Raw genomic sequence first — 144,179 nt, forward strand, 5'->3', positions numbered from 1 at the left:
AGGCCCCGCCTGGTGAGAAGTAATTTTCAGCCCCTCACCCCGCTTCTCAACTCGCTGGCTGCATGGGAGAAGAGGTAAGAAGTCAGCTCCCCCCGAGAACCCCCCGCTTCTCACATTAATGTAAGCTGTCAAGGTACGCGTTTCTCAACTTTAATCTTTATTGTGACATGTCACTGTCCGCAGCGCTCCCCCCGCTTCTCTTTTCGGCAGCAACCCCCCCCCTCGCTTCTCAAAATTAAAGTGACATGTAATTTAGCTTAGGGCCCCAGGGAGGTCAGGATCTGCACTGTGTAGAGCTGTAAAGGATACACTGACTACCAATAAAGGGGCACATTGACCACCAATGGAAAGAAAAACTCTGACCATCAATGTAAGGAGAACACTGGCAGCCAATGTATGGACCATGAACAAATGCACATGAACATTCTGACCACCAATGTACAGTAAAGGGATACACTGACCACCAATGTGAGCGGCACACTGACCGCCAATGTAAGGGGGAACGCTGATCACCAATGTTAGGGGGCACACTGCACACCAACTACCAATGTAAGAGGGCATATTGAATTCTGAACATCAGTGTATAAAGGCACACTGAGCTCTGACCACCAATGTAAGGGGGCACGTAGAGCTTTGGCCACCAATGTAATGGGGAAGCACTAAGACCTGATCACCAGTATAAGGAGGCATGTTGACCACCAATGTAAAGGAGCACACTGATCACCAACACAACAGGGACAATTACACCTGTCTATTGCACTGTGCAAGCTGTGCTGTGTAATAGTGTCATAGTCTTGACCTTTGCATTATAACCTCTACACTCTTGTACATCACATAGTCTTGACTGCTGCACTGTATATGTTACTGATCCAAAAAACAAAATCGATGACCAGCATTAGAAGTCCACCAATGAATACAGCATTCCTAGTATTTAAGTTACCATGTAGGTTAATGGTTTTATTGGGGTTAGTAGAGTGTGTTTACTTTGCAAACTAAATGATTTTGTTTCACTGTGTCGTGTGCATTGTTTTTGGAAATGTTTGTCATATACTGTAACCTGCTAATGTGAAGGTGGTTTATACAAACAAGGAAATATCCTGCATAAAGCTACAGTGTTCAACAATGATATTTCAGTACACATATTTCAAAACTGTGGAGCAATTTACAAAGCTTGCTGGATGCCAACTTCATGACAGGGGTGTGTTCCCAGGACAAAGGCTACAAAAAGCACATTGGGAAAAAATGGTCAATATGCCATATATATATACACACATTATAGCACAGGAAAGTTCATTTTCATTACACTCTAGCAAACTCGGCAGAGGACAGAGAATTCATTATTGATGGAGAGATATGTTGATCATGCTCTACTTAACGAGGGAGAAGAAAATGAGATGGTGAGACTATTCTGTGTAATCTCTTTATAAAAAGAAAATATTGGTTTCTAGGATAATGGTGTACAAGACAGTGAGAAAAAAAATTTGATGTTTGGCTTTTATTGACACCAACTCTGGGTGCTGTGCATAGAATTCAACATTTTGTAAGCTGTAGTTTTGCACTATACTGAATTTCCATCAGTAAAATATTTCTGTATGTCAATACAGGTCTGTTAACATACAGTAGAGGGAGTTTTCCACATTGTTTTTTTTTTCTTTTTAGAAGTTAGGGGATAAACTCACTTGCTCATATACTTAGGAAAAAATAGCAAACATCTCTCTTCATATTTTTATATTTATTTTTTAATTTTTTGGATGTCTCATATTAAGCTGTCTGAAAAAACATGCTGGGGGGTGTTTTTTTTTTATTATTATTATTGGAATATACTCTTAAGGCATTACGTTTTGTTTTGTCGATTATACTGTCATTAATTTTTATGTTATAACATAGAAGGGCTACTGGGTACCAAGTACTAAGGCTCTGCTGAACATTTTCAGCACTTTGTTTTTCGTATGTGAATCATAATGCTTTCATCTGTTATTCACATTTGTCACATGTATCTCTTTCTTGTACAAGTATAGAGAAAAATATTTGCCCTTGCAATGGATCCACTTCCTCACTGTAAAGGTTAACTGTTAAGTTTGAGAGGTTAATAGACTTAACTTATTCCTCAATCCCAGAACAGCCAGCGATCTCATCCACTGACACTTGGAATATGTGCCAGCCAATGACATCCTCCCATACAATGCAGGACTGCTGCCCTCCACCGTATGGAATGATGTCGTAGGTAAGAGGCTTCTTGGAAATCATCCCATACAGAGGAGTAAGGCCGCGTACACACAGTCGTTCCAAACCGATGAGAATGGTCCGACGGGCCATTTCCATCGGTTCACCGCTGAAGTGGCCTGATGGTCTGATGTGCGTACACACCATCGCTCCAAAAACCGATCGGGTCAGAACACACGACGTGCTGAATAAAACGAAGTTCAATGCTTCCAAGCATGCGTCGACTTGATTTTGAGCACGCGCGGGTTTAGAACCGATGCTTTCTGTACTAACCATCGGTTTGGACCGATCGGGCAGCGGGCCATCGGTTCGATTTTAAAGCATGTTTTAAAATGTTGGACCGAAGGACAACAGACCGATGGGCTATACACACGGTCGGTTTGGACCGATGAAACTGAACCTCGGTCCATTCTGATCGGTTTTGTCCGACCGTGTGTACGCGGCCTAAGTCTGAGTAATAAGTTAAGTATATCACCTTATTTATCATCCCCTAATCAAAACTAGCCTATGGACTAGGCAAGTCCCCACTACAAGGGTACATCTTTTTTTCCCCTGGAGTTCAGTTTTAAAGGAAGCATGTACTAAAGGAAATATGTAGGGGTCATTGCTGTAGTTCTTCTGAAAGTACTTGATGTCTGGCTGCCTCTAGCTTCAATGCTTAGAATCACTGACCTGAAGTCCAGGGTGGGTTTAGAGTAAAGTTGAGCCCCCAGAATCTTAAAAAGTACTAAAGCCAATGCACCTGCTTAACAGCTAAGCAGTCAGCATCTTCAGAAGGAAAGGTCAGTGACTACAGTGTAGATATTTCTCTACAGCTTTTCTTTAAAACATTGCAGAAATTGTGATTACCTTTTGCATTTCAACTGTCACTGCCCAGTAACCAACAGTGGAATACTAATAATTTGTATGTTGAATATAGCAGGAAAATCTTAAGACTGCTGTGTCCATATGAAGTGCAGATCAATATCTAGTATTGATGTGCCAGTGGATAATCTCTTATCACATTTTAACATTAACCCAGACATTTAATTTTTGAAGCTCTACAGATGATAATTCTTTTTTTTGTGGGGGGATAGGGAATAGATTTAGAAAACAAAACATTTTTGGTTACAAAATTGAAAGTTACTGATCTTCGTACCAAATGAGGTTAATATGGCCAGGTATTTAAAGTAACCCTATACTTATTGTAAACATTTAAAAATCAAGCTATACCGGTAAATAGAAGAACTGTGTAATTACTTACCTTTCCTTCTGCCCGTGCTGCAAACGATGCTCCGATTCTGAGAAATCTGCTTAAGGCCTAGGTGCAAATAAAACTTAAAAAAAATATCAGCACAAAGGAAATTACTTACTATTATCTGATGTATGTCTTGTGCTTCTGGTTCCTGAATTCCTTGAAATCTTCCTCCACTGATGCCCCCCTACCTCCCGCCTCCATAATCTTCTTGTTCGGTGGAGGTTAACAGAGCTGATGGAGTTGTGACAGGTACTCATCAAGAGTATCTGACTATGCCCACTCTTTCCACCTACCTCCTCCATCCATAGACGCTGTACTATAGCTTCTATGGATGAACCGTAATCTATGAATGGATGATGTCCAGATGATTGAAAGGTCCGCCCTCTCCATTCATAGATCATGTTTTAATCATTGAAGCAATAGTATGACTTCTGTGAATTAAGGAGGTGGATGGAAAGGGTGAGCATAGTCTGCACTCTAGATGGGTGCCCGTCACAGGTCTATCAGCTCTATTACCATCTGTCGCACCAGAAGATTATGACACTGAAAGATAATTTTTCAAGAGTTCAACTGCTGGTAGTGTTGGGTTCTCTGTATATTTTAGCAGAACATTTCTCAGCATATGAGTGATGTTCAGCAGGGTGGGCAGCAGGAAAGGTAAGGAACATCTGGTTGAAAAAGTATGTATGTTTGGATAGAGTAGGGAAGGAATAGAACCACTGTCAGGCTTTTTTCTGGTCCCTACTAGATAGATTCGTGCTCTCAAATTCTCGAGGTGACCATTACAAATGTAAATAAAAATTTGTTACAGCTGTCGTGAGAGCAAAAGGTATGGGTACATTTTCCAATAGGGACACTTGTTCTGGTGACAAGGGGGATTCTCCTTACTTCCTCCTGCAGCTCCAGGAGAGGAAGTAGAAGGAAATGGGACACATACAGAAACAAGAAACAGTTGATTGTGCTAGCTGCAGTGTTCTCACATGTTGTATTGCCCGAGTGCTCAGTGCACCTAAACCCACTTGGTGGATAGTGCAAGTGTGCTGCTCATTCATTTGCAACTAAACCCACTTGGTGGATAGTGCAAGTGTGCTGCTCATTCATTTGCAACTAAACCCAATTGTTGCATAGTGCAAGTGTGCTGCTTATTCATTTGCAACTAAACCCACTTGTTGCATAGTGCAAGTGTGCTGCTCATTCATTTGCAACTAAACCCACTTGGTGGATAGTGCAAGTGTGCTGCTCATTCATTTGCAACTAAACCCACTTGTTGCATAGTGCTAGTGTGCTGCTCATTTCTTTGTGATTGTGCTAGCTGCAGTGTTCTCACGTGTTGTATTGCCTGTGTGCTCAGTGCTACTAAACCCACTTGGTGTGTACTGCACGTGTCCTCTGCAGTTTGCACCTAAAGCTACGAGGTGTGTGTACTGACTTTGTCCTCTGCAGGCCATTATAATGTCTGGAAGGACAACAAAGAGAGGCAGAGAGTCACGAGGGCAAGCAGGCTCTGCATCTAGAGGCAACAGTTCTGGTGGTGGACACAGTGCATCCTCTTCAGCACGTGGCCGTTGCACACGCTCGTCCTTCTTTTCGGGAGCTGGCCGTGTTGAGCCTCAACATGCAGACAAATTGGTAGAGTGGATGACCAAGCCATCCTCATCCTCGTCCTCATCCTTTCTCACCCAGGCTCAGGGTACTTTGTCTGGCAAATTAGCTGCCAAGGCGTCCTCTTCCCTCTGCTCAATGGCATCACTTACTCCTTTCCTAGTCCCACCATGTCCTCCTGAGGAGTCCCCCGAACTGTTTCAACACGGTGTTGGGTACATGCTGCATGAAAATGCGCAGCGTTTTGAAGGCTCCGATGATGGAACACAGATAGAGGAAGGCAGTAATGTAAGCCCAGAGAGAGGGGGTGCCCGAGAGGGACAGCAATCTGGCAGGCATGTTCCCCCAGCGGCAGCATACTGCCAGGTTTTGGACAGTGATGAGGAGGGAGGGGATGATGAGGTCACTGACTGTACGTGGGTGCCTGATAGGAGAGAGGAGGAGGAGGCACAGGCACATCTCCAAAGAGGCAGGATGCCCTCCAGGGCACAGCTTAAGGGCAGCACACCAACTGCATTACATTGCAGAGCTACGCCTGTGCAGAGCGCTGCTGTGTCTCAGCGTTACTGCAAAAGTTCTTTGGTGTGGGCCTTTTTTGAGACATGTGCATCAGATCACACCGTTGCTATTTGCAACATATGTCTGAAGCGTATCTCACGTGGCCAAAACATCACCAGATTGGGCACCACATGCTTGACCAGACATATGTCGACCTGCCATGCAGTTCGTTGGCAAGCATACCTGAAAGACCCACACCAAAGAACAAAGCGGACCTCCCCTTGCCCCTCATCAGCTGGGATCTCCAACCCCACTATACCCTCAGTCCTCTCTGAAGCCTGCACTGATAGGACTGAAGGTGTAGAATTAGGTGTGTCACAACCTAGTAGTACATGCGGGCAATCTACTATCGGTACACTGATGTCAGATTGTACCAGCCAAATTTCCCTGCCCCAGCTGCTGCAGCGCTGAAAGAAGTACCCTCCCAGCCATCCACATGCCCAGCGGTTGAATGCTAGTTTAGCGAAATTGCTATCACTTCAACTGCTGCCTTTTCAGTTGGTAGATTCTGCCCCCTTCCGTGAGTTTGTGGAATGTGCGGTACCTCAGTGGCAAGTTCCCAAACGCCATTTTTTCTCATGGAAGGCGATTTCGGCTCTCTACCGCCATGTGGAAGGCAATGTCCATGCCTCGCTGGACAGGGCAGTCAGTGGTAAGGTGCATATCACCGCTGATTAATGGTCCAGCAGGCATGGACAGGGACGTTACCTCTCTTTCATGGCGCATTGGGTGACTCTGCTGGCAGCTAGGAAGGACGCAGGCCAAGGTACAGTAGTGTTGGAGGCTGTTCCGCCACTACGCCTCCAAAAAACTCCTACCGGTTGTGACACACCTCTCTCCTCCACCCCCTCCTCTTCTTCTTCCTCTGTGGCCTCTTCCTGTGCTGATGTGTCCTCGGAACCAGTAGGCGTACGAGGGGCTACGCAGGAATACAGGCAAAGAGATGCCATGCGGTGCTAGAGCTGGTGTGCTTGGGAGACAGGAGCCACACTGGGGCAGAGGTTCTGTGAGCTCTGCAGGGGCAGGCTCAGAGGTGGTTGACACCACGCCAGCTTAAGCCAGGAATCGTGGTTAGCGACAATGGCACCAACCTCCTCTCTGCCCTGCGACAGGGACAACTGACCCATGTGCCCTGTTTTGCTCATGTCCTGAATTTGGTGGTGCAGCGGTTCTTGGGCAGGTACCCGGGCTTACAGGATGTCCTGAAGCAGGCCAGGAAAGTCTGTGTGCATTTCCGAAGGTCATATAATGCCAGTGCTCGGCTGACAGACCTCCAAAGGGAAAACAACCTGCCCAAGAACCGCCTAATCTGTGACATGCCCACCAGATGGAACTCTACATTGGCCATGCTGCAGCAGCTGCACACGCAGCAGAGGGCCATCAATGAGTACCTGTGCCAATATGGCAGCAGAACTGGGTCAGGGGAGCTTGGTTTTTTTCTCCCCACGCCAGTGGGCCTTGATCAGGGATGCATGCACTGTCCTGTCATCATTTGAGGAGGCCACAAGGATGGTGAGCAGTGACAATGCATGCATCAGTGAGACTGTCCCTCTTATTCACATGTTGGAGCACACGCTACGTGGAATAATGGACAGGGCCCTTGAGGCAGAACAGAGGGAGGAAGAGGAGGACTTCCTAACCTCTCAAGGCCCCCTTTATCCAGACAGTGGTCTTGCTTGCCTGCCTAGCACACAGGAATAGGAGGAGGAGGAGGAGGAGGATTGTATCATCAGCATGGAGGTGGAGCCTAGCACTCAGCATCAGCTGCAGCAGTCTTCAAGGGATCATTTACAGTCCCAAGGAACCCATGGACTTTTACGTGGCTGGGATGAGGTGGCTGCGGATCCTGTCGTCCTCAGTGACCCAGAGGACTGTGCCCCAAATGCCTCAGCAAACCTACGCTGCATGGCCTCCCTGATCCTGCAAAGCCTGTGTAAGGATCCTCGTGTTCATGATATCAAGGAGAGGGATCATTACTGGCTGGCAACTCTCCTTGATCCACGTTACAAGAGTAAGGTTGCGGACCTTATCTTGCCATCGCAGAGGGAGCAGAAGATGAAACATCTTCGGGAGGCCTTGCAGAAAGGTCTGTGCAACGCGTTCCCAGAACCTGGGGGATTACCAAATCCTGGACAACATGTTGCTGAGGCTTTGGTGAGTCAAAGAAGGAGCGGTGGAGAAGGTGGCCGTCTGACCGATGCGTTCAGACAATTTTTTAGTCCGCAGCCCCAAGGTATAACCGGGTTCCAGCAGCCATCGCCAGCGTCTGGTTTACATGGTGCGGGAGTACCTAGGGGCAAGATCAGACTTGGACACCTTCCCCACCGAAAATCCTCTGGCTTACTGGGTCTTGAGGATGGATCACTGGCCAGAGCTTGCACAGTACGCAATTGAGCTACTGGCTTGTCCTGCATCCAGCGTTCTTTCAGAACGCACATTCAGTGCTGCTGGAGGCTTTGTGACCGATCACAGGGTGCGCCTCTCCACCGACTCCGTCGATCGACTGACCTTCATAAAAATGAATCAGGCTTGGATCAACACCAGCTACCAAGCACCTGATGCTGATGTAACTGAATAATTGTTTTGAAATGTCAGATTCCCTTGGAGACTGCCTATGCTGATTTTGAGTGACTATCCTGTTATGCTGAGTGAATATACTTTTCCTCCTCAATGATCTTGCTGATAGCTAGTAAGAACATTGTTGGTTCTGGGCACCGCCACCAGTGCCTAAGGCCCAATTTTTCTGCCCCTGTTTAACAGGGGCGTATAATAACAATTTTTGATGCAATTCTTTGCATGTGGCTCTTTGCTGTGCTCCAATTACAGTATCTGTGAGGGGTTGCAGTGTTGTGCGTAAGGCACAATTTTTCTGCCCCGTTTAACAGGGGCGTGTAATAACAATTTTTGATGCAATACTTTGCATGAGGCGCTTTGCTGCGCTCCAATTACAGTATCTGCGAGGGGTTGCAGTGTTTTTTGCACCGCCACCAGTGCCTAAGGCCCAATTTTTCTGCCCCTGTTCAACAAGGGCGTGTAATTACAATTCTTGATCTAATATTTCACAGCAGGGCGTTCCAGCGCCCACCAAGACTAACTGTGAGTGCTTACAGTGTTGTGGCAACACCAACACCTAGGTCCCAAATTTCTGCAGAGTATATACGGCAAGCCCTTACTTTCAAACATCCAAATTACAAACGACTCCTACTTGCAAACGGAAGGAGACAACAGGAAGTGAGAGGAAATCTACCCCTAGGTAGGGAAATTCTCTTCTGTAAGAGGTGTCTCCTGTCCACTGATGCTTTATCACAATTCTTGTTTCACAAAAAAAAACAGACAGCAAAACAAATGTTACAGGGTGATAACCCTTCTCTATGTTTTCAGAAAAGCTTAAAAAAAGATTTTATGGTTGAAGCTACACTTTAACCAGTTGAGACCCGCGCTATGGTCGAAAGACGTCCACAGCGCGGCTCTCAACTGCCGGGTGGACGTCCCTGGACGTCCTGCTGTTGTTGTTCCCCGTGCGCGCCGCTGGGGGAGCGCAGCGGGGAAACAACGTGCCCGGCGCATCGCTCGGGAGCCGATGCGGGTGCCTGGCGGCCGCGATGTCCGCCAGACACTCGCGATCGTCGGTAAACACAGCCGGTAACACAGCAGGACGTGGAGCTCTGTGTGTAAACACAGAGCTCCACGTGCTGTGAGGGAGAGAGGAGACCGATGCTGTGTCTCTTTACATAGAGACACAGCATCGGTCACCTCCCTCAGTCACCCCCCTCCCCCCACACAGTAAGAACACAATGAGGGAATACATTTAACCCCTTCCTCACCTCCTAGTGTTAACCCCTTCACTGCCAGTCACATTTATACAGTAATTAGTGCATTTTTATAGCACTGATCGCTGTGTAAATGTGAATGGTCCCAAAATTGTGTCAAAAGTGTCCGATACGTCCGTCGCAATATCGCAGCCCTGACAAAAAAATCGCAAATCGCCGTCATTACTAGTAAAAAAAAACAAAATTGGGATATTTATTATAGCAACAAGTAAAAAAAAATATATATTTTTTTAAATTGTCGCTCTTTTTTTGTTTATAGCGCAAAAAATAAAAACTGCAGAGGTGATCAAATACCACCAAAATAAAGCTCTATTTGTGGGGAAAAAAGGACGCCAATTTTGTTTGGGAGCCACGTCGCACGACCGCGCAATTGTCAGTTAAAGCGACGCAGTGCCGGAAGCTGAAATTTCGCCTGGGAACGAAGGGGGTTTATGTGCCCAGTAAGCAAGTGGTTAAAGAAGTACCAGTTGAAAATTACAAATAGATTCTACTTAACAAAAAACCTACAGTCCCTGTCTTGTTTGCACCGCCTGTATACTTCTGTTCAAAGTATATAGGGCCAAAGGGGCTTTTTAATGACCTGGGGGAGGGGGGGTGGGGAAACCCATGCTATTTTTCTCAGTGATTTTCATCCATATTGCAGGGACCAAACATTACATTAATAGCTGGATTCAGCTAGGGGCGCGCATCTTTGCGGCGGCGTAGCGTAGCATATTTACACTACGCCGCCGTAAGTTAGCTAGGCAAGTACTGTATTCACAAAGTACTTGCCTGCTAAGGTACGGCGGCGTAGCGTAAATGTGGCCGGCGTAAGCGCGCCTAATTGAAATTAGGCTGAGGGGGTGTGTTTTATGTTAATATGGGTTGACCTGACGTGATTGACGTTTTTTAGGAACGGCGCATGCGCCGTCCGTGTACATATCCCAGTGTGCATTGCAGCAAAGTAGGACGCAAGGACGTATTGGTTTCGACGTGGACGTAAATTACATCCAGCCCTATTCACGGACGACTTACGCAAACAACGTAAAATTTTCAAATTTCGACGCGGGAACGACGGCCATACTTAACATTACTAGTCCAGCTATTTGATGGAATAACTTTACGCCTGAAAATGCCTTACGTAAACGGCGTATCTTTACTGCGACTGGCGGACGTACATTCGTGAATAGGCGTATCTAGTGATTTACATATTCTAGGCCGAACGCAATGAAAGCGCCACCTAGCGGCCAGCCTAAATATTGCACCCTAAGATACGACGGCGCAAGCCGTGGTATCTTAGATAGGTTTAAGTGTATTTCTGTTTGAGAATACACTTAAACTTAGGACAGCGCAGATTCCGAGTTAGGTCGGCGTATCTACTGATACGCCGGCCTAACTCTTACTGAATCTAGCTATATAGCCGCAAGCAGTCTTAAATGACTTTTTTCTTATAGTAATCTTATTTTGTGCAGTTCTAAACACGTGCCACTACTATAGACACCCAGCAGGTACGATATTTAAAGGAATTTTTAATTTTTAATTTTTTCACTTTAAGCATCATTAAAATCGCTGCTCCAGAACAAACGACAGTTTTTAAAACCCATTTTCCCACAATAACTTGTATATTGGGCTTTAAAATGAGCACTTTTGAATTCGAACGCTCGAGTCCCATAGACGTCAATGGGGTTTGATACGTTCGCCCGAACGTCAGATCCGTTCGAAGGTTCTGGTGTGAACCGAACACTGGGGTGTTCGGCTCATCCCTAGTGATGGACATTATTGCCAAGCTGGCCCAAACAACCTATGTAAAGTGTATGCAAAGCTGAAGTTCAGTTTTAATAACTAGTAGTATACCATGATTCTATGTGTATAGGTGATCCAAAATATATTTGTTTATATGACATGGTAATTATATTGAGTTTGGCACATTTAAAAACAATTACTTTAAAACATTGATAGCAAGTGCACTAATTCCTTTTATTGTCACAATATACTGAAGTATTGTCTAAGGGATGAGTTTATGTAATTCTTAATATTTTGTGCTTTTTATGTAGACATGTATATACTATGTTGTCTGTGTGTATATACAACTATAATTAATGATAATCTGACAGGTTGAACGTGGATTAAAAAGGTGTAAATCAACAGAACTATAAGCCGTGTACAATGCTGGCAAGAAAATTGCTACCAAGTCTTTCTAAGGATGATTAATATAAGTGATGAGCTTGATGTTTATAGTTCAGAGAAGCTGCCTTCAGGGACAGGGTTGGGTGTGTTTCCTTTGTTTTCATTACCTGATGAACTGTGTGACATTGTATTCTCCAGAGTGGTTTCAGTTTTTAAAGGATAACTAAATCCCAGACAAAATGTAATATATTGTAGCTACCAAATCCTTGTGGTGGCTGCATCAGTTTCCTTCTTGTCTACTTGCCTTCAGAATACATGGAGCCTGACAGAAAGAAAAACGATGTGATCTTTCTGCCATAGACTGAATTTTTATTACAATTATAAAATCACACTCACAATTTTGAAGGAATTACACAGCATGTGTTACAAATAACCAGCAGGTCCAAGTAGTCAGACACTTTGCGGAATAATGTCTTGTGCGAGGCCCCTCCCAACACGCACAATTCTCTGTAACCAGCATCTTCTGGGGATGTGAGGTTCACATCCTCGGATGACGCTGGTTACAGAGAAAATTTCTCTGAGAAACTTCCTCCTACCTTTATTCCTGCAACTCACTTCTCCTATTCCAAATGTTATCTAATGGTAAGTAAACATAGAGCATAAAATTACAAATTCACAAGAGAGCAGCAACTACAGAGAGCCAGAAATCTCTCTCAACATATTTCTTGAATTGAACTTCTTCAGAAGAGAAACAAGGGTTGAGGGGGCCTAATATCAACCCAGACTTCTACTAATATTTTATTGCATGATGCTTACATACGGTAAGTCATATATTTATTTTAAACCAGACTATGTTAAAATCAGTAGATCCATGTGTGTGCATTCCATTCAAATCCAGCCACTGGGAAGGCGGTTGATGTTTAGGTATAATACTTGTTTAGTAAGGTATTTCCCTAATTGTATTAATTACTTCAATAATTCCCCACCTAAGACCATTGAGAAGTTCCATACATCAGTGGCTCTAAAAAAATTTGAAGTGATACCAAACTATCCCCATATATCAATACTTCACATATATTACTATACAGACTGTGTACATCCATAATATTACATTGGACTTACTTAAGAGATGTAGCCAAATCCCAACGGCAATTACCAATGTGCCATGTTAGATTATCACATGCTCCTTGTTGTTAATCTAAAAATATTTATAATACTTCAATTAATTAGACCCCTTACAGTCTGCAATACTAGACCTAACTACCTTATGTGGACTCCCTTACCCTTAATGTAACTCGCCACTAGAAAGTAGTGTTAAGTCCAGAGTGCCTGTAATCAAAACACAGGGGCACCAATGTCCCCCCGTTGGCCTACAGCAAGGCATGGTAGAATAGTGTGCTATTGGTCCCTAAACCAATTACAGATTAAAAATGTCTGTGATTAATGAGTTTATAGGCTTCCTTACCTTCAAGATGTTTGCTAATGCACACTTTAATCCCCCTCCTCACATGGAATCCCATATAATTTTGCAATAAGAAGGATGTGTAGAAGGTTAGCAAACATGTTGTATTGCTTATTCTGTTTTATATTTCCATAGGAAACATATGGCTACAAACAGCAGTCCTGCAGAAGAGCAGCCTGTGTTTTTGGATATGTATTTTCTTGTGGATTTCTCTGGCTTTTGTTTTATTGGAAGCCAGAATGGCATGTATGGGCCCACTGCATTCCGTGCAGCCTGCAGGAAGCTGACGTTATACTGCTGAAAACCACAGTAAGTTCCATATTACCGTACCATGATGTAGAACAGGGGTGTCAAACTGGCGGCCCTCCAGCTGTTCCGAAACTACAAGTCCCATCATGCCTCTGCCTGTGGGAGTCATGCTTGTAACTGTTAGGCCTAGTACACACGAGAGGATTGATCCGCGGATACGGTCCGCCGGACCGTATCCGCGGATAAATCCTCTCGAGGATTTTCGCGGATTTTGATCCGATGGAGTGTACTCACCATCGGATCGAAATCCGCGCCGAAATCCCATCGCGATGACGTGTCGCGCCGTCGCCGCGATGATGACACGGCGACGCGCGCGACGTTGTCATATAAGGAATTCCACGCATGCGTCGAATCATTACGACGCATGCGGGGGATCCATTCGGACGGATTGATCCGGTGAGTCTGTACAGACCAGCGGATCAATCCGTTGGGATGGATTCAAGCGGATAGATTTTAAAGCATGTCTTCAAATTTTTATCCGCTTGAAATCCATCCCAGGGGGATAAAAATCCGCGGAAACAGATCCACTGGATTGTACACACCAGGGAATCTATCCGCGGATCAATTCCAGCGGATGGATCCTCTCGTGTGTACGGGGCCTAAGCCTTGCAATGCCTCATGGGACTTGTAGTTTTGCAACAGCTGGAGGGCCGCCAGTTTGACACCCCTGATGTAGAACAATGGGATATATTCTAAGCTAAGAGTTATAAATTATAATATGTTTTTCAGTAAAATATTAGGCCATAGATTTCAATGCTGATATTAGAGAAGCTTTTGACACAAAAAAAGTGACATAAAAAACAGCAGCCTACTTACCCTAACCCATAACTCCTAACCTAAAACTTTTAGGCTGACCCTAATACATACATACATTCAAGTCCAAACATTTAACTTAGTCTCTAAAATTAAAACATGTAGGGCCAGATTCACGTAGCTTGGCGCATTTTTATGCCGGCGTAGCGCATCGAAGATGTGCTACGCCGACGTAACTTCGAGAGGCAAGCAGCATATTCTCAGAGCAAGAAGCCGACGTAAGCCGACGTAATTCAAAGTGGGAAGGAAGTGGGTGTGATCCTTTTAAATGAAGCGTGACCCCATGCAAATGAAGGGACGAACGAACGACGCATGCGCCGTCACGTGATCGCATGTCCCGCGTCCCTCTGCGCATGCTCACAACTACGCCCGGCGTATCCCCCGAGATAAGCCGGCCCACCGTTTACACCCAGGGCATAAATACACCCAGACATGCTCCCGTCGAGTGCAAAAGTACACCAGCAGCTTTGGTTGGTTTGGTGTTGTAACTTTTGCTTGCTTATTTCAGAGCCATGTCTGTACCAGTGCCTAGGCGTAGGGACAGGAGGATGAAAAATTTCACACAAGAGGAGAAGGCTATAATTATTGATGCCATGTCAAGGCACAACACGTACCTCCATGGTTCTGAGAGTGGCACGACCAGCAAGGTCCGTAAGGATGAGATATTGGCTGAGATTGCAACACAGGTCAATGCCCTTGGCCATGAGGAACGAACCCCAAACAAGATAGGCAAGAAAATAAACGACCTGCGGCGTCTCGTGAAAGAGAAGGTGGCCAAGATGAGGAGGCACAGCAGGAGCACCGGAGATGGACCAGCCCTGAATATCACGCTGACTCCTGATGAGCAGGTCATAGCCAGGTGCCTGGAGAGGGAGCAGGTGGAGGGCCTGGAGGGCTTCAATTCTGTTGATCAGCCCTTGAGGACAGGTAAGCGTGTTTTTTCTCTTATCTGGTGTGTAGCATGTGAGGGGGGGAAGGGAACATGTGACAAGTGTGTGGGTCCACCCACATGTGAATGTTTTGTGTCATCCACAGATGTCCAGGAGGGAGCGGGCCCATCTTCGGCTGCTGGGCGACCAACCCCATCCCATGAGGACAGTGTCCACACATCTCCTTTAGAGGAAGTAGAGGAGGAGCACGGGGACCTGGAGGAAGGAATATACCTTGGGGACGAGACCACTATCCCAGGACCCTCCTATACCTCCACCTCCATAGGGGATAGCCCCCCAAGGGCCTCCACCATCATGGGAAGCCCCCCAAGGGCCTCCACCATTATGGGAAGCCCCCCAAGGGCCTCCACCATTATGGGAAGCCACTCCTCCTCCTCCTCCATAAGGGAAGTACCCTCAAGGGCATCCCCATACAGACAGCCCCAAGCCTCTCCTGCACCCAGGAAGGCTACGAGGAAGACGAGGGGTGATCCAGAGGCCTTAGAAGCGAATTTGTCGAGGGACCAGGCCAGGCAGACCCGCCATGTTGGTTCTGTAGCATGTGACATGCGCCGGGTGGCAGCCAGCCTGGCCTCCTTGGGCCAGACCCAGGCTGCCTGCACACTGGCAGTCCAGCAGGCCCTTAACCAGCAGACTGCTTACACTACCGCCATCACAAAAAGTGTGCAGGAGGTCAGTGCAAACAGCACAGCGATAGTGACCTGCCTGGGGGACCTGGATACCACAACTTCAGGCCTTGTGGCAGAGGTCAGGAGCCTGGCAGTGGCCATACAGGCCAATACAGCTGCCATTGAGGCGGTGGGGAATCAGACTAATGCTGTCCTCACACGCATAGCCCTGGCTTTGGAGGGAAGCCAGCCAGCCAGGGAGAGACCGGGAATGATCCTCCTCCCAATGACCCACCCCCCCACCCGCGGCTCCCCCCAGGCAACAGAGGATTAGGAGCCTTGGCACTAGGCGTAGCCCACGTCAGGGCAAATGAGTGCCAGTTATATTTTTTTATTATGATACTCATGTTATGAGTCTTATTTTTTTATTATGATACTCATGTTATGAGTCTTATTTTTTTATTATGTAGAATGAATGTACAGCAACACAATTGGAGCCTTGTCGTGGCGTTGCTGCTCCCAAGTCCTGAATGGTGGACTTGGGCTAATCCAATATGAAGTGGATGTGATGTGTGTGTGTGCTAGGGACCCCAGTGGTGTGCATGCATTCTCCTTGTGCCATGATGAATGTGTGTGTTTAACGTGCAAAGATGCCTACTGTGAGGCATCTCCTGACTGCTGTTGACTCAGCAGACGGGGTAGCCTGGGTTAGGGGGGGATTGCGTGGGTCGGGGGTCAGGTCATCACATATGTCAATCTCCAGGCCCTTTCTCATGGCGTAGTTGTGCAGAATGCAACATGCACCGATGATCTGGCACACAAAGTTTGGGGAATACAACAGGGTCCCCCCGGACTTATCCAGGCATCGGAAACGGGACTTCAGGAGGCCAAATGTGCGTTCCACCACTGCACGGGTACATGCGTGTGCTTCATTGTATCTTCTCTCTCCTGTGGTTTGGGGATTCCGGAATGGAGTCATGAGATGGGGTCCAAGTGCATAGGCAAAGTCACCTGGAAGGCAGAAGACAGGAGGATGTTAGTCGTGAATGTGCCCCTCGTGATGTCTGCATCATGGGGTCGGACAGTCATGCCTGACTCCCATGTCACTCACCAACCAGCCAGCTGTTCCTGTACACGTTCTGTTCAAATTCTGTTGGGATGTTGCTTTGACGGTATATGTAGCTGTCATGGCTGGGTGTTTGGCACGGACGTGCCATATGAGGCATCGGGGCATCGGCTATCACCTGTACGTTGATGGAATGCCAGTGCTTCCGATTGCGGTATATGTGCTCTGTGTCACGGGGGGGGGCTGTAGTGCCACATGTGTGCAATCAATGGCCCCCACGGTGCGTGGGAATCTGGCAATTCTGTAGAAATCTGCCATTGCCTTCTGCCGTAGATGCTCCTGGGTTGGTCTGATGATGTGGTGGGACATGCATCTGAGGATTGCGGGGACAACCTGGTGCACACATCTGCTCATGCTGGATTGTGACAAACCAGCCACAACTCCACTTGTACGCTGAAAAGATCCACTTGCAAGGAAATGCAGTGTAGCCAGGACCTTGACCAGTGGCTGCACTGCATGTGAGCGGTGTGTCTTGCTGGTGATGTCACCCTGCAGGGTTCTGGCTAATTCCAGGATGGCATCAGTGTTGAATCTGAAGATGCGATACACCTCCGAATCCCCCATGCCAAAGATGTTCATGCGCGTGCGGTATATCCTCTCCCGTGCCCTCCTATGTGCCCGTAGACGCAGTAGTGCTATGACCACGGCTGCCCCAGGCATGTTGGCACACAGATGTGTTGTCCTGCAAGTGTGGTTGCTCAGCTCGTCCGTAATGCTGCTGCTGTAGCTGCTCTCCAGCTGACCTGTGCAAGTCTGTTGCAAAGTTACCCCTGCTTTTATGAGGGGTAACTTTAGGCCAGGCATACAGCTTACAGCCTGCGCCGGCAAAACGTACGTTTGAGAATCGGCATATCTCCCTCATTTGCATATTTGAATAGGAAATCAATGGGAGCGACAGATGCGCCCAGCCTAAATATGCGCCCAAGTTACGCCGGCGTAGGAAAGTTACGTCAGTCGGATGAAGCCTATTTTCTGGCGTATCTGCTTCTGTGGGTACGGCGCAAAGATATGCCGGCGCGCATTTAGACTTACGCCGCGCATCTCGAGATACATCGGCGTAAGTCTTTGTGAATCTGGCCCGTAATGTTTTTTTGAAGGTAGCCATACACAAAGAGGTCTATTTTCTAAAACATTTGTTGCGCAATTGTCAAATGCATTCCTGCAAGCTAAACAAAATGTCACCATAATTTTTCTAAGAGATTAAAGTGGATGTAAACCCTCACATATACTCAGTGAAGTGAACAGCCTCAGATGATACACAGAAATGGAACAAATCTTCCTATATAAGTTTTACATTCATATCTGCTGTTTGTCCCTTTCTTTATTCTTTTGAAAGAGCACATTGTGTTACAGATTTTCTCTTCCTGTTCAGCACTGGGAGTGAAGTCTGGGCATACAGTCAAGACAGCTGATAAGAGGAAAGGCACACTCCCCACCCCCTACACATAGGCAAAGACTCTCAGAGCTCTGCTCTAACAAGTCAAGAACTCTGCTAATCTATTTATAGCAAATTTCGTTTTTTCCGGAGCAGTGAATTTAATAATGCTAAAAGTGAAACAATAAAAGTGAAATATTCCTTTAAATTTCGTACCTGGGGGGGGGGTGTAAAGTTAGCATGTGAAATGGCGCATGTTTCCCGTACTTAGAACTGTCCCTGCACAAAGTGTCATTTCTGAAAGAAAAAAAGACATTTAAAACTGACTTGCGGCTATAATGAATTGTCGGCTCTGGCAATTCAGAGCGAATTCATTCATAAAAAAAAAAATTGCGTGGGGGTTCCCCCAAATTCAATTACCAGGCCCTTCAGGTCTGGAATGGATATTAAGGGGAACCCCACGTAATTTTTTTTTTAAATTGATGGCGGGGTTCCCCTTAATATCCTTCAGGTCTGGTGTGGATTTTAAGGGGAACTCCACCCCAAATAAAAAAAAATGGCGTGGAGTTCCCCCAAAAATCCACACCAGATCCCTTATCCGAGCACGTTAACCTGGTCGGCCGCAGAAAAGAGGGGGGGACAGAGTTCGGCCCCCCCTCTCCTGAACCATACCAGGCCACATGCCCTCAACATGGGGAGGATGTCCCCATGTTGATGGGGACAAGGGCCTCATCCCCACAACCCTTGCCCGGTGGTTGTGGGGGTCTGCGGGCGGGGGGCTTATCAGAATCTGAATGCCGAAAGATCTTCTCATCGCTGGACCGGAGAGGAGATCACCCGTCGCTGGATACAGACAACGTTGGAGCAGGAAGCCGGACCGAGATTGGATTACCACCGCTGGATTTTTTTAATTTATTTTTTATTAATAAAGGACTTTTTTCTACGGTGTCTGTGTGTGTTTTTTTTAACTATTTACACTTCCTTCGTGAAATGGTAGGAGTACAATGTACCCCATTACCAATTCACATAGGGGGGGCAGGATCTGGGGGTCCCCTTTGTTAAAGGGGTCTTCCAGATTCTGATAAGCCCCCCGCCCGCAGAACCCCACAACCACCAAGGGTTGTGGGGATGAGGCCCTTGTCCCCATCAACATGGGGAAATCCTCCCCATGTTGAGGGCATGTGGCCTGGTACGGTTCAGGAGAGGGGGGCCGCACTCTGTCCCCCCTCTTTTCTGCGGCCGGCCAGGTTAACGTGCTCGGATAAGGGGTCTGGTGTGGATTTTTGGGGGAACTCCAATTTTTTTTTTTAAATTTGGGGTGGAGTTCCCCTTAAAATCCACACCAGACCTGAAGGGTCTGGAATGGATATTTGGGGGGAACCCCACGTCATTTTTTTTTTAAATTGATGGCGGGGTTCCCCTTAATATCCATTCCAGACCTGAAGGGCCTGGTATTTGAATTTGGGGGGACCCCCACGCTATTTTTTTTTATGAATGAATTCGCTCTGAATTGCCAGAGCCGACAATTCATTATAGCCGCAAGTCAGTTTTAAATGTCTTTTTTTCTTTCAGAAATTACACTTTGTGCAGAGACAGTTCTAAGTACGGGAAACATGCGCTATTTCACATGCTATCTTTACACCCCCCCCCCTAGGTACGAAATTTAAAGGAATATTTCACTTTTATTGTTTCACTTTTAGCATTATTAAATTCACTGCTCTCGAAAAAACAGACGTTTTTAAAACTTTTTTTGCATTGATACATGTCCCCTGGGACAGGACCCAGGTCCCCAAACACTTTTTAGGACAAAAACTTGCATATTAGCCTTTAAAATTAGTACTTTAGATTTCTCCCATAGACTTTAACAGGGTGTTCCGTGGTTTTTCGAATTTGCCGCGAACACCTCAAATTGTTCGTTGTTCACCGAACAGGCGAACAGGCAATGTTCGAGTCGAACATGAGTTTGACTCGAACTCGAAGCTCATCCCTATTTGTAATGCCTAATAAATGTATTTGGAGAGCTCCAACTTGCCACTCTACAGACTACATCTGCTCCTGCTGCCACCTTAGACCAGGCTGCCCAGGAAGGAGAAACTCTGGTGGAGTGTGCACGGACCTCCTGGGGGGGGGGGACCTTCTAGCGAGTAAGCCATTTGGATTGCTTTCATGACCCATGTTGAAATGACCAATGGGGGGGGGGGGGATACAAAAAGAGCTTCGGACTTGCAAACTAGCTCTGTTCTTTCTAAATATGTTTTCAGGATTAACTTCAAATCCAATTTACATAATTCTGACTCTTTGTTACCTGGCTCTGAAAGTGGAAAGGCTGGAAGAACTGAATGCCAGTTAAAGTGGAACTCCAAGGGCACTTTAGGCAGGAAACTCGGAGAAGGCTGTAAAACCACCCATCTGAAAAAAAAAGGTGCAATATGGCTCCTTACAAACAGAACTGTCTAGCTGAGACCATCGCTGTAAGGAAAACACACAGCTCCTTTCTCTATCTGCAAAGTAGAGAGTGTCCTGACTTGCTTGCTCGCCCCCTCCCCCCTCAAGAGGCTTTCTACACACCAGGGAAAAAGCCTCGCATTACTGTGTAGTTACAGACAAAAGAACAGGAAGTGAGGATTTCTCAGAAGAAAAAGGGACATTTAAAAGCAAAATCGAAGGATGAGGTAAGTGAAAGAGGACTACACTAAGGTAAAGGAATCTATTTAGGGATTTTTTTTTTTAACCTTTACAACCCCTTTAAGGCCCCGTACACACGAGAGGATCGATCCGCTGAAATTGATCCGTGGATCGGTTTCAGCGGATAGATCCGCTGGTGTGTACGATCCAGCGGATATTTATCTGCGGATATATTTCGGGCCGACCGATTTCCAGCGGATAAAAATTTCTTAGCATGCTAAGAAATCTATCCGCTGGAATTGGCTCCAGCGGATCGATCCGGTGGTCTGTACAGACTCACCGGATCGATCCGTCCGAACCCATCCCTCGCATGCGTCGTAATGATTCGACGCATGCGTGGATATCCTTATATGACAGCGTCGCGCACGTCGCCGCGTCATCATCGTGGCGACGGCGCGACACGTCACCGCGGACGGAATTCCGCGGGGATTTAGATCTCCAGGTTAGTACAACCAGGAGATCAAAATCCGCCAGAGGATTTATCCGCGGATACGGTCCGGAGGACCGTTTCCGCGGATAAATCCTCTCGTGTGTACCCGGCATTAGAGTGTTGTAGCTAAGACCTGAATGCAATCCAGACTGAAGAAAACTAAGAATATTGGTCACTGAAGGCTTCCTTGTCGACAATAAGGTTGACATGACCGATTCAGAAAGGTTGAAATCTCTCAGCTTGTCTCTTTCAGCCTAGGCAGGCTGGATCAGGATGGAATTAACCATTCTGGAGAAGTAGATCTTATGCCTGAGGTAACCTGATTGGTGGGCAAGTTGGCATGTGACAAAGGAAAGGAAACTATGACCTCCTTGGCCAGAACAGAGCAATCATTATCGCCAGGACTTTCTCTTCCACGATCTTCATCAGTGATCTGAGTATTAAGGCCGTGGAAAATAATATATAAACTTGATGGAAGCTCCACCTCTGGGAGAGAGCATCGTGGGATAGAGCTTGTGGACAGAAAATATGGGAGAAGAACCAAGGAACTTGACAATTGCCCGACGTTGCCATGAGGTCCACCTCGGGTAGTCCCCATCGCAACAATATCTCTTTCAGATATTTTGGGTTCAGCATTCACTTTGTGTGATTGGAGAACATGCGACTTAGCTGGTTTGCAAGGGAATTCTGAGGACCTAGAATATACGCTGCTGTCGGATCTAGTGGGTGCAGCACTGCCAATTTGAAGATCTCTGATGCGACTTGGGGAAGGCTTAACTACTTAACAACCAAGGATGTCATATGACGTCCTCGACTTTGTGCGGTGATATCTGAATGATGCCTGCAGCTACAGGCATCATTCAGATATCACCGTCTTCAGCCGCCGATTCTCTGCATGATAAGAATGATCAATGCGGCAGTTCCGCCACTTGATCGTTCTTATAGGCAGCGGGAGGGGACATCCGGTGCTTCTCCCGTGCCATCGGGGGCCCGCAGAGCAAATCGGCCGGCGCTGGCTGGGAAGCATAGAGATGACTGGTGACCAGATGGTCACCAGTCATCTCTATGACCGTCAGAGGCCCGGAAGTAAACAAAGCCGCAATCGCGGCTGTCCGCATGAGATTGTGATTTTTTTTCACGATCTCACGCTTTTAAGCCTGGAGGAGAGATGTGGGGTCTTATTGACCCCACATCTTTCCATAAAGAGGACCTGTCACAGTGATTCCTATTACAATGGATGTTTACATTCCTTGTAATAGGAATAAAAGTGATAAAAAATATTTTTTTTTCTTTAAAAAGTGTAAAAATAAAAATATGAAGTAAAATAAAAATAAAATTAATATATATTTTTTAAATGCCCCTGTCCCCGCCTGGTAGCTCGCGCGCAGAAGCGAAAATGCATGCAAGTCCCACCCACATATGTAAACTTAGTTCAAACCCCACATGTGAGGTATCATCGCGTGCGTTAGAGCGAGTGCAATAATTCTAGCACTAGACCTCCTCTGTAACTCGAAACTAGTAACCTGTAAAAAAAATTAAAGTGTCGCCTATGGAGATTTTTATGTACCTACGTTTGGCGCCATTCCATGAGTGTGCGCAATTTTAAAGCGTGAAATGTTAGGTATCTACAGTATTTACTCGGCATAACATCAACTTTCACATTATACAAAACAAATTGGGCTAACTTTACTGTTTTGTTATTTTTTAATTCATGAAACCGTTTTTTTTCCTAAAAAATTGAAAAATGATTGCGCAAATACCGTGCGATAAAAAAAGTTGCAATGACCGCCATTTTATTCCATAGGGTGTCTGCTAAAAAGAAATATATAATGTTTGGGGGTTCTGATTAATTTTCTAGCAATTTTTTTTGATTATTACATGAAGGAGAGAAGTGCCAAAATAGGCCCGGTTGTCAAGTGGTTAAACTCCTTGTACCTCGCTGTCTCATCACATACAAGACTACCGTTATGTTGTCTATCAAAAGTCTGACTCTCTTGCCCTGGATGACCAGAAGGAATGTATTCAGAGCCTACTTGGCTGCTCTAAGCTCTAGCAGGTTGGAGGTGCATGGAACTTGAGGGTGCCAGAGCCCTTGAGCATTCAATCGTTGGCAATGGGCCCCCAACCCTGAAGACTCGCATCTGATGAAATTGTTACTCAGCCCACAGGGTTTATGGGCCTGCCTACAGAGAGGATGCAAGGCCTGCATCACCACTGGAGGTCGTTGCGAATGAACAAAGGCAAATGGAGGGAACCGCAATGTCATTGGCTGAGAAGGAATAACTGAAATCGTCTTGTGTGCCTTTGCGCCATAGGAACTGCCAGGACACAGGCCATTAGGCATCCTAAGAAACTCATTCCCTTGTGAACTGTGATCCAAGGTGATGTTATCATCTCCACGGCCTATCTTGCTGTCGGGAAGAAGTATTCTGAGTGTCGAAAAAATCTTGCCCAAATACACAAGGAATTGACATGGATCTAGCTGGCTTTTCCCCAGATTTATCATCCATGCAAACGATAGGGTATGCAAGACCTCTGTGCTGTAACAAAAGATCCCTGGATTGAGCAAGCACCAGAACATCGTCCAAATAATGAAATATGCGTATGCCTCTTTTCAGCAGATACGCAATCACTGTGGCTAGTACCTTTTAAAAATGTTCTTGGAGCCAAACCGAGGCCAGAGGGAGACATCTGAACTGGTAATGGCTGCCTGCAAAGAAAAATCTCAGAAAACACCGATGAACCTAGTTCACCGACACATGAAAAAATGCGTTCTCAAGGTGTCATGACAGTCTTGAGAGATTCCATCTGAAAAGGATGTGGCTATATGTAGGAGTTTAGGTTTTTTAGATCCAAGACCAGACTCCACTTTCCAGACACTTTCCGAACTGGAAAGAGAGGGGAGTACATCCCTTGGCATTTTTACAAATTAGGTACTGGCACAATGGCTCACAGCTCGAGAAAAATTCAAGCTTTCTGCTGAATCGGGAACTTTGGTTGGAGTAAAGAAGCTTCTTGGCAGTGAACTCTGAAATTGGAAGCGAAGGCCATAGTGGATCAATTGCAAGACCAAGGAATCTGTAATATTCTTTGCCCAGAGATCACTGAAGGCAACTAATCTTGCCCCTACTAGTGACTCCTGGGCATGCCGACCTTCAGAAGGACATGGGTGTAGATTTGGAAGCCTGTGAACTCTTGGCCATGGACTGATCTGCAAAGGACCCACAAGATCACCATGCAAAGCATGGAAAATACCCTGCTGGGCCTATAGAATCGGACATCCCTGGTCCCAAATCTCCTCTTGGGACACCGTTTCCGATCCTGGGGGAAGAAGGCCTGATTTCCCCCAAATCACGCAACAAATTGCTTCCCCCAGAGTCTTGCCAAAGAGTGGATTGCTTGAAAAGGAAATAGAGCACAGAGCCTGCTTTGCGGTCAAATCTGCGGACCAATACTTAAGCCACAGAGCCCGCCTAGCCGTGACCGAGTGTGCCATTATGCGTGAAGGGAATCTAACTAGGTCCACCGCTGCTTCTGAAATATATTCAGCAGATAACTTCAGGGCTTGAAGATTTGAAGATGACTCATCCTCAAAATGAGGCCCTAAGGCTATTTCTAAATTCGAGGACCAGACTTTAATTGCTTTGGCAATAGAGGTCAGGGCCACTGCTGGCTTGCAGGCTGCCCGAGCCATGGTAAAGAGCTAGTAAAGATCTGAGTCAGTGTAAGAGAACCATTCAATTCCACCCGATGCGCACTTGTGCTCATGCACGCGACCACGGGCATCCACAAATGCCTGGGCGCACCAATGCGCATTTGCGTGCGCAGGGGACTGCGTGCACGCGCAGGACCGAGGCCCTAATGCCAATTGGCGCCAGATGGCCTATTTAAGAAAGTGCCCTGACCCCAGACCTTTGCTGAGTGGTCTTCAGCTGCTCCCTGATATCCTGAATCCTGCTACTATCCTGTCTGATACCTGTTGCTGAACCTAGCTTGCCTTGACCCTGCTTCTGGACTCCGCTTCTGCCCTGACTACTGGTCCCTGATCCTGGCTACCCATTTGAGACTGCTTCTGCCTGCTGCCTTGTACCTTGCTGTCCGCCTGTTACCAGACCCGGCAATCCTTGTGACCCTGCTTCTGCCTGCTGCCTGCCTGTTACCAGACCTGGCTACCCTAGTGACTCTGCACCTGTTTCCTGTGTTGCTCCTCATCATCCTTCGAGTACCTGCGACTACGGTCTTGTGACTCGCTGCGACTTCCTGCTACAAGTCTACCTGGGACTTTACATCATCTGACGTTCCAGTGCCACTGTTCCAGTGGAGCATCTCTTCAACCCCGGCGGATCCTTGGTGCACGGCTGTCTTCCCTGATCTGATGGTCCTCCTGCTCATCCAGACTTGCGTCCTCTGCTACTGTTTTCCAGGTCCATATCTGCAGGCACTCGTGTTCCTCCTGTCCCTAGGTTCCCTCTGTTCCACTTCCAGCGGGACCTGGGCTGGAGAGGCCGACCTCGTCATTTCAGTCTCCCTTATGGTACGTGACAGTCAGCTTTTCTCTCCATGGAATTATGAAAGGATACTGTCTCCTCCAGCAGCAAGATAATATGTATTGCAAGTAACTGTAAAGATGCATCCACTTTTGGAGGAACGGGTACAACTTGTTAACCCTTTTCTGTACCGCCGGCTTCTTGTCTGGCTTGGTCCACTGCTCCTCCATCAATTCCTTTATTTCTGACATGAACAGAAACTTAGGAAGTTCTCTCTTAAGATTGAGTAATATTTATTTGACACCTGGCGCATCTTCTTCCTATTCAATGGCCTGTTTAATCGCCAATATGAAGGTAAGTACCAAGGAAAAGTCAAAAGAATAAGACTCTATATCCCCTTGGCCAAAATCAGATTCTACCTCTGAGCCTAAACTGATGGCTCAAGGTTCTGGGGAAACTTCAACACTCTTCTTCTGGTGAGCGGAAGCTCTTTTACCAGAGGGCCTATTAACAGAGCTATTACCTCCTCTTCCACCGCCTTTTTAATATAAGACTTGATATCCTCATTGATGGCCTGACCGCTCTGGGAGACATCTTTAAAGCACAATTCACATTTGGATGGTAAAAGCACTGCACCACAAGCCAGCATGTGCTAAAGACCGTATCCGTAGGGATGGGAGGATCTTGGATGGTGGGCCTCTGCCGGTACTGCTTTGATGATGGGCCTGCAGAGTCCGAGGATGGGTTGGGCTAAACATGGTGTCAACTAGACTTTCGTTTGAATGAACCCGAGGAGACGGGGAACAATTATCGCTTGATGAAGAAATTGCCCTCTTGCTGTTCCTCTCCCCCTGCAATAAAAAGAATTCATTAACCCACTGGTATTAAAAAAAAAAAGAGAAGACCCACTCGGCATCCCCTACCTTACAGTAGTCCAGTGCCCCCTGAGTAGGAACCAGCAAGCTCATCCTGTGCTGGAAGGAAAGTAGTATACATAAACAAAGAGCTCAATTTAGCAGGATAGGAGGAAGCATACAACCCCAACTTACATATCCAAGGAAGCCAAGAAGACAGAGGGTGACCATCTGAGTTCTAGTAGACCGCCAGGAAAACTAGACAGCTGAAAGAAAAACAGAGCTAATACAGGTCCAACAAGCCAAGTCCCCCGAACAGTCTACCCCCTATAGCTTACCAAAGCCCCTGGAAAGGTAGACTGGCGTCCGCAGTGTCCTGCAACAGCACCCAGGCTTTTAAAAAATGTCACCTCCCGCCGTCCATTCAAAATCGGAGTTTGAGTCATAACCCCGTCAGACTTCTTTTGCTATTTTATTATCTAATCGCACGCTAAATCCTAAAGCAAATCTTCTGTTTTTCAAGGATTAAAGTACCCCCCAACATTTTTAAAGAAAATCATTTTATACAGGTCCTCTTCTTCCTGTTGAGGTGGTGGCCAGTTCTCATCGCTGAAGAGAACAGCATTGCTTTATACTGTATTTTACTAAATCCAGGTTGACACAGTGACACTCCACCAGGGGGTGGGTCCCTGACAACGCAACCTCACAGAAAGTGGGTTGAATAAACAGAAAACCCAGAAAAGCAGCAATAATGCACCTTGGCATGGTGACTCTGTGGGGGACAGCACCAGAGAGAAAGTGAGCATTGCAGCAAAAGCTGTTTTTATGCTTCAAAATAAAAGTATACTAAAAGTATCATAAATGTATATGGTAGTACTACTACTTTGGTAAACTGTATTTTCTTTTCCAAAGAAATTAATATTGCACATACCTGTTTTTAAAATATGTTTAAATAGTATACAAGAAATTACCAAATGTTAGTACATATCTGCATGCTATGCTAGATTTGTTTCTGATTAATTCAATTATTTCTATTTTTCCAGGATGAATTTGAACATTATTTAAGGAAAAGCATAGATTGGATTCAGTTGCAAGGCTTAAACATATCAATAAACACAAACACTGCACAGCCAGTGATTGCGGATGGCAAGTCTATCATTACTAAAGCCATCTATAAAAAAGACCTAAAGGTATGTTACCAGATACAGATTTTTGAGTTAGTATATTCTTCTTTACAGCAAGTAAAACTACAGGCAAAACGTTTTTTCCCCTCCCGTTTTTGATAGAGTAAGGGAGGGTTGTAACCCCTATCAGACTTTTTTTTAGCATCTGTGTCCCATTGCAGATATTTTCCTTCACTTCCTGTCCCATAGCCAAACAGGAAGTGAGAGGAATTCTCTGCAAATTAAGGGAATCCCTTGGGGACCCCCAGGTCATCAGAACTAGTGTCCCCATTGGAAGGTTTCCCCTCTATTAACTAACTCAAAATTGGGAATGTTCTCTTACTTTCACTTTCAATGATAATGGTAAACAGGACAAATAGAGAGGGTACATCTCTTTAACCACCTCAATACCGGGCACTTTAACCCCCTTCCGACCCAAACCATTTTTCAGCTTTCAGCGCTGTCACAATTTGAATGACAATTGCGCAGTCATGCAACACTGATACCCAAATGCAATTTTTATAATTTCTTTCCCACAAATAGCTTTCTTTTGGTGGTATTTGGTGATCACCTCTGCGGTTTTTATTTCTTGCGCTATAAACAAAAGAAGAGGGACACGTTTGAAAAAACACAATCATTTTTACTTTTTGCTATAATAAAATCCATTTAAAAGAATAAAAAAAAAAAAAATTTCTTCCTCAGTTTAGGCCGAAATGTATTCTTCTACATATTTTTGTTAAAAAAAAAAAATCGTAATACGCGTATATTGATTGGTTTGCGCAAAAGTTATAGCGGCTACAAAATAGGAGATAGACTTACAGCATTTTTATTATTTATTTATTTTATTATTTTTACTAGTAATGGCGGTGATCTGCAATTTTTATCGTGACTGCGATATTGCGGCGGACACATCGGACACTTTTGACACATTTTTGGGACCAGTCACATTTATATAGCGATGAGTGCTATAAAAATGATGCATTGATCACTGTATAAATATGACTGCGAGAGAAGGGGTTAACACTAGGGGAGTGATTCTTACTGTGGGTGGAGGGGACTGACTGGGGGAGGTGACCGATCGGTGTCCCTATGTACAAGGGACACACCATCGGTCTCCTCTCCCTGACAGGATGTGAATCTCAGTGTTTACACACAGAGATCCACGGTCCTGCTCAGTTACTGGGCAGTCACAGTTGCCCGGCGGTCATCGTGGCCGCGGGCAAACGCAATACAACCCCTCTTTAAAAAATGCGACACAATATAATTTTCTTAGGACCTTAAGGGCCTCTTCACACCATTGTGGTGTGCTAGGGAATTTGTGTTTCTATGCTTTATGCCATTGGTTCATGTGCTGTCTATTAAGGCAGCCTATTCATTTGATTTGACTACCAAATGTATCAAACAAGCATGTACAATTTCTGGCAGCGTACCGCAATGCATGTTACTAGGCAGGGTGCTTTGGTGGTGCCAGTCAGAAACAATGGCACTGCATCACACTAAAATATGCAATGTTACCCAAACGTATTGGCCCTATAAAAAAATATGCAGATTCCATGAAGCAACCTGCAACTGTTCAAAATGAACTCACATGCTATATTTTATGCATTGTCATTTGGCACAAAAGCTTGAAACAACGCAAACAATTTTGATTTTTGTGTGAAAACCATTTATGGGCTTTGTTTGCCAGGACAAACATGTTTTGACGAAAAACAGGTGAGCTAATTGTATTTGCACTTCTTTTCTCTTTTTAAGGTTTTATTGTCCCCTATGAGGGTGCTTAGTAAGGGAAAGTAGTAACTATAAATCCTTCTATCAGTAATACAGACATAAAATGTACAGTGGAGAAGGGTTAGAACTTTTGAAAATGTTTTTATTGCTAGCTATGCTTTTCTGACCCCTTTGATAATTGAATCTCACCATGGATGTCAATGAGAAAGGATGTTGTGGATTTGGGATAAACTCAGGTTTGAGCCAAACTTGAGTTCAAGCTGAACCCAGAAGAAAGCTGTCACTCCAGCCTGTTGCCATCCGATCATGTGTGGCCATGGCATTTCCTATCCTGAAACTTTACAGACACAAAGAGTCGGGCATGATTGTGCCCTAACCCACAGGGTCATATTAGGTCATTTTTAAATCTGAAATAAATCTCCTTATATATTGCCTCCCCTGGTTTCTCTTTTCTCCCCTAGTTAAAGTGGAGCTCCAGGCTCCTGCAGAAAAAAAAAATAAAAGTCAGCAGCTACAAATACTGTGGCTGCTGATTTTTAATATTAGGAAACTTACCGTAGCAAACTCAGCCAGAAGTGGGATTGGGTACCTGTCAAAACCAGGTACCCGCTCCCTTCTTCTCCCTCCCCCCAAAAGGTGCCCAATGCGGCAGCGGAGGGAGTAGGCAGTCAAGCCAGCCTTCTACTTTTGGGTGGAGCTTTGATTTAACATGAACGCTTTAGGTTGAATATGTTTTTACTGAGGTTTAACAGAAGAACAGTAAAAGGCATTAGATTCAAGAATAACAGATGACAACTCCAGCATATCACGTATATAGTCGTACCTATAATCAAAATGAGGCATTTGAATAACATACACAAAATATGAAGAATAATATAATATATATATTGGCCCAAAGGCCAACTGCATGCCACATGTGGGAGGCTGAGGAAATAAGCTATAAAAAGCAATGGATCGACTATGGTACATGAACTTTTTGTTTTAATCATCCACCTTATTTTAGACTCAAAGAGGGAAGGGTAACCCCTAGAAGTCGCACATCTATGGTGTCCTACTGCAATGAATGGAGTGGCAACCTCAGCCTGGACTCTGACAGGCCACACCTCCAATGTGTTTAACTCCGCCCCCAGAGCTTAGTCTTGGGGATCATTAGTATTATTATTTTTATTTTAGACACAGTTGGGGTTGATTTATTAAAACTGGAGAGTGCAAAATCTGGTACAGCTAACACAGAAACTAATCAGCTTCCAGTTTTTTTTTGTTAAAGTTTAATTGAACAAGCTGAAGTTAGAAGCTGATTGGCTACCATGCACAGCTGCAAGAGATTTTGCACTCTGCAGTTTTAGCAAATCAACCCCATTATGTCATCACAGGGTCTCTATGCATCTGTATGCAGTGAAGGGAAACCATGAATGATGAGAGGGGCCAACAGGGTGCTGTACTTAGCTTTCTGCCCAATGCTTTCTGTACATAGCTTTTATGCCTTGATGGGTGAATGGCAGTCTGGAGGAGTAGGCATTTATAGGCTTTGCACGCAGACTGTCCTAGGTAACACCCTTTGTGATGTTGTACCTCCATAATTGGAAGACTGAAATGCAATGAATAAAAGGGGTGGGCCAGGGACAGTAAGGCTAGCTAAACATGTTCAATTTTCTTCTACAATTTTCCTTTATATTTACCTTAAACTTTGTAGTGCAAATGCCTGCCTAATTGTATAATATTGAAAGTTGTTTAGTGTTTACCTCATGATTTATGGTTTTTGGTAAATCTAAAGGAAAATGGTACAAGACAATTGAGCATGTATGGCCAACCTAAGGCTGTGAAGGACAAGTCTAGATTATGCCGTAAGTCCTCGAACCAGAAAATAAGTAACACTATTTGACTTGCTGCAGCTTCTAATGCACACTTAGAGAAGCTCACAGTGTGCAGTGAAGTAAGACTGAACACCTTCAGTACAGATGAGGAGCTTGTGCAAGATGTTTTTCTAAAATCCCTGGTTTTTAATGAAAAATAAAAATGTTCTTGAAAAATTTAATTACAATTTCTAAAGGAGTGATTTTTTTTGATTGTCATTCTTAGGTTAAAATGATAAGAGTACAAAAAGTCACTCATGTTTGGGATCAAGAAGCACAACACTTTCAGAGAGCGGGGTAAGTAAGGACTCATGTACAATGTCTATAGTCATTTTTTATGAGCATCATGCCAAATCATATGACTTATTTTTAAGGATTCTTGAGGACAGCCTGACCTGCTATGATATTCATTCAAAATTTGGATCTGGATTAACACGAGAAGAGCAGAACATCAGGTAAAACCGCACTGCAGGCAAAATGAAAGACACAAAAATTAAAGCCGATGTCAACTCTAATAATGAACTTATTTTATTTGCTTTCATTTGGACTGTTTAATATACTTTTGGAAGCATTTTGTTATATGTTTCATGTTTGCAAAAAAATAATTCATTGTGCTTGTCAGAAATGTCCTGTGTCCTCCCCACACTTCTTGTTTTATCTCAAAGAGCCCCCTTAGATCTTATCTTGGACTACAGAATGATTACACAGTATCTTGTTGTGCAGATCTGAGAGTAGGAGTGGTTAAATAATTTAGCCAAAGATACCGGGCAGGGCTGTAAAAAATAAATAAATGCATCATTGTGCATTTTTTTTTACACTACAGTCTGCAGTAGTCTGCATGTGCAATTCCAGGATCCTGCAAACTCTCAGTCGGTTTCTGGCCCGTACCTCCCATACAGGCAGACAGTTGCTGAAGTCCAGGAAAGAAGAATCATTAAAGGGTCACTAAAGGAATTTTTTTTTAGCTAAATAGCTTCCTTTACCTTACTGCAGTCCTGGTTTCATGTCTTCATTGTTCGTTTTTGCTCTGATGTTGCTGTAATTCTTCTCTGTTCTGGACACTTCCTGGTTGTCTGTTTCCTGAGGACCACAGTACTGGGAGATGCTAGTTTAATTTTCCAAACCATCACTGCTCTATGGCTCTGTACATGCACAAAATAAACTACAGGTACAATATATGATTGATTTTTATCTATTTTTAATCAATTGTAAACGGAATCAGTTAACTATTATGTCTCTATACCCTGTAAACAGTCATTTCAGCAAAAACTAATTTTTCCTTTACAACTCTTTTAAATTATGAGAGCGCTTAGTAGCTCCCTTGCATTGAGAACTACAAGCCATGCACCTCGTTGGAAGACGCCACTTGTAGTTCATTCTTTCACAGATCTCTGTGAATAAATGAGGCGTCTGTGTTTTCAAATTGTGACAGCAGATGCAGGGAGAGGGATCGGGGGCATGTGCATATGTGCATTATTGTAACATAGTATATGTTACTCCCTAAATATGGGTGTAACGTGAATTTATTATTTAAAAGCTGAGTAGGGTCTTTAAAAAAATAATGAATGAATAATAACTTGTTCTTTTTATTATTTATTTTGCTTTGACATACACAACAATGCAGTTCTGTAATCATGAATACATCACTTTATGTGTAGTTTAGATGCAAGAAATGTGAGTACATGAATTTTACCTGGTGTCAGACCTTTGCAGTCTACTGTACAGTTGAGCTTAGGTAGGGGGAGAGAGAAGCCCCACAAGGAGCCAATCAAGTGTGCTGCAGTGCAAGAAACAGGGCCGTCTTTACCGCAGGGCAAATGGGGCAGGTGCCCTGGGCCCTGTCACTGTTGGGGGCCCAAAGCAACCCCCTTTAAAAAAAAAAAAAAAAAAAAAATTTTTTTTTTTTTTTTTTTTTTTTAGGGGTCCGGAGGCCCCCAGGGGCCCGGAGGACCCCAGGGCCCCAGATGGCAACCCCCCCATTTTTTTATTTTTTTTTAAATAATAAAAAAAATTATATATTTTTATTAAAGGGACAATTTTTTAATATATTTTTATTTTATTTTTTATTAAAGGGCCAATTTTTTTTAGAGGTCTGGGGGTCCCCAGGGGCCCATAGTTCCCCAGGGCCCCGGATGACAACCCCCCTTTTTTTATAAAAAAAAAATCTTTTTATTTATATATTTATATATATATAAAAATGTTTATTATTATTATTATTATTATTATTATTATTATTATTATAGGACCCAGAGGTCCCCAGGGCCCCGGATGGCAACCCCCCTTTTTTTTTATAAAAAACATTTTTTTTTATATATTTTATTTCTTTTTTTTTCTTTTTATATATATATATATAATTTTTTTTTTATTAAAGGGCTCAGAGGTCCCCATGTGGCAAACACCCTTTATCTTTTTTATAAATGTTTATTTTATTTTTTTTGTTTATATATTTTTTTTATTTATTTTTTATTTAAGGGCCCAGAGGTCCCCAGGGCCCTGGATGGCAACCCCCCCTTTTTTTTATAAATGTTTCTTTATATATATTTTTAATTAAAGGGCCCAGAGGTCCCGGATGGCAACCCCCTTTTTTTTGTAATTTATTTTTATAAAAAAAAAAATATTAAAGGGCCCAGAGGTCCCCAGATGGCAACCCCCTTTTTAAAATATATTTTTTATATATTTTTTTAATTTCTTTTTTTCTTTTTATTAAAGGGCCCAGAGGTCCCCAGGGCCCCGGATGGCTACACCCCTTTTTTATATATATTTTTCTTTATTTCTTTCTTTTTTTGTAAAGGGCCCCCCGCTTCTAAATTTGCGGCAGCCCCCCCCCCTGCTTAATTTCAGGCGGCAGCACCCCCCATCCCGGTTCTCTGCTCCAGGGGGCCCATGCCTGAAGCTGTGTAAGTGGCCCCATAATTCCTGATGGTGGCCCTGCCTCCCGTTAAGCCCCTGTGCTGCCCACAAACCAGGCTGAAAATCATCAGCGGCACGCAGCCAGTGACAGTACTGCTTCCCTTCCCAGTGTTTTAAAATGTACAGCACCCCTGGCTTCCCTTTAGACGTGCACTTCTCCCTTCCTGCCACTGGGTGCTGCTTGCATATAAAAGTGAATTAGAATGTGATTTTATAACATCCCCAGTTTGCTCTTCCCGAGGCTGACTTCTTCATGTCCTGCTCCTCAAGGTATGTCACTGTTTGCTAATCTATATTGTAAATTGAAGTTTTCTGTAGAGTGTGCCCAAAGTCTTTATAATATTTGATGATTCACTGCAGGTCTGGTCAGTGTTTTAAAAAGTTCCTCTATTTTACACATGGCATGGCATGGGGGTCACAGCACCGTCTGTCCATTCTGCTTTAGCACCATGGGACCCCCATGCCATGTGTAAAATAGAGGAACTCTTTAAATCACAGACCAGACTTGCAGTCCAGGCTGAGTAAAGCCTCAGAGTACATGACATTACTGTCTGTATTTAACTGCTTGATGGGCTTATTTTGGGCCTGGCTGCAGGGCTCAAGTCCTGCGGGAACGCGTGGGAACGGAGTCCCTGCACTTTTTTCACAGCAGGAACGCAGTTCCCTTTGCAGGACTAGAGCAGCTGAGCCGCCTGAGCCAATCCTTCACTAAGCGGTGATGCCCAGCTCGAGTCACTGTCAGGGGCAGGCGAACCTTAGTAATCCGTTATATTACTGGCTGCTTCCTGTATATGGATTCATCAGGTAGTTATCGCGGGATTTAGAAAGAACTTGCTTAAAGTTCTTTCTAAATCCCACGATAACTCACGGCAGACCTCCGCAATGTCTCCTGGGAACAATGACAAAAGCTCCCAGGAGACATTGCGGCATCGAGGAAGTGACGGAATACCCGCACACTACCCGATGAATCCATATACAGGAAGCGGGCAGTAACAAAGGATTACTAAGGTACAGTGGATCGGAAAAAAAAAAAAATGCGGTTTAGTAATTATGCATATGTGCATATCATTTTTTTTTTGGTGGGGGGAGTAGATCTTGGGTGGGAGTTCCCACACTTTTTTCCCCAGGACTTGACCCCTGCCTGGCTGGTTCACATGTATGTGTTTTGGCGGCCCACATTTGCGCAGGCACAGCAGCCCATTCATTTGAATGGGCCGCCATGCCTGCGTTTCCTGCAAAGAAAATCGCATGCCTCATGTAATAGGCTGCGCACACGGCACGCCTATGCCCATCAAGCACTGAAATGCAGCACTGTCTGTCCATTCTGCTGTCTGCTGTGACTTATCTGCAGTTCCCGCACTGTCAAACTTGCTGCATTTTTAGACGTTTAGGTCACGCTTTTAAAAACACAGTGCGTTTGTGTGTGCAAGAACTGCAGGTAAGTAGCATGGTGCAAAAGCAGAATGGATTTCAAGGCAACTGTATTTTTAAAATGCTGAATGCACCTTTTTTCTGCAGGAAACAAAGGCATGGCAGCCCATTCAAATCAATGGGCTGCTGTACCTGCACAAATGAGGGCCGCCAAAACATACATGTGAACCAGCCAGGCCCAAAATAAGCTGGAGGGGGGCCCAAAAAAAATGTTTGCCCTGGGCCCAAACCATATTAAAGACGGCCCTGGCAAGAAATATGCAGATAGAGCAGATTGACAGAGTGATGAGCTCATCAGCATGTTGCTTCTCCATTCACTGCCCAGTCAAAAAAATGTGGGTGAAGCCATGTAAATCAAAGTGAAACTGCAGCAAAGAAAACTGGGTCTCCTGTCTGGGATTGTGCTGTGGGGCAGATATGTGTTCATTTTTTACCAGATTTTTTAAATCCTTCAGAAGGTAAAACAGTTCCTATATACAGTATGTATTGTACCTGTATATTTAGCTTTCAACATGGATTTCAGCTATAAACTTAGTTTTCTTTACATGTTAACTTTAGTACAGCAGTATGCTATGGTATCCCAATGCTCTCCACACCCTTTTGTGATATTCTATGGTGATGTTGAAAGCATGAAATAAACTGACCTTTTAATTATCATTACAGGGCAAAAAAAAAACACAAAAAAAGTGAACTCACAAATTACGTAATGTTGACTGAGTGGTCCTACTCAGTTTTTCTTTGCTAAACTACCCAAACATTCCCACTCTCGATAACATTGAGACCAATTGTTTAGCAATCAAAAATAAGGGTTTTGAAGGTAATTAGGCTCCTTGAGATAACACAGGAGGGGTGGAATTCACAAAGAGCGGTGCACACATAATGCTTGTATCACTCCTCTAAACACAAAAAATGGAGTAGATGCTGCACCAAATCAACTACAGTGAGTGTAACAGACATAGCACAGAGAACAGGAAAGCTGGAGCTGCATGCTGTAATATTTCTGCCTGTCCCTGCCTCACGTTCAGCTGAAAGAGGGAAGTAGGTGTGTTGTTAACCCTTTTGGTCTGCTCGTGCAATGTATTCACTGGCCAGACAGAGGGAGGGCACAGAAAGCTTTGCTAATTCCCTGGAAAGCGTACACAGAACAACTCTGAATATCTGACAAGATCAACAGTCGTTTTTTGCACTCATGGTACAGATATAACAAATCTCTTTCAGCAGTATATATTTTTATAATAATATTTTATTTAGACGATTTTCATACAGACAAGCATGGGAGAAACATTATTCAGGCAATGGCCAAACAGATTCAGCTCAAACAATGCATTGCTGCGGACGAAAATGCTTGGTATCAAAAGACATGTTACAGTATCCTGATCACCACTAATAGATGGCATTATTGGTCTCACCATCCAGTCCATACTTCAATATTTTTTTTAACTCAACCAGGCCCGGACTGGGAACAAAAATTGTTTCATACCAGCCCCATAGCATCATTATACCAGCCCAAAAGCATAACGTTATTATTTTCTTGTTCATAAAAAGGGAAAACCATACATTTTAAAGCACATTTGAAGAGCGTATTATATATAGATAAGGCAGATATGAAAGCACATAGGGTTAGGGATAGGCAAACTTCAGTTAAAAGTAGTAAAAGTGGAGCAATCATCAAGGAGGACACCTGGGACTATGGTAATGTGGGGGGGTGCTCCCATTCATGACTCCTCCCTAGACTGCAGACATGATATAAGACAAGAGATGGTCAGAGGTTCCAGACATGATACAAGAGATGGTTAGAGGCTGTGGGCATAGTACAGGAGATGTCAATATGTCAGAGGCTGCGGGCATGGTACAGGAGATGATTAGAGACTGAGGACATGACACTAAAGATGTTAAGAGAATGTAGACATGATACAGGAGATGGTCAGAGACTGCAGAAATGATACAAGAGATGGTCAGAGAATGTACAGACATGATACAGGAGATGCTCAGAGACTGGAGACATGATACAGGAGATGGTCAGAGACTGTGTGGACATGCAGCAGGAGATGGTCAGAGACTGTGCAGACATGATACAAGAGATGATCAGAGACTGCAGATATGATACATGAGATGGTCAGAGACTGTGCGGACATGATACAGGAGATGGTCAGAGACTGTGCGGACATGCAGCAGAAGATGGTCAGAGACTGTGCGAACATGATACAGGAGATGGTCAAAGACTGTGCGGACATGATACAGGAGATGGTCAGAGACTTTGCGGACATAATACAGGAGATGGTCAGAGACTGCGGACATGATACAAGAGATGGTGAGAGACTGCGGACATGATACAAGAGATCAATGTAGCCTTACCAGTCAAATGCAGCCTCACTGTGCCTGTCAATGCAGCCTCTGTGCCAGTCCATGCAGTCTCACTGTGCCCATCCATGCAGTCTCACTGTGCCCATCATTGCAGCCTCATGGTGCCCATAATTCCCACCTTACTGTGGCCATCATTCCCGTCTTAATGTGCACATCATTGCCACCTCACCGTTCCCATCATTGCAGCCTCACCATGCCCATCATTGCAGCCTTACTGCGCCCATCATTGCCGCCTCACCATGCCCATCATTGCAGCCTTACTGCGCCCATCATTGACGCCTTACCGTGCCCTCATTGCAGCCTCACTGTGCCCTCATTGCCTCCTCACCATGCCCATCATTGCAGCTTTACTGTGCCCATCATTGCAGCCTTACTGCGCCCATCATTGACGCCTTACCGTGCCCTAATTGCAGCCTCACTGTGCCCTCAATGCCACCTCACCATGCCCATCATTGCAGCCTTACTGTGCCCATCATTGCAGCCTCACCATGCCCATCATTGCCGCCTCACCATGCCCATCATTGCCGCCTTACTGTGCCCTTATTGCCACCTTCTGTGCCCTTATTGCCATCTTACTGTAGCCTTATTGTCACCTTCTGTGCCCTTAATGCCACCTTCTGTGCCCTTATTGCTGCCTTCTGTGCCCTTATTGCTGCCTTACTCTGTCCTTATTGCCGCCTTTCTGTGTCCTCATTGCAGCCTGTGCCTGTCAGTGCGTGGATAAACCATCTCTCGCTGTGTCACGGAGCCCAGTCTAAAATGTTCAGCCACGCTGTGACAAAGGTCCTGCCCTCCTCCAAGACCAGCTCGTGTGATAGACTCAGTGTTCCGTCTAACACATGAGCTGCTCTAGGAGGAGGGCGGGACCTTTGTCACAGTGCGGCCGAAAATTTCACACTCGGCTCTGTGACACAGCAGTCTCTCACTGTGTAACAAGCAAGTAGGCAGGAGCGCTGCAGAAACCATATAGATGAAAGCGGACAGCCTACCGGGAGATGTCCCGGTATCCCGGTAGGCCAGTCCGGACCTGAACTCAACAGTATATTTAACAGAACAAAAGGGAGTTACTATACAAATGTATTGCTAGGTTGTCCATACACTTTAAGCAATAGACCACTGTATGTCTTTGGATGTTGCTGACAACTGTAATATATAAAATATGAGTTGTAAAAATTAAAAGGAAGAAATAAAATTCAGTGGAAAAACAGGAGATGATAATATATTTAGTGCGTCTGTCTATTCACATGCAGAAAGAATGTGCACTCTGAATGAGGGTGCAGTGACTATACATATGTAGCAGGACAAGTTTTTTGCAGAATGTGGGAAAGTAATCCATTAATTAGCAAGTAAAAAAAAAGACTGGGTTATTTTGTAGATGAAGAAAAAGTTTCCTTAAATATTTTAGTGCATTTTGAGGCGTTTGGTCCTATGTGTGAGAAAATAATACCCACTGAAGAAAATGTCCACACATTTCACAGAAGAAAACTATTTCTCATAATGCTTAGAGCCACGTGCCATACTCTTGTTGACCACCTATATTAAACACATACATCTTGTAATATATAAAACCCTTTTTTTCTGCAGAAGAACAATTTGTGGACCAAATGCTATTGAAGTGGATGTTGAACCAATCTGGAAATTACTGTTCAAAGAGGTATTGTATACTGGAGCTAAAGTTAACTGAGAAAAATCCAATAACATGCTGAGGCTATATTATCTTTTAGCAGGAGGCTCACCAAGACGCTTTTGGAAAATATACTTCAAAAGTACATCTATAAAACTTTTTGTAGATATACATTAATAGCCAGATTCACAAAGAGTTACGCCAGCGTATCAGTAGATACACCGTCGTAACTCGGAATCTAAGCCGTCGTATGTTTAAGTGTATGCTCAAACTGAGATACACTTAAACCTAGCTAAGATACGACGGCCTGCGCCGTCGTATCTTAGCTGTCTAGTTCCGCCGGCCGCTAGGGGCGCGAACATTGATTTACGCCTAGAATGCGTAAATCAGCGAGATACGCCGATTCACGAACGTACGTGCGCCCGTCGCAGTAAAGATACGCCGTTTACGTAAGGCGATTCCCGACGTAAAGTTAGTCGAACAAATAGCTGGCCTAGTCAATGTTAAGTATGGCCGTCGTTCCCGCGTCGAAATTTGAAAAATTTACGTTGTTTGCGTAAGTCGTCCGTGAATGGGGCTGGACGTAATTTACGTTCACGTCGAAACCAATACTTCCTTGCGGCGTACTTTGGAGCAATGCACACTGGGATATGTCCACGGACGGCGCATGCGCCGTTCGTAAAAAACATCAATCCTGTCGGGTCACGAGTAATTTACATAAAACACGCCCCCCTCATCCTCATTTGAATTAGGCGCGCTTAGGCCGGCCCATTTACGCTACGCTGCCGCAACTTAGGAGGCAAGTGCTTTGTGAATACAGCACTTGCCTCTCTGACTTACGGCAGCGTATCGTAAATACGATACGCTACGCCGCCTCAAAGATGCACCCGGCTACCTGAATCCAGCTATATGATTATATATTTTTTTAATGAAACACTTTGCTCAAACTTTATGCTACATATTTAGTGGAAATAAACAAATTAACATCATAAACATACACACATTTAAATCCAAGTCTGTGATCATTTATTCAGCACCATTGACAAATAAAAGAATAATTCAGGTTCTCAGATTCCTATTTCCTCTTTTTATTTTAGATAGGTTAGAACTTTTTTTGAGATTCTAATTGTGGCTTGTCTACCCATTGGATAGATTTTTCTTAGCTTCTTGTCCCGGATACCTAACAGGAAGTGAATGATATCTCTTTAAAGTTAGGGGAAATCACACTTTTAGCATGTGGCAATGGAAAAAGCCTTTCCTTTGGAAGAGATAATTGGAAGTGATAATTGTAAAAAAATGGATTTCCATTCTCCTAATGCCCATTAGCAATGGTCTCTTGGACATAGTGTGGTTGATTTGCTAAAGACAAATAGACTGTGCACTTTGCAAGTGCAGTTGCAAGGAAATTTGCTCCAGAGCTTAGTAAATGAGGAGAAGCTCTGACTTCCATCATTCAATCATGTATAAGCAAAAATGCTCTTTTTTTATCTTCCTTGCCTGTGATTGGGTATTCTTTGCAAAGTGAAGCTGTACACAATCTACTAAGCTCTTGAGCAAATTCCCTTGCAGAGTGAAACTGCACTTGCAAAGTGCACAGTCTGTTTGCCTTTAGTAAATCAACCCATATTGAGGGTGAAACTTCTCAACAGAAGCAAAGACAACAACAAAAACCAGACAGAGGCTGTAAGCCTTCCCTATTCCATCTAAAATTAAAGAAGACTAAAGAAGAGGTTTGGCTGTCGTTAACTTACAATTAAACGTTCTGACAGTGCATATTTACTGTTGCATGTACAATTTCTATCGCTTTTATTTTGAAGGATGACAACATTTTACTTGCTATTTACTATATTTCTATTATTTTCATTTTTCTTTGCATTTGTCCTTTATTTTAGATTTTAAACCCCTTTTATGCCTTTGAAGCTTGCAGTCTGGCTGTGTGGTTGGCAGTGGGGTTCATCGAATATTCAGTTGCGGTTATTATAATGACTCTGATTTCCATCATTTTTACAGTTCATGACCTAAGAAAGGCAAGTTTTTAGCAATTTTACAGTGACATCTTATTGCTAAACCCAATACTGCTTTATAATTATATTTTACTTATATTTGTATTGCTGCTTTAGCTTGGGTTCACACTAGAATGCGGTACAGCACACCCGTGATCTGTGTGCGTTTCCTGCACCGCATTAAAATTGCACTGCTCTTGTGATCTGTAGCAAGTTTCAGTGCAATCTTAACAGCACCCCAAATGCAGGTCGCAAGCGCAGTGCTTTTGCCTTCACCAGATCACGTGGTACAAAACGACCATGCAATCCGGTTGCAGTACATTCCCAAAATTGCTACATGCAGAACTTTGCTGCTTTTGCGGTGTAATTCAAAATGAATAGGCTCAAATTGCACCACATCTCATGGGAAATGTGCAAGAATGCAGTGTGGTTTCTGTGCGATTCATATGCGATTCACCTGTGTGAACCTAGGCTTAATATCTGTATTTTCTTCTTCCCTACATGTTATCTTACCCAGTCTAGCATTTTTATTTAAGGTAATATTTATCTGTGATAAATAACACATTCAAAATAATAAATATATCATTGTTCTTCTACAGGAATCTGTGAAGCTTCACAATCTGGTGAAATCCAACAACAGTGTCCAGGTGACCATACGGCAGAAAAATGGAGGCATGTTACATTAGGAGAATACTAAAATATTGTAGTGGTAGACATTGAAAGTATTGGAGGAGCCTTTAACCACTTCCGGACCACGCACTGCACATATACTGCGGCAGGGCGGCCCGGCTGTGCGAAACAACGTACCTGTATGTCGTTTCGTGCATGAGATACTGTGGGTGCGTGCAATGGGAGCCTGTTGAGGCCTATCCCTGGACCAGGCACTGTTTCTGTTTTCCACTTTCCACAACATATACTAAAGGTGTGCACAGAGATTATTGGCATGTGCTGAGTAAAAGATGGGGACAGATTTTTTAAATGAGAGTAAAATTATTAAAGTGAATTATTATCACAAGAAAATTATAAAAAATATGAACAATCCAATAACATAACTACATTCCAGATAGAAGCATAACTTGCCACAAATTTGTCGCAGTGTTGAATTGTAATTCTGTTAACTTGCTGCACATTTTCACCGGCAATTTGTACACTTGCAGAGCACTTAGAGCACAAGTTCTAATTTACATTTTTCCTACTTGTAGCAAATTTGCGTGGCAAGTCTCTAGCCATGGCAAAGTTGCAATGGTGAGTCTACAGCAAGAACTCTGCATTGCAAGTTACAGTGGCCCCTGTGGTGGGATGTCTACTGCACAACATAACTGAACCTTAACTTGCAGTAGGCTTGCAGAATGGTTGCAAAGAAAGTTGATCTGGAGTCATGTAATGCCGACTTTCTGTAATTGTACAACAAACTTGTGAAGCCTATCAAATCTAGCAATAGTTTAGAAAGTCATTTTCAAACTTGCAGCATAATTCCTTGCTATCTGGAAAATGATAGCGGCTGATATGGTAATCAAAGCCATATGATCAAACTCAGCAGCACTGACATAGTGATCATATGGCTTTGTTTATCATCAACATCATGTGAGTACCATGTCAATACTGACAATGACATGGTTTTGTTTAATAACAAAGTCTTTAACCTCCCTGGCGGTATGATTCTTTCAGAAAAAAGGTGCTGAAAGCGGTACCATTATTTGCAAGGAAATTTGGCGTTTTATACTGTAGGTCTGTAATTTTTAGGAATAACTCACTTAAATCTGACCAAACAAGAGTCTTGTAGGCATCCCCGGTATGACATTTTTTTAAAAAACAAAATTATAAATTATAATATAATAAATAATTATAAATAATTATAACAAATAATAATATAATTATAATAAAAATTATTCAATAATGTAATCAACTCAAAATCACTGAAATTTGCTCAGTTGCAGAATTGTCTCTGTCATTACTTTTATTTTTTTATGACGGATTTCCCCACAAATCGCTATCGCACAATTCTGCAAGTGATTATAATTTATTATCGCTGTTTTCTAGCTGCTCTAAAACCATTTTTGACATAAAAATACACTTTTGGTTGCTATGGACAATCTACAGTTTGCAGGGAGAAAGAAAGGTTTTTATTATATAAAAGTACATGTAGGACACTGGGCAGACCACTAGGGACAAGGTGTGTTTGTATTTTGTACATACAGTACTGTAATCTATAAGATTACAGTATACTGTATGTAATTTGTTTGTTTACGTTTTTGAATTTGGTGCCGTTCTCTGCTCCCGTGCGTCGTAACGTCACAGGGAACGGAGATCGGCGGCACAGGGGGGCGCTGTGTGAATCGAGCAAGGTCCCGCTCGCTCACACAGCGCGGTGGCATCGCTGGATCCAGGGACAAGGTAAGTAAACACTGTCTGTGGATGCTGCGAGGCAAGCCCGAGTCTGACTCGGGGTTACCGATCGCAGCACAGAAATCTAACCCTGAGTCAGACTCGGGAACACCGCTAGGAGGGTTAAACCCCTAGGCCCCATTCACACCTGAGCATAGGCATTTTCAGGCAGAAAGTTACGCATTTTGCCACGATTTTGTACAGGTCAAAAGGTCACCACTGTAAAAAGCAAAAAAAGCCCAAATCTGCCTAAAAGTCCCAGAACTTGTTTGAGCTTGAGGTGTTTTAGAGCTTTTGGCTTCAGGCGTTTTGGAGTGGAGATGTGAACCATCTCGATAGAGAATAATTGATTTTTTCCCCTCCAGAGTTTTGTAGCTTCAGGCTTCAAGCTACATAACTCTCAGGTGTGAATGGGGTCTAACTGGCCTTTTAAGAGGTGTGTAATGCATGGGAGGTGGCACAGCTTCTGTACCATGTGACCACTTTGAGTGACTCTCACAGCGGTCATATGATTGGGAGCTCATCTTGCTGGCTCCTAATCAGAATCCTTGACTGAGGACTATCTAAGGCTCTTAGCATGAAACTTCATGCCCCTGTGGATGCATATGTGCAGATAGTGTTTGATATGGTAATCAAAGCCATATGATCAAACTCAGCAGCACTGTGATCATATGGCTTTGTTTATCATCAACATCATGTGAGTACCATGTCAATACTGACAATGACATGGTTTTGTTTAATAACAAAGTCTTTAAACCCCTAGGCCCCATTCACACCTGAGCATAGGCATTTTCAGGCAGAAAGTCACGCAATTTTTGCGGCGTTTTTTACCGCATTTTGCCACGATTTTGTACAGGTCAAAAGGTCACCAATGTAAAAAGCAAAAAAAGCCCAAATCTGCTTAAAAGTCCCAGAACTTGTTTGAGCTTGAGGTGTTTTAGAGCTTTTGGCTTAAGGCGTTTTGGAGTGGAGATGTGAACCATCTCCATAGAGAATAATTGATTTTTTCCCTTCCAGAGTTTTGTAGCTTCAGGCTTCAATCTACATAACTCTCAGGTGTGAATGGGGTCTAACTGGGCTTTTAAGAGGTGTGTAATGCATGGGAGGTGGCACAGCTTCTGTACCATGTGACCACTTTGAGTGACTCTCACAGCGGTCATATGATTGGGAGCTCATCTTGCTGGCTCCCAATCAGAAGCCTTGACTGAGGACTATCTAAGGCTCTTAGCATGCAACTTCATGCCCCTGTGGATGCATATGTGCGGAAGCTGGGTGTTAAAGCCCACTTTTGTTGATTTGCATATATGTGTAATGTGTTATACAGTCAGCAAGAGGGAAAACACCATGTCAGTGCTGATGTGGTGATCGCGTGGCTTTGTTAAACAAAAAGAAGAAAAGAAAAACAAAACAAAACATGTAGTGCAATGACTTGAATTACTTACATCTATTAAATACATTTTCTTGCAGAATATAAAGAGATTGAATCACACTGCTTGGTGCCCGGTGATGTAATTGTTCTTACAGGAAAGAGGCAGTTCTTACCATGTGATGCCATACTTCTCAATGGAGGATGTATTGTGAATGAGAGCATGCTTACAGGTATACAGACAAACAGTGCCATATACACTGGTATAGGTTCCATTTAGATCACAGGATCCCTTTAAAAGACAATAGTTTATAATTTAGTTTTCTTAGGGTGTAAAGATACACCTGATTCGCAACTGATATTTCATTTTCAGAATTTAAGATTATATTAATGACATATAAAAAAAAGCAATCAAAGACTACAAACACATTTATCATTCTAATACCTCTAAGTTCTGCATCTAAAGTATTGAAAAATTGCAAACTTAAATTTTGAGGTGACATTTTTTTTGTAGTTTACCAACAGATAGTAGTCATTTATGTTTACACTAAATGGGAGTGTAGCACTACCCCCGAAGGAGCTGCTGAGTATTTTTGGGTGGCACGTTACCTCTATCATTTCGCTGTCCAGGGCGAAGTGAGAGTCCGAAGAATTTCAATGTCCACACAATGCACTTCTTTTTCTGGGATTTATTTTCAGAACTTTAGTAAAAAAGAAGTAAAGGGGTGGAAGGATAGGTAGGTTCAGGTGCATAATCACAAATAGGAAACACTCCTGCTTCCAGCAAACAGTTCTCATTGCCACTCTAGCCAGAGTGGGTATTGCTCACCCGGATAGGTCCCTCTCACTGACCTAGCAGCCGGGATGGCGCACGGAACAAAGTACAGTCTCTGCCACAGACCTTTCTTTATGAGGAGACACTTTTGGTCCAGAATCCCCTACCACAGGATTCAGCACCCGGATCTCTCCAGCTTAGCTTTAGAAGAACTTTAGTTCCGACAGGCGACACCGTCAAGCCTCTCAGTGTATCCTTCGATTAAGTTTCCAGGCCTACTCCCAAGGTACCAGCCTCTTGCATGGCCCTCTCCAGGATAGGTCCTCCCCTGGGTTCCTTCATCAAGTGACCTCCTCCCGCAGGATGGACAGTACAGGATCACCTCTTCAAAAAGAGCAGGCCCCAGTCTGACTACTGGGCCTACCAGGCGAAGCCGCAACCCTGGGCCAACATGGTCCTGGAGTCAGGATTCAGGACATGCACCTCAGGCCAGACGGGCCACGAGGTGCGAGCAACGAACCCCTCTAATGGCGTCTGTCCCTCAAGTACCCCTCCCCAGCATGCACAGCGGGGTGACCACTCCCACTGATTTGCTGCTGAGGGGAACACCCAAAACACTCTGACCTTGCTGCTGCCACCCCTGGGGTGGGAATGACACCCCCTGGCTAACAATAGTGGAACTCCCAGCACAGCCATGGCTGGAACAGAGGCTAAATTGCCCTTAATCACTCCAGTCTGAGCCAAATAACAGCTCAGACCCCCACTAAATTTAGAGCAGTGCCTGTTCAACAGGAGCAGGGTGCTACAGGAGAATACCAACTAAATAAAGTTTTAAATAAGAGGATTATCACTTTTTTGAATGAACTCTTTTATTTTATGCATTACTTTTAGTGTGTGGCTGCTTTTTATTGTTTAATTAGTTGTATTACATCACCTTATCACATTAATTACAAACTGATTGTAAATGCTATTTAAGGCTAGGTTCACACAACCGCAGCTGCAATTTGATTTGATTCTCAATTATGCAATTATGTAGTGTGACTTTTGAATGCATTTTGGATTTGTTTTGCATGTTCTATAAGGCCACAATTGCACTGGAATTGTACCAAAGTGGCACAGGACCCTTTTCCAAAAATTGTGCCATTCTGTGCTGCACTGATATGAATGGTCACCATTGAAAGCATTGTGATTTCCATGTCATGCGACTCTGTTTGACTCAAGTTGCATCTGAAATCACACTGAACCAGGCCTTAGATCTACCAACAAATATGTAGTGCAGGGGCCTAGTCGTTTGGCCAGATTGTATTGTATATGGTTAGCCTAAAAGGAGCTTATTGGGACATATGCTTTAGAAATCTATTGCCGTATGTTGTTTTAATAAAGATAGTTCAGACTGAAGATGTTGTACAGTTCTGTTAGGTCTCATGCACACTTGAGCTAAAAAAAAATGCTTTTACAGGGGTTTGAGATATTTTTTTCCCTGCCTCTAAATGTCCCTCCATGTTAGCCTATATGTCCATGAACTCTATGGGCATTTACAGGAGTTTAGAGGCAGGGAAAAAACCCCCACCAAAATTGCGTTTAGGAGAGGAGCTATTAAGCTGATGCGCAGGTAAACTTGTTTAACCGTGCCTATGCCTAAGCACTAGGTGCATTTAGCGCTTGAGCATTTTTTTATTTCAGTGACCAGAATATATTAATATTCTGACCAATAAAAGAAATAAACGCCCAAGAGCTTGACAAGTCTGAGGCCTTGTAGACACTCGTCAGGAAAAACCTGTCGTTTTCCCTGACGAGATTCTTGGCAAGAAACTCTTGCCGCCAGAGTGTACTGACTGACCGTGGTTCTCTTGAACGGAAAGAACATCGCGTATGACGAGCATGCGCTTGTCACATTCGATGCCTTCGCCGCCATCTTGCTCCACCCTACCTATGCCGTGGAAGATACCGCGCATGCATCAAAGTCATTTCGAGCATGCGTGGGTTTCCACGGCGACAGGTAAGTATACACACTCTCGGGTTTCTCGTCGGGAAACAGGCCAACAAGAATCTCAATGAGAAAAAAGAGACCAGGTTCTCTTTTTTTCTCGTTGAGATTCTGGCCAGATTTCCAGACGAGAAACCTGAATGCCTCGTACACACGAACGGGAATCTCGGCAAGAATCAGTTTTCTTGCTGGTTTTTGTCGAGAAACCCAGTCGTGTGTACGAGGCCTAAATGCAACTAAATGCAACTTAGGTGTGTTTTTTAAGTTATTTGTCTCCTGCTAAGAGAAAAGCTTTATAAAGACCTTGGTGCATAAAGTCTCACTGTTCTAAAAATGAAGTTTAAATGAATGCGTTATCACAGTTTGATGATTTGCTAAGATCAGTTTTGTATTTAGCCACAGTTTGAACTCTTCTTGTTAAATAAATATTTCATAGATGGATTTCTATAGACAAATGTTTAGAATGCTTAGGATGGGCCTGCAGCATAGATGTTTTTCCTGCAGTTAGCTTGTATTCTAGCTGATAGTCAGACCATAAATTGGTTTTATAGGTGCTGAAATCGAACCCCATTGAAGTCAACAGAAGCTGAATGTTAAAGAACATTAATGGCTATTTTATAGGCTATGAGGCAAAGAATTTCAAAACAAATACAAAGGGAAGCTGGGCACTGCCCTGGGGAAAATGTACAAAGTAAAACATGTTTTAAATATTTCAATTTGATGGTGAGCAACACTTTTAATAATGCTTAAGAGTCAACATTAAAAATCCAATGCATGGGCATTGTTCAAATATGGTCATGTGGCCATATTTGGTCAGTGTTATCAGCGTTATTCTTGCACCTTTGTTTGCAAGACCTGGTATACCGGTTAACAAATGAATGAGGCTGGGTCATGTCAATTGTTGCTAAGAATATGGTGGATGCCAACACCTGTTGCTTCCTTAACAACCACTGACAGAGGAAACTGTCAAATATAGTAGTGGTAAAAAAAATGCTACTATGTATGACTTTAAGTAGCAGTCTGAACAGGCAAAGTTTGGTCTTAACCTGTGTTTGGACTGAATTGAGAGCTCATTCCTAACCTTAAACAATGCTGTTGTTAAAGCCTATTGCAATCTGCACAGTGAGCACCATCAAGGTTGATCCTACCTCATGTACTTTGAGACTTAAGTCCCGTACAAACACAACCAGAATGTCGGGAGACATTTGCCGGTACAAAAAGTACCGGCTGACATTCTGCTGTGTGTATGTTGATCTGTTCGGCAGAAGACTGCTGGCTCCTGTCGGACATGCATGCCAGAAAACCAGCAACCGACGACTCCCGATCAGTGCTTTTAACCATTGGCAGAGAGCACTGATCAGAGTTTTCTGGTGGGAGGGTCCAGTCCCCCGGCAGAACACAACAGCTCAGCGAGTGAGATCACTGGACTAACCTTGCATGGTTAGTACAGCGTCTCCGACCATACTGTACCCGGCATTACAGATGAGCATGTCAACAAGACTGAAAGGAGATTTCATTGCTGTCTTTTTTTATTCATTAATATTTAAGGAGTGCTGTTTTTTTTTAACAGGTGAAAGTATTCCTGTCTCTAAAACCCCTCTACCTAACAATAACCATACCATGACATGGAAGGCTCACAGTGGGGAGGATTTCAAAAGACATATACTTTTCTGTGGAACAGAAGTCATTCAGACAAAGCCAACGAGCCATGGGCAAGTTAAGGCAGTTGTCCTAAAAACTGGTTAGTAAAGAGTTTGAAAAATCTGAAATGATGAAATTTACAAGTATGACTGTTTTAGGCAAACAATTAAGTAGAACTAAACCCTCCTAATGTTTTATACTAAGAAAGATGCCATCTTACCCTTTGTTCGATCTATGGTTGCTATGGTTGTGCATATATGATCAGCTATGACACCAGCCATGTGATGGTAAGCACCTGTGACAGTTATTATTCACAGCATGCCTTGAATGTAAAAGGCCCCTTTCACACTGGGGCGGGCAGGTGCAGTGGCGGTATAGCGGCGTGATTTTTAGAGCCGCCATACCGTCGTATTTACCGCGATTTTCAGTCGCTAGCGGTGTGGTTTTAACCCCCGCTAGCAGCCAAAAAAGGGTATTACTGTGGGGTCCCATTGATTTCAATGGGAAGAATCGGTAAAGGAGCGGTATACACACCGCTCCTTCACATCTCCTGCAAGCAGCATCTTTGGAGCGATTTTTTCCACCTGCCCTTAGGCTTTCACATTGAGAATGCTGGGGCAGGATTATTTCAGGTGTTATTTATGTGCTATTTTTAGCACTAAAACGCCTGAAATACGCCTCAGTGTGAAAGGGGCCTAACTGGTTTGAGAAACAATTCAATCAGTGGGTTTAGTTCTGCTTTAATATTAATATTTGCCTGTATTAATCTATGGATCTGTACAACATGTTTTTTTTTTTTGTATACTTATGAAAGAATTTATTTTATATGTGCAGGATTTAACACAGCTAAGGGGGATTTGGTCAGATCCATCTTGTACCCGAAACCCATGAATTTTAAATTGTATAGGGATGCCTTCAGATTCTTAATGATTTTAGCTGGAGTCGCTGTCCTTGGAACAATCTACACTGTGGCTGTTTTTGTCTTATGGGGGGTAAGTTATGATAGAAATAGCACCTGCATAACAGTATGAAGATCAAAAAAAATATATTTATATTAGATAAAAATGCAGTTTTTATAACCTTAATAATAAAAAAAGGACATCCATGGTAATTTTATTGGAAATGTTGTATTTTTTTTATATCACTGTTAAAAATAATCAATAATGCCATAGAAATAATTGAACAACGAAACTTATTTGTGTAAATGTTAATACCTTTAAAGAATAGGCCTGTGTATTTTTTTAGAATGTGTAAAGTAAACATGCAGATTTAATTAGAGCATAATAAAGTTATTTGCATGCAGTGGTCAGTAATAAAGTAGCTGCGAACACCCCCCCCCCCCGCTAAAGTAAGAAATACTTGTGAAGGTTATTGATTCTAGGTGGCCTATCCCATAACAAAATACCTGAAAATGTATTTAATACAAAGTCTAATGACTGTGGATTGGAGAGTTGCAATTGCATTTCAGTAATGAGATACTACTGGATATGTGTTTAGTGTCTCCAGTGGTCTCCTATATAGCACATATACGTTTTTAAACACATATATCAGAATGATGATGAATCTTGTAGATATTTATTAATACAAGATCAACAGTATAACAGATGAGAAATATTAAACAATATAGTATTATTGAATATTACATCTATTTGTCTTTCAGGAGTCTCTAACTGAAGTAGTGGTAAAAGCTTTGATCATTATCACCACCGCTGTCCCTCCAGCACTGTCAGCTGCCCTGTCTACCGGAATTATGTACGCTCAGCGCAGACTCAAAACCAAAGGAATTTTCTGCATCAGTCCTCAAAGGATCAATGTATGTGGTCGGCTAAACATTATTTGTTTTGATAAGGTAAGGCTGTAGTGAGATTTCAGAATATTACATTTTTGTTTAAGTCTATACTGTGTTCATTTGAGTTCTTCATGGTTGTTTTCAAATGCAAATTCATTCTTCATTTACAAGCCATGTACAGAACTGTGTGAACGAATTACAATAATATAGAAGGAATTTCTATATATATTAAGTTTTGTGTATTTTTCACATTTATTTTGTTTTATCTTATTTTATTTTACAACAGACAGGTACCCTAACAGAAGATGGATTAGACCTTTGTGGAGTACTGCCTTCTCAAGGGAACTGGTAGGTTCCATACACTGGTGAACATTTCTAACAGAAGTATACTTGAGGTGATTATAGCTAGATTAGTGCAATTGTGACAGAGAAAATTGAGTACTGTGCGTGATACTTTTTTCACTAACATAATTTTTCATGGACGAGCTTTCGGGGTGTAAGAAAGCTCGTCCATGAAAAATTATATGTTAGTGCAAATAAAAAAAGTATCACGGCCAGTACTCAATTTTCTCTAACAGAAGTATAAGAATAATAAATTAGCTCTTATGTGAAGATAGATAAAGCTGACATATTAGTACATTGTGAGATATCTCTGCTGTGTTTCAATCATCTATGGCAGCATTAAGTCACAGCGTCCCCATATTTATAATTATAAGCTATAATTTTTCTTGTGTCCTGCCACAACTTGAGTTCCCCAGGTGTCAATCCCTAAGAGGTAAAAACATGTCTATGCTCAAATCATGTTAACACTTAGGATTCTCATTTAACTTGGCAAAACATCAGAAAGTATTGAATAGTATATATAAAATAACATGTATCATCCTTTATATGATGTAAGAACTTGGCCTGGGGGTAGTGGGGTATTTGCCTTCCTGGACCAGTACAAATAAGAAATGTTGGATGCCTGGGTTTACATATACAGTAGCTATCGGCTCCCTGTTCAGACCTGCTATCACAGCACATGGCAGAGGGAAATCTTCTTTTGTGGCTCTAACATGTAATGTGAATTAAAGTTTAGCTAAAAAAAATCCCACGGTCTCCTTACTTACCTGTAATGAAGGAGGCCTCACGTAGTGAAGGCAGCTAAATCCTGGAGAAATCTTCACTGCAGGAATGCCTAACTTCTTCCTGTCTCTTAGCTTCAGGAGCTACCATAGTTAACAGCTTTGGTCTACAGACAGAACATTAGTATGAATAGTTAACAGCTTCGGTCTACAGACAGAACATTAGTATGAATGGTCTGATGGAGACACCCCCAGCTTCCCCCTCCAGCATTGAGAAACGTTCTTTCAATGATTATGCTGCTTGTAACACATTTGTGAATGGGGGAGAAGGAGACTGATCAGAATCCCCCCTATTCACAGATCATGTTGCGTTATGTACTCTAAAAATAACCTTAGTGTATTTTTTACTGAAATACTAGTGCTTGATAAACCACTGCGGAAATATCACGTGCCATAAAAAAAATGGAACTACCACCATTTTATTCACCAGGATCCCTGCGTTCAGAAGTTATATAATATTTTGGAAGTTTTAAATAATCTTTAGGCCTAAAATTACAACATATGTGCAAAAAACGCAAAAATGGCTCTGGCAAAAGGGTTATGTGAACCTTGTCTTAAGCTCGGCCCTTGTTATTCAATTGACAATGTTTTTATTTTCTGAAACCTCTTTTATGAACAGCTATCACTCTCAGTCTAATAAAGGATAATGCCATGAAAGAAAAAAAAAAAAACTAAACAGGTCAAGTGAGATAAGTTGAAAAAATCAGAGATTTCCTAGTTAGCAAATGATTTTTGAAAGTGAACAGTTACAATGAATCTGTTTTTTAATGTGTTTCCTTTAGTTTCCAGAAATTTCATAACTTTGCATCAGATGCCACTTTGCCTTGGAGTCCCCTTCTCGGAGCACTAAGCTGCTGCCACTCATTAGTTTCAATTGATGGAAAACTTCAAGGAGACCCACTAGATATAAAAATGTTTGAAGGCACACAATGGGTAAGGATGTTTTTTCAATATCGTTTTATTTGGTTTTTAAATAAATTAAAGGAGACACATGTACAGACAGTAGTAGCAGAACAATTATAATAAACAAGCCTTAAGAGTGATGTCCAGCAAAAGATCAAGGTATCTCATTTCCTTCACAGCGAGGAGATAATTGCAATATATTGCAATAGATGGCATAGATATTACAACATATGTCTGTAGGCATAGGGGTTAATTTACTAAAACTGATGCATGGAAAATCTGGTGCAGCTGTGCATGGTAGCCAATCAGCTTCTAACTTCAGCTTGTTCAAGTAACCACTTGCCAATGTATATATAGGTTGTGGTTTTCAAGTGGTTTACCAGGGCTATGGCTAAAGCTATCACCCATAAGCCTATTATTATTTTTCTGCCGGCGTGAAAGCAGTCCAAGCGGCTCATTAGCCGTTTGATTTATTTTAGTAGCAGCAGGAGGGGACGTCATTCCCCCCCACTGCCTTTCACCAGTGTTTCTCAGGCTTATCGTTGTTAACGGCACACGCGAGAAACGATTCGACGGTGCGACCGGCTGGTCACAGAGGCGAACACAAAGTCATCTCTGATCGCCTCAATGGCTTTGGAAGACCATCATGCCACTTCCGGTCCAGAGTGGAAGCTTTTTTGGGGTCTTTTGCTTTAAAGGTAAAGGAGGGATTTGGAGTATTTTACATATGAGATATCGCTGCGAATGTTAGAGCGAGAGCAATCATTCTAGCGCTAGACCTCCTCTGTAACTCTAAACAGCTAACCTGTAAAAAAAAAATTAAAACATTGCCTGTAAAGATTTTTAAGTACCGTAGTTTTTCGGCATTCCAGAGCGTGCACAATTTTAACCACCTCAGCCTCGGAAGAATTTACCCCCTTCCTGACCGGGCCATTTTTTGCGATACGGCACTGTGTTGCTTTAACTGACAGTTACGCGGTCATGCTACGTTGTACCTAAACAAAATGTACGTCACTTTTTTCCGCACAAATAGAGCTTTCTTTTGGTGGTATTTGATCACATCTGCGGTTTTTATTTTTTGCGCTTAAAACAAAAGAAGAGCGACCATTTTGAAAAATAAATACAATATCTTTTACTTTTTGCTATAATAAATATCCCACATTTAAAAAAAATATATATATTTTTTTTTTCTCAGTTTAGGCCGATATGTATTCTTCTACATATTTTTGGTAAAAAATTGCAATAAGAATATATTGATTGGTTTGCGCAAAAGTTATAGCATCTACAAAATAGGGAATAGATTTATGGCATTTTTTTTATTATTTGTTTTACTAGTAAAGGTGCAGATCAGCGATTTTTATCTATAAAAATGCACTGATTACTGTATAAATGTCACACACAGCCCTGATGTAGGTAGAGTAAACTTTGTTTCTATTATGTAGATGCTGTCTTAAGCAGGTCATGGATGACTTAAAAACCATACGAAAATTCTAGTCGATCACCAGATTGTTAGATTTTCGCAACATTAGTGCGCCAGCTGCAACAATCGAAAGTGCCTGATCCAACATGCTGGATTTTATGGTCTATGACCGGCCTTAAATTAGTGCCTTTGTTGCTGCACAGTGTATATACAAGATGCTACTGTTAAAGTATTTATTTTAAAGTAGAACCAATCTCTCCTGTCAAAAGAAAAATGTGAATCTGCGCTACAGAATATTTAAATATAATAATTACGCTCTCAGGTATTGAAAGGTATATAGTATAATGAGTATGAGGGGCTGCCCCTGCAGAAAAATCCCCACAAAATGGAGAAAGGTATGAAATAATATAGAAAGCAGGTGGTGGCGCCAACCTAAAGTGTAGACTAAATGTCAAATAATAATTAATGTTGTATGGGTGATACAATAAAAAATGTTGTATGGGTGATACAATAAAAACAATAAAAACAAAAAACCCAAAAATGTTGCGTGGTGATCCAAATAACAACCAGAGTAATTCAAAATACAAATAAACTCAAAAAGTGTTCCAGTGCTAAAATCTCATTCCATCTCTGCTTCATGCAAAAATAAGTGAATCAATGAAAATAAATATATATATAGTGCAGTGTGCTTTCAACAAACAGTTAAAGAGTCTTTATGCAAAAGAGTTCCATGCAGTAAATAAATAAATAAATAATTGAAAGTGCTGTGTGCTTCTTCCACGTGAGAACAACGTAGATATAAATCTTCTGTGCAAAAATCGTGCTCACTCCCTATGGTCCCGCACTCACCAGATACTTGAACCCCTGCAGGGGTAACAGGCGTTCACAGTATAATATACTGACAAATCCCTGGATCTTCCCAGAATCTAAAAAACTCCACCGCTCAGAAGAGGAGACAAATAGATTGCCCAATAACGTGATACCGTTTAAAAATGATGAACAATTTTATTCACATTTAACAGGGTACTCACATTTGGTAGAAAGGTTAATACACATAAAACATAAAAACGTGAGCAGACGCTACTCTAAGCTACAGCACGTTTTTATGTTTTATGTGTATTAACCTTTCTACCAAATGTGAGTACCCTGTTAAATGTGAATAAAATTGTTCATCATTTTTAAACGGTATCACGTTATTGGGCAATCTATTTGTCTCCTCTTCTGAGCGGTGGAGTTTTTTAGATTCTGGGAAGATCCAGGGATTTGTCAGTATATTATACTGTGAACGCCTGTTACCCCTGCAGGGGTTCAAGTATCTGGTGAGTGCGGGACCATAGGGAGTGAGCACGATTTTTGCACAGAAGATTTATATCTACGTTGTTCTCACGTGGAAGAAGCACACAGCACTTTCAATTATTTATTTATTTATTTACTGCATGGAACTCTTTTGCATAAAGACTCTTTAACTGTTTGTTGAAAGCACACTGCACTATATATATATTTATTTTCATTGATTCACTTATTTTTGCATGAAGCAGAGATGGAATGAGATTTTAGCACTGGAACACTTTTTGAGTTTATTTGTATTTTGAATTACTCTGGTTGTTATTTGGATCACCACGCAACATTTTTGGGTTTTTTGTTTTTATTGTTTTTATTGTATCACCCATACAACATTTTTTATTGTATCACCCATACAACATTAATTATTATTTGACATTTAGTCTACACTTTAGGTTGGCGCCACCACCTGCTTTCTATATTATTTCAATCTCTCCTGTCAGCCAAGGAAGCTGCCATCTTGGCCTCTGTTTGATTTTCAACTGCCATGGTTCTGCACATGTGATCACGTATGACACCAGTGATTGGATGATGTGACAGTTATATTGCTGGCATATGCTGGGAATGTAACTGTGTTTTGAAACTGGTAAATCAATGGGTTTAGTTCCTCTTTAAGATTAAACAAATACAATTATTATACATGTGTAGGCAATATGTCCATAAAATGTTTGACAACTCTGTAGGCAGAGAAAAGAGCAGTGGTGATATTCCATACAAATGCTAAGATATACATATTATTTAAACTGATCCGACTACAGCAAATTTGATTCTAATTTGTTCACAGTTACTGATCACTGTTGACATCATTATTTGTGCTTCATTAAACACCTCTGACAGACATAACTATTATTTTTTTAACTTCTTAAAGAGTCCTAAATATATAACTTTACATTTTTTACAGGAATTTGAGCAGTCAAGTTCTGAAAATAATGAAACTGCATCATCTAGCTTGGTTTTAAAGCCTAGTCAAGCAAGCAGTTCAGTGAGTTTAAACCTTTTTATTGTTAGCTGGTACTAGTTATGAACATTTTACATTTGGTGGGCAGTCTACAATATTTGAATAGTTATCATTCATTGTTTGTTTTAATCATTTAGGGTCCAGCAGAAGGAATAGCCATCATCCACCAGTTTCCATTTTCCTCTAGTTTACAGCGTATGTCTGTCATTACACAAGATATTGGACAAGATAAACATGTAGTATATATGAAAGGAGCTCCTGAGATGGTGATTCAATTCTGCAGGGAAGACAGTGGTAAGATATATTGTCACATTTCATTTTAGGTAACATTATAGTTTCTGTTTACACAAAATGATTTTATACCACTAGGTGGCTCTCTAGTACCCGAAATACAAGTTTCTATTATACATCTATTTTCTTGGCTGACTGTTCACACAATGGTAAATTAAAACATTAAACCACTTCCTTGTAGGCACTTTGATTTATTTTTATTTGTATGTTATCGGGATATTTCCCAGTTTTTAAGGCGGGATAAGCCTGGATGCTACATATATGGTCGGCAGTTGTACCACTCTCAGGCCGTTGATTTTTTTTTTATGTAACTGCCTGTATTGTGTAAGTTTGATGTTGTCTCTTTGTTTATTGTGTTTTGTGGCATTGCTGTGCCTCATAGTTCTCTGCTGGGAATGGTCTATTTTTGTTTTTGTATTGTGCCATATTTTTTGTAATAAAAACGTATTGAACAAAAAAACTGAAAACCACTTCCAAGCCCCACAATGAAGACTACGGGGCAGATCCACAAAAGAATTATGCCGGCGTATCTACTGATACGCCGCACAATTTTAAAGTTCCTGCGTCGTATCTTTGTTTTGTATCTACAAAACAAGATACAACGGCATCTGGGATCGATCCGACAGGCGTACGTCTTAGTACGCCGTCGGATCTTAGGTGCATTTCTCCGCCGGCCGCTAGGTGGCGTTTCCTTTTAATTCCGCGTAGAGTATGCAAATTAGCTAGTTACAGCGATCCACGAACGTACGTCCGGCCGGCGCATTTTTTTACGTCGTTTGTGTTCGGCTTTTTCCGGCATATAGTTAAAGCTGCTATATGGTGGCGTACTCAATGTTAAGTATGGCCGTCGTTCCCGCGTCGAAATTTGAAATTTTTAACGTCGTTTGCGTAAGTCGTTCGCGAATAGGGATTTGCGTAGAATGACGTCACCGTCGTAAGCATTGGCTTGTTCCGGTTTTAATTTCGAGCATGCGCACTGGGATACCCCCACGGACGGCACATGCGCCGTTAAAAAAAAAAATTGTTAACGTCGGGTCACAACGTATTTACATAAAATACGCCCCCATAACATCGTTTTGAATTGCGCACCCTTACGCCGCCAAAGATACACTACGCCGCCGTAACTTACAGCGTGCATTCTTTTTGGATTTAAAAATAAATAAATAAGTTACGGCGGTGTAGTGTATCTTAGATACGCTACGCCCGGCGGGAAGATGCGCCACGCTACGTGGATCTGCCCCTACTAGATTAGTGCAGAATCTACACTCCTCAAAACATAAGAGGCCCAGAACTTTAGAATTCCCAAACATCTCACAAATCTCTTTAAAACTCAGCTAAGGCATTGCTGAAATAAATGATTACAACTTTTGACTCTCGATTGCCTACTTTCATAGTAACATCAAATTCAAACACATACAAACACTTGGTAGATGCACAAATGATGAATGCCAACAGCAAGAAACGTTTTAATGTGCAAACCGTGTGCAACTCTAACAGAATAGACGTGGAAAAACCTTTCTCTCATAACTCAAAACCAAAACACCTTGGTCGTTTATGATGCTGGCAAAAACCTTTACCTTTATTTCAAAGGCTTATAATTAATTTCTAAAAGTGACTCTGACAGCCTAAAACTAAATATCCAGTTTAAGGATTCATGCAAAAGAAAAAGCAGAATACTAGGGAGGATGGGTGAATATATTACCTCTTCTCTTTCAGGAACTTTAATCTTAATATCAATGAAAGCAATGAATGCCTCTGTCCACTAACTAAAACTAGGATCAATGTATTGTCTACTTCTTATCTAACTCCTTGATATTGGCGTTTGTATTATTGGACTTTTTCCACCCACCCCAAAATTCATTTAACCTGCATTTACTACCAGCTTGGGATACCAGCTATTATAAATTATAAGTTACTATGGGTATCTAAGGGAGACAACAAATAAGGTAAATGAGATGCCCCCATTACCCCTTGTCTACCTTGTCTTATAAGCTCTGTTTTCAATTTCAAATATGAGGAAGACTCATCAAAATCAACAGAAACATTTCTGTGTTTTTTTTTTTTACTAAATAAAAAAAGTTTTCTACAAAAAAAATTTACACATTTATTAAGAATAAAGTCACATTTAATAGAGTCACATTTTTGTATAGTCTTGAGTAGCTCTAACAAAATAAATAAATAACCAGAAATAAATCCAATCAGCTGGGAATTTACTTACTGTTTTTAGTGTAAGTACTACATTTAAAATACAAAAATGCTACCTAAAAAATATATGTTAATGTAATCAGTGAAAGAAAATTTAGAAAGAAAATGTCCTGAGTTGTTTCTAAGTCTTTAGCTTTTATCTAACCAAAAATATTCATGAATTACCTATGTTGTCCCCTAATCTTTAAACCTAATATATATATATATATATATATATATATATATATATATATATATATATATATATACATATATATATATACATACAGTATATATATATATATATATATATATATATATACACATACAGTATATATATATATATATATATATATATATATATATATATATATATATATATATATATATATATACTGTATGTATATATATATATATATATATATATATATATATATTGCAGCTTAAAATGTTACTAAAGACAAAACATCTTTTTGTTTCTGTTTGAGCCAAGGAGATTCCCCCTCTCTATTTGTCCTATATACTGTTATAATCTAAAGTCTAATTAAAAGTAAATTCCACATTTCGGGTTGATTCAGAACAAAAATATAGAGGGCAAATCTTCCAATGGGGTCATTATTTATAGTGACCCTGATGACACACCGGAATGCCCTCACTTTGGAGGGATTTCTTCTTACTTCCTGGCTATGGGAAGTGAACAGAAACAATACAGCTGGCAAAAAAATCTAAAATGTAAAAGAAAGTTTTGCCTTTAGTTACACCAGAAGGTCTTTTTCACACGAACACCTACAAATGCAGAATTCTTAGGCATTTGGGCATTTTTATTTTATTGATCTAAAAGCAACCCAACACAACTCAAGGAAAGCTAGAAGAATGTTAAGTGCACATGTGAATATGGGTATGTATTACCCTGTTCTCAGATTTGTATGCAGGAATTTTCTGCCATGTATCTGAAGTTAATACATCAGTACCATGTACTCTGAGGCCTCGTACACACGACAGAGTTTCTCGGCAGAATTCAGCGAGAAACTCGGTCAGAGCCGGATTCTGCCGAGAAACTCTGTCGTGTGTACACTTTCAGCCCGATGGAGCTGCCGAGGAACTCGTCGAGAAAATAGAGAACATGTTCTCTATTTTCTCGTTGTTCTATGGGAGAACTCGGCCCGCCGAGCTCCTCGGCGGCTTCAGGGCTGAACTCGCCGAGGAACTCGATGTGTTTGGCACGTCGAGTTCCTCGGTCGTGTGTCTACGAGGCCTTACAGTTCTTAGATGCCTAGATGTGTTGGATGTCTTGTTTTTCTTTTTTCAGAGTTGTATTACTTTTATTTTCTCCCTGTCTTTGGGTGACAGTGCTTATTCTCTATGTTGATGCTAAGGAGGAGCAGTGCTGTTACCCTAGAACAACAAATGTGTTAGGACTAAAGGAGACCCTACATCCCCATACCAAAAGGGAAGGTATTTTGTAGTCTATTTGTAGTCTAGTATTGGTGCAGCAAAGACGGAAGGTTATTAGCCAACAAGTTCTTTTTTTTTATTTGCAACTATCGAACAGATCTTACAAAATGTTTTCAATTGTATGTTTGATGAACCAAGGGTATCAAAAAAGAGAAGTTTGTTAGATTTTAAAATGAATGCAAAATAGGGTTCATTGGGACCCCAGAGACCCAAAGAAGCCAAAGGGGGGTAGTTGGGGGCTAGTGGACTATATCGGTACCAAGTAAATCAATTATACAGAAGAGTATAATACAGGTAAAGTATAATACAGTTTTTTTTACCTGTATTATACTCTTCTGTATAATTGATTTACTTGGTACCGATATAGTCCACTAGCCCCCAACTACCCCCCTTTGGCTTCTTTGGGTCTCTGGGGTCCCAATGAACCCTATTTTGCATTCAAATTATGTTAGGATGATGGTACTTTAATGTTATGTTATTATTTTTTTCTACTGAGAGGTCTCCATATAAATCAGATTTTAAAATTAAATTTATATTTTATTGTGTCATACAGTTCCAAAGGGCTTTTCTAGTGAACTTCAGTTTTACACCATGAAAGGATTTCGAGTTATTGGACTGGCTTATAAAGTGCTGAAAGAAGTAAAAAAATGGAGCAATAGCAGCTTCGTAAGGTGTGATATGCTATATAAAGTATAAGTATAAGTATAAATGTTTTTTGGTGGAAACAGCTAACTGGTTCAAAACAGTGCAAACCTTCAATAACACTTGGGTGATGTCAGCTTGTCATTTTGATGGAGATCATTATTACAAAACTGACACCATTCTGTTTAGTTAGCATTTTCAACGTATTTGCATTACAATTAATTGTATAGAGCTACAGATGATATACAATAGTAAATTGTCAATAATATACTTAAGTCTGATTCATTCCACTTGTTATTTGATTTATAACCAGCTTAAGCAAACACACCTACACTAGAAATAACATAATCTACTTATACATTATTTACATATCTACTAACCTGGCATAAATATCTATTTTGCCTGCAGAAAAATAATTACTGTTTAGTCTTAGAGAAGGATAACCAAACATCCCTTTATTTCAGGGAGGATGTTGAATCTGATCTGGAATTTCTTGGTTTGCTTATATTGGAAAACAAATTAAAACCTGAAACCAAACCTGTTCTACAAGAACTGAGTGCTGCCAACATCAGAACTGCCATGATCACTGGTAAACCTGAGGTTTTACATATATATTCACAGTTAACTATTTTGTAATATGACATACAGAATCTTTTATGTGATCGTTTTTTGCAATATATAGTCAAAATGTTTTAAGAAATCATTCATCACTGTAACGGTAATTTTGGTGACATTTATATTGTCTCTCACATCCTGTATGGCTAAAAGAGTGTTGTTTTCTTTCTTATTAACACATCAGGTGATTCTCAGGGTAGGAATATACTTCTGACCCCTAGGGGAAATGCCTTTTTACCCATTTGTTAGTGTGATCATTTAGTATCACACTTACAAAATCATACATTATAGACCCATAAGGCAAGTCAAGTCTGGGGGGAAAGGCTGGAAGAAACTGTAACAGGGGTTGATTTACTAAAACTGGAGAGTTCAAAATCTGCTACAACTGTGCATAGAAACCAATTGGCTTTCAGGTTTTTTGTTTGTCAAAACTTAATTGACCAAGCTGTAGTTAGAAGCTGATTGGTTACCATGTACAGCTGCATCAGATTTTGCACTTTCCAGTTTTAGTAAATGAACCCCATTTTGCCCTCTTTGTGTTAGTTGGCCTAGCATAGAAAAACTAGAAAGGACTGAAACCTGTAGCCTTCTAATTCTAGATATATGAAGACATAATAAGTAAAATTAAAAGTACACTCTACACCAGCCTTTCTAACCCTTTTTAACCTGGGGGAACACTTGACATAATGTTCTAGGCTCAGGCTTCCAACCGCTTCTAATAATTACTATACCTACAGCTCACAGTACTTGGTGACGGTCAGTCGGAATAATGATATTTACTTTTGTGTCCATTGGGAAGATTCGTCCCCAACCTTACAATAACCTAAAAAGATCATTGGTGTCAGTGGTTACTCATCTGAAAAGCAGTAGTTGTTCTTTGCTTAAGGAACCCCTAGCAACCTGAGGAGGAATCTGGCTGAGAAAGGCTGCACTACATTATACCAACAAAACTGCACCTGTAAGGACAGAGATTGTGCAATTTTGGGAAGACAGCCAAACTGTGCTGTCAGGTAGGCAGTCTGGAAACTTTCGTAAACATGTGCAGCAATCTTGTTATCCAAGGCCATGGTCTATGTTAGCCATGCTCATGGTCTATGTTGGCCATGCTCATGGTCTATGTTGGCCATGCAGAAATCTGGCTTCACAATATGGACAATTTTGCTGGGTCTGTGATTGCAACAGATTTCCCACAGGCTGACTTTCCTTGGGGTGGATATCCTAATGTATCCTAATGCTTTTATTTTCCTTTGTGATAATTAGCACTTAAACCACCTCACATCCCCCCAACCTTAGCTCTCCATAGATACAACATACATTTAGCAAAGCCATGCCTACATGTTTATGAAGCAATCCACAGAGTTAAAGTGTAAGAAAACCCCCCTATGATTTTCAGCCAAGGAAGCTGCCATCTTTGCCTCTGTTTAATCTACAACTGCCATGATGCTGCACATGTGATTAGTTATGACACCAACCATTGGATGGCTTGACAGTTTGGTTGAGAGCGCAACCAATGGGAGTGTTACATTTCCGGCACGTGCCAGGAATGAAACTGTTTTATGGATGGGTTTACTTCCGCTTTAAATTTAAGTGGTTTTAAATTATTTAAAACAAATAACGTGAATAAACATGCTATACCCACCTGCTCTGATCCTCCTTTATAGGGTCCTCCATCAGCGATCTTGGTCTCCTTTTCTTTGTCTACCCCATAGCAAGCGTTTGGTATGGGTGCTCTTGATTGGTCTTGATCCCGAACTGGGCTGTGTGCGTCCATTGACACATGCAGGGCAGCTCGGTCCTATCCCCTGCTTTCTGCTCACAATATTTGACTGAAAGTAGCAGGAGCCAATGGGTAGAGAGAAGAGAAGACTAGCAGTGGGCACAGTGCTGGATCGATACAGAACTCAAGTATGTATTTGAGGAGGGGGATGGGCACAGCAAGTGGCAAAATATTTGTTATCCTAATCCATGAAATGCAAAAAATTAGTAGTGAAGTCTGAAAAAAAGGTTCCCCCCTGCAAGTTAATGGCATACTGTAATGTGCTAGTAAGCACTGCATACTATTACATTATTACAGACTTACCTGTAAATGGATCCCTCCAGTGGCTGACTGTCATTGCTGACAGGGCTACCATCTTTATCTGGTCTACGTCGGCTCTTAAATTGCTGAGCTACGATAGTGTAGATTCGATGCACATGCACGGGAGTCACAACCACGTTACAGATTGATGGCACATTCAACGTGCCCTCAATTCAGAGCGCATTGTATATGCCCGGTGATGTCACCAGCTGCAGAAATTGTGAATATCTTCTAAACATTGCATGTTTAGGAGATATTAATTGTACTTATAGGTAAGCTTTATTATAAGCTTACATGTAGGTAAAAGTGACCTATCGCATTAAGTTAAAAACTGCTTTACTTTAGAACCACTTCAAGTGCAGTTAAAACACGTCTACATATTCAGCCACTCTCTGAAATTTGTCAATGTGTATCTTCTCCTTGGGGGCCAGTGAACTGTGCTCCCACACTGCACTAAGGTTTAGTCAGCCCACTATGACCATAATTGCCACTAATTTGCACTCAGCAGTGCAATTTTAATTTTTTCAGGGGTCTTTTTTCTGCCCAACAAGCCCACAAAGGCAAAAATGCCAGAACTGCCACATTGCCAGTCCAGGCTTGTTTTCAAATCTATGAGAATAGCTATGTCACAGTACAATGTGTTTTTTTTTCTGAACAGGTGATAATTTACAAACAGCTATAACAGTGGCAAAAACATCTGGCTTAGTACCAGAGAACAGTAGTATGATCCTTGTAGAAGCTGAAGAACCGTCTGAACTGAGCTCTGCAAAAATTTCCTGGCATCCGGTTGAAAGCCAAGAACAACCTATGAGTAATACCAAAGTATGTTTAGTCATTTATTTCCTGTTATGGGGAAACCGTAATGGCCTGGGGTCATGTTTATGTATTGACGCGTTTCGTTTTTTTTTTACCTTACATGTCAGCAGCAGCCCACTGTTTAAATAATTTAATGTGTTCGATTTGATTATTTATTGCACATACCATAGCGTGGGCACTTATCTTATTTTTTCATCTTTTTTATCTTATTTTTTCATGTTTATGTATTGTTTTTATGTATTGTTTTGTACATTAACTTTAACACATTTTTAAAAGACGTTTAAAACATTTTTAATATTTTATATACAATTGTTCGTTATACTTAGGCATTTAATACAGTGTGCCCTCCCCTCTTAAACCTGGCATGGTTTGCAGGGTTTCTAAATTGAAAGTCCAGCAGTAGCTACTTTCTTTGTGACTCGTACTACCTAACTGGCACTTCCATAGGGCTCCATTCAGCTTTGAGTGTAATTTGAGCTTTAGCAATTCATTTTGCTGTATTTATTCAGAGAAGCCATTAAGGTTAGTCTAGGAAACATGAAAGGAAGCCTAGAGCTTCACCTGTTGGCTGGAAGTAGTAAATGAGAACTAATCATATACCATATACCATTTGTATCTAACAATCAACAAAATGGAAAAAAAATCATAATTCTTTAAACAATTTACATAACTATATACATAAATACTATACATTTCCTCTAAGATGCCAATGTTAGGGTATATTAAATAAAAATACAGTATGACGCCACTAAGGCTTCTTTCACACTATGGATTGTATGTCCGTTTTATAATATCCGTATTACACCTATTAACGGACGTTTATTAACGGATTTAATAACGGATAAATATTTTACCATTCTTCCTTTATTGAAAACGGATAATGTTTATCCGTATATATCCGTATACATCCGTTATATCATTCCTTTCTAACGTCCGTTAATAAAAAACATTTCACCCTTTCTTGAAGTCCAGCTCCAGAAGTCGTATGGATATTCAGGGAAACCCCGCCGTCAATTTAAAACAAAAATTACGTGCGGTTCCCGGTAAATATCCTAACCAGACCCTTCAGGTCTGGTATGGATATTCAGGGGAACCCCGCCGTCAATTTAAAACAAAAATGACGTGCAGTTCCCCCTAAATATCCATAACCAGACCCATTATCCGAGCACGTTGACCTGGCCGGCCGCAGAAAAGAGGGGGGGACAGAGTGCGGCCCCCCCTCTCTCCTGAACCGCACCAGGCCACATGCCCTCAACATGGGGAGGATGTCCCCATGTTGATGGGGACAAGGGTCTCATCCCCACAACCCTTGCCCGGTGGTTGTGGGGGTCTGCGGGCGGGAGGTTTATCAGAATCTGGAAGACCCCTTTAACAAAGGGGACCCCCAGATCCTGACCCCCCCCTGTGTGAAATGGTAATGGGGTACACTGTACCTCTACCATTTCACGAAGGAAGTAAAAAGTATTGTAAAAAAAACACACTGACACAAAAGAATAAAGTCCTTTATTTAAAAAAAAAAAAAAACTCCAGCGCTGAAAAATCCACTCGTTCCCGGCTTCCTGCGTTGTCCTGATCCAGCGACGGGTGCGGGTGATCTCCCGCGATGAGAAGATCCAGCGTCGGGTGACCTTTCCTCTTCTTGGTCTTCCCCAGTGATGTAGCAGAGGTACGTCAGAGGGGGCAGGGTCACGTGACGGGTGGCTCTGCCTCCTCTATATAAGAAATGTCACAGCTTCAGCCGCTCATTCGCTGGGCTGTGCCCAGCGGTGAGAGGAGGTCCGGGATGCTGCTGCGCCGGATGGATGGATCTTCACATCGCCGGAGCGGAGATCACCGACGCTGGATCTTCTCATCGCGGGAGATCACCCGCACCCGTCGCAGGATCAGGACAACGCAGGAAGCCGGGAACGAGTGGATTTTTCAGCGCTGGAGTTTTTTGTTTTTTTTTAATAAAGGACTTTATTCTTTTGTGTCAGTGTGTTTTTTTTACAATACTTTTTACTTCCTTCGTGAAATGGTAGAGGTACAGTGTACCCCATTACCATTTCACACAGGTGGGGGGTCAGGATCTGGGGGTCCCCTTTGTTAAAGGGGTCTTCCAGATTCTGATAAACCTCCCGCCCGCAGACCCCCACAACCACCGGGCAAGGGTTGTGGGGATGAGATCCAGCGACGGGTGCGGGTGATCTCCCGCGATGAGAAGATCCAGCGTCGGGTGATCTCCGCTCCGGCGATGTGAAGATCCATCCGGCGCAGCAGCATCCCGGACCTCCTCTCACCGCTGGGCACAGCCCAGCGAATGAGCGGCTGAAGCTGTGACATTTCTTATATAGAGGAGGCAGAGCCACCCGTCACGTGACCCTGCCCCCTCTGACGTACCTCTGCTACATCACTGGGGAAGACCAAGAAGAGGAAAGACCTTTCCTCTTCTTGGTCTTCCCCAGTGATGTAGCAGAGGTACGTCAGAGGGGGCAGGGTCACGTGACGGGTGGCTCTGCCTCCTCTATATAAGAAATGTCACAGCTTCAGCCGCTCATTCGCTGGGCTGTGCCCAGCGGTGAGAGGAGGTCCGGGATGCTGCTGCGCCGGATGGATGGATCTTCACATCGCCGGAGCGGAGATCACCCGACGCTGGATCTTCTCATCGCGGGAGATCACCCGCACCCGTCGCAGGATCAGGACAACGCAGGAAGCCGGGAACGAGTGGATTTTTCAGCGCTGGAGTTTTTTTTTTTTTTTTAATAAAGGACTTTACTCTTTTGTGTCAGTGTGTTTTTTTTACAATACTTTTTACTTCCTTCGTGAAATGGTAGAGGTACAGTGTACCCCATTACCATTTCACACAGGGGGGGGGTCAGGATCTGGGGGTCCCCTTTGTTAAAGGGGTCTTCCAGATTCTGATAAACCTCCCGCCCGCAGACCCCCACAACCACCGGGCAAGGGTTGTGGGGATGAGACCCTTGTCCCCATCAACATGGGGACATCCTCCCCATGTTGAGGGCATGTGGCCTGGTGCGGTTCAGGAGAGAGGGGGGGCCGCACTCTGTCCCCCCCTCTTTTCTGCGGCCGGCCAGGTCAACGTGCTCGGATAATGGGTCTGGTTATGGATATTTAGGGGGAACCGCACGTCATTTTTGTTTTAAATTGACGGTGGGGTTCCCCTGAATATCCATACCAGACCTGAAGGGTCTGGTTATGGATATTTACCGGGAACCGCACGTCATTTTTGTTTTAAATTGACGGCGGGGTTCCCCTGAATATCCATGCTCAGTAAAATTAACGTCCATTAACATAACGGACATTTACGGAGACATTTACTAACGTCCATGTGCCATAGACTTCAATGTTAAAATATAACAGACGTTAATATATCCGTTACTTGCAACGGACAAAAAATTTACAAAAAATAGTGCAAGACCCGTCACATATTCCGTTATAACTAACGTCCGTATGTTATAACGGACTATTACGGATCTTTACGGAACATAAAAAAATCCCATAGACTTTAATGATATTTTATAAAGGACGTATAACTTCCGTTTTTTAACATTATCTGACGGATTTTAAAACGGATTATTAAAACGGATTTATTTTGTAGTGTGAAAAGGGCCTTAATGTTTAGGCACACAACTATTCTCTGCATTTATTATTACTTTGTAACCCTCTGTTGTTGCTCAGGTGTCATTAAATATCAATATTGAAGGAAGAACAATTTTAGAGGAAGCACAAGGCGACTATTATTTTGCCATGAGTGGGAGCACATATCAAGTTGTCTTGCAGCATTTTCAGAGTTTGCTACCAAAAGTAAGTTTTTTTCCATACAATAGTAAATCTTTCTATATATTTTGGATTCCTAAAGTTATTTCAGTACATTAACACATTTTTAAACATGGATTAATACACTCCCAGTATAACCTAAATATATAAGATCAATACAAGAAAGTGAACACTTAGAAGTATTTACTGATGCTTAACAATGCATGTCCTAGACTTTATTATACCTGTTACTGCTAATATGTTTTTGTGTAATAAAAATCAGGATAATACATGATAGCAAGCTGTCACTTAATTTTAACCATTCAAGTTAAAGGATAAGTTCACAGTTTGGAGTATGTTACACATTACATCCCTATTTCAGGTGTAACATGTAATATGTTGCAGACCTGCCCCCACAACTCTGATCTCCACCCTCCCTGTGGCACCCTACCTGCTCTGACATTTTTAAAATAGCATGGCCATGCAGGGCTCCACCCATACAGCTGCTTCAATCATTCACAGTGATTTGTCAATGAGAGAACTACAAGTGCCATTATCTACTGAGGCTGATGGCTTGTAGTTCTCAATTAACTGCAATGGAACTAATGAATGCACTCATAGTTCATACACAAGCCCTGCAGCTTGCAGTCAGCCCATATGGATGTACAGGCTGACAGTTGCAGGGCTTGTCTACAGGATCCTGACATTATACTCCTGATTCACTGCAATGCTTTTCAGACTCCTGAGGAAAAAATAATAAATGGCCATTTCTTTCCTGCAAAAATATGTGCATTTATAATTTCTTCCCAAAAGGTGAACTTAGCATTTAGGCATACATTATGCAGGTCAGAAAAAGTAAAAAAAAAAAAAAAAACAACAAAAAACCCAGCAACAATAAAATAAGGAATATTGCCAAATTTGTTAGTGGCTAAATGGTTAGCACTTCTGTCTGTGGCACTGGAGTGTCCAGTTCAGAGACACAGCATGAAGTTTATACGTTCTCCCTGTACTTGTGTAGGTTTCCCAGCCAGGACCCTATCTGCATAGGGTTTGCATGTTCTCTCTGTGTTTGTCTGGGTTTCCTCATGCACCCCAAAGGTATTCTAGTAGGGTAATTGGCTCCATTCCAAATCGGCCCTAATATGTACTGTATGTGTATATGTACTTATCTGAAACCTTAGATTGTACGATCCTTGAGGGTAATGACTGATATGTATCTTCACTATAAATACATACATTTGTTAGCACTAAATAAATAGATGTAATAAATATTTGTAATAAGAAGTAAGAGCCACAAATAAAAAAAATAAAAAATCACATTTATTATATTAGGTGGGGTCTTGGTATGCAACTTTATTTGAGTCTATAAGGACCCACAGGTGTGTAGGTGTGACCAGCCATGAAATGAATTTCTTTGCAGAGAAGGTTTAATAAGATGAGCCTTTGAGAAGGTGGTAGCATTAGATAAATGTAAACCTACTCTCCAAAGTAGAAGTTCGCTATTTTTGTTGTCTTGGTTAGAGTGAGAAGCGGATTGGTCTCATGGGAAGTTTTAGTTGCTGTCTGTGCAACAGCAATAAAACCCATGTCCCAGAGCTACCATATTTTGGACTATGATATGAGATGAAAGACCCAGCAGAGTATCAAGTCGTGCCTTACTAATTCTAAAAAAATAAAAATAAATGGCTGGTCTGGTCAATGGAGCCGGTTCACACATCTCCGGGGCGGCCGCGGAGCACACAACAGAAGGCTCCTGTGCATAATTGCTTATTTGCTTAAAGGGGTTGTAAAGGTAAAACATTTTTTCCCTAAATAGCTTCCTTTATCTTAGTGCAGCCCTCCTTCACTTACCTCATCCTTCCATTTTGCTTTTAAATGTCCTTATTTCTTCTGAGAAATCCTCACTTCCTGTTCTTCTGTCTGTAACTCCACACAGTAATGCAAGGCTTGCTCCCTGGTGAGGAGAAGGCATCTTGAGGGGGGAGGGGGTGAGCAGGAGTGTCAGGACGCCCACTAACACACAGCTCCTTTCTCTATCTGCAAAGTAGAGAGTGTCCTGACACTGCTGCTCGCCCCCTCCCCCCTCAAGAGGCCTTTTCCACACCAGGGAGAAAGCCTTGCATTACTGTGTGGAGTTACAGACAGAATAACAGTAAGTGAGTATTTCTCAGAAGAAATAAGGACATTTACAAGCAAAATCGAAGGATGAGGTAAGTGAAGAAGGACTGCACTAAGGTAAATTAGGGAATTCTTTTTTTACCTTTACAACCCCCCTTTAAGTGTTATTCTAGCCAAATCTTTTTCTTTAGCTTTTAATAGAGTAAGAAATCTTTAGAACATGTGTCAGTTTTTTATCTGTCTGTATTCTGTTGATTTTTACCTTCATGTCTAGAGTTTTGAAAATTTAACAGTTAGAGCCAGGATTACATGCCCTCCTAGTCTGTTATTACCAGGGCTAGTGCCCTAGTTGAATGATGGTCCCTAATCCCTTGTTTCAGTAAACATTTTAACATTTTGAATTCATCATCACTATTTGTTTTTAGTGGCAATAGTCACCGTAACAAACAAAGAAGGGGAATCAGACAGCAATAAGAGTCTGACAGATTTTAACCCTTCTTTAGTCTATCCAAATGATTAAAGAAGAAGCTTTACCCAGAGATATAATCAATAATTACCAATGCCAGCTCTCGATGCCAGAATAGACAAATACATACATGTATAACATTTGTGTTTTTTTTTGCAGCTTCTTGTGAATGGGGCTGTCTTTGCGAGAATGTCACCTGGACAAAAATCCAGTTTAATAGAAGAATTCCAAAAACTAGAGTACGTTTTATGATGTATTACATGTTTATTAAAGAGCTTACTAGAAAAAAAAATCAACAGCAATATAACAGATTTATAATATTACACAGCTGATGTTTTAAAACATTTACAAAGTTGTTGCATATGAAATTGACTATAATCCTTACGATATTCTTACAGCTAGTAGGAATGCTGTGTCACCAGTGTAAGCACAATTTCAAAAACCATAAAAAAATTGAATGTGCTTTTCACATTGCTTTTGAATGGCAATGCACGTTAACATACCTGGGTTAACATACTGCACAGGTTTAGTTTAAACATTATTGGGGGTTAGGGAAGACAAAATAAAGTTACAAAGCACAGGCTTCAGGAAATACACAACTGGTCACCCCGAGAGGTGCTTTCAGTATTATGGTTGCAGCTGCTTGCATAAAATCAGATTATGTAAACATGATTTCATTTCTGACTTTGGTTCAGTTGCTATGTTTGCTTGATAGAATCGGCTCACTAAATGTTTTTAATTGCTGCCTGTAATTGCTTTTTAAAAATAGACATTAACTTTTGCTTTTTAAATCTCAACAGCTACTATGTGTGCATGTGTGGTGATGGAGCCAATGACTGTGGCGTAAGTATTCATATTTTTTTTTCTTTCTCTGTGAATGGTTAATGGCTCATTTACACCACAATCCCTACATGTGTGTTTAACTGCATTTGTATTGTGATTGCGGCATTTTTGCAATGAGTGTGGGGTGCATTTCGGATGATTTTTTTTGCCCTTATTTACATGCATTTGTGGTGCATTCGTGTACATACAGGTACATTTATCTGTAAAAAATTTTTTAACATGCTATACTTTTTTAAGAATGCATATTAAAGCACAGCAAAAAACATAAATAATGCTTAATAAAATGCACTGCAAACACAATAAAAACATACCACAAATACATTGCAAACTCATTTAATCGTGCATGCAAAGCTGCATGATCTCCCCAGCTGTGTTCACATAAGTAGCAGCAGATATCTTAAGTCTGGGTTATTTAAGTGAACAATCAGTATCAGAAAAACAAATGGAGGAGCTTGATTTGATGCAATTATAGATGCTTGCCAATCAATTTGGTAAATTAGATTATGACCATATTTGTTTGTTTATGGTCTTCGTACAATAAGAATCGGCTTCCACTTGCTGGGCTCTAAATTGCAGTTCTTCAGTATTCCCTTGTATTGGTATTGTCCGCTATTGTTTAGGCTTTTTATTGTAAGCATATTTTCCACAATGGTCCTAAAACATCATTAATGATTACTTTTACATTACAGGCTCTAAAAGTGGCCCATGCTGGCATATCACTGTCTGAGCAAGAAGCTTCCGTTGCCTCTCCATTTACTTCCCGTACTCCAAACATAAAATGTATCCCAGAACTAATCAAGTAAGCCGAGAAACACTTTGTTTATATATATATATATATATATATATATATATATATATATATATATATATATATATATATATATATAAAACTTATTTAACTGTTGAATAAAAAGTAAACACTTTCTAAATCTTGTGTTAAATTCTCTATACGATTTTGTTACTGTGCCCTATTTTAATGCTTTATGATGACAGCCAGGATATTACTATCAACTGAGCTTTCTGACTCTCCTCTTTATAGCACATTGTATACATGCTGTATTTATTGCTATAACGGATCCATAGGATAGCCAGTGACACTCTCAACAACCCCTATTGGGATCTTCATTGAAAATGCTGGAAATTACCCCCCAGGGAGGGGAAACTGGAAGTTTAGCAAATTGCAGTTCCCTGCTTTTAGGTAGCTAAGGATAGTGGCAGGAAAGTAGGAAAGTAGCTCTAAATCCTAATTATTTTATCAGCATTTTATTAGTATTGCTATCTTATCTTAAGATATTGATGTTAATATAGGTGGTCTCATTCCCAAGCAAGCGTTGTCTACACCTCAGAGGGTCTCCATTGTCTCTTGGGCTTATAGTGTAAAATAACAACTCTTCCACTAAAGTCAACAGCCTTTATTCAAAATTAATTCATAGTGCAGACAGACAGACAGCTCCCTGGGCCACAAATGATTATTTTACATGGTAAACACAGTTGGTTAGAATGCTGATACTGCATTGACTCTAAGCTCTCACAAGCAAGCAGGGGTCAAGTCCTGGGGAAAAAAGTGTGGGAACTCCCACCCAAGATCCACCCCCCACCAAAAAAATAAATAATGATACGCTAATATACATAATTACTAAACCGCATGTTTTTTTTATCCGATCCACTGTACCTTAGTAATCCTTTATGTTACTGGCCACTTCCTGTATATGGATTCTTCGGGTAGTGTGCGGGTATTCTATCACTTCCTCGATGCCGCAATGTCTCCTGGGAGCTTTTGTCATTATTCCCAGGAGACATTGCGGAGGTCTGCCGCGAGTTATCGTGGGATTTAGAAAGCAGCAGACCTCCGCAATGTCTCCTGGGAACAATGACAAAAGCTCCCAGGAGACATTGCGGCATCGAGGAAGTGACGGAATACCCGCACACTACCCGATGAATCCATATACAGGAAGCGGCCAGTAACATAAAGGATTACTAAGGTTCGTCTGCCCCTGACAGTGACTCGAGCTGGGCATCACCGCTTAGTGAAGGATTGGCTTGGGCAGCTTGGCTGCTCTAGTCCTGCAAAGGGAACTGAGTTCCTGCTGTGAAAAAAGTGCAGGAACTCCATTCCCACGCGTTCTCGCAGGACTTGAGCCCTGCAAGCAAGGCCCTATTAATCTTCTTGTATTAAATTGTATTTTAGTTCAATCTCATTGTATTAAAGTTTTCATAAACAGGGGTGGGGGTACAGGTGCAAGGTTCAGTTCTTCAAAAATGGTAAGTTATACGCATCAAAAATGTAGATATGAAGTTAGGTTCCACTAGTGGCAGGTAAAAAAAAACTAATGTCTCAGTTCATCTAGAAGGTAACTGGGAAGTCAAGAACCCAACTAGACATGTGCATTCGTTTTCGTCCGAATGCATTTTCGTCCGAATTTCAGGGATTTTCGCGTTCGTTTTAACAAACGATAATCGAACGTGCAGAATCCAAAATCCGAAAGACTTAACCTAAAAAGTGCTTTATTTTCATTTCATTGCGACAACAGTTCGATATAGATAGAAGATTCGACATGACGGGGTAAAGCACTGTGCAAACTGTTGGCATTATATAAATCCTGTATAATAATAATACTAATGCTATGGAGAATTTAGGTATGATGAGGCAAAAGTCAATGAATAGATGGATTGCTACTGTATAAGCTTAGAATTTGTATCCATCCAAGAACTTCCATGTTATAGTTACATAGTAGGTGAGGTTGAAAAAAGACACAAGTCCATCAAGTCCAACCTTTGGACCTATGATATGTGAATAAACAACACACTACTACTACATTGTTTTTATTACTTGCATGATTTGATAGCTAATGTTCTCTACCAGTTCCTGTAAATTAACCATAGAGATAAGTTTGCATTTGGTAGATTTGACTACCAAAACTACTTCTTTGTGAAAACTAATTTCACAATTATTTCAGCCAAGTGTACACGGAGCAGATAGTCACGCAGTGCCAATTTTATGATTTTTCTTAGCAATCATTTAGAAATATGCTTTCCCACCAATATATTTTGCAGTATGTCACAACGTGGCCTGGATTGTACAATGGTTAGTTCATGTTTATGGGTATCCTTCTCCCCAACCTGTATGAACGGCTGTGTCATAGCCATTAATGATTTCTTGTGTCTTCCTTCACAGGGAAGGGAGAGCTGCTCTGGTCACATCTTTCTGTGTTTTTAAATACATGACCCTTTATGCCATGATCCAGTTTGTGTGCTTATTGCTACTATACTGGGTAAATTCTTTTTTATGTATTCTTTTTTAGCACAATTGTTTGCTATAGCTTAATGTATACATAGGGATAAATGAAATTATATTATATAATAAATATAGAACTTCTTTCTTTTTTTTAGCAAGTTAACATCTTGTCAAACTACCAACTTCTTGCCCAGGATATGGCTGTAACTATCGTAGTCTGCTTAACAAGTAAGAAAAATTATATGTATACATTTTGTACATGCGCTTATCCACAGAAGCTATATCCCTGTCTAATTTTCAGAAGCCGGCAAAAGTTTTCAAGAAACAAAAGCAGAATGTGTTTAACCTGGTAATATCAAAAGTTCCCAAGTAACTATTGGGTAGTCTAAATGTTAAAGTGGTTCTCCAATCTTTTTTTTTTATTACTGGAGTGAAGGTTTGATCCTCTATTTGGGCTTTATTGCTGCCTGTGTCCCCATTGTAAAGATTGATGTTGTCACCAGCACAAATTAGATTTTTCAATTAAATATATAAATAATTCATTTCAGATAAGGGTAGGATTACATGCAGCTCGCAGAAATGCTCTGGGGGTCACTGGTGCAGAAAATAAAGGTAAATCTCCCCAGTGGAAACACAACAATAAGAACCCCAAAAGATCTAACTCTTGCAAACATTATCCAACACAATCAAAATGTCTGGAGTTTATCTTTCAACTACCTGTTTATTGAATGCCTAGTAAAGGACAATTTAGCCCTGGACAATATGGCCCGGATTCTGAAAGGGCTTACGATGGCGCAACGCCATGTGCGCCGTCGTAAGTCCTAATCTGGGCCGTCGTATCTATGCGACTGATTCTTAGAATCAGTTACGCATAGATAACCATTAGATCCGACAGGCGTAAGGCTCTTACGCTGTCAGATCTTTTTTTCGCCGCTGGGTGTCGACTCCGTTGTTTTCCCGATCGAGTATGCAAATTAGCAAAATACGCGAATTCCCGAACGTACAAGCGGTCGACGCAGTGAAGATACGACGTTTACGTTAGATTTGCGACGCGTAAAGTTGCCCCTGCCCGGATCATTTGAATTAGGCGGGCTTGCGCCGGGGGATTTACGCTACATCGCCGCAACTTTACAGATAAGTGCTTTGTGAATCAAGCACTTGCCTGTAAAACTTGCGGCGGAGTAACGTAAATGAGATATGTTACGCCGCCGCAGAAATGCGGCGATCTACGAAAATCTGCAAACATTTAAAAGAAGATTTTAAACAATGCAGTGGACGTGGGATGGGGGCCAGAATGGTTGTCTGCTGTGGAAACATTGCTGACGCTCAGTATCCCTACTGTACACATTATCAAGTATCAACAATAACTGTATGCCAGAACACAGAATGGGTGAATAATGCCATCTAGTGGCAACTTAACGTGATTGTAAACGATCACCTTGTAAAACAACCCATTCAGTTTAAAATTGAAATGAAAGGCAAAACATTTTTATATAGATATAAAAATAAAACTTTATAAATACCCGTATTCCCTTTTTTTTAAATGATCACATTCCCTCAGTTCTCAGCTGCATAAGAGCTGGGGGGAAGAGAAGCAGCAGCACACTGAGCTTCCAAGTGAATGGAAGTGCGGTGGGGGAGTGACAAGTCTGATCATTCGATGAGAGCAGGTTGAGGTGGTTTGCAGTGGTTTTTAACCCTTTCCCGGCTGCTAGCGGTGGGTAAAACCACCCCGCTAGTGGCTGAATAGCTGCGCCAAATTGACAGTAAAGCGCTGCTAAAAATAGCGGCGATTTACAGTGGACACCGCCCCGCCCCAGTGTGAAAGGGATCTTAGTGTTGTTAGTTTTTTATAGGAAAGCAGAGGGACTAGCAGGAACACCAGACATTTCACACAAAGGAAGCAATACAAAGAGAACAGGATACCTTTTTATACAAGTACATGGTACAGCAGGCACATATCATAAGTATGAAGTGTTGAGGTAACAAAAGCTTTAACTCAGAAGCAGAGTCAGTTTGCATGTAAAAATGACTGTTAGGTCAATGTTGAAAATATAGTTTAGTAAAGTTAGTTAAGACATTTATAATTACTAAAATGTAGCTTTTTGTTGCTGAATAATATGTATATATTTGTTTTTTTTTATAGTGAGTTTAAACCATGCATATCCAAAACTAGCACCATACAGGCCTCCAGCACAACTTATGTCACCTCCTCTCTTGCTCTCAGTAGTCATTCATGTAATTGTCACTACAGCCATTCAAGTCTATGGATTTGTCGTTGTCCAGCAACAAACATGGTATTCTGAGCATCCTAGCAGGTAAGCACTTCTCAACCAGCAGATTAGGTTCCCCAAAAGGCACTCCTGATCAGGTTAAGGATCAATTCTGCCTGATAAACTGCATTTAGAACTGTTTAAATTGTTTACAAGCTGTAGCTTACAATATACAATTACCCAATAAACTGTGAGAATTCTAAAAAAAAACAAAAAACAAAAAAAAACCTTATGGCTTTCTTGACAAACATTTACACACAATTAAATAAAGACAATAGGTAATAAGGGATAGTTGCACATACAATTGCACAGGAGATCAGACATGCCCCATTTCTACTATGCAACGGACAGATGTGAACGGCCTCATTGGATGCAAAGTATTTTTATGACACTTTTGATCTTTTGTGTTCCGAAATGTACTGTACATAAATTACATGGGTGTGAGCCAAGTCAAAAGTACATAAGATAATTGGTAAATATCACCTTAAAAAGGAATTCATGGATGAAAACAAATTGAGAAACAGCAGTGTAGAATTTCTGAAAGCATAACAATTGGTGAGTAGACAGATCAAATAATGTACAAAATAATGTGCACAGTGTAGCATAAAATTGCAGTCTCTGGCTCGGATTCTCGTACGAGTTACGCCGGCGTATCTCAAAATACGCCGTCGTAACTCTGAGTCCGAGCCGTCGTATCTATGCGCCTGATTCTTAGAATCAGTTACGCATAGATTTGTATTAGATCCGACCGGCGTAAGTCTCTTACGCCGTCTAATCTTAACTGCATATTTACGCTGGCCGCTAGGGGCGTGTACGCTGATTTACGCCTAGAAATATGTAAATCAGCTAAATATGCCACGTTTACGTTAGGCTTTTCCCGGCGTAAAGTTACCCCTGCTATATGAGGCGTACATGAGGCGTACCAATGTTAAGTATGGACGTCGTTCCCGCGTCAAATTTTTAAAATTTTACGTCGTTTGCGTAAGTCGTTCGCGAATAGGGCTGGGCGTCATTTACGTTCACGGCGAAAGCATTGGCTTCTTGCGGGTTAATTTGGAGCATGCGCACTGGGACACTTTCAAAAAAGCGTAATTTACATGGGGTCACATTAAATTTACATAACACACGCCCACATCTACCACATTTGAATTAGGCGGGCTTACGCTGGCCTATTTACGCTACGCCGCCGCAACTTTGGTTTGAGAATATGGCACTTGCCTTTCAAAGTTGCAGAGGTGTAACGTAAATAGGATAAGTTACGCCGGCACAAAGATACATGCTTCTACATGAATCCGGGCCATTATTTCTAGGTTAGAATTCAGTAATTTTATAGTTGTTATTGGGTATTTTCTGGGTACATTATCATAAATGTTCATGCTACTTTCTTAAATAAGCCAGAATTTTATTTTTTTCATCTTTAAAGTGTTTGTAAACTATCTTTACCTGCTTTGTGCAAGGGCTTTGCACAGAACAGCCCCAATCCTCTTCTTTTGAGGTGCCTTGCCGGTGCTCCAAGCCACTCCTCTTCATCTGATGCCCCTGCGGAAAGCCGCTTTCCATGGGGTCACCCGTGCGGGCTCTCTCTTGAGTCCTGCTGCTGTGTCCATTGACACAGAGACAGCGGGACTCGGGCCCCGCCCACCGCTTCACAGCTTTTGAATTACAGCAGCAGAAGCCAATGGAGAGCGACAGTGGCTGTAGCATAGAATGCATTAAGGTGAAAAACCTTAAGGCTTTACAACCACTTTAAAGCCTAAGTGCAGACAAAATAAAACACACAAAAATAAGCGCAAGGGACACAACTTATAGTCAGTAGGATGTGTCCCTTGTGCTGATGCCTTTTCTGCTAGGCGATTTCCTCCTCCATTAATTCTCCTGCAACCATAAACTTCTAGTGCAACGGAGGTTAATAGAACTGTGGACACTGTCACAGGCTCCTGTAGAGAGTGCGCAACTATGCCCATGCTTTGCGCCCAGCTTCTCTTTACATAGAAGCCATACTACAACCTCTATGAATAAAACATTATCTATGAAGAGGACAGGCCTTTCAGGCATCCTGTCCTCCACTTATAGATCCTGTTTCAGTCAACATAAGCTCTGTGAAATAAAAAGAGGAACTGTATGACTGGAAGTTTATCCTGTCTTTTCAGAGCTTGTATCTTTGGAAATACCAGTACTTCAAACAGCAGTACATTCTTTAACAGCACTGGACCGCAAACTGCAAATACTCAAACTGGGTTTGATCTGAACATGATCCATGAGAGCTACGAAACAGCCACACTGTGGCCACTGACCACAATCCACTGCATAATTGTGGCGTTTGTCTTCTCCAAGGGCAAGCCGTTTCGACAAGCTATATACACAAATTGTAAGTATCATTAAATATGAATATGAATAAAAGGCAGTTTAAAAAAAAATCTGAAGTTTTTTTTAGTTGCTGATTTGCATTACAAAAATGGACATAACTTTTTTTTTCTTTATCCCTCGCAACAGAGGAAACTTTATTTTAATGAATATACTGTAGTGCACATACAGACTAGTGTGGTATTATAGCTTGGCAAGCAGAATTTACATAATTAATTACACATATTGCAAATGAAAGATAGGGTATAATCACAAATTATTAGTGGTCCACATGGCATAAATAAAGAGAAAATCAGCCACTGTGGTATAATATCAGTCACAACAATATGGAGGAGATTTACTGAAACTGGTGCACATAGACGCTTCAAATCTCAGCCGGTTCAGCAGGAATTGAGCCCTGTTTGGGCAGGCTGAATGTACCAATCACACAGTATCTCACAAAGGTGAGTACACCCCTCACATTTTTGTAAATATTTTATTATATCTTTATTATATCTTTTTTAATGTGACAACACTGAAGAAATTACACTTTGCTACAATGTAAAGTAGTGAGTGTACAGCTTGTATAACAGTGTAAATTTGCTGTTCCCGCAAAATAACTCAACACACAGCCGGTAACCTCCCTGGCGGTATGATTCAGTCTGAAAAAACATGCTGAAAGCGGTACAATTATTTGCAAGGAAATTTGTTTTTTTAATACTGTAGGCCTGTGATTTTTAGGAATAACTCACTTAAATCTGACCAAACAAGAATCTAATAGGCATCTCGGGTATGACATTTTTTTTAAAAACAAAATTTTAAATTATAATATAATAAATAATTATAAATAATTATAGCAAGTAATAATATAATTAAAATAAAAAATATTCAATAATGTAATCAACTCAAAATCACTGAAATTTGCTCAGTTGCAGAATTGTTGCTGTCATTATTATTATTTTTTTATGACGAATTTCCCCGCAAATCGCTATCGCACAATTCTGCAAGTGATTATAATTTTTTATCGCTGTTTTCTAGCTGATCTAAAACCATTTTTGACATAAAAAGACACTTTTGGTTGCTATGGACAATCTACAGTTTTCAGGCAGAAAAAAAGGTTTTTATTATATAAAATGACATGCATGACACTGGGCAGACCACTAGGGACAAGGGGGGTGTGTTTTTTTTACATACAGTACTGTAATCTATAAGATTACAGTATACTGTATGTATAGTGTTTGTTTACTTTTTTGAATATGGCGCCGATCTCCGCTCCCGTGCGTCGTAACGTCGCAGGGAACGGAGATCGGCGGCACAGGAGGACGCTGTGTAAATCGAGCGAGGTCCCGCTCGCTCACACAGCGTGGTGACATCGCTGGATCCAGGAGAAGGTAAGAGAGCGCACGCTGCAGGCTCTGCATGTCTACCCCGAGCGTGACTCGGGGTTACCGATTTTGGTAGAAAAAATCAACCCCGAGTCACGCTCGGGGATACCCCCAGGGGGGTTAATGTCTAAACCGCTGGCAACAAAAGTGAGTACACCCCTTAGTGCAAATGCCAAAATTGGGCCCAAAGTGACGATTTTGTTTGTGTGGCCACCATTTTTATCCAGCACTTAACCCTCTTGGGCATGGAGTTCACCAGAGCTTCACAGGTTGTCACTGACACTCCCATCACCATGCTTGACTGTAGGCAAGATACACTTGTCTTTGTACTCCTTACCTGGTTGCCGCTACACACGCTTGTCACCATCTGAGCCAAATATGTTTATCTTGGTCTCATCAGACCACAGGACATGATTCCAGTAATCCATGTCATTAGTTTGCTTGTCTTCAGAAAACTGTTTGCAGGTTTTTTTCGTGCATCATCTTTAGAAGAGTCTTTTTTCTGGGATGACAGCCATGCAGACCAATTTGATGCAGTGTGTGGTGTATAATCTGAGCACTGACAGGCTGACCCCCCACCCCTTCAACCTCGGCAGCAATGCTGGTAGCACGCATACGTCTATTTCCCAAAGACAACCTCTGAATATGACGCTAAGCACGTGCACTCAACTTCTTTGGTCGACCATGGCAAGGCCTGTTCTGAGTGGAACCTTTCCTGTTGAACCACTGTATGGTCTTGGCCACCATGCTGCAACTCAGTTTCAGGGTCTTGGCAATCTTCTTATAGCCTAGGCCATCTTTATGTAGAGCACCAATTTTTTTTTTCAGATCCTCAGAGAGTTCTTTGCCATGAGGTGCCATGTTGAACTTCCAGGGCCAAATTCTCAAAAGAGATACGCAGACTTAACTCCATTTTTCTAAATTTACACGGCGCGTATATTTGCGCACGATCGTCAAAACGACTTAAGCAAAGATTTCCGTATTTTCAGCCGTACTTAAATTAGTTACACCTGCGCATTCCCGGGCGCAAATTACGCTAGGCTCGCCGCTGTTTTTGATAGGCAAAGATGCAAATGAGGGAGTTAGGGCGATTCTCAGAATTAAGTGTGTGTGCCGTATTTTCCGCCCTGTGCGCACCTGTTAGTTTTTCTGACTAAATTTCCACATTATAAAACCAGCCCTAATTTTACACATGCTGTGGAAGGGTTTGCTGAAGGTAGTGACTAGAGGTTAGAGCTCTAGTTGTGAAGTTTTTTGTTTAAAAATGCCAGGACCAGCGATGATTTTGACGGCACTTGCTGCCTTACAGGCACAAAGGAGGAGGAGGGCACAGAGGAGGAGGATGAGGGCACAGGCGCGTGTTTATCGGCCACGCCGTGATATTTGGCAAATGCCAGCTTATGAGGTGATTGGCAACTACCGATTTGATAGGGAGGCCATCCTGGAGATCACCCAACTCCTTCATGAGGATCTAATCGCCCCAACCCTACGTTCCCATGCCCTGACACCTCTTGAAAAAGTGATGGCAACCCTCCATTTTTTATCGAGTGGCTCATTCCAGCGAGCATCTGGAGGTGTGGCTGGGATGGTGCAGTCAACCATGAGTAAATGTCTACATCAGGTGGTCCCTGCCATACTGCGGCGCATGAGCAACCAGTTTGTCATGCCCACCCAGGAGGACCAGCGTGTGCAAGCAATGACAGACTTTTACAATATTGCTGGCTTTCCTAAGACCATCGGGGCGATTGACTGCACCCATGTGGCACTCCAGCCCCCCCATGATACTGAACACCTGTTCAGAAACAGGAAAGGCTGGCATTCGATCAATGTCCAGATGATCGTAGATGCACATGGCCTCATCTGGCACGTTTGTGCCAAGTTTCCCGGCTCGTGCCATGATAGTTTCATCCTAAGGCAGACCAAGATCTACAGAGACTTTGAGATGAACGTGTATGGAGACAGCTGGCTGATTGGTGAGTGACATTGGTGTCAGGTATGCCCCCCCCATGATGCAGACATCACAAGGGGCACATGCATGACTAATATCCTCCTGTCTTTTCCCTTACAGGTGACTCAGGATATGCCTTGGGACCCCACCTGATGACCCCCTTTAGGAACCCCCAAACACCCGGAGAACGAAAATTCAATGAGGTGCACATCCAGACCCGGGCTATAGTAGAGCGGACTTTTGGCATGCTAAAGTCAAGATTCAGATGCCTTGACAAGACTGGGGGTACACTATTGTATTCCCCAGACTTTGTATGCAAAATTATTGGGGCATGTTGCATACTGCACAATTTTGCATTAAGAAGGGGCATGCATGTGGAGATATGTCCTGACCTAACCCCCCACCCAGGCAATCCCCCCCCCCAAACCCCTCTACCCGGTCTGCTGAGGGCCAGGCAATCAGGAGACAACTGTCTGAAGGCATCTTTGCCCAGTAAATGGATCCTAATTATATTTTTGTTTTTGATTTGCCCAGAACAAATCACAGAGATTATGTGACCTTTAAATCTTTATTTTGCAAAATAAATGCACATTACTTATATGCCAAAGAGAATGTTTATTTTTATTTACAAAACGCACATTAATTATCTCACAATGAGAATGCATGAATGCACGTCACTGTGGTCCCTAGCACAGACACATCACATGCACATCGAATTGGATTAGATCCAAGTACCCCCCCCCCCCTTTGATACTTGGGAGCAGTAACGCCCCGCCACGGCTCCAATTATGTCACTGTGCATTCATACACCATTCAGGAACCTAGGATGACTTCTCCCTGGTCCTGGGGATCCCTACTCCACCAAAACTGAGGGTGACACCCTTATGTTTTCAGGAATGCCACCCCCCCACATTCACACATCATTCACACACATAAACCAAATCATAAGTACAGTGTAAAAAAAAAAAAAGTACCCCTGCAAATTAGGGATGTTGCCGAGTGCTCCTTCTGGGATGCCCACGGGCATGGCCGACTGGGGGATCTTCACGGGGGGGGGTCTGTGCAGGGGAGGGAGTATTTTCAGGGGGGGGGACTGTGCAGGGGAGGGAGTATTTTCAGGGGGGGGGACTGTGCAGGGGAGGGAGTATTTTCAGGGGGGGGGGACTGTACAGGGGAGGAAGCAGCCTCCCCTGGTGTCTGTCCTCCTGCTGGCCTTCCCTCCAAGGCAACGGCTATCCTTGTCAGACAGGAAGTAATGTCAGCCGTATTGGCCTGCACAGCCCGGGTATTGGCCTGCACAGCCTGGGTGAGGGCAGTCACCTCCTGGGCCACACCTGTTGTGGCGTTCCTCAGGTCCCACAAACAGGTGATGACCCCCACGGAGTTGGTGGCCACGTCACCCAGTGACTCCCTCATTGCACCCAGGCTGCGCTCCACCTTGCTCATTGTTTTTTGTATTGCAGACAGACTGCGGGTCTGCCGGACATTGTCCCTCAACAGACTGACCGGCAGACGCACCAACCCCCCCCTGTTTTCAGGGGTCGGCATCCTACTTGCCCCTGAGGCTTGTGGCCTTGGAGGAGGAGTTGGAGTGAGCCATGGGTGCTGCTGCATGTTGGAGGAGGGTTGGAAGGGGCGACCCATGATGGTGGCCTGACTTCTGGGCGCCTGTGGGGTTCCCTCAGGGGATGATTCAAAGGTCATATCTTGGCCCATCATTATTTCCTGCCCAATCAGAATATTGTCATCTTCCTCCCCCTCATCCTCCTCCCACTCAACATCCAAATTAGGGGAGTTGTGGGCACTCCCCTCCCATGGCGAATCCTGCCCTTCTTGGGACTCTGCATGAGCCTGTCTTGGGGGTGATGCAGCAGCCTGCCCTGATGGGCCTGAAACCTCCTGACCTGATGGGCCAGCCACCTCCTGGGCTGATGGGGCTGCCACCTCCTGGGCTGATGGGGCTGCCACCTCCTGGGCTGATGGGGCTGCCACCTCCTGGGCTGATGGGGCTGCCACCTCCTGGGCTGATGGGGCTGCCACCTCCTGGGCTGATGGGGCTGCAACCTCCTGGCCATCTGGGGAGGACACAAAACAATCACAGGTTGTTGGATCCATACACTTGGCACATCTTCCCTTCCCCCACCCACACATGCTAATCACCAGATAGAAATTCAAAAAAAATACCTGTCCTCATAAGAGGATCATTGTCAAAGCCAGGCAGGCCCACCACCTGCTGTGGGTGGAAACACTGGGCCACTGCCCATTCCTCCTCACTCATCCTGACTGGGCAGGGTCCCCCTCCTCCAGTGCCCCTGGTATGGGCATGCAGCGTTGCCAGCTTGTTCCGGGACACGCTCCTCAAGTCATTTATTTTTTTTTGCACTCCAGCGATGGTCCTGGTCTCCCCCCCCCCCGCCGCATTGATCCGATCGGTGATCTTTTGAAGGATCTCCTTCCTCCTGGCCGGGGTGGTGGTGTGGCTCTTAGGGCCATGGAGAAATCGCCCAAATTTAATGACGCCCTGAGCAAGTATATGCTTCTCTGCCAGGGTAAAATTAAGCTTCCTGCGCTTGGGAGCCATGACAGACAACACCCAGCAACAGGGAACTCACCCAAAAAACAAACAACAATACACACACACAACAAAGAAAATACAAACAAGCCAAAATAAAAAATATACAGACAGCTACTATTAATTCGAAAACAAACAGGCAAAAAAGGAAAACAAAAAATATAAACAAAACCCAAAAAAAAATATTATCAAAAACAAACAGGCAAACAATCAAAACAAAGAACAAATTATCAAAAACAAACACCAACTATACCCTCCAACTCCACAAACACTTTTCTCACAAACCAATCTTACCAACAAACACTGACAAACGTTCAAAGCAGAAGCAACTTGCTTTAGGAAGGGAACACAGGGAAATACTTTTGCAATTGAAGTGTGTTTGACTGGGGCTATTTAGACACAGGGCGATCTTCAAACTAAGTACGCTTGGCCTTTTACCTATCTCACTGATTGCGCTGACCAAAGTTCTGCACATGCGCATTGAGGTCCAGATTCGTGCGCGCATGCGCAGTACGGCCGGCACTTCATTTGCATGGGGTCACGGCTCATTACAATGAAGCACGCCCACTTCATTCCCACTTGCCATAACCACGCCTTACGCATTGAAACTTAAGTTAAGGATGGCGCAGTTTTGTGCGCAAATGCACTGAGAATACGGTACTTACGACACCAACTTAGGGCGCCGTAACTTAAATGACATAAGTTAGATAATCCTAAATTTACACATGTTTTTGAGAATTTGGCCCCCAGTAACCAGTATGAGAGAGTGAGAGCGATAACACCAAATTTAACACACCTGCTCCCCATTCACACCTGAGACCTTGTAACACTAACGAGTCACATGACACCGGGGAGGGAAAATGGCTAATTGGGCCCAATTTAGACATTTTCACTTAGGGATGTACTCATTTTTGTTGCCAGAGGTTTAGACAATTAATGGCTGTGTGTTGAGTTAATTTGAGGGGACAGCAAATTTACACTGTTATACAAGCTGTACACTCACTACTTTACATTGTAGCAACATGTCATTTCTTCAGTGGTGTCACATGAAAAGATAATAATACGATATTTACAAAAATGTGAGGGGTGTACTCACTTTGTGAGATACTGTATATATATATATATATATATATATATATATATATATATATATATATATATATATATATATATATATATATCTTTTTTTCAACAATAGATTTTTATTGAAGTTTATCATAAACAAGATAAATATAGACATACATTGTATAGTATTGTCATACATTAAGAGACGGTAACAAACGTCTCAGGATTGTGTGCTTAAACACAAACAGGTTAAAAAAAATTATAACAGGAAGTTTTCAAAATTTCACATTACATATAGGTCGATATAGTAAGTGGACACGATCCACCCCCAGGAACCCCTAATGGGACCACTTTTGTTACCTGGAGGCAGGTTATGGTCGCTCAGAGTGAAACCTACATAACATCAAGTTAAGGCAATCAGGGTCTAACTTGTCAATACATCACAAAGATAAAAAACATTAATTCTAAAAAAGTTATAGATATTAATCATAAAAATTTTGCTGCTCCAGACCACCTTTCCCATTGTGACCAAATGGCCTTACCCTTATTCAAATTGCCAGCGCTGAATGCTAGTCAACTCATATCCGTAATGGAGGTTTACCAAGTCTAAAGTATTTTCAACGGTGGGGGGCCTATCAGTCTTCCACAATCTGGTTATGCTAAGCCTAGCTGCTAAAAGGACATGTATAACCACATGTCTGAAAACATGAGGCAACGATTCTATAGTGAGGTTCAGGATCGCCAATTCAGGCCTAGGGGGCAAGTATTGATTAGTTATATCTGATAGGATTTGAAAAATGGTTTTCCAGTAGGTTTGTATTTTGGTACATTTCCACATTATATGGAATAAATCTCCTCTATCTGAGTTACATCTCCAGCACGTATCGCTTACTTTTGAGCTGAACGACGCAAGCTTGGATGCTGTGAGATACCATCGCAAGGATACTTTTTGGGTGAGTTTCCATAGTGCGGAGCATTTAGTAGCCTTATATATAGACTGTATAGCCTTTTGCCATTGGTGGTCCGTGAAGGTTTGGCTTAGATCATTTTCCCAGTGAGTGTGGGGGGATGACTTAGTAAAGAAAAGTTTAATTTGTAACATGTTATAAAAAAAAGATATACCTTTAGTTTTATGGCATGTGTCGGTCAGGTAATCCCAGGCTTTAGGTAGTACTGTGTAAAGAGGTATCTGAAGTTTACCAAGGCAATGTTTGATTTTAATGTAGGTGGAAGAGTCGGTGGCAGGTAGGTTAAATTCTTTTTGGAGAAGATGATAGGGCTTAACCTGTAAGTCTCGGAATAAATCATGAATGGACAGTAAACCCAGCCTTGACCAATGGGACAAGGAAAGGTCGGGTGACAGGTGATGAAGAACTTCAATTGGGATTGGTATTTGTGGGATGCTAGAGTGGATTTTGTTGTCAGTTATCAGGGTATTCCACGCTTTAGCTGAGGCCAACATGGTGGGAGATAAAGTTGTGGATAGTTTGGATCTGAAGGGGGTGCTGAGCACCCACCACTTTAAATTTGGTCGAATAAGTGACACGTTGTCTATATTGCTCCATAATTTAGTAGGGTGAGGATGGAACCATTCAGCAAGTTGGTCTAGAATTGTGGCAGTATAGTAGTCCACAAAATGCCTGCTCCGCCTGCTGATTTATGTTTTAGAAGTTTTGAGTGAGTTTTGGTTTAGACCCCTTCCATATACACTTGTTGAGTAACGTTTGGAGAGATTTAAAAAACTATTTGGGAATGGGAATAGGGAGAGTTCTGAAAAAATACAAAATTTGTGGTAAATGGAGCATTTTAAATGCTGCCAGTCTACCGGACCAAGACAATTCCTGTTTGGCAATGTTTTGGGAGTCGGAATGTAATTCAGTAAGGAGAGGTTTGTAGTTTGCCGCAAAGAGCTGTTTGACTGATCTAGTAAGTTGGATCCCAAGGTACGAGATATTTTTATCTGGCTATGTGAATGGGTATTGGGTCTGTAATAGAATTTTTGTAGTGGCGTCGAGTTTGAGATCAAGAATATGCAATTTGGATGTGTTTAGTTTATAGTATGAAACTCTGCTGAACCAATTTAGTAGTTTATGGGCCTCTGCCAATGAAGTGGTAGGGTTTAAAAGGATTAGTATAACATCATCCGCAAAGAGACTGATTTTGTGTGAGATGTGGCCTATAGTCAATCCGGTAATTAGGAGATTTGAATGCACATGTTCAGCAAGAGGTTCCATTAATAGGTTGAATATTAATGGTGACAAGGGACATCCCTGACGCGTGCCATTTGTTATATTAAACGGTTGGGATAGCATATCTGCTGAATATACGTGCGCTGACGGATTGGAATAAAGTGCCATAATGGCTCCCAAAATGTAGCCTTTAAACCCAAATTTAATTAGAACTTTCTGTAGATATGACCAGTGTACTCTGTCGAACGCCTTCTCTGCATCCAATGATAGCAGCAGAGAAGGCATTCCGCTCGTCTCTGCATGGTGTATTAAGTTGACCATTCGTCTCGTGGCATCTGGCGCTTGCCGCCCTTTGGTGAAGCCGGTTTGGTCTAAATGAATGAGATTAGGCATAATTTCCAGTAAGCGTCTAGCAATGGTCTTGGCATATATTTTAACATCTAGATTTAGAAGAGATATAGGACGAAAATTTTGTGGGGAGGTTGGTTCTTTACCCGGTTTCGGATGTGTAACAACAATAGCATTCAAATATTCTCTAGCAAACATGGAAGAGGAGGCAGCGGTGTTGCAAAAATGTGTCAGATGCGGGAGTAGGTGGTTGGAGTATTGTCTATAATATTCCCCTGTGAAACCGTCTGGTCCTGGGGCCTTACCTAATGGCAAGGAGCATATAGTCGCGAGTATTTCTTGGTCAGTAAATGGTGCATTTAAAAAGTCTAATTGTTTTTCCGACAATGTAGGGAGTGTAACACATTGTAGGAATGTGTCTATGTCAGTGTGTGAGGGTTGGTTGAGGTTGTAGAGGTCACTATAATAGTCACTAAATGCGTTGGCTATGTCTTGAGGGTTAGTTAATTTCTGTTTAGTATGGAGATGGTACAAGTAAGCAATCTTTGTTTTAGTCTGTCTACCTTTCAGTCGTTGTGCTAATCTCTTTCCTGCCTTGTTGGATGTAGAGTAGAAGGAGGCTTTGAGCTTGCGTTGCATTCGCTCAAAGGAGTTGAGAAGTAAAGTCCTCAACTCCTGTCTCAGCGACAGAAGTTGGGCCAAATGTGTCGGGTTCGGTGTGTGTTTATGGATTGTTTCAATGTTGGCTATCTGTGAAGTCAAATCGTCAATACGTTGCGTTCTCTTCTTTTTGCATAAGTGACTCAGTTTCATAACAATCCCACTAATAACAGGTTTGTGCGCGTTCCACACCATGACTGGATCCCCTACTGAACCATTGTTGAGATCAAAATATTCCTTAATGTGCTCGGCAATTTCTTGCGAGTGAGTTGGATGTTGCAATATGAAATTGTTGGCCCGCCACAGAAAGGTATTTCGTTGGCGTTCAGTGTCATTAATGGAGATTGTGATAGGAGCGTGGTCTGACCACATATAGTGTGGATTACAGATGCGCTTAATTTTTGTAACAACCACCTGTCAGTAAGGAACATGTCAATTCTCGAGTAAGACTTGTGGTGGGGATAAAAGTATGTGTAGCCTTTTTCAGAGCCATGGTGGCATCTCCAGACATCGAATAAGTCTTGTGATAGAAGAAAGTTTTTCAAGGGAGACTCCCTCCTTTTCGCTGCTGAAGTAGTGTCCATATGTATGTCAACAGACAAGTTAAAATCGCCACATATAAGAATGTGACCCTGTTTCACTGTTTGAGCTTTGTGAAGTGTCTTCCGAATAAATGACATTTGTTGTGTGTTGGGAGCATATAAATGAATTAAAGTATATTTAACATTGTTAAGGGTGCAGAGTAGAATCAAGTACCTGCCTTGAGGATCAGATATCATCCGTTGCAAAGAGAAATCTATATTTTTCCTTATGGCAACCATAACACCACGTTTTTTTGATGAGTAAGTGGCATGGTAGATATGAGGAAAGTTGGCATTCGAACAAAAAGGGTTGTTGATGTAGCCACTAAGTGGGTCTCTTGAATACAGAGTATGACGCTATTGAGACTTGTGGCCGTGTGCCATAAGGAGTGCCTTTTAGCTGGATAGTTTAAGCCTTTGGTATTCAGTGATAAGATTGTGAAAGGCATTGTCGGATTCCGGTGATGAACAATATATGAGAGTTGATATGAATTACTTACGTTTTGGAGTAGGTAAACGCGTGGCGGTAAAAGTGAATTGTATCCAAAATTGTGGAACTATTAGGTAGGTGGGACTGTGATGATCTATATAAGGGGCCTGGAGCTGCGAAAAAATTCAACAAGTCAGAACAATTATACGAACAGCAATAAAGGTAAAACTTCTCTGTTAGGAGCGGGTCGAACACCCGAGGGAGAGCTGCGGCGTAAACAAACAGAAGAAGGCTGATAACAGCAATGCCGCTTCAGGGGGAAGAATAGTTAGTAACCGAAGAAGAGTAGACACTGAGCAAAAAGCAATGGATAGCATATAGTGAGGGAGAAAATATACATTTATCTGCAATGTGCCCGGCAATCAGACATTAGGCCTGGATTGGTTTCCTTTGGAATCTTGATAGCGTTGAGGTGCAGGAGACGTGCGTTGTGGTAATGGTGGGAATCTATCCAAAGGGGGTTCCAAGATGATTCCCCATTCATGTAAGAGGTGCACACCCTTCTGAAGGTAATCATGCCATGGAACTGTGCAGGGCCTGGTTGGATAGAAGTGGAGGAAAGGCCTGGGACTCAATTAATGCCTGAGGCAGCTGTGAGGACGATGGATCCATTCTCATTTTGGCTTTAGCTGGGCTACTTGTGAGGGGGTCTATATCTGTCCCCTGTGTGGGGGGTCCAGGTAATGCTGAGGTAAATATTTCATTGTCGCCATTTTGAGTGTCACTGACCTGTTCCTCAGGCGGAAACATGAAGGTGGTCAATTTCTTAGGCTTGTGATCTCCGATCCGTTTGCGGGACATGATCGATCGGGTCTTGTGGTAGCTGTGGGGTAAAGATGGAGTGATTTCTCAACGTCTGTCGGGCAGGAGTCGATCCGTAATTCTCCCTCACTACAGAGCTTACAGATTAGGCACAATCTTCGGTGCCGGCAAGCCCCGTCCCCCTATATATATATATATATCTTTATTGACCACTTGAGGCCCAGAGGACGTCATATGACGTCCTGGGCTTTGTGGGGCTTTGTGGGGCTATATCTGAATGATGCCTGCAGCTACAGGCATTATTCAGATATCAAAATTTTCAGCTGGCGATTCCCTACACAATAGGAATGATCATAGCGGCTGTTCCACCGATTAATCATTCCTACGGGCGGCGAAAGGGGATATCTCGTCTCCCGCCACCCTCCGGTGCTTCTACTTACTCACCTGTGCGATCAGTGAGTCGGTGACAGGATCCGCGGGCCCGGATGCTGATCATAGAGATTTCCGGCGGACCAGATGGATAGTCGCCGGAGTCTCTATAATCGTCGGAGGCCGGGCGCAATGTTATGATGTCACGCCCCTCCTCTGCATTCAAAAAAATTGCGTCGCTTCAGCTGTGAAGCAGTGATCTCTTTTTTTAGGCTTCCCAGCATAGTGGTGAGATGTGTGGTCTTATTAACCCCATATCTCACTGTAAAGAGGTCCTGTCATACCATATTCCCATTACAAGTGATGTTTACAGTGTCAAAATAAAAAAAAATTAAGTAAAATTAACAGAATATATATTTTTTAATGCCCCTGTTTTTTTTTTGTTTTTTTTGTTTTTTTTAAAGTGTATTTTGTGCGTGTACTCGAGAGAGGAGCCGGACTGCAGGAGTTGGGAGTAGGCAGGCCTCCCCCAGAGGCAATCTGCCACCTTTCTCCATGCCCCGGGTGGCAATGGCAGGTGTGTGAGGGGGTCCTCCCACACAGCCCGCCCTACCTGCTCCGCTTTGAAGCCCAACGGGGCAGAGGGACTCCTTATATAAGGGAGTGAGAGGATTAGCCCGCTCAACCAGCCCCGTTAGTCCTTCGCCTCTCTTTTTAGAGACCGCGTGGTCAAAGTGCGTGATGTTAACCCAATTTCGAGTGCGTGTAAGTGTGGTGGTTTTTGTGGGAGGGGGGTGGGCGTACTAAGCGCAGGCTTACCTCGCATAGCACACCCACCGGGAGCCGGGCTGAGACCACCAAACTCAATTCACATGTAGCCGAAATGCCCCTGTTTTAAAGCCTGACATGTTAGGTATGTATTTACTCGGCGTAACTTCATCTGTCACATTATGCAAAAAAATTGGGCTGACTTTACTGTTTTTTTTAAAGCATAAAACAGTTTTTTTTCCCCCCAAAAAAACGCGTTTGAAAAATTGCTGCGCAAATACCGTGCTAGATAAAAAGTTGCAATGAACGCCACTGTATTCTCTAGGGTCTCTGCTAAAAAAACATATAAAGTGTTTGGGGGTTCTATGTAATTTTCTAGCAAAAAATTGCAAAAAATTATGATTTTTACATGGAGAAACGAATTGTCAGAATTGGGCTGGGCCTAAAGTGGTTAATAAAAAAAAAAAATTGTTAATATAAGAGTGAAGAAAGCACTGGTTGTGTCACCCACAAAAAAAGTTATTTTCTTCTTTCTTTTACAAAGGCGGTGACAATAGAATATCTATCCCGACATGTTTTGCCACTAGGGGCTTCCTCAGGGGATGGAAGGAAGCCCCTAGTGGCAGAACATGTCAGGATAGATATTCTATCATCACCGCCTTTGTGAAAGAAAAAATTAAAACATTTTGTGTGACAACCAAAAGACAAGTTGTTTTCTTTACTTTTATATTTACAATTTTAAGCTTTGTATAAATAAAGATGTATTTTTATATAGATCTATCTATATATTTATGGCTTTATTGTGTTTCTGGCACCTTCAAAATCCCCCCCCCCAAAAAAAATTCCTGCATTTATTCTATATTCAGGGATGTTGGTGACTTTTTGAATTTGTCAGTAATCTATACCACAACCCATATTTGTATAAATATGATGTGATCTTATGATGGATGAAACATACATTTTCACATTCTCTTATTTCACCACAGATATATTTACTGCTGTACTGACAATCCAGCTTGGAGTCTGCATCTTTCTTTTATTTGCTGACATTGACAATATATATAAAGTAATGGAGGTAAGTGAGCCAATTTGTTTTACAAGCTTTTCAAAAGGGAATTACAGGTTACGCAACATTGTTTTCAGGCAATAAAATAAAAAGCCCAGACAGCTACTTTGTAATGTATTTTATTAAGCATATTAATGTCTTACTGGTGTGTAAGAGATAACACCATGACCTGTGAGATATTTCTGCTGTTAGAAATGGTAAAACTCTTGCGCTATCTGTACTAAACGCTAGGGGGACTAATCACCTGATAGTCTGCCTTAAACAGAAAAACAGCAAATATAGATAGGTGGTGGTGAAGCGCTGTGGGCAACAAATTAACATAAGGGAACCAAAATAGAGCCCCGTAACTAGGCAAGAAGACCCTTGTGTAAAATAAAATAAAAAAAGGTTAAGGTGAATCCTAAAAGAAAAAGGTGAGTATAGCTACCCGGGATCACAAATGTGTGACGTAAGGTAGCAGGCTGTAAAAGCAGCTAAGCAGTAATATATATAGGTACACAAACTGTGAAATAAGAAATACAATACGCTTCACATAAAAGACTATGCTGTGTGCACCAGACGCTATCTGACACAGCGTCACACAACACACATGTGATTAAAGGTCTAATTAAAGTTAATAATTAATGTTAATGCCTAAGATGCGGCCCACCAACCAGCAAGAAGAACAAACCCTGGCAGAAAGTTATGTTCGTAAAACTATACAGATCATCACAACTACTTAGGCCGCGTACACACGATCGGTTAAACCGATGAGAACGGTCTGATGGACCGCTTTCATCTGTCCAAACCGATCGTGTGTGGGCACCATCGGTTATTTATCCATCAGTTAAAAAAAAGCAATCTTGTTTTAAATTTTACCGATGGATTCCTAAACGATAGAAAAAAAACGATTGTTAGTAGGCACAACCATCGGTTAAAAATCTACGCATTCTCAGAATCAAGTCGACGCATGCTTGGAAGCATTGAACTTCGTTTTTTTCAGCACGTCGTTGTGTTTTACGTCACCGCATTCTGACACGATCTTTTTTTTTTTCGATGGTGTGTAGGCACGACTGACCATCAGTCAGCTTCATCGGTTAACCGATGAAAATGGTCCATCAGACCGTTCTCATCGGATGGACCGATCATGTGTACAGGGCTTTAGTGTATTCAGAACTATGACTTGTTTTTATTCAGGAAAAATTGGTCTTTTATTAGGTGGTTAATAAATATTTACTGTAAAAAATATAATATTTGAATTGTAGCTGTATATTTCTTGCTACTACCACAACCAAAGAATGAACCAAAACAAGTTGTCCTACTCCCAACGATCACAGTGATACTACACATATCTATGCTATTTGTTGTGTGTACAAAAATACATATATATGTGACACCCACACCCTCTTAATGCAAATTATATTAAATAAAAAAATATTTATACATAATTTCAAACAGAAAACAGTATCAGAACCAAATACTATGTATACAAACAGCGCTTGCATCTAATAAATAAAGTAGAAAATAAAGATATTGAATACATCTTGAGAAATTAGGTAAACATGCATTTAAATTGTGCTCCACTCCCCACTCACAGAGCCAATTGACTCTAGTGGAATACACCAGAATTGAAATGCGCTTGTTGGTGTGACCTTACACGAATACATCAAGGTTGGCATTAAGTGTGGTAATCTAGAGGCCGGTTTATGTCATAAGTTGTGGTCCTGTCCCAAAGTGCACTCTTTCTAGGTAGAGGTGAAGCAATTTATAGCCTCGCTGTTTACAATCTTAATCCCGCAGACTGTACCAGTCTGCTTGCTGGGCCTGGTGGGCTCTTTAGTGCACCTCACAGCAACTAAGACCCTCATAGGACTTTTGCTCTTTTACACCTGTAAAGCCATATTACTAAAATGGAAACAATCAGATGCGCCCTCTCTGAACTCTTGGAAAGCCACATATCAGTCCTGTGGGTGTATTGCTAAATTTGACAAAGTGTGGCTTGACTTTTCCTCCACTAATGCTGTTTAACCACTTAAGACCCGGACCAATATGCAGGTAAAGGACCAGGCCCCTTTTTGCAATTCGGTACTGCGTCGCTTTAACTGACAATTGCGCGGCCGTGCGACGTGGCTCCCAAACAAAATTGGTGTCCTTTTTTCCCCACAAATAGAGCTTTCTTTTGGTGGTATTTAAACAAAAATAGAGCGACAATTTTGAAAAAAAATCATTATTTTTTACTTTTTGCTATAATAAATATCCCCCAAAAATATATTAAAACATTTTTTTTTCCTCAGTTTAGGCCCATACGTATTCTTCTACCTATTTTTGGTAAAAAAAAGTCGCAATAAGCGCTTATCGATTGGTTTGCGCAAAATTTATAGCGTTTACAAAATAGGGGATAGTTTTATTGCATTTTTATTAATATATTTTTTTTTTACTACTAATGGCGGCGATCAGCGATTTTTCATGACTGCGACATTATGGTGGACACATCGGACAATTTTGACACATTTTTGGGACCATTGTCATTTTCACAACACAAAGTGCTATAAAAATGCATTGTTTACTGTGAAAATAACAACTGCAGTTTGGGAGTTAACCACTAGGGGGTGCTGAAGGGGTTAAGTGTGACCTCATATGTGTTTCTAACAGTAGGGGGGGGGCTGGACGTGTGACATCATTGATCGCCTTTCCCTATATCAGGGAACAGACGATCAATGACAGTGTCACTGTGAAGAACGGGGAAGGTGTTTTTACATACACCTCTCCCTGTTCTTCAGCTCCTGTTACCGATCATGGGACGCCGGCGGCGATCGGGTCCGTGGGTCCTGCGGCCACGGTCAAGTAGCTTCGGATCGGGTCGCTGGCGCGTGCCCACATCGCTCGCGACCCACGGCTGGGCACTTAAAGAGGACGTATAGGTACGTGATTGTGCCCAGCCGTGCCATTCTTCCGACATTTATCGGAGTTAGGCAGTCCTTAAGTGGTTAAGAATAGAAGGGTTATCTGATACACACTCCTTCCATGCTAACACCTGCTAAAATCCTCCTGACATCCCTATAATTGAACCCTTAGTATTCTAGGCCTGGTACCAGAGGTCCCTCTTGGGAAACCTCACCTCTATCGCAGACAACTAGCGCATTCTACTTTCAAAATTTCTCCAAATGAAGTGGCTGAGCAGTGATGTTTTGTTGTTCGTATCTTTTTTTTGTTTTGTTTTTTGTTTGCTTTTCTGTCGCTAACAGCACTGTTTGGGCAGATAACCTGTAGTTAGATACCGATTTACGTGGTACTTTTTGAGCCGGGGAATGCCCCAAGGCTCTGTTTTTGTACATCTATTAAAAATCAATAAAGAGAATAAAAAAAACAAGTTGGCATTAAGTGTACCTCATCATTCAACCATCAGCTGTTTTCTGGTGATATCCATTTAAATACTCAAGCCAATCCCACTAATACCTTCAATGAATCTGCATATAACCTCATATAATGATGTTACAAAGCAGAAAGGAGAGATCTCCCACAGAGTAAAATAATGTATTAATGGCCGTAAGAATTAAAATGACACTTACAGCTTGATAAAATAGATGTGCATATTACCGTACACAATCAGAAAAAAGCCGACGGATCATCCAGAGTGCTTTCCAGCAGCTCTTGAAGACATGGCACACTAATGACAAAACGCGTAGGCCAGGACTTCTGTTACACCACATCTGGTTATGATGGAACGCATACAAGTTTCCTGCTTTTTCTTTTTTTAATCCCACTTAAATCACAGTGACTCCAGCCTTTGACCCTAACTTTAACAATGATCTACAGTATCTATTTATTTATGTATATATACTGTATATATATACAGTACAGACCAAAAGTTTGGACACACCTTCTCATTCAAAGCGTTTTCTTTATTTTCATGACTATGAAAATTGTAGATTCACACTGAAGGCATCAAAACTATGAATTAACACATGTGGAATTATACATAACAAAAAAGTGTGAAACAACTGAAAATATATTTCATAGATTCTAAGTAGCCACCTTTTGCAGCAGACACATCTCTAGAACTGTTTAGAGGAGACTGTGTGAATCAGGCCTTCATGGTAGAATAACTGCTAGGAAACCACTGCTAAAGAAAGGCAACTAGCAGAAGAGACTTGTTTGGGCTAAAGAACACAAGGAATGGACATTAGACCAGTGGAAATCTGTGCTTTGGTCTGATGAGTCCAAACTTGAGATCTTTGGTTCCAACCCCCGTGTCTTTGTGTGACGCAGAAAAGGTGAACGGATGGACTCTACATGCCTGGTTCCCACCGTGAAGCATGGAGGAGGAGGTGTGATGGTGTGGTGGTGCTTTGCTGGTGACACTGTTGGGGATTTATTCAAAATTGAAGGCATACTGAACCAGCATGGCTACCACAGCATCTTGCAGCGGCATGCTATTCCATCCGGTTTGCGTTTAGTTGGACCATCATTTATTTTTCAACAGGACAATGACCCCAAACACACCTCCAGGCTGTGTAAGGGCTATTTGACCAAGAAGGAGAGTGATGGGGTGCTGCGCCAGGTGACTACCTCTTGAAGCTCATCAAGAGAATGCCAAGAGTGTGCCAAGCAGTAATCAAAGCAAAAGGTGGCTACTTTGAAGAACCTAGAATATGAAATATATTTTCAGTTGTTTCACACTTTTTTGTTATGTATAATTCCAGATGTGTTAATTCATAGTTTTGATGCCTTCAGTGTGAATCTACAATTTTCATAGTCATGAAAATAAAGAAAACTCTTTGAATGAGAAGGTGTGTCCAAACTTTTGGTCTGTACTGTATATATATATATATATATATATATATATATATATATATATATATATATATATATATATATATATATATATATATATATATATATATATATATATATATATATATATATATCCTTTTTTCTTTACGCAACTTTTTTTGCTGACATATTTCTCCTCTGTCAATGAGAAAATATTACAATGTACCTTTTTCTCCATTTAAAAAGGAGAAATAATACAGGGGTGAGGCGCATAGTTACTGATCACTGTGATAGTAAATCACAGGCTATCACAGCGACCATGTGATCGAGAGCCAGTTCTCCTGGCTTTTGGGAAGTTTTGGCCCTAATTACACATTAAAACTCAAATACAGATGGAAAAAAAGAGGTTCTAACCTCTCCCCACTCCACTAAAAAAAAGAGTTTGTGTTGCTGTCTGTGTTGCCATTAGAGAAATGTTAAATACTCCTGACATTTCATGCATATGAGATTGTTTAATTGCTAACTTGAAATTAAAGGTAATATAATCAAATCTTATCTTTTACAGCTTGTATGCACACCAACTTCTTGGAGAATCACTATTCTCATCATATTGATCATTACGGTTATTGTTTCATACTTAGCTGAAGTAAGTATTCTACATGTAACACCATTCAGATTAGAGAAGACAAGATTTTGCACTATCATTGTCAGTATATTAACACATAAACTTAATACAGAATTAAACCCATCAACTTAAAGCGGTGGTTCCCCTAAAAATTACATTTTAACATTGCTTTTCCCAAATAAATTACGATTAGAATCGGCCGGTTTTATTAAAAAAAAAAGGTCCGTACATACCGTTTGTTATATTCGTTCCCACCGCCACTTCCGGGTACGATGCTGGCGGTGGGCGTTCCTAATTGATGGACAGGCATCCGACCGACGCATACATCGCGTCACGAGATGCCGAAAGAAGCCGAACGTCAGTGCGCATGCGCCGTATAGAGCCGCACCGACGTTCGGCTTCTTTCGGCATCTCGTGACGCGATGTATGCGTCGGTCGGATGCCTGTCCATCAATTAGGAACACCCACCGCCAGCATCGTACCCGGAAGTGGCGGTGGGAACGAAAATAATAAACGGTATGTACGGACCTTTTTTTTTTAATAAAACCGGCCGATTCTAATCGTAATTTATTTGGGAAAAGCAATGTTAAAATTTAATTTTTAGGGGAACCACCGCTTTAAGTGTTTCCCAAAACAGTTATGCCGCGTACACACAATCATTTTTCGGCTTGTAAAAAACAACGTTTTTCAGCATCTAGAAAAAAAGTTTTTCCAACTTCATCATTAAAACAACGTTGCCCAAACACGATCGTTTTAAAAAAATGCTCTAGCAAAGCGCGGTGATGTACAACACGTATGACGGCACTATAAAGGGGAAGTTCCATGCGGATGACGCCACCCTTGGGGCTGCTCTAGCTGATTTAGTGTTAGTAAAAGACGATTCGCGCTATTCTGTCTGTTACAGCGTGATGAATGTGCTTTCTCCATTATGAATGGTAGTTTTACCAGAACGAGCGCTCCCGTCTCATAACTTTTTCACGTAATTTTAGCCCACACACGATCATTTTTTACAACCCGAAAAACGACATTGTTTAAAACGTCGTTAAAAAATGCAGCATGTTCGAAAAAAAATTTTGTTGTTTTTCAGAAGCCGGAAAATGATGTGAAGCCCACACACGATCATTTTAAATTACATTTTTAAAGAACTTAGTTTTTTACAAGCCGAAAAATGATCGTGTGTACGCGGCATTACATTCAAGCAATGCAGTGAGTGATAACTGTTACAGTTTTTTGTACTTGCAAAATATTAACTATCAAAAGGCAGATGTCATAACTGATCATTTATGAACCACCGAGGCAACTGCAGATCAAACGGAGGCTAAGATCGCACCCTTCCTTGGCTGTAAAGGATGGGAAGGTTTAAAGATGAAGGTTATATATGGCAGTTCTTACACAGTTACATTAGTCCAGCTTGGACTAATGTAAGTATGTATATGTCATACCTGACGATCTCTCTGGAAGGTAGAAATCACTGTAGTAGGCACCACTGCTACAATAAAAGGAAAAGGTTTGACCACACTCACAGGTTTAAAGCAAAATTGAAGACTTTATTGAAGATAAAAATCATCAGACAACATCATAGACATCATGACATCAATGCAGACCTGGCAGAGATTAACACGTTTCACGAATTGGACTTTGCTTAGTCATATGACTAAGCAAATTCCAATTTGTGAAACGCGTTAATCTCTGCCAGGTCTGCATTGATGTCCTAATGTCTACAGTGTTGTCCGATGATTTTTATCTTCAAGAATGTCTTCACTTTTGCTTCAAACCTGTGAGTGCAGTCAAACCCTTTCCTGTTCCAGTGGCTCCTATCCAGATTACAGATTGGACCTGCACCGTGAGGTTGAAGCATGGGATTGCTCTCACCTGGAGCGGCTTGGCTTTGCTTTCTACCACTGCTGCAACGATTGTCGTTGGCTTCCAGGTCCTTTGCCGAGTGGCTGCCCTCTTGTTAATTGAGTACAGGTGGTTGCCTACTTGGCAGCAGTGCCACTCATTGAACACTTCGTATTTTGTCAACTAAAGGTCTGATTAGACCAGGTGAAGATTGTGATGTCACCAGCCCCCTGTTCACCTCACCCATCCAGAGAACACTTAGCATTTTTTAAAGTATTTTCTAAATGGAGCCCATGCTGGGACTGAACCCAAACGCTAATGAAGATCATTTTAGTAGTGGTGGCTGCTGTAAAGGGTTCACGCTTCCACAGGGATCTCATAGGTATAACATACACACTTACATTGTTCGCAGCTGGATCAGTGTACCTATGTAAAAAAAGGGCCATATCTGAAATTAATAAGAATCTGGAAATCAGTGTGCATTTTTGCTGTAACTAGAAATCCTATGTCTGTGGTAATAAGAAGGGTTATGTCTACATCATCGCTGCAGTTGTACTTTACCATGTTTGGACAACCCGGCCACAATGTACTGCTGATGGTGGGCCCGTACAGGCACAGTGATGTACCTGTAGGTCACGTGCCTCTTCCGTGTACTGGTCGTGCATGCGCACCCCTGCCCGCCGAATCCTGCTGTGATTGTACACAGCAGGAGTTTGTCAGCAGGACATGCTGATCAACTGTGACCAATCACAGCCCAGAACCCTGTGTTGACAACACAGAGGGAAGAATCCCTCTGTTTCTTCTCCCTGGAACAAAGATACATTTTATAAAAAGCAGCACACATTAAGTTAACACCTGAAAGGCACACATTTAACACCTTGATTATTGTCATTGATCACTGTCGGATGTCAGTGTTACTGGTGATGACAGTAGCAGTTAGTCAGTTCCCACCCAATGTCAGTTAGTGTCAGATTACTCATAGCACTATCACAGGCCCACTATAAATCGCTGATCACCACCATTAGTAGTATAAAAAAATCCAGTATATATAACATAGTTTGTATAACTTTCACGCAAACCAACAAATATACACCAACGACATGTAGCAGAATACTTTTTTGCCTAAATGATAAATTTATAAATTTTTTAACATTTTTCATTGGATATGTTTTATAGCAGAAAGTAAAAAAAAAAAAAATGAACCTGAAGTGCATAATGGAGACAGCTAAAATTCTAGATTTTATCTTTAGTGCCACCTGCTGGAAAAATCTGGTGTTTCAACATGATGTTTCTCTGAAGAGCAATGTAAACTATAAGCAGACATATTGCTATTTGTTTTTTTAGTTTCTTCAGAAATAATTACCTTGGCAAACCTTGAATTACAACTGGCAACCATGACGGGCAGTGGCATAACAATAAATCTCTGTACCCTTGAATAGAGTGTTTTGTAATAATGTGACCTGCTATATATGTGGCACGTCACACCCTTCCTCACAGGATAAATTAATTTTACAGCATTTATATGATTCACAGCAGCGGTAATCTGCCTATATCCAATGTTAACCACTTACGTAAATTTCATAAACATGTAAATTATATATGCCTCAAACTGGTTTGCTTAATCTTCATCGTATGTGCTAAATTGCTTGTGGCCATAGATGTTCTCCACTCTCCTAGTATCTAGGCAACTAATTAAAATTGCCAAGGGCTGATGTCTTTGACACTAATTGTCAGAACAAAAACATTTAAAGCACTAAGTAAAGAAATCTGGAATACCCAACTCCAAACCACTTGCAACAGAGCAAGAACAAGCAACCTGGGCAGAAGAATGACCATAGCTTGTGGGATGATTATATTGTACTGTTTGTCTTAATGCTTTGAACAACTGTATCCCCCATTAAGAGTTCATCAACTGGTATGAAATCAGAGGAGGAGTTAAAGTAGATCTAAACCCAGTGACAAAAATTATTTATTATGGAGAATACAACATACACTGCACAAGATTGATCTCCCGTTGTCACTAGCCAATTCCTGAGAAACTCTTGCAGTGAGTGAAAAGATTAGAGGAGATCAGCAACACCAAGCTGTCAAAAATGATGAAAAAAACATGAAAGTAGTTATTTATCCATAAAGCTGAAGTTTAGTTTATTTATTTCTTCTTCTTCTTGTAAAAAACAATGTTTACATCTAAAGTAAATAAAAGCCATTGCTGTATGATATTTAGTATGCTATAACAGTGTGTATAACAAAAATAAAATAAAAAATGAAGCTGAATTTGAGTTAAAAAATGTTTTTGGAATATAGGTTCGGTAACATTCTAATGATGTGTGTATCCTGTGTCCTGCTTATTGCTCCTTAGTGTAGAAATGTTCTCTGCAGTGATGACAGGTCCTCTTCACAGGGCTGAAATTCTAGCACTGCAGGGGTTAACTTCTTCTGCTCTATTGTTGCAGAGTCTTGATGATCGCCTACCCCTTTCTGTACTCTCCTCCATGCTGTTTTTGTATTGTTTTCACTTAATGCAATACATTCTGTGATTTTGGGGGAGGTAGATGAATGGCAGGATCCTCCCCCCATTCACAAAAAGTGTTACATTCTATGAAAGAAATCCAAGGATTTTTCTGAATTAAGGAGAGGGCAGAAAGGGGTGGATGGCCATCAAGACTTCTTGAATGTACTGCAATGAGTTGAGGAAATTAATAGCTGCAGAACTGGAAATTCAGCTCTGTAAAGAGGACCTGCCACCATTGCAGGGAACATTACTACAGTAAGGAGCAATCAGCATACTGTGGGATGCACTTTATTAGAAGCAAGTAATATTACTGAATCTATAATCCAAAAACACTTTTTTAAACTAAACTTCAGCTTTAAAAAAGCTTTAAAAAAAACACAGGCATTGTTTGTTATACATAATGTTTTAGCATACTAAACGTATCGCCATCCGCCTGTTGGGCGGATCTTGTCAAATCAGATGGCAGACAGGTACATATCTCCGCTGACAATTCCGCCTGCCCATAGAAGTCAATGGGTGGCCCACTCAGATCTGCCTGAAAAACGGACAGGCGGAGCCGAGGGGGCCGATCGAGGGGGACATTGCTTTACAATACGACAGTAAAAGTATGGTCTATATTTTTTACCCACACAAATTTATATGCATAAATATGTTATGGTCTCATTATTATGCTTTTATTTACTAGTGGTAGTTTATACATTTCCAACTGTGTATATTTTATAATTGTTTTAATGTGTTTCCATTAGGAATTTATAATAGAGAACAGAAAACTTTGGCTGCTAATGAAAAAATTATTTAATTACAAGTCGAAGAGTCAGTACAGAAAAATTATCAGAGCAGTGGAAATGGACCAGAACTGGCCTCCAATCAACCAGACCTATCGTACAAAGCCAGTTATCAGACATTCAGATGACAAAGCACAAGTATACAGTAATCCAGCATTTGAAAGCAATGAATTTATTAAGTAGGAAAAGAGATGAAGAGAATAGCGGCATTATTATGTCAATATATTTAATTTTTGTTCTCAATAATTCTTATTCTGGGGGACCCAAAATGAATCATTTAAATATACAAACTCTGCCAATATTGTAACATATTTCAGCACCCAACATGCACCATTCTGTGATTCAAGTTTTCAAAAAGTAAATGCACTCCATTTGCATACAAATTGTAAGATATTAAATTTCTTCTTTGAACTGGACAAATAAGTTTACTGTATACTGTATAGCAAAGATGTATTTTTTTATCATTGTTTTATACTGATATGTGAAAGAAATAAAGAGATGTTCCTTTTTTTAAACATTAATTTAAGTTTCATGCTAATTCATTTACAAGCAACGAAAATATATTGTTTGAAGTTAAAGTATTTATTAAATTGTAAAATCACTACCTATTATAAAAAACAAGGGTAGATATCCCCATTGAAGAAATGTTGCAAAACAGATTTTTTTTAAAATCATTGTTCTATAATTTTCAGAACAGAGATAGGAACTTTGTGTAAAAGAGGTAAATAAACTTTTAGCATAATAAGAGCAATAGGGTATCAGCAGGTAGTATGGAAGGGAGAATATGGTGATAAGGGCCAGTCGAACGACAAACCTGTAAAAGAAAAATAAGATTTACACAGGAACACAGTAAATTATTAGACATGTTGGCTGTACTGTTACTTTCACAGGTTTGGGACAAATAAAAATTGTTAAGGCCGCCCCTATTTAACCCCACATCCAACAACCATTCCACAGTTTTGTGAGGAAGCAATACATAAGGCCAATAACACATAGGGCTGAGACCTATGTCTCTTAATGGACTTCAAGAAAAAGATTTTATAGTAAATTACAAAAAAAAAGTACAAAAATCATATTTTCTTATCATCTATTGAGGGCGGAAAGCATCTGGTAAATTGTTAGACATTTGGAAGGTCAAAAAGCAGTTCTACTGAGGAATGGCCAACAGTCACTGTGCTATCCAACAGATGTGGAAATCAAACTACAAAGAGTATCTGAAGGGATAAACACCTGAATTAAAGCTAGAGGATGGGGTAACAGGGTATTCTGGCTGATGACCCTCCATGTTAGTACATAAATTACTAGCAAAGGATACTTATTATAATAAAGAACAACATGCAGAATCCTTACTCTTCAAGGAGGACCACATGGAGGCCAATACCTTGACTCCAGGCACAATAAACCATGCTGTTAAAAAGATACACATAATAAAACCATAAATGGATTACCCAGTCAGATTCAGATACAGGGGCAATTTACCAAATTTTCTGGAGGTAATATCTAGCATCCCCTGATCCCCTGATGAAGTCACGTGACCGTGACTATACGCATAGGGACGGAGAGGCACCGGAAGTGACGCAGACAAGCTCATCGCTTGTGGTTTTAAAACTGTTTGTTATCGTTTTTATGTACCCATTGCTATTTTATTGTAATAAACGCCACTTTTCATAAAATTACTACACTATCTCAGGATCCGCTTAATTCTTTTCCCTGCAACCATACATGTACTGTGTATGGAGACATACATAACATTGTGGACGGGGTAGCTGTATTTGAATACTAAGAAACCACATCTTACAGCTTACCTCTCTGCTGTAACCTCACAGCAGAGAGGTAAGAGGCCACCTATCTCCACAGTGGATGACACAGAAGAGTGTATAACCCCACATCTAATATATTTTCTGTGTGATTATGTTCACCTACAAGCATTGGACATTTTATTGTCACACTCAGGGACTCATCACGTTCCACTTATGCACATTTTGTGCACACTTATGTGACAGTCACTGTATCATTTATTGCATTTTATCTTATTTTGTATGATCATAATTTTATTTATTATTGTTTGCACTTTATTACCCTTCAGAGTCACCCTTTAGAAGGTTAATCATTTATCAGTATTGGAGTTGATCCGCATGCAGCATTTTTTCCACAATAATTTCTTGTCACTTGCACTTTAATATTGGCACTTGCACTTTCATCATCATTTTATGTTATTATTTATGTGGTTATTAGTGGACATTTCCTATACTTATTAGCCATATATTTTCCAACAGCTCAGCACTATTCTTTTTACTCATTTCATTTAGGTTGTGGACTGCTTTGTAGCAGTTAACCCATTTTCGTTTTTTATTTTTAGCTGCTGCTCAGCAGCCCCATAGTAGCATGTGAAAATCCTATATATATATATATATATATATATATATATATATATATATATATATATATATAAAATCTAACATAGGTCAGATAAAAGACCAACCAACAGAAGCATCCCCCTTCGTCCTAAACAACAGTTTTCTATAAAACCAGACTAAGTCCTCCTAGAGTGGGGAAGGGAATAATTCCAACAGTGGATAGTATACAGAAATAGTTAACATGACTCTTTAGTTTACCTGGTGTCTGTCCAGGATTCAGACTCCCTAACTCAGAGGGAATTATTGAGGGACAGCACAAGATAGGGAGCATTAGAAATGGAGTTCCCTAACAATGCCACAAATCCCCAAAATGTTAGGGACAAGGGTCCACAAAAAGTAAAACTATAGGACTTTCCATTTAAAATGAAGTGTGAGCAACTAGGGCACTGACTTTCTCTACAATATCATTCCACAATAGGGATACCTGAACAAATCGTGCTAGGGTCGTTGAAAGGGTCAGTGTAACGCCACTGGCGTTATACTAAGCAAGACGAGTGCAGCCTTGCCTGGTACAGGCAGCTGCACTCGTCTCCCTGACTCGTCTCCCTGACTTCCTGTGCGCCGCGGCTTGCGTTCCACGCTGGAACGCGGAAGCGCGCCCAGCGTGTTTCCTCGTTTCCTGCGCTGCGCGGGCTATTTAAACTTGCAGCAAGGACGGCAGGGCGTTCCGCTATTTTGTTGGACCCCTGCCGTCACCTGCAAGCCAAGGTGTCAGCTACAATTCCTCCAACTGAAGACAGCAGTACCGCAAGTATCCTAATACTGATTCAAATGTCATTTAGGCAATATTGAACTGAACTGCAAAGGAACTCTGTCTGTTACTCTCTCCCTTATTTGCACTTGGCAGACTATATTATAGCAAACTGTGCTTTATACTCATCTCTAGGCTGAACTAGGCATAGTACTTGAACAGTAAGCATTGTACTGTACCAGTGATATTTACTTCAGTAATTGCCCGTATCCATTTAAGCAATTTGCTCAGATATATATATATACTTTCATATGAACTGCAAACTCTATTTAGCTTATGAAGTAATAAGCAACTGTTATTGTGGAATCTACCTGAGGTTGTGATGATTCAAACCATTAACTCTTTAACCAGTTATAGAGTGACTCTTGGTTAATTCTGAGAAACCTCCGCAGCTGAGATCCAATTTAAATAAATCTATATCAAGGCAGGATCGTTACATAGAAGCGGAACCAAACATTATGGATCCAGCGGAGCTAGCAAACCATTTAGTGGGCTTATCACAACGTGTGGACGCACTTACTGCTAATCTGACTGACCTCCGCTTAGAAAACGAGGCCCTTAGGAATCAAAATTTTGCTCAGGCCAGGGAGCAACCAGAACCGAAAGTCTGCCCCCCAGAATGCTTTTCTGGTGACAGGAAAAATGTTCGTCAATTTATCAGTTCATGTCGGTTAATGTTTGATTTACGTCCACGGACTTATTATTCTGACAGAGTCAGAATTTTGACTTTAATTTCATATCTTAAAGGAGAACCCAGAGTTTGGGCGGACGCCTATGTTGAAGAGCATGGCGATCTACTGGGCGCCCTCAATACTTTTATAGATGAAATGTCCTTACTCTATGAGGACCCTAACAAACAGCTTACCACTGAAAATACCATCAGGAACTTGAGACAAGGAAAGAGACATGTGGAGGACTATATTTCAGAGTTTAAATGCTGGTGTCGTGAAACTTTATGGACAGATATAGCTCTCAGGAATCAGTTTCGCATTGGTTTGTCCGAGTCCGTCAAGGATGAGCTTGCACGCGTTGAAATTCCAGCATCTCTGGAAGACCTTATGCATCTTTCCCTCTCAATTGATAGACGCATTAGAGAAAGAAAGGCTGAACGAGCTAACTACTATCAACCAGCACCAATCAGGAGGGCCAGGTCACCTCCCAAGGAAATTCCTATGGAAGTTAGTACAATTAGAGGTCCACTGACCCCAGCTGAGAGACAGAGACGTAGAAGCAACAATCTATGTCTCTACTGTTCCGCCCCTGACCACATGGTCTCTGCCTGCCCCATTCTAAGAAGTAAAACTGAAGGTAACAACTTAAATGTTAGTAGTTTAAACCTAACAGAACCCAGAACTCATTCAAACATTAACCAATATATCTTTCTCACCCTTACTTTACAGTGGGACCAAGATAGGACCACCATTGACGCGATGGTCGATACTGGTGCTTGTGGCAATTTTATTGATTTAAGTTTTGTTAATTCAAATAAAATTCCTTCTGAGTTAAAGCAAAACCCCTTGTCTGTCACCTTCATTGATGGATCTAAATCCCCCTCTGGTCCAGTACTGTCTCAAACTGCCCCATTATTAGTCACATGTGATAATGCACATATGGAGAACCTTGTGTTTGACATCATCCCATCGCCCTTATTCCCAGTCGTTCTAGGGTTACCATGGTTGCACATCCATCAACCAACCTTTCATTGGTCTAAAACTTCACTTTGTTTAGATTCTCCTTACTGTAAACATACTTGCTATCCCTCACATAACTCTCTTTTTTTTTATATAATCTTTATTTATTCAAATAGAAAAAAGAGGAACATTTTTCCATTGTACAACAGTAGAAAAATAAAAAGACAAAAAAAAAAAAAAGAAACATATAATGCCGTCCAACCCTACATATATGAATTACCAAAGAGATAAAACAAAGGGCCCAAATGGAAGCCCCACAGGCTGAATAAAAGGGACGGAGGTTACAGTTGCAAGGTCCAGTATACATATAAACCAAAACAGAGTGAAATTGTCCCTAGCCAGTCTGCAAGGTGCAGAGGACCAGAAGTAGGCTAATCACCCCGGGTCAGATGGGCAAAAAAAAAAAAAAAATATAAAAAATAAAAATAAAGCGTACTCAAGTGTGATCATCAGAACAATCAATCTGCAGATACAGTCACGTGTTCAGTAATTCCCGAGGAAGGTGTAGCAGCATTTCCCTCACCCTCGCCCACATAGTGTATCCAGACAGCCCAAACCCCGTACCACTTATCATATTCATCTTTATACCTTGCCATCCATTCCTCCGCAGACCTAACATTGTTTACCAGCCGAATCCAGTCCAAACGGGACGGGACTCGGCTGGTTTTCCAGAAAATAGGGATTAACCGCCTAGCCGCATTCAGGAGGTGCGGTAGCACAGATTTCCGGTACAGGCCAAGGGGAATGGCAGGAACATGCAGGAGGAAACTCATAGGAGAATCTGGCAGGTCTACGTCAAGAATGGAATTGATTTGAGATCTAACATCCTGCCAGAAAGGACGTAGTTTAGGGCACTCCCACCAAATATGTAAAAAGGTGCCCCTATGACCGCATTCCCTCCAACATGCGTCCGAGGCCCCAGGGTACATCTGCCTGAGCCTAGTGGGAACCCTGTACCATCTGGTCAAAACCTTGTACCCATTTTCCTGCATTTTAGTATCCACTGAACTGGAATGGGTGAGGCGGTACAACTGGTTGAGCTGGGTGTCAGTAAACGTATGTTGCAGGTCTCTCTCCCACTCCCGGACATAAGCGGGCCTCCCAGGGGAACCCCGGTCCTGCAGCAAGCCATAAAGCACGGATATTGCATGGGGGACAGGGGAAGAGGACATGCATAGTCTCTCAAAAGGGGTAGCGGATGTAGGGGAGCGTATGGCGTGAGGCAGGCCCTGTGCGAAATGCTTAAGCTGTCCATGTCTCCAGCTATCCATTGGGAATCCCCCATATTGAGCCCGAAGCTCCCCTAGGGAGAGCAAACCCTGGTCCTGAAAAAACCTGCCGCAACGCAACTCGCCATCCGCTGTCCAGGAGCGCAAAAAAGATGGGTGTTCCCCCGGTCGAAACCAGGGGAAGCCCCCAAGGGGTGCTAGAGGGGAGAAAGGGGGGGCAAGGCCCCCCGTCTTATTCATAGCATCCCACAATTTCAGGGTGTGAGTTGACGTTAGGGAGACCTGGGACGATAAACCTCTCTGTGTCTGAGGAAGCCAAGGGGCATGGGATAAGTTACGGCCTGCCAGGGACTTCTCTAAGGGGACCCATAATTTAGAGGACACTCCATGGTGCCAGTCCAAAATTCTCTGAAGGGCAATAGCCTCATAATACCTGCGAACATCTGGGACACCTAAACCCCCCAGTCGCTTCGGCCTTTGCAGAATACGGAGGGCCAGACGGGGACTTCGGCCCTGCCAAATGTAGCGGAGAAACGCACTGTTCAGGCTCGAGAAAAAAGACCTAGGTAAAGAAATAGGCACCATTTGAAGGAAAAACAAAATGCGTGGGAGCACATTCATCTTTAACACACCGACTCGGCCCATCCATGAGAACACCTCCCTGTCCCATCGGCGTAGGTCCGCCTTGATGGTGGAGAGCAATTGGGCATAGTTACTGGAGTATAATTGGGAGTAAAGGGGGGTGAGGTAAACCCCCAAATATTTCATATGAGAAGCACACCATGTAAAGGGGAAGGAGGATTGCAACCGTGTACGCAGGTCCGGTGGGACACTCAACGACAGGATTTCGGACTTTGCAAAATTAATTTTGAAATTAGAAAGGGCTCCGAAAGCCCGCAATTCCATCATAATGTTAGGGAGGGAAAGCAAGGGATTCGCTACATAAAAGAGAACATCGTCCGCATAAGCAGAGAGCTTGTGTTCATGAGAGCCAACACAAAAGCCCTTGATATCAGGGTTAGAACGTATCTTATTAAGTAGAGGCTCTAGGGTGAGGGCAAAAATAAGGGGGGACAGCGGGCAGCCCTGTCTTGTCCCATTCCTAACAGGGAAAGAGTCAGAGAGAGTGCCATTTACCTTGACCTGGGCCTCTGGGCCGCTATACAGGGAGGAGACCCAGGAAAGCATTTTCGGTCCAAGTCCCAATCTAGACAATACAGCCTGCAGATACATCCAATCCACCCTGTCAAATGCCTTTTCGGCGTCAGTGGACAGGAGGAGACAGGGTGGATGGTCCGCCTGCGCCTGTGCCCATTGAATCAGCTGAATGGCCCGATTCGAATTGTCCCTCGCCTCCCGACCGGTAATAAACCCCGTTTGATCAGGATGAACAAGAGAGGGAAGAAGGGGCTGCAACCTATTTGCGAGTATTTTCGCCAAGATTTTAATATCAGTATTTAAGAGCGAAATCGGTCTATAATTACCCGGCACCATACAATCCTTCCCCTCCTTGGGCAGCACCGATATATGGGCTAGCAGGCCCTCCTTAGGCATAGGGGTACCCAAGGCCAGCGCGTTAAAGTAGGTGCACATAGGGCCCGAGAGCAGGGGAAGGAAGGCACGGTAGTAGGCATTCGTGTAGCCATCGGGGCCAGGGCTCTTCCCCGTTGGCAGGCCCTTCACAACAACTTCTAACTCCTCAGAAGTAATCGGAGATTCTAGGACCTTACTAGTCTTGAGGGGGAGTTGAGGGGTTCGGGCTTCAGCTAAATAGTCACGGATACGTTCTTGTTTCTGCGCCTCCGTAAGACCCGGGAGTATGGCAGGCAGGTGGTACAATTGAGCATAGTAATCTCTGAAAACGGCCGCTATCTTAGAGGGATGAACCACCGGGGGACCCGACCCTACTTGAAGCTTATGCACATGACCTGAATCACGCTGTTTCCTCAAAGCCCTGGCAAGGAGACGTCCACATTTGTTACCATACTCGTAAAATTTAAAGGACACACGACGCAGACGCTCACGTATACGGGTGTCGAGCAAAGTAGCTAGCTCCACGCGAAGGGACTCTAAGTTAGCCGACAGCTCCGGCGTCAAGCGTCTCTTATGTTCAGTTTCCGCGATTTGTATTTTCCGCAACAGGGATTGAAGGTCTCCCTCCCGCGCTTTTTTCAGACGCGCTCCCTGTGATATAAGCTCCCCCCTTAGCACTGCCTTGTGCCCCTCCCAGACCGATGCCGCCCCTACCTCCGCTGAGGCGTTTTCAGAGAAATAATGAGTGATAGTGTCGGAAACGCTCTTGCGGGCTACAACATCATCTAGAATATTCTCGTTCAGGCGCCAAGTCCAAGACTTAGCTCCAGAAACCAGCGGGTGTATAGATAGGGACACCGGGGCGTGATCCGACATGGTGATGGAACCAATCGACGCACCGGACAAAGAGTCCAGGGTGAACTGGTCCATCAGCAGTAGGTCTATCCGGGTGTACACAGCGTGTGTCGCCGAATAATAACTATAATCCTTCACCCTCGGGTGGAGCGTTCTCCAGCAATCCACAAGATGGTGTGTTTGTAAAGTCTTACGGAAACGTTTCAGGAAAGCAAAAGAGTGGGCAGAGCGTCCGGAGGATGTATCCATGGCAGGGTCAGGGCTAACATTAAAATCCCCCCCTAGAATCAGCTGACCCTCCCGAAAATGGGAGAGGGAATCCAGGAGGGAGTCCAGGAAGGCCAGCTGACCAGAGTTCGGTGCGTACACGGTTGCAAATGTAAACATACGACCCATGATGTGCCCCTTAATGAAAACAAATCTGCCATTCGGGTCAGCCAGCTGTTCTGACAGGACGAAAGGGCAGGCCTTGTGTATAGCTATAGCGACTCCACTAGACTTAGAGCGGGGCGAATTACTGAGGAACCATTGAGAATAAAGGTGCGTAGGCAGGCGGGGGACCGAGTCGGTGCGAAAGTGTGTCTCCTGCAGAAAAAGAACATGTGCCCCTAGGCGTTTAGTCTCGAGCCACAACTTACTGCGTTTGTTGGGGGATCCCAGCCCTCGGACGTTATAAGACGTCACCTTTAAGGAAGCCATAGGGTAGATATTCGGGGAGCCCCCCCTAGCCAGGAGGGGAGAGAGATCTGCAGACATCCAAACCACGGTGTAATGAGTACTGAAAAAAACATTGAGAACGGAAAAAAAAGAAAAACGTGAGAACAAAAACAAAACATAACACATATTAGCCTCCAAAAGGGAGGTGATTCAAAAAAACCCCCTGAGGTATCCAAATCCGATTGGTCGGGGACCTCCACCCAGTCGGCAAGCCGGCATAGGGAGAAGGTCAGCGAGCAACCCGGGATCCCAACCATGGGACAGGACTCCATGGAGTCGGCCTACGTGGGGGAAGAAGCGCAGCATGAGGTGCGAGCCCGCCCACAGGGAGTAAGCCCGCCGCATATCATTAGAATGGCAAGACACCCACAGAGGATGTCGCCCACAGAAAAAATACCACAGCAGCATCAAAAATGCGAAAAACAGTCAAACATAATAAAGCATCAATAACAGTGCCCTCAACTCGTGTGCAGTATAAGAAAAACCTGGCAGACAGTCCACCGTCAACCACGGCTCAGTAGATCATTTAGGACCCCCTCTGGGGGGGAGATGAGGGCTGAGAAGCCAGATCTTCTTGGGGAGCATCCATCCGGGAGCGGCGCCTGTTGCGGCCCTTACGCCGGGCCGTACGCCAAGGGTGCGATTGCATGGGCAAGGGAATCTCAGGAGCGGACTTCCAGTCTGGAACATCGATGGTAGGGAGGCCCAGTTTCTGCAGAAAGTGTGGCAAATCATCCACGGTGCGTAAAACAACTTGGCGGCCATCCTTAGTCACGGAGAGCTGGAAAGGAAAGCCCCATCTATAGGTTAGCTGGGCATCCTGCAGTGCTGCAAGTAACGGTTTCAAAGCACGGCGTTGCATCAGGGTACGTCTAGACAGATCCGGAAAAAAAGACAACTGTGCCCCATCAAAGTCCACATGACGTACCCCCCTGACATGGGCCATTATGCTTTCTTTCAGGGAGTATTTATGCAATTTGCAAATAATGTCTCGTGGCTTGTCAGGGTCATCTGACGGTGGGCGCAGCGCCCTATGTGCCCGGTCAATTTCGATGCGGTCAGGTGCATCTCGGCCAAGAACCTGCTTAAAGAGGCCCTGTAAGGAGGGCACAATGTCCCTGGGGCCAGTAGCTTCGGGCAAGCCTCTGATACGAATATTAACCCTGCGGCTTCTGTTTTCGAAGTCATCCATTTGATCGATTAGGGCTTCAATCCTGCGGTCCTGTCTCTTGCAGTGTTCATGGAGAGACTGTAGAGCCGGAGCAACCACATCCCACTGTGCCTCTAAGGCCGGGTACACACGGACAAACATGTATGGTGAAAGCGGTCCGTCGGACCGTTTCCACCATACATGTCTGCCAGAGGGCTTCTGTACGATGGTTGTACACACCATCGTACAGAAGTCCGCGCGTAAACAATACGCGGGGCGTGTCCGCGGTGTCGCCGCGTCGATGACGCGGTGTCGCCGCGACAATGACGCGGCGACGTGGGCGGCCCGCCTTTAAAATGCTTCCACGCATGCGTCGAAGTCATTCGACGCATGCGAGGGACGGCGGGCGCCTGGACATGTACGGTAGGTCTGTACTGACGACCGTACATGTCCGAGCGGGCTGAATTCCAGCGGACTGTTTTAAAACAAGTCCAGGAATATTTGTCTGCTGGGAAAAGGCCCGGCGGGCAAATGTTTGCTGGAATTCGGCCCGCTCGCGCCCACACACGACCAAACATGTCTGCTGAAACTGGCCTGCGGGCCAGTTTCAGCAGACATGTTTGCTCGTGAGTATGGGGCCTTAGTCCTCCACTCTACCCCCAATGTGTGCAGTGTCCGCCTGTAAGGCTTCAATGTCCTGCCTTAGGGCCTTCTCGACCCTGCCAGCAAACAGCTCCAGATCAGCTTTTGTGGGGAGAGCCAAGATGTGTGCTCTAAGATCTGCATCCCCCATCATCTCATTCAAGGGCTCCGCTGCAGGCAAGGAGCTGGCCGTGCTAGCAGGGGAGGTGGGAAGCTGTGGCGAGTGAGGAGGGGAAGGCTGCTGCAGCGAAGGGATAGGAGAGGCCGCGTGTGAGGCCTTGTACCTGCTCGCCGGCGCCATCTTGGGAGTCTCAGGAGCGCGTCCCCGCTCCATGAAATAAACGTCCAGAGAACCGGATCGGTGCCGGGAGGATCGCTGTGGTTGCGGCGAGGTCTTCCGCTGCTTAGCCGGCATATTTGTGGAGCAAAAGGACCCGGCGGATGTCTGCTGTGGATGCTGTTAGAGCGGCGTGCGGACGGAGCTCCCTACAGACACGTCCTCACACGTCCATGCCGCGGCCACGCCCACATAACTCTCTTTTAAATAATGTAAACGCCAATGGCGTTCCGTCTTATTTAATGGACTTCTCGGATGTCTTCAGCAAAACCAATGCTGAGACACTTCCACCTAATAGAATTTATGATTGTCCTATTGATCTAATTCCAGAGGCTACTATTCCCACTGCTAGAATTTACCCATTATCACAGCCTGAACTGGTTTATCTTAAGGAATACCTGGATGACAATCTTAGAAAGGGTTTTATTAGACCCTCTACTTCCCCAGCTAGTGCTGCCATGTTTTTTGTTAAAAAAAAGGACGGATCTCTCAGACCTGTAATTGATTATTGTTTATTGAATAACATCACGATAAAAAATCGTTAGGCCCCGTACACACGAGAGGATTTATCCGCAGATACGGTCCAGCGGACCGTTTCCACGGATAAATCCTCTCAAAGATTTCCGCTGATTTCGATGGGATGGAGTGTACACACCATCGCATTGAAATCCGCGCGGAAATCCTCTGCCGATGACGTGTCGCGCCGTCGCCGCGATTATGACGCGGCGACGGGCGCGACGCTGTCATATAAGGAATTCCACGCGTGCGTCAAATCATTACGACGCGTGCGGGGAATCCCTTTGGACGAATGGATCCGGTAAGTCTGTACAGACGAGCGGATCCATTCGTTGGAATGGATTCCAGCAGATGGATTTGTTGTGCAGCACAGCAAATATCCGATCTGCTGGAATCCATCCCAGAGGAGATTTCTCCGCGGAAACAGATCCGCTGGCGTGTACACACCATAGGATCTATCCGCAGAAACCCATTTGCTGGGATTTATCTGCGGATGGATTCTATCGTGTGTACGGGGCCTTACCCATTGCCACTAATTCCAGAACTAATAGAAAGGCTGCAAACTTCCAAGATTTTCACAAAGCTAGATCTCAGGGGGTGCTTACAATTTAATCAGAATTCGTCCAGGCGACGAGTGGAAGACTGCTTTTAAAACTCGCTACGGTTTTTTTGAGTGCTTAGTGATGCCATTTGGTTTGTCAAATGCACCTGCAACTTTCCAACGTTTTATTAATGACATTTTCCGTGATTTACTGGACGTTTGTGTTGTGATCTATCTGGACGATATCTTGATTTATTCTGATACCTTTGAAGAACATACTAAGCATGTCAGATGGGTTTTAGGCAGGCTCAGAACACATTGCCTCTACGTTAAACTCGAAAAATGTGTCTTTAGTCAGACCAGTGTTTCTTTCCTTGGGTACCAAATCACCCCGGAAGGAATACAGATGGACGATTCAAAAGTAGATTGTATTCTCTCCTGGCCAGTTCCCCAATCTAGGAAAGCCTTGCAGCGCTTCCTTGGCTTTTCAAATTATTACCGTAAATTCATTAAAAACTTCTCACAGATTGTGAAGCCCCTGAATGCGTTAACAAGTAAAAATACACCTTTCAAATGGACAAATGAGGTGCAAGTAGCTTTTGAGACACTCAAACAATCCTATACTACTGCTCCAATCCTCCAACTACCCAACCCTTCATTCTTCTTCATTGTAGAAGTTGATGCATCACATTTCGCATTAGGCGCAGTACTCTCGCAGCAACAAAGTGTGTCGGAACCTTTACATCCAGTGGCTTTTTATTCCAGAACTTTAACCAGTGCAGAAAGGAATTACCCAATTGGAGAAAAAGAACTAGCCAATTGGAGACACCTTCTTGAGGGTTCCACACACCCGATCACCATTTTGACAGATCATCGAAATTTGCAACATCTGAAGGCCTGCAAAACCTTGTCTGCCCGTCAGGTGAGATGGAGCTTGTTCTTTGACCGATTTGATTTTCAGATCTCCTATAGACCAGGTACACAAAACTTAAAAGCGGATTCCTTATCCCGCATGAATGAAGATTGCTCTACCGAGTTACCACCTCATTCTATCATTCCTGATAACCGATTCATAGGAATAACTACTTCCTTTAAACAGTTACTCTCTCAAACCATATCCACAGATGCTTCTGAGCTTCCTAATGGTGTTACAAAACAAACAGATGGATTATACACTTATAAAGACAAATTGTATGTCCCTCCAAAATTACGGTTATTATTACTTAAACAATTACATGATTCTCCATTAGCTGGTCATCCCGGAATCACCAAAACAATACATCTTGTTAAAAGACACTATTGGTGGCCCCAATTAACTAAAATGGTTCAAGAATATGTTTCTTCCTGCGAGATTTGTGCTAGCAACAAACCCTCTAGGAAACCGCCATTTGGTCTTCTTGCCTCCATCCCAATACCCAACAGACCATGGGAGGTTGTATCAATGGACTTTATAGTTGAGCTTCCCAGATCAAATGGGGCTAATACCATCATGGTCACTGTAGATCTATTCACTAAAATGGCACACTTTATTCCCTTAAAAAATCTTCCAACCTCACTAGAGACAGCAACAGCTTTCATAAACAATGTTCTAAAATTGCATGGATTACCTGCTCAGATTATCTCTGATCGAGGATCTCAATTCGTTTCCAAGTTTTGGAAAGCCTTGTGTAAAGCACTAAAAATTGATCATAGGATGTCCACTGCTTATCATCCCCAAACGAACGGACAGACAGAACGCATTAACCAGATCTTGGAACAGTATTTGCGCTGTTACTGTACTCATCTCCAAGATGACTGGTTCCAACTGCTTCCCCATGCGGAATTTGCATACAATAATTCAACCAGCTCTTCGTCACTACTCTCACCATTTTTCGCCAACTATGGGTTTCACCCAAACAGTTTACCAACTTAATTTTTTTCAAACAAAGTACCTGCAGTAGACGATTATCTCACCACCCTAAAAAACACAATTCCAATCATTCGGTCAAACCTAGAAGCTGCTCAATCACGACAAAAACGTAACTATGATCTTCATAGATCAGTACCTCCTGCTTACAACGTTGGAGATCTAGTTTGGCTTTCTACCAGAAATCTACGTCTAAACCTACCATCGAAAAAGTTGGGTCGTCAATTCATAGGTCCATATCCTATTTCCCAAGTGATTAACCCTAATGCAGTAAAACTACATTTACCCCTTGATTGGAAGATACATCCAGTTTTTCATGTCTCCCTTATAAAACCTTATGTACCCAATCCATTTCCCAATAGAATTGCACGACCTCCTCCACCAGTTGAAGTTCTGGGTGAAACAGAATATGAAGTAGAAAAGATTCTGGATTCTAGAAAAAGAGGCTCTGACATCCAATATTTAATACGTTGGAAAGGTTACTCCCAACTTGAAGATTCTTGGGAAAATTCTTCTCACCTTCATGCTCCCCGTTTAATTAGACAATTCCATCAGAGGTACCCCACTCGTCCTTCGCCTATTATTGGCACTGGTGGTGCCCCATTGAGGAGGGGAGTATGTAACGCCACTGGCGTTATACTAAGCAAGACGAGTGCAGCCTTGCCTGGTACAGGCAGCTGCACTCGTCTCCCTGACTCTGTCGCGTCACTTCCTGTGCGCCGCGGCTTGCGTTCCACGCTGGAACGCGGAAGCGTGCCCAGCGTGTTTCCTCGTTTCCCGCGCTGCGCGGGCTATTTAAACTTGCAGCAAGGACGGCAGGGTGTTCCGCTATTTTGTTGGACCCCTGCCGTCACCTGCAAACCCCTGGAGCCTCACCAGTGAACCTGCTGCGTAATCCTGGGATTCTTCATCCAGCCCAGCCTGCTACAGAACCGCTCCAGGCTCTACCAACCCTCCCCAGGCATCAGCACTTCAGGCATCCCTCTCCAGCTTGGATCTACTGCTTACCTGGAAGCTTCAGAGTTAACTTCAGCCAAGGTGTCAGCTACAATTCCTCCAACTGAAGACAGCAGTACCGCAAGTATCCTAATACTGATTCAAATGTCATTTAGGCAATATTGAACTGAACTGCAAAGGAACTCTGTCTGTTACTCTCTCCCTTATTTGCACTTGGCAGACTATATTATAGCAAACTGTGCTTTATACTCATCTCTAGGCTGAACTAGGCATAGTACTTGAACAGTAAGCATTGTACTGTACCAGTGATATTTACTTCAGTACTTGCCCGTATCCATTTAAGCAATTTGCTCATATATATATATATATACTTTCATATGAACTGCAAACTCTATTTAGCTTATGAAGTAATAAGCAACTGTTATTGTGGAATCTACCTGAGGTTGTGATGATTCAAACCATTAACTCTTTAACCAGTTATAGAGTGACTCTTGGTTAATTCTGAGAAACCTCCGCAGCTGAGATCCAATTTAAAGAAATCTATATCAAGGCAGGATCGTTACAGTCAGTGCCATAGGTAACATTAGGAACAACTGGAACACACTAAAGAGTAAAGTGCCTACAAGGTAAAAAGCAGTAAGAACTGATCACTGTCAATCTTGCAGGCTACGGAATCTTTCAGGAGAGGGACAGGGTTGAAGAGTATGAAATAGCGCAAGGGGTGTAAACAGATGGAAACAGGTCTCTCTTGCAGAATGGAGTATAATATACACTGGAAATGGATTGCCAAGGGTATCATGTTACCATAGGAGGCATTAGAGTTCCCAGGCTGCAGAGTAAAAAAACAAAAATTTAGGAAGCTATAAGAAGAAGCTTAAAGGGTCACTAAAGGAATTTTTTTTTTAGCTAAATGGCTTCTTTTACCTTACTGCAGTCCTGGTTTCATGTCCTCATTGTTCGTTTTTGCTCTGATGTTGCTGTAATTGTTCTCTGTTCTGGACACTTCCTGGTTGTCTGTTTCCTGATGACCACAGTACTAGGAGATTCTAGTTTCATTTTCCAAACCATCACTGCTCTATGGCTCTGTACATGCACACAGGCAGGATAACATGCAAAAGCGAAACTAAATGCAAAAACGAAAGTAGATACAAAAACGAAACTACGGGTACATTATATGATTGATTTTTATCTATTTTTAATAAATTTTAAAAGGAATCAGTTAACTAGTATGTCTCTATACCCTGTAAACAGTCATTTCAGCAAAACATTTTTTTCCTTTACAACTCCTTTAAGTATCCAAATAGCAATGAAATAACCACCCAGAAACCCAGCCAGATGAACGGTCAATTATATGCTAAAATAAACATCTTCTTGCAGAGGTGTCAGCAGTTGAGAGGAATTCTGGGCTCAAGATCTGCAGCTTGAATGCGAGGTTCACTGTGATCATCCATGAGGTACCACTGTGGATGAAAAATAGGGTTCCAAAAGCCTGAGCAGAACCAAAGAGATGCCTACCCTTAAAGCATAAGTAAATCAAATGTTCCTAAAAGCGGATATAAAAGCAGACTTTTTTTTTTCATCTTAATGCATTCTATGCATTAAGATAAAAAACCTTCTGTGTGCAGCAACTCCCATCAGCCGCCTTAATACTTACCTGAGCTCCATTTCCATCCAGCGATTTTGCACCAGAGCCTGGCTGTCTGGGACTGCCACTGGCTCCTGCTGCTGTCAATTAACGTCAGTGAGCCAATGAGAACAGCGAGAGGGAGGGGCTGAGCCGCAGCTCTGTGTCTGAATGCCCCCATAGCAAGCTGCTTACTCTGGGGGCACTTGGCAGGAGAGAGGGGTCAGGAGTGTCAGTGAGGGACCCGAGAAGAGGAGGATCTGGGCTGCTCTATGAAAGACCACTGCACAGAGCAGGTAAGTATAAGACTTTAATATCACTTTAAGAATATCCTCAGTGTTCAAAGCATGAAACCAAATCACCCTATGCATCTGAAAAGAAATTACACCCATGTAAGGTACAAGCTTAGATGCAAGGGCTTATCCTTGAGCGATCCCCTTCAATATTTTTGATCCACCAATATGCCACAGATTCACAAATCTGAGCCACTTCCAAAAAGGTGATGGACAGTTACTCCAGATAACTGAAAGGAAGGCCTAATGTCTCATACACATAAACGTGTTTTCCGGCGGGAAAACTGCGAGTAGAGCTTTTGGGCGGGAATCCCAGCCGTGTGTATGCTCCCTCACACTTTTTCAGATGGGAAAACTGCCAAAATCCCTTCGGGATTTATGACTGACTTTTTCCCGTCGGAAATCCCCAGCGTGTGTACGAGGCATAAGTAGGGAATCCAACTGTCTGTTAGTGAAATCCCTAAAGTTTACAGTCTACTGTTACATAAACACATATGGTACATACTCTGGGGCCAAACTATTCAGAAACAATATAATCATTAATGGGGTTATAAACCTTTGTTTTTTTTTTAAAGATGTTCATATAAGTACAACAGGTGGGGCTGCAGTACTACAGAAGGTTTTTTACCTTAATGCATGGAATGCATTAAGGTGAAAAACCATGAGGGTTTACAACCCCTTTAAGTATGATTTCATGTTGTTAAAAAAAGCACAGCTCTCTTACAAAAATGTAGAAAAGCATGGCAGTATGCAGGTAGTATGCCAAGCAGATTCCAATTACTTCCTCCTACCCTCCTCTATTTAACTGCTAGTATAAGAAAAAAATAAAACAATATCCAAATGCCAATTTTTACCAGAGCACTTTTTACAATTTGGCACTGTCTCTGGTAAAAACAAAATGTAATAAGCGTATATTTATTGGTTTGCGCAAACGTTATAGCGTCTACAAACTTTCTGGAATTTACACAGCTTTTAGTTTATGACTGCCTATCTAATTTCTTGAGTTGCTATAATGGCAGGGCTGAAAAGAGCAAATACCCCCCAAGGTAAGTAGTAGGGATTTTTGAGGCAACAAAGAGGAAGAAATATATGAAAAATATTATTTATTAATAGAAGTATAAAATGATTCAGGCGCAAACATCACCATTGATAGAACAAATAAAAACAAAGTACAAAATATTGATCGTTAGTGTGTGGTATTTGTGGATATTCCCCCGACGCGTTTCAGGACAACTGTGGGGTCCCTTCATTAGGGGTGTTCAAAGCAAGGTACCATAGCGCATTCTAAAAGCAGAACAAATGGGGCGTGGCCAGGCAGTGGATGTAGCCGGACGTACTTTCAGCTCCTCTCCGCCGAATCTCCTGTAATCCATCCTGCTTAACACCCGGCTTACCTGCTTTTCACGCCCGCTGGCTGTGGGAAGGTCTCCTGGTCCCTCCAGTACCTTCTGTTCCCCGGAACGAGGCGAATGTTGGCTGCTAGGAAACAATCTGTAGCCCGGTCCGCAGACAGCATGGCTCTCCAAGATGGCGCTCAGGCCCAGTGTACGGCCAAGGAGAAGCAAAAGAAGGGAGCAGAAAAGCTCTTCTCCAGAACACTGGCTGCGGACATTAATACTCACCCAGGGGTGCATGGCGAGCTGCCCGGTGGATCGTCAGATGCGGATGACACAGTCCCCCTGGAGGATGGAGGAGGCCCGGATTATCCCTGGAGCGCAGTGAGTACTCCTGATAGCAGCTCCACTAGGCCGCAAACCCTCACCAGCCCTGCCTCTGAGAGACATATTTGCAGCCATTACCACATGTAATACCTCCCTAGCTGCCCTGACCGCTGATATTAAGGGCGTTAAAGCTGAGATGTCCTTTATGAGGCAAGATGCACAAAAGCTAATGGAGAGGACCTCTGCTGTGGGAAATGAAGAAGATTCAAGGGAAAATGGACAGCCGCACTCCAGATGAACTTCGGAAAGTTGTCTTTATTTGATAAAAGTAGGCATACACAGCAAGACACAGCCACAGAATGGGACAGCCGACATGTTTCGCACTGCTGTGGAGGGGGAGGGTGAGCTCCATAGAGGATGACATGGCCCCCATGCAGAGGGATCTTTGATACAACAACCATCTTCTTACACAACACAATTGGAGAATAGGATGAGAAGAAACAACGTGAGGCTGGTTGGATTACCTGAAAGAGCCAAGGGGAAGAATCCTGTAAAATTTATTGAGAACTGGCCAGTGTCTGCATTTGGCAAGGAGGCATTCACTCCATTATTCTTGGTAGAAAGGGCACATAGGGTGCCTGCTAGGCCTCCTCAGCCAGGGGCTCCCCGAGACCTTTCCTCTTCAAACTTCTCCATTATAAATATAGAGATGCCATATTACGCAATGCCAGGATTAAACCAGAAGCCATGAAAGTTGACAACACCAAAATCTCTTGTTTCCCTGATTTTTCTGCTGAGATGCAAAAGCAACGCGCAAAGTTCCTAGATGTTAAACGCTGCCTCAGAGCCCTGGATGTGAAATACGCTATGCTGTACCCTTCCAGGCTAAGAGTAGAAGCGTTGGGATCCGTTCATTTCTTTGACCTTCCGTCTGCGGCCGCACAATGGATGGACAGAGAGGAACAGTCGATCCGCGAGGGTCGCAAACGACACCGTGCTCAACAAGACGGGTGATGTACCGATTAAATCATTCAGATATGTACCTACTATACCCACTTGCCAAGGCGGAGAAGCTGCTGATGTTTGGTCCATGTTTTACTATCAGGGCTATTTGAGATTTGTTGATAAGTTCAGACGCTTATGTGCGCTTCCACTGTTGCCCCCAGGTTGGCCTGGTGCACGCCTCCCCTTGCCTGCAGGCACACAAGTTTGGCCATATTGGCCTGTTATTCTCTGACTTTATTTTAATTTTTGCTGTTTTCACTTTTTCCTGAAAGCCCCGCTGTGGGATCACCGCCACTAACATTCCAATTGTTCATTAGGGCCATTGGCCCCCCCGCGACTGCCTTGCCTGCCCACTGTGAGATACACCTTACTTTGACCCTGCCACCAATATCGTACTGCCTTATTTTACTTTGCCTCTTTTTACATCCATTTGACGGTCTGCTGCTAATTTTTCCTTTCAGTGTATTTTGCTGTTTTGCTTTACTGTACTGTGAAGATGCCAAAGATATCCTTATTTTGCCTATTTCTACAATGCAATGTCTAAGATAACCAGATTTATGTCCTGGAATGTACGGGGATTGAATAATCCTGTCAAACGCTTGGCTGTACTTCGTGCAGTCAAGCAAATAACTGCTGATATCGTTTGTTTACAGGAGACTCACCTCTCCCCGACCTCTACACCCCAATTCGCCGTGAGGCAATTTAGCCACCAATACCATGCTACTTTCTCAGTGTACTCGAGGGGGGTGAGCCTTCTAGTTAGACAGGGCTCACAGTTCTCAGCCCTATGTCTTTATTCTGTGCTCTATCTATGGGACTAAATGTATTCTTGCAGGGATGTATATTCTCCCTCCTTTTCAACTAATACCCTGAAAATGTTGGCAGATTTTATTGTCCGCTTCCCGGGTATTCCTGTATTGGTAGTGGGTGATTTCAATAATTGTCTAGACCACACTAGAGACAGGCTATCTGCCCGAGGAGGGGATGGGGCGCAGAGAGGGAGTGGGCCTATTCCGTTTGCCCGCTTGCTGTTGGAAATGGGCCTGACGGATGTTTGGAGGATTCATAATCCAGATACCAGAGTTTACTCATGCCAATCTGCTTCGGTGGGGGGTTTGTCCAGAATTGATCTGGGGTTGGGGAATGACTTGCTCTTACCACTGTTAGAGTCATCTCAATATCATCCCAGACAAATATCGGATCATTCCCCTCTGTCAATAGATGTTAGGTTTGGGGCACGTAAGGGCAATACCCTCTGGAAACTTAACCCTTTTTGGCTCTCGCTCATTTCAGACCCTGACCCCATTCCAGAACTCCTTACAACTTTTTTTAGACATAACTTAGACTCTGCAACACTAGATGTAGTCTGGGAAACGACTAAAGCTTTTTTAAGAGGGCAGTTTATTAGAGTAATTTCCAGGATAAAAACCTCCACTAAGCAATGGGAGATGTCGGTTTTAGAGGAGGCACGTTCCTCTGAGGCCAGATATGTTGCTGACCCCACGGACGATACAAGACGCTCGTGGCTGGCAGCCCAAACTATGCTTAAAGACCTGTCCCTGCAACAAGCTGAGAATAAATGCTTTTTCCTAAAACAAAGTCACTTTGAGGAGGGTGAGAATACAGGGCATATGAGGCGCTATTAGCTAGGTCACAACAGTCATCTTCTCATATTGCGTCTATACTGAATGCCAATGGGATGCCCTGCTACTCTACTACTGATGTCACAGCCGTTTTTAAACACTTTTTTCAGGATGTTTATTCATCCAAGGTCAGTCCTACTCGAGACGACATTCATTCCTTTCTAAACAGATACCCCTTGCCATCCTTGTCCGCTTCGGACGTTGCCCTGCTCAATGCTCCTCTGACTGAGGAAGAATCACTGGAAACCCTGGCTCACACAAAAAATGGTCGGGCACCTGGAGCCTTCCGAGGTGTACAAACGGTACTCGGCTCAACTTCTCCCTATCCTCCTTAAAGTTTACAACCATGCTTTTGAAAAAGGGTCTCTCCCTTCCTCCATGAATGAGGCCCTTGTCGTGGTTCTGTTGAAGCCCGGCAAGGATGCCCTTTCACCAGACTCGTATAGACCGATTTTGCTTCTTACATGTGATGTCAAGTTGTTGGCCAGGATACTGGCGAATAGGTTGGCTAGCTGTATCAACGGCGGATCCAGGGGGGGGCAACAGGGCAATTGCCCCCCCCCCCCCCGGCAATCATGTCACATTGGCTTTTTTTTTTTTTTTAATTTTTTTTTAAACTGCTTTGTGGCAACGGCGGATCCAGGGGGGGGGGGGCAACATGGCAATTGCCCCCCCCCCCCCCCGAGGCAATAATGACACATTGGCTTTTAAACTGCTTTGCGGTGCCTGCAGCTCCCGCTGCCGAGTCTCTCACTCTCTCTCCCTCTCTCATCACCAGGGCTGGTAGGCTGCCTGTCCTGAGGCTGCTTTGAGCTGTAGCTGACTGCAGCACTCCCCTCTCTCCTGCGTGTATGACATCGGGCATCTCTGGCTGTGTGTGAGAGCTGGATCTGTGTTCGGCTGTGCTGCCTGTGCTAGACCTGCTCGTGTGATAGTAGATGGAACACTGATTGAATCAGTGTTTTGTCTATCACACAAGCCCGTCTAGGTGGAGACTTTTCTAGAGTCGAACACAGACCTACAGCTCCTGTTTGTTCCATGACACACGTCGGGAGAGGAGATACCTGCTGTGTGTGATCGAGGCAATGCCATGGTGAGTGCCATGCACAGTGTGGCTGCATTAATAGACAAAAGTGGGGCTGCATTCATAGACACAAGTGGGGCTGCATTGATATACAAAAGTGGGGCTGCATTGATATACAAAAGTGGGGCTGCATTGATATACAAAAGTGGGGCTGCATTGATATACAAAAGTGGGTCTGCATTGATATACAAAAGTGGGACTGCATTAATATACAAAAGTGGGACTGAATTTATACACAAAGGTGGGGCTGCCTTCATATGCACAGTGAGGCTGCAATGGTGGGCACTGATGAGGCTGCATTGATCTCTTGTACCATGTGTTCAGTCTCTGACCATCCCTTGTACCATGCCTGCAGTCTCTGACCATCTCTTATACCACGTCTGCAGTCTCTGACCATCCCTTGTACCATGCCTGCAGTCTCTGACCATCTCTTATACCACGTCTGCAGTCTCTGACCATCCCTTGTACCATGCCTGCAGTCCCTGACCATCTCTTATACCATGTCTGCAGTCTCTGACCATCCCTTGTACCACACCTGCAGTCCCTGACCATCTCTAATACCACGTCTGCAGTCTCTGACCATCCCTTGTACCATGCCTGCAGTCTCTGACCATCTCTTATACCATGTGTTCAGTCTCTGACCATCCCTTGTACCATGCCTGCAGTCTCTGACCATCTCTTTTACCACGTCTGCAGTCTCTGACCATCCCTTGTACCATGCCTGCAGTCTCTGACCATCTCTTATACCACGTCTGCAGTCTCTGACCATCCCTTGTACCATGCCTGCAGTCTCTGACCATCTCTTATACCATGTGTTCAGTCTCTGACCATCCCTTGTACCATGCCTGCAGTCTCTGACCATCTCTTGTACCACGTCTGCAGTCTCTGACCATCTCCTGTACCACGTCTGCAGTCTCTGACCATCTCCTGTACCACGTCTGCAGTCTCTGACCATCTCCTGTACCACGTCTGCGGTCTCTGACCATCTCTTATACCATGTCTGCAGTCTCTGACCATGCCTTGTACCACGTTTGCAGTGTCTGACCATCTCTTGTACCACGTCTGCAGTCTCTGACCATCCCTTGTACCACGTCTGCAGTCTCTGACCATCTCCTGTACCACGTCTGCAGTCTCTGACCATCTCTTGTACCACGTCTGCAGTCTTTGACCATCCCTTGTACCACGTCTGCAGTCTCTGACCATCCCTTGTACCACGTCTGCAGTCTCTGACCATCTCCTGTACCATGTCTGCAGTCTCTGACCATCTCTTGTACCATGCCTGCAGTCTCTGACCATCTCTTGTACCATGTCTGCAGTCTCTGACCATCCCTTGTACCATGCCTGCAGTCTCTGACCATCTCTTGTACCACGTCTGCAGTCTCTGACCATCCCTTGTACCACGTCTGCAGTCTCTGACCATCTCCTGTACCACGTCTGCAGTCTCTGACCATCTCTTGTACCATGTCTGCAGTCTCTGACCATCTCTTGTACCATGTCTGCAGTCTCTGACCATCTCTTGTACCATGTCTGCAGTCCCTGACCATCTCTTGTACCATGTCTGCAGTCCCTGACAATCGTCTACAAACTATGGGATAGATTTATTGCATTTATATTTAAATATTTTTTACTAGTAATGGCGGCGATCATTGATTTTTTAGCGGTACTGCAACATTGCAGCGGACACCTAATTGAGTTCTGTAAGCAACACCTTATTTTCTGGCAGTGCCCCTCCCGAAACTAGACTCTGGATCCGCCCTTGAGCTGTATACAAAACGTGATACATAAAGATCAGTCTGGGTTTATTCCTACGAGATCTACTTCCCAGAATTTACGCAGACTCTTCCTAAACTTACAGATCCCTTCGGACAATACGGGCAATAGGGTGATTCTAACTTTGGACGCCGCTAAGGCGTTCGACAGTGTGGAATGGCCTTATCTCTGGGAGGTCCTGACTCGGTTTGGGGTGGGTCCCTCATTTTTGAAATGGGTCCAGTTGCTATACAGTTCCCCCGACGGCGAGAATGCGCATTAATGGCGATGTGTCGGACTCCTTCCGTCTTGCTAGGGGCACTCGGCAGGGGTGTCCTTTATCGCCCCTGTTGTTTGCCCTGGCTCTTGAACCACTGGCCATACATATTAGAGAATCGCAGGACATAGTGGGGTTCCGGAGGGGGCCTAGGAACGATGTGGTCTCCCTTTACGCAAATGACACACTGATATATCTGGGGGACACTGGTGGATCCTTACAGAACGTGATGGGCCTGATAGCCGATTTCGGTCGGCTGTCGGGTTTTAGCATCAACTGGAACAAGTCAGTTCTCATGCCCCTAGACCCTTTACCGGGTCCTCTACCTGACTGCGCGAGAGACATTGATGTGGTTGATGAGTTCCGATACTTAGGCATACAGGTTACCCCGAACCCACTCAATACCTTGACAAGAATCTGTCCCCGATGTTGCAGAAGCTTTGGCTGAAATGTTCCGCCTGGAGGAAACTGCCACTCTCTGTTACCGGAAGAGTTAATTTAATTAAGATGATATGGGCACCTCAACTTCTCTATATTTTTCACAATTCCCCGATTTTGATGACCCACAGGTGGTTCACCCGAATAGATGCCCAGTTTAGGGAGTTGATCTGGGGCAGTAAGCCGGCTCGTATCAGTTTGTGCTCTTTGCAACTTGCGAAGGACCAGGGTGGTATGGCGGTTCCACATGCTAGGTTCTATTTTATAGCATCGCAGCTCCAGCATCTATGTAATTGGGGGGTGGTGGATGACTCTGACCCGATTAGGTCCCTGATAGTCCCTGTGGATTCAGATCTCCCAGCTTTGGTATGTCTAGAGGCGGGACTCACTGAATTCCCTACTACCCTTCCTACCGTTAGTCTACTGAATAAATTATGGGAATATGTGAGATCCATTTTTAAAGTTAAAACAGTCTGTCAGTTTACTCCAATTTGGAGGAATAAATATTTTAAGGAACTCTTTAAACTAAGGGGTTTCGGCCCATGGGAGGCAGCGGGAATCCACTATATCAATCAGTTATACTCTGGCACGGTATTTAAGTAATTTGCAGATATAAAAGAGGAATTTGGTCTCCATAACTCCCAATTCTATCAGTACCTACAACTAAGGCATGCTGTACACTGCAAGAGTAGACTGTCCCCATTTGTTCTGACGACGCACCCTCTAATGAGGGACGTACTCTCGATGAATGACAGGGCGGGCATGATATCAAGGGTGTATGCCAGATTACTCCATTCCACTCATGATGCAAGCAAACTTCCCTGTAGAAGAGGATGGGAGCGTGACCTGGGGCCTATTGATGGGGAGGGGACATGGACACCCCACTATGCCCAAAATGTAACGCACACACTGGAGATCTTCTGCATATGCTATGGAAGTGTCCAAAACTCTTCAGGTATTGGAAGTATGTCCTTGATACTATATCTCAAGCATTTCAGATACCAGTCATACAGGATCCAGTTGTGTGCCTACTTGGTGCCTTGGAGTTACCCGACTTATCGCCAAATGGCCATATTGCAGTGCTTCGCTCGCTCTATCTTGCCCGCAAGGAGATTGCAAGGTTATGGATTACTCCGAGAGTACCAACGGGCAGACAATGGGTAAAGCAGGTCAATAGGCTACTGATTCATGAAAAACTAACGTACCAGCACCGCAATGTCTTGAAGAAGTTTTATGCAATGTGGCAACCTTGGTTAAACATTCCAGGGTTAGGTCCTCTCCAATTGGTGAGGGATAGACTACTACAGGGATAGTATGCCTGGTGGGAGGGTGAAATGCATGGGTGCAGAGCTGTGAATAGTGCTGATGACGGAGTGCTGGGGGTGGTGTGCTGTGCGATACTCCTCCACGGAGTTACTGGGTGATGTGACTACATTGGCGGCACTACAGCATTAATACTCTTTTTCTTTTCATCTCTCAATCTTTCTTTTTTATTTTATTTATTTTTCTTTTGTTTTCTCTCCTCTTTTAGTTTTTTTAATTCTTCTACTTACTGAGGTTACTAGTTGATACTATGGAACACAGTCAGATCCCACCTATTAGATTATGATCTAGAATGTGCAGTGCTTTATGATACAACATCTTTTCCTCCATGCATCAATAAGTGACTTGTGATGCGTTTTTCTACTATGTATGTGGGTATTGATTGGAAAGTTGCTTTCTACCAGTGTATAGTTGTACTCTGATGCTTTCCCCCTGTAACTGCAATCATTGTTGATCTGCCTGTGTATGTCTATGTAACTGAATTTTTATTTTTTGGACAATAAACGTATTTCTGATAAAAAAAAAAAAGAAGCAGAACAAATAATTTATATAGCGTGAGCTCACTCAAAGGAAGAGATTTGAAAGCCAGGGTGCCAGTTCACATAGATTTGCAGATAGACGGCCCACATTTATCTAGCTAAACATATCTTTATCCACATAAGTATAAAATTTGATTACATTTTTTTTTAAGAACGCCATGTATTTATACAATATAAATTTGAGCATTAAAGTGCTAATTAGTACATATAGAAATAGGCATACTATGTTTGGCAATAGAAAGGGGGAATAGAATAAAAATATAATAAAATACTACACCAGCTAAAAAAATATAAGTTGCAATATACCTAATAGATGAACATTGTTATCTCTTCATAGTAATTAAAAAAATATTAGATCAGTCATTGGCCAAAAAACAATTTAGGTCCAACTTTATATTCATGCCGAGTGGCTGCATGCTTCTCAATCGATATAGCCACTGGGTTTCATTTTGGGAGACTGCTCTGGTTAGGTTTGTACCCCTCCAATGTCTAGAGATTTTGTCAATCCCATAGAACAGTGGTCTCCAAACTGCGGCCTGAGGGCCGGATGCGGCCCTTTGCCTGCCTTTATCCGGCCCTTGGAGCACTATCCCTCCCAATGATATGAGACACTATTCTGCCATCTGACACCGACAATGGAGCACCATTTCTCCAACTGACACCACTAATGGGGCACTATTTCTTCCTATGATACCAACAATAGGGCACTATTCCTCCCCCTAATACCAGATGTTTACTCCCACTGATGCCAGGAACATTTTCACTCCCGCTGGCCAAAGTCCGGCCCTCCAAGAGTCTGAAGGACAATAAACTGGCCCTTTGTTTAGAATGTTTGGAGACCCCTGCCATAGAAGGTTAATAGTTGGGAATCCCTATTGTGATATAAGCAAAAGTGTTTGGATACATACACTATGGTTTTAAAAAACTTTTTTAATATTTGCAATGTGTTCATTAATTCTGAACCTCAGTTGACATGTGGTTCTACCCACATATTGGAGGGAACAAGGGCACTCTAACACATACGTAACATGGTCAGAATTACATTCTTTTATTTTGTGTCACAGCGGAATGAAATTTGCTGATTTTTTTGCCTGTTCTTTTACCTAGTGCAATAATGGAAGCCTGAACCATCAAGAAAAGTCAAAGATTTTGTTGGAGGGTCGGGGACATTGGGAGAAATTAAGTCCCTCAGCCTTGGAGCTCTTCTATAAATGAATTTAGGTCTTTGGGCTAGGGTTTGTTATAGATTTGTATCTTTAAGAAGGATAGGCCAGTATTTTCTAAAGATGTTTTCAACTTGTCTGTATTGTGAGTGAAAACTTGAAATGAATGCTAGATCCCCGCTAAAGGAGGTTTTTTCTTGGTGGTCAGGACTCAGGAGTTATTCCCTATCGATTGCCAAAACCTGATCTTTAGCTTTGTTAAGTATACCTCATGAATAACCCTTTTCCTGAAATCTTTTTGTAAGTACTTCTGTCAACAATGAATGCCTTAACCAGCTGAACAAATAATCACCCAAAGTGCTCCGTAAGTGGGTTTTGCTTATCAGATAATGGTGACCTCTTTACTTAAAAAGCAGGTCTAAGATGCTTTTCACAAGATAATACTTGCTGTAATGATGGAAAATGTAGAAGTATAAAAGCCTTTCCTCCGACAGAGATCATAGATGGGATATGCAGAAAAAATATAAAAGGAACCAATAGTGTAATCCCATTTATTTTTAAAGAAGCAATAAAAACAATGGCAAATGGCTGCTTAGTGCTTACATCTGTGGTGCCTTAGCCCGGCACTGAGGTTGCATTCGTGTTGGGTGGCTGAATGTTGCCCGCGGCTCTCACACGTAGCTGGCATGCGTTCCACTGTCCAGCACACACAAAGCAAAGGGACCAGAAGTGACGTGAACCGGAAGTGATGTGGGTGATTATTTGTTCAGCTGGGAAAGGCATTCATTGTTGAAAGACACTTAGAGGATTTTTCAGCACAGAAGAGTCGCTTTCGCTAGGACTTTGATTGACTATCAAATATTTGCAATTATTTGTTTCATTTTTTCTTTCAAATCGTTTTTATTAGTATTTGTCAAATACAACAATACAACAGTATCAAATACAATGGGGTATACAGTGCAGAGTAACGTGTGAATTCTCAAAGAGTTCAATGCCGAGCCACATACTGCACCAGCCATGCATCCACCAAGTGAATATCAAGACGGTGGGAAGGTATGAACAGAATACAGTTATGTTAACATGGGGGGGGGGGGGGGGGGGGGGAAGGGGAAGAGGAATAAAGAGGGAGGGAAGGAGGGGAAGGCAGAGAGCATCAAGAGTATACCAGTATATTCAGAGGGTAAATCAAGTGGTCCTCTGACCATTATACCAAACTTGCCAGGGATCCCAGAGGGTCAGTACGTTGGAGCAAGAGTGTTTCTAACGTGCAAGGGTGGTCTTGTACGTATAATGGGTTTTCACCATTTTTACTACGTCAGCTAGTGAAGGGACATTTTTGGACTTCCAGTTTCGAGCGATCAAAAGTCTTGTTGCTAACAGTACGTGTACAGTCACTAGTCTCAGGGGTGATGGAATGTCTTCAATGGTCAGGATAGCTAGCGGAGGTGTCAGCGAAATGGGTATACCAAGCATGTCCCGTAGCATCGACTCCACTGATGACCATAACAGTCTCAAGCATGGGCAGGACCAGAAGATGTGGAGAAGAGTTCCGGGGTTGTTACAACCCCTCCAACAGTCGTAAGATGTGTCAGGGTGATATCTAGCTATCCTAGATGGCGTAAGGTACCATCTCATCAGTTTTTGTGAGAGTTCCCACAAGGAGGTGCAGGAGGTGTATTTGTGACTAGATTTAATCGTTGTCTGCCACTGATGGTCAGAGAATGGGGTGAGCAAGTCAGATTCCCAATCCAGGAGTGGTTTGGATTTGATGAAGGAGTTTTTTTCTTGGAGGGTTGAGTAAATTAAGGAGGTGCCTTTGATCTTCGCTATATCAGAGAAGAGGAAGCGCCATATGTTTAAGGGCAAGGATCCTTCCAGAGAGCGAGAGTTCTTAAGGCAATGTTGCAATCTATAATATGTAAGGTAGTCTGAAGCAGGGGCATGGAGGGTCTCTTGGATGTGGAGAAAGGGTGTGTTAGTCACTAAGGGACGCAATTCGTGGACGTGGGATACGCGCTTAGTCAACCAGCGAGGAATAGGCAGGTCAGGAGTTAGCAGCTGAAGTGTTTCTACAGGTATGGGAATAGGTTTGGTTGCGAGGGTCGGCCATGAGGAGGAATGGAGTGACTTCCAGACCTTGACAGAAGCCTGAATGGTAGGGGAGTATAGGGAGAGTTGTGGGTGTTTGGCAGTCGTGCTGAATAACCAATGGGACAGGTTGGAGCCCGGGATCATGTTGTATTCTATAGCGCCCCAGAGCGTGGTGGGGTGTTCTACTATCCATTCACGCATTTGCGAAAGTATAGTGGCCATATAATAGTCTCTGATGTCTGCAAGACCCATGCCCCCTACAGACCTGTGTTTAATAAGTTTAGCCTGGTTACACCTGGGCTTCTTGCCTTGCCATAGAAAGTGACCCAGTATGGACTGCAGGGATTTAAGGTAGGATTGTGGCAGTGGGATCGGGAGTGTCCAGAAAATATATAGTAGTCTGGGCTAGTGTTGAGCAGAATACGCCATATTCGATTTCGCGATATATCTCGAATATATAGTCGAATATTCTAGATATATTCGCTAAATTCGAATATTCGTGATATTTTATCGAAATGAAATGATTGCGAATTTTCGCTATTGCGAATGCGAAAATAATTGCGAATTTTCGATAACTGCGGTAGGAGCACTCTAATTGGCTCAGAATATTCTTGATATTTTACAATACAAAATAATTGCGAATATTCGGCAAATGCGGAAGGAGCACTCTGATTGGCTCAGAATATTCTTGATATTTTACAATACAAAAATATTGCGAATATTCGGCAAATGCGGAAGGAGCACTCTGATTGGCTCAGAATATTCTTGATATTTTACAATACAAAATAATTGCGAATATTCGGCAAATGCGGAAGGAGCACTCTGATTGGCTCAGAATATTCTTGATATTTTACAATAGAAAATAAAAAGTGTTTTGCATTGGTGGTGATTCTTTACTCTATCCATCTGTCACAGCCGTTTGTCAATCAAACACCTTGAAGATTGAACACGTTCATGCTGCATGCTTTGGACTTTTTTCACTTCACATATCAAAGACATTTTTATGAAAGATTATTTTTCTATTATTGGGACTATATTTCTTTATATATTTGTTTCACTGTGTATTTCACAAGTTATTTGCGCTTGCTTATTTTATAATTTGCCCACATGTCTTGTCACTAGACATATTTTTTATTCTTGTAGAGCGACTCCATTTTCTGTCTTGTATTAATTTATGTTGTATAACATTTTTGAGTTGCTGCTGTATTCTCCCCTTTTTTTAAGGTATGCGCAATTTTTTCCTTCTTACAAAAAAAAAAAATATCAAACATACAAATATTCATAACAGAAACATACACAAAGCCCCCCCCCCTTTTGCATCAGAGACAATCAGAGTTCTCCTACCACAGTTATCGAAAATTCGCAATCATTTTCGCATTCGCATTAGCGCAATTTTTTTTTTTATATTCGGCAACATAAAAGGATCGTCTCAGCTTAGCTACTCGGCCCAGGGTCTCTAATCATACCAGCAATGCTTTTAGACGTCGATAGGATGTGATCTGTTTTAAAAATAAAATTGAAAAAATGCGAATATTCGGAATTGCGAATATTCATTGCGAAATTCGAAATATATCGCGAATACTCGAATATGCCATATTCGAGCCGAATATTCGCAATACGAATATTCGTGAGCAACACTAGTCTGGGCAAGACCATCATTTTAAAGGCCGCAAGTCTCCCTGCCCAGGAGAATTCGTGCCTAGAGATTTTCGTAGTTTCTCGGATAAGCATCTGTTTCACCTCGGTATAATTGTGGGGGAATAGGGTCGATGTGGATTTAGTCAGTGTGATACCTAAATATGGTATTCCCGCGTCTGCCCAAGGATATGGGTATGTGTTCCTAAGCAAGTTGCTAGTGATGGCATCCAGGCCTATGTCCAGAATGTGAGACTTTTGCTCATTCACCTTATAATAAGATACGCTACCAAATTTCTGCAATAATAACTGTACCGAAGCCAGGGAAGAGAGGGGATTAGTCAGCATTATTATCATGTCATCGGCAAACAAATTGATTTTATGGTCCGAGGTGCCAATTTTTAGACCCGTTATTGAGTCGCGTGTTCTAATGTGCTCTGCCAGAGGTTCCATGATGAGATTAAAGATTAGCGGCGATAGGGGACATCCTTGACGTGTGCCGTTGGAAATCAAAAAAGGTTTCGAAAGTATTTCCGAGGTATATACCTGGGCTGAAGGATAAGAGTACAGCGCCATGATAGCGGAAAGTATAGGACCCTGAAACCCAAATTCAACGAGAGTCGCATGCATATAACCCCAATGGACCCGATCAAACGCCTTCTCCGCATCCAGGTATAGGAGCAGAGAAGGCGTTCGAGTCGACCCCGCGGTATGGATGAGGTTAATGAGTCTACGGGTTGCATCAAAGGTCTGCCTACCTTTAGTAAAGCCAGACTGGTCCTTATGTATGAGCAGGGGCATTAAGTCTATCAAGCGGTTGGCTATTAGTTTGGCGTGGATCTTAGCGTCCAAGTTAAGGAGGGAAATGGGTCGGAAGTTTTGGGCACATGTGGGTTCCTTGCCTGGCTTTGGCAGAGTAACAATCAGGGCGGACAACATTTCAGGGGAAGAGAGGAGGAAGATGTGGCATCGTTACAGACTGTGGTCAGAAAAGGTGCGAGTATGGGGCCAAATTTTTTGTAGTACTCGCCAGTCAAGCCATCAGGGCCTGGGGATTTGTTGGAGGGCAACCCTGAGATTGTTTGTTGAATTTCTAGGGGAGTAAAAGGGGCGTTCAGTGACTCCAATTGGTCCGCAGACAGTTTAGGGAGATTGATGTCATGGAGAAATGATGCTATGTCTTGGGGAGAAGGTTGGAGTACTGAACTGTCATCCTTTAAGTTATACAAAGTGTTATAATAATAGCTGAAAGCATCAGCAATCTCTGTGGGGTCAATAAGCTTCCGTTTTGAGGAGGGGTGGAACAGGTGGGTAATTTTTGTTTTGGCGAGGTGGCCCTTGATTCTATTAGCCATAGCTTTACCGGCTTTGTTGCCTGTGGAATAGTGCGTAGCCCTGAAGTGGGTGTGGGCCCGTTCATAGGAGTCCAATAAGTGGGCTCTAAGATCACTCCTTAGGAGGTCTAATTTGTTTTTGGTATCAGGAGCGGGATTAGATTGATTTTGAGCCTCCAATGTTCTTATCTCAGAGGTCAAAATGTCTAGACGTTGTGTTTTCAACCTCCTCTCTCTTGCCCCTATCTGAATAAATATCCCACATATGAAAGCCTTGTGGGCGTTCCATAACGTAGAATTATCTTTTACAGAACCTGCATTTAGGGAGAAAAATTCGGTTAGACGGTCCTTGATATATATGCAGAATGATGTGGGGAGTGAATGAGGGACGCATTAGCCCTCAAGATCCTTGATCGTGCAAGGGAGGGGGAGGCATTTAAGGACATGGTGACGGGTGCGTGGTCAGACCACGTAATGGTGGAGATTAGGGTTGTCCCGATACCACTTTTTTAGGACCGAGTACAAGTACCGATACTTTTTTTCAAGTAGTCGCCGATACCGAATACCGATACTTTTTTTAAATGTGTCCCCAAATGCAGCCATGTCCCCCCCCCCATATGCAGCCATGTCCCCCACATATGCAGCCATGTCCCTCTAGCCATGTCCCTCACATATGCAGCCATGTCCCTCACATATGCAGCCATGTCCCTCTAGCCATGTCCCTCACATATGCAGCCATGTCCCTCACATATGCAGCCATGTCCCTCTAGCCATGTCCCTCACATATGCAGCCATGTTTCTCTAGCCATGTCCCTCACATATGCAGCCATGTCCCTCTAGCCATGTCCCTCACATATGCAGCCATGTTCCTCTAGCCATGTCCCTCACATATGCAGCCATGTCCCTCTAGCCATGTCCCTCACATATGCAGCAATGTCCCTCTAGCCATGTCCCTCACATATGCAGCAATGTCCCTCTAGCCATGTCCCTCACATATGCAGCAATGTCCCTCTAGCCATGTCCCTCACATATGCAGCAATGTCCCTTTAGCCATGTCCCTCACATATGCAGCAATGTCCCTCTAGCCATGTCCCTCACATATGCAGCAATGTCCCTCTAGCCATGTCCCTCACATATGCAGCAATGTCCCTCTAGCCATGTCCCTCACATATGCAGCAATGTCCCTCTAGCCATGTCCCTCACATATGCAGCCATGTCCCTCTAGCCATGTCCCTCACATATGCAGCCATGTCCCTCACATATGCAGCAATGTCCCTCTAGCCATGTCCCTCACATATGCAGCAATGTCCCTCTAGCCATGTCCCTCGATGCGGCGGCGCGATGCGGCGGCAGCGGCGGGGGGGGAAAGGGGGGGAAAGTATTCTATTTAGGTATCGGGGGTATTTGCGCGAGTACGAGTACTCCCGCAAATACTCGGTATCGGTCCCGATACCGATACTGGTATCGGTATCTGGACAACCCTAGTGGAGATCTCAGAGTCCGAGACGCTGGGAAGGGACCATTTGTCCACTAGAAAATAGTCAATTTTGTGGCGGGGGGAGAAGTAGGAATAGTCTCTTTCGGTGGTGTGGAGACATCTCCAGGCGTCGTATAGGTCGCGTGTCTTCAGGAAGGAGCCCATAGGTGAGGCAGTTCTGCCCGTTCGGGAAGAGGCATCAATCGAGTTGTCAGGGACTATGTTAAAATCCCCACAGATGATGAGGTGTCCTTGTTTAAAGCGACTGAGTTTTTTCATAAGTCTGGATAAGAAGCTGATTTGCCTTGTGTTGGGAATGTAGACATTCACGATAGTATATCTAACATTGTCCAATGAGCAGTCCAGAGCTAGGTACCTGCCATTGACATCTGCTATGCTGTTGTGGAGGGTGAATAGTATAGTGTCCCTGATGGCGATCAAGACTCCATTTTTTTTCTCAGGGCCAGAAGCCTTTAAAATGGTTGGAAATTGTTTGTTAGTACAGGTTGGTTCTGCCGTGGATTTAAAGTGTGTCTCTTGCACACAGATAATGTCACAGAGAGACGTGCGAGCCGTTTTCCACAATGACGCCCTCTTTGCAGGGTGGTTTAGGCCTTTAACATTTAGGGTCATGAATTTTGGCATTTTGTTGGTAAAGTGTAGTAAGTGCGGACAGTTAGGTACTCACAGTTCGTTGCGGATCTTCCAGGGGGGGACCAGGTGGGATGCGGCGTAGGACTAGTCCACAGTTCAGGGAGTATTTCTTCTCAGGAGTGCGGTGTTCTCCGGGGATCAGGAGGAAGGGGGAAGGAAAGGAGAAAGTGAGGAATCACAAGGAAGGATTAACAGTAACAACAGTAAGTTCAAATAGATTAACAACAGTGCTGGGTGTGTTGAAGACACCGTGGTCAGTAGTATATCAGAAATGACTACTGAATACTTGGGGGGGTAAAAGTCCGTGTATCAACTGCAACGAGCAGGCACCGACCGGAGGGAATTTGTAAAGAGTGCACTAACCATATGGTCAATTAGCCACGCTGGGGTGAGATTCCAAGGCACTGGAGTGCAGAGTGTCAGGAAACGATTCCTGGGGTGCTGCTTTGCCATTGAATGATGTGCCATTTTTTGAGGAGGCGGATGCCCTCTTCCACCGTATGCACATTGTGTTTAACCCCATTTCTGGTGATCAGAAGTTTGGTCGGGAAGCCCCATTGGTAGGGAATCTTGTGGTTGTTCAGCGGTTTAGTAATGGTCTGGAGTTGTCTCCTCTGCTGACGGGTGTACTGGGAGATGTCAGCGAAAAGTTGCAGCTTCGTGTAGGGCGCAGGTAGTTGGCCTAGTCGCCTGGATTTGGACATGAGCATATCCTTAGCGTGGTAGAAATGAATCCTCATGAGAGTATCACGGGGTATTTCAGGTGGCAGATGAAAGGGTTTTGGCAGGCGTTGAATTCGGTCGATGATCGTTTCCACAGGGGGAGATCAGGTAAGAGCGTGGTGATCAATTTTCTGGCGTAGGAATTGAGATCGGCAGGTATGACCGACTCAGGGATGCCACGTATTTTCACATTGTTGCGTCTTGACCTGTCCTCGAGGTCCGCCATCTTGGCGCGCAACCATTGGTGGTCATCCTTGGCGTGGTCGTGAGCATCCACTAAATCATTGACCATGACTGTCATGGCGCTCATCTGGTGCTCGATGCGGCCTACCCTATTGTTCACATGCGTCATTTCAGTTTTGAAGGCAGAAATCATGGTGGAAATGTCACTGTGCAGCGAGCTATGTAGGGAGATCAGCATGTCCTTTAGCACTGTGTCCATGACCGGTTGGTCAGTAGTGGGAAATGCAGCTATGGGGGATGATGCTGGGACTAGTGAGGGGAGACTGTCCAATGTAGGCCTTACCTCATAGGCCTGGGGACCAGGGTCCATCCGCATCCGCGCCTTAGCAGGGCTGGCAGTAGTGGAGGAAGGTCTGGAGGGCGGCGGTGGATCGTGAGGGGGTGAACTGGGATGCACAGATGCATCCACATCATCCGGCAGATCAGTGTATGCCCTCTCTCCTCGCGTTGAGCGGTGGCGGGCGCCATCTTGGATCGGAGCGCCGTGAGGTGAGGAGAAAAAGTCGGTAAGCTTCCGCGGCGGGCGGTAGTCCTTTCGTTTTCTGGAGGTGCCGGGTGGGTTCCCCAGCGTGTGCTGGTTTTGGTGATGCATTTGCGAGGTGTAGGCTAGCCGTTTAGGTAGTAAATCCTCCGGTCAGTGCAGGAGCTGTGGGATCAGGCTTCCATACAGCTCGGCGGTTGGCCACGCCCCATTTGTTTCATTTTTTCACACTTGTATGTGTCACATTCATTACTATTAACATCGTTTGGGGTGTCTACTTTGCAACATGGGGCCATTTGGGGGAGTTTTGTGCTATTTTGGCATTTCATGGCCTCCGATAGGTAGCAAGGAAGTGAAATCACCATTTTACGCCTCCTTAGAAATCCTGAAGGCAGTGATTGGTTTTCGGGGTCCTGTATGCAGTTAGGCTCTCAAAAAGTCCCACACGAGGGCGTGGCCTGGACATGGCCGTGTGAAGTCGCAGCTTTTGAGAGCTCCCGGCCCAGACCACCCTTTACCGGCTAAAAACTGATAAAAATCGGCATGCAATCGGCCAAAAGACGAAAGGGGAAAGCAGGTACCAGAGTGACCCGATCGGGTGTAGCTACGGGCGAAATCCAACAATATTTCAGGCCGAGCCACCGGACTTCCCCCGGGGCCCAGGCGACGGCCCCGCGCAGCTCACCACGTGGAGACCCTGTGGAGTCCCCGGATTACAGTGAGTGGACCTCGGACTTGACGGCCCCGACAGATACGTGCTGGGGACCTGAACTATCTGACTTACCTTCCACGGAGATGGCCTCTCCCGCTCAGCACAATGACGGCGCTCAGATGGAACCTGACATCCGGACCCTCCTGCAGGCGCTCCCCACGATGTCGGACATTGAGGCCCTCATTCTTCGCCTGGAGGAGACCCACCGCAGAGACATCCAGGAGGTGAGGGCGGATGTCTCTGCCTTGACTGACAGGGTAACTACCGGGGAATCCTCCGTCGCAACGCTGGAGGCCAGAGTAGCGGACCTGGAAAGAGCCGGAGAGCAACAGCGGGACGCGGCCATCTCGCTCCAACTACACCTGGAGGAGGTCGAAGACAGGAGCCGCCGCAACAATCTGCGGCTCCGGGGGATCCCAGAGGCGGTGGGTGTGGAGGAACTGGACCAGGCAGTGCAGACCCTGTTCCGGACGGTGCTGGAGGACCCATCGGTGGTCGTGGAAGTCGACAGGGCACACAGAACGCTGGGCCCCAGGTCGGAAGACCCAGAAAGGCCCAGAGACATAGTCTGCAGACTATTGCGCTACACGCAGAAGGAGGACATTCTCCGCAGAGCTTGGGACCAGGGTGAAGTGCCCCTAGAAGATGCCAGAATCAAAATCCTACCTGATCTATCCGGAGCGACCCTCAGGAGGCGGGCGATGCTGAGACCTGTCCTGGAAATGGCGAGGAGAGGCGGCTACACGTACCGATGGAGGTACCCCCTGGCGGTAACGTTCAGGAAAGACGGCAAGGCATTCACACTCCAGACCAGGGCGGACCTGCCAGCGCTGTTCCGCTTCTTGGAAGAAGATCAATTCCCGGTCCCGGATTGGCTACAACTCCTCCCGCGGCAGACGGGCAGGTCAGGTCCCTCTCAATACCGCGTACCAGCACAGCCCCGTCAACAGAGAGGCAGGAGGAGGCTCAGAGCCCCATCAGGAGGAGGACGCCGTGAGTAGGCCTTGGGCCACACTGTCTTAAACGATGCTCCCCCCGTCCCCTCGCTACCACACACCTTATGTTGCCATGTTGCAGTCCAGCTGGAATCAGTAGTGCCTCTGGGGGGGGTCCTGCCCCGACCCTCCTGTCCGCCCACTGACGGTGACTATCGGGCTGCTCACTGAAGGTCCCTACTGTGGAGGTAATGAGACCGAGGCCCTTGGACTGTCGTCCCGCGACCCCCGCCCTGTCCCAAGGCCCGGTGGCCCAGAACACTTTGTCCTACGTCCCCTGCTCGGCTGATGGGGGTGATCCTGGACAGAGGTTAGTGAGAGAGGTCTGCATCCCCCATGGGAACGGGTCGGCCACCCGGCAGAGGTAGGGGACGCCCCCCCCCGCTTCTCCTACGTTACCTATCGCAGGGGTGCGGAGAGATTGATAGGACATGGCCTAGATACCTGTCGTTGTTGCAACCTCTGAAGCACCCCCAGAATATTTTTTTGTACTTGGAGGGCCGGTGGGGTGACCTGGGGAGGGGGTGGGACAGAGCGGGA

At 43.2% G+C, this 144,179-nt stretch overlaps 1 protein-coding gene across 2 annotated transcripts; it reads left to right on the top strand.

Moving 5' to 3' along the window:
• Nucleotides 1–1,180: 1,180 nt before the first annotated feature.
• Nucleotides 1,181–105,774, top strand: LOC120936830 (probable cation-transporting ATPase 13A4). 2 transcript variants are annotated; one of them, XM_040349529.1, is made up of 30 exons: nt 1,181–1,397; nt 13,154–13,327; nt 27,699–27,845; nt 31,626–31,696; nt 31,774–31,854; nt 39,689–39,758; nt 41,621–41,755; nt 42,331–42,403; nt 45,584–45,715; nt 49,815–49,985; nt 50,720–50,877; nt 51,546–51,734; nt 51,961–52,022; nt 53,581–53,731; nt 57,364–57,444; nt 57,558–57,714; nt 61,904–62,021; nt 62,457–62,581; nt 65,343–65,506; nt 69,179–69,304; nt 72,000–72,079; nt 72,641–72,683; nt 73,373–73,482; nt 75,859–75,955; nt 76,074–76,146; nt 78,065–78,236; nt 80,342–80,559; nt 94,658–94,746; nt 100,055–100,135; nt 105,215–105,774. In XM_040349529.1, exons 1-30 carry the CDS (start codon nt 1,344–1,346, stop codon nt 105,434–105,436), a joined length of 3,624 nt encoding a protein of 1,207 aa, XP_040205463.1. In that variant the 5' UTR covers nt 1,181–1,343; the 3' UTR covers nt 105,437–105,774. The 2 variants fall into 2 exon arrangements, with proteins under 2 accessions (XP_040205463.1, XP_040205464.1); XM_040349530.1 differs by lacking the exon at nt 13,154–13,327.
• The last annotated feature ends 38,405 nt before the right edge of the window (nt 105,775–144,179 follow it).

This window comes from Rana temporaria, chromosome 4 (genome assembly GCF_905171775.1).
Source record: "Rana temporaria chromosome 4, aRanTem1.1, whole genome shotgun sequence".
Lineage (NCBI taxonomy): Eukaryota > Metazoa > Chordata > Amphibia > Anura > Ranidae > Rana > Rana temporaria.

What these genes read in the sequence shown, in the direction of transcription:
- LOC120936830 (XM_040349529.1), top strand. Translation starts at nt 1,344, where the DNA reads ATGGAGAGATATGTTGATCATGCTCTACTTAACGAGGGAGAAGAAAAT. An exon ending in GAAGAATTCCAAAAACTAGA is followed by an intron (nt 72,080 to 72,640) that starts GTACGTTTTATG and finishes AAATCTCAACAG; the next exon opens with CTACTATGTGTGCATGTGTG. An exon ending in ATGGAGCCAATGACTGTGGC is followed by an intron (nt 72,684 to 73,372) that starts GTAAGTATTCAT and finishes TTTACATTACAG; the next exon opens with GCTCTAAAAGTGGCCCATGC.